Consider the following 144,179-nt stretch of genomic DNA (forward strand, 5'->3'; position numbering starts at 1 on the left):
TTTCTCTACCTGTATAATAGTGTTAATGTTTTGAGTTCAAACCAAACAGCTGTAGTTAGGTTTGTTTGCTGCTCTTTGTTATTATATTATGAACAACAAGTTCATTTTCATCTGGGTCTAACTGGGTTACTTTAAGTTACAATATCAGATGTTAATGTGCAGTCATTTAGAATAGTTTGCTAGTTTTCCCCTCCCCATAGATTGATGGCAGAAAAAATAAACAGAGATAAGTAAACACAAGAATATCACATTTACTGTTAGTTTGTTTGTTTGCTTGTTCTAGTAAAAGCAGTATCAATATAGTTCTTCTGGAGAGCTTTTCTAGGTATCAGACTCCCAGCACAACACAGGAGACAACTTTCAGAATGGGGATGCTGGTAAAGAAATATTGATCAATTTTCACACCTTGTGCCATTTGTTTAAGATCAGAAGTCAGCCTTGTAAGTGCAAGAGCTAACAATCTGGGGAAATGTAAAGCAGTTGGCAAACACTTCTCACTGTGATACCTTGCTCATTCCTTCCTTCTCCCTGAAGTCTCATTGAAAAGGCACATGTAGGAATGGGGACAACGTAAATTGCTCAGATGCCACTGTTGCCCTGGCTGCTCTATGGAGGTGAGATTGGTGTGACATGGCAGAAAAGCGCTTCTGTTTGTTGTTGACAGAACCTGCCAGAAAGTGATTGCTTCTGCACAGCAATTTGAGAGGAACTGCAGGGTAGATGCAACCTCTTTATCAGCTTCAAGCAAGATAAGAGTGGAGCCAAACTAGGAGCTGGTCCTGAGCATTACAGTCAAGCTCTGTGTACATAAGAGGTGATTAACTATTAGCTAGGTGCCTTCAGTGCTGTTCTTTACTACAGTAGGTCAAGTGATCTGTACGGGTAAGGGTGGAAGGAAAACATAGTGTTACTTTAATAGTCCATATAATCCCTTTTGTGCTCATCCAGGGAACTGTACGTCTGTAGTCTACATAACTGATTTACAATATGTGCGTGGACTCCACTGAAAGATGAAGTGCCTCCCTTCCCTTCCCTTCCCTTCCCTTCCCTTCCCTTCCCTTCCCTTCCCTTCCCTTCCCTTCCCTTCCCTTCCCTTCCCTTCCCTTCCCTTCCCTTCCCTTCCCTTCCCTTCCCTTCCCTTCCCTTCCCTTCCCTTCCCTTCCCTTCCCTTCCCTTCCCTTCCCTTCCCTTCCCTTCCCTTCCCTTCCCTTCCCTTCCCTTCCCTTCCCTTCCCTTCCCTTCCCTTCCCTTCCCTTCCCTTCCCTTCCCTTCCCTTCCCTTCCCTTCCCTTCCCTTCCCTTCCCTTCCCTTCCCTTCCCTTCCCTTCCCTTCCCTTCCCTTCCCTTCCCTTCCCTTCCCTTCCCTTCCCTTCCCTTCCCTTCCCTTCCCTTCCCTTCCCTTCCCTTCCCTTCCCTTCCCTTCCCTTCCCTTCCCTTCCCTTCCCTTCCCTTCCCTTCCCTTCCCTTCCCTTCCCTTCCCTTCCCTTCCCTTCCCTTCCCTTCCCTTCCCTTCCCTTCCCTTCCTCCTCCCTTTCTCCCTTTCTCCCTTTCTCCCTTTCTCCCTTTCTCCCTTTCTCTTTCTCTCTTTCTCTCTTTCTCTCTTTCTCTCTCTCTCTCTTTCTCTCTCTCTCTCTTTCTCTCTTTCTCTCTTTCTCTCTTTCTCTCTTTCTCTCTTTCTCTCTTTCTCTCTCTTCCTTCCTGCCTTCCCTCCTTCCATCTCTTCCTCCCTCCCTCCCACCCTCCTTCTTAGTTTCTTATAGCAAAGATATGATACTCAGTATTTCTGAGAGCTAGAGGATCAACAGATGCCTGAGGACTAAATATAGCTTTAGTAAAAATAAAAATAAAATAAAATAAAATAAAATAAAATAAATAAAATAAAATAAAATAAAATAAAATAAAATAAAATAAAATAAAATAAAATAAAATAAAATAAAATAAAATAAAATAAAATAAAATAAAATAAAATAAAATAAAGTAAAGTAAAGTAAAGTAAAGGGATGAGGAAAATGGTAGTGTCTTTGGCTTCCTGGGTGTTGTGCTGAAAAACTTGCTCAGTGGCATGCAAAATTCAATGATGGCCAGTGCATCCAAAGCATCTGCTGATTAGAAAGATTTAATTTCCCAAATTCCAGCTTAGGGCTAGGCCCAGATTGGACAATGTTAAATCAGTTACATAGAATATTATGGAAAGCAGTGGAAATCAATTATCCCCCAGACATTTACTGATATATTGGGAATAGAGACATCTGTGAAGCAAAGCTGACAGCCTGGGTGGGAGACTTACAGTTCCCTGAGAAAGGGGAAGAGCTCATGCCATCTAGCCTTGGAGCTCTCAGAGTGTGTTTAACTCATTATGTGGTGAGAATGCTGGCTGAAATGATCTAATGGTAACCAGCCTGAAATTTGTATTTTTATTTGTTTATTTTTTGTTGGCTACCACTGTTGTTAGAACTTCAGATAGCTACCCAGGAACTGTTGATTTCTAAAAGCTCTGTAAAACTTAACACAGTTTGACTGGATAATCTTTATAGTTTCTCAGAACTTTCTCAACACAGGCTGGTCAGACCAGGTCTTATTACTCTAAGAGATTTTCTGTGGGATCATGTAGGGGTTGCATGTAGAAAATAGACATATTTGGAAGAGGAGCTTGCACTCATTCCAATAAGTAGCATAAATGCCCTGAGCAGCATTTTTTCGTCTCATGGTCAAGAAAGGCTTACATTGACTTAGTATGAATCTGCCACTAATTAATGTGAGGAAGTAAGAATCAGGAAAATAAGAATCCACACAGTGACTGGCACCAGGTTAACTAATGTCACAGGGTCATGATCAACCAAAGCAGACTAAATGGTTGCTGTTACTAAAAGAATGGATCCCCCATCTTACACCATGGGCTATTTCTTCATACTGCCTCTCTCTCACTGCCATTACCGTTTGTGCAGTCATGAGTGAGCTGGAACATGGACTTTATCTGACTAAAAACTCAGCTGGAAAAAATAAAACAAAACAAAACAAACAAATAAACAACAATAACAACAACAAAAAACATGATGAAGAAGAAATTGTTAGTTTTCATCTGGATCAGTTCCATGGTTTACCACATGAAATCTAGCACTGGCAGAAGCAGGAGTCAGGAATAAGCAGCCATGGCCAGCTGAGGGGCAGCCCCTTTCAGAAGCAGAACTGATTTATACCAGATTAAAATGACTGTGGAGTTTGTAAATAGGTTTCAGTTCATAAATTTAAACTAGTGTTCCCCTCCTTAGGAAATAAGCCATGATCAATTTATCAACATGATAATAATACCACCTTCTATGTTCTCATCCTATTAGCACTGACTAATATGGAGACATATAGCAGTCATTCTGCATCTCTCTGAAAGCATATGGATAAAGGTTGGTACAAACAAAATGGGAGTGATTTTATCAAATAATAAGCAGTTAACGCATTTCTTTGGAGCAGAAATCTTGTGTAGATGCAGTACAAAGATGTAATACCCTAGCATGCTCTGTCACAGCCTGACATACATTTATGGTTGTTGCCAACCGTATAATGGAGTGTCCTGTAGATTTTCATTTTAATGAGTCTAGTGGTTAGTCATTAAACTGCATGAAAAAAATCAATATACAAATGAAAGTGTTTTGTAATGAAAATAAGTGTATTTTATATATTTTGTGTAGAAAAAACGACAAATTATTTTTTTCTCCTGGTACACAGGGGAAGCAATAAGAAGATCTTGGTCATCTCCTTCTGAAGGAAAAGTTATTTGACTAATGAATCAACATCAACATCAAAAGACTACAAGATTGATACTTTTCAATTAAAAATAAATTCTAGTCTTTTGTTGAAAAACAAACAAACAAACAAACAACACTGAGTAAAAGGAAGTTTTACACAATCATTTAATTTGAAAAGAAAAGGTGATGTTTTTAATTAACTCAGGCTCTGCATAGAGACAGAATGTATTTAAGTAGAGTAAATAGTGATAAACTGTACCACAATTTTGGCTGAATGCACATCTACTCCAGACAGTATCACGTTTGTGCCCCTGTCTCACCTACCATCTAGGAAGCTGTGTGAATATTTCATGTTTAAGAATGGGTTCTTTTTAGTTGTATAAATACTAGTAAGACATTGTATAAATCCTACTGAGACTTGTGTTAGTAGGATCTATACAACTAAGGGGCCATTTGGGGCCATTGTCCTTATACAGTCATGCATTCAAGCTATATCTTTTTTTTTTTTTTTTTTTTTTTTTTTTTTTTTTTTCAAAATTACCTTATGCATCTATCAAAAATTTTATCTTTTTCATAAACAAAAAGCAATTGTTTAAGTTTGATGGCATATTTTGACCTGGCTTAACAGTTGGTGCTTTCAGCTGAAGCCAAAGTGAACTTTTCACTCAGTTGGGTGATCCACTTTAGAAGTAAAGAGAGAAACAATTCAAAGGTTGAATAGTTGGCAAGTGTTTTCCCTCTGTTTCATTCTGAAGTATTGTAGTGTAGTTTAGTCTCTTTTTAATGGTGCTTCACTAGAATATGATCCCAGAAAACCTTCTTGGTTTATAGGGCATGATACAAACTAGGCATTTAATAGTGGTTTTGAAGAAGTCCCAAACCACGTGGTGACTGCTAATTCAGGGGATGGGGCATCCCAGAGGTCTACAAACTGAAACCCTTCCATAGATCTGTCCTTGACCTTTAAACTAGCCAAAGATGCTAGTCTGCCTTTAAGATGAATTTACATTCAAGTTAACACTGAGCCAATGTCAGATAACTAATTCACAAGTCAAGCATGTGCTGAAGTTTCATAGTATCCTAGATTGCCTTGGTTAGAATAGACCTTAAAGATTATCTAACTCCTACCCCACTGCTGCAGAAAGAGATGCCACCCACTGGATCAGGTTGGCCATCCAGACTGACCTTAAACACCTCCAGGGATGGGGCATCCACAACTTCTCTTGGCAACCTGTTCCAGCGCCTCACTAGCCTGACAGTGAAGAATTTCCTCCTGATGTCTACTCTAAATCAATCCTCTTTTAGTTTAAGACTAATCTCCCTTTTTCTATCATTATCTACCCGAGTAAAGAGTCCTTCTCCATCTTTTTTATAAGATACCTTTCAGTAATGAAAGGTTACAATGAGGTCTCCCTGGACCCTTCTCTTTTCCAGGCTGAACATCCCCAGCTGTCTCGGCCTTTCTTCATAGGAGAGGTGTTCCAGTCCTCTTATCATCTTTGTATCCCTCCTCTGGACTTGCTCAAACACATCCACATCTTTCCTGTGCTGGGGGCCCCAAACCTGGATGCAGTACTCCAGGTGCAGCCTCACGAGGGCAGAGTAGAGTGGGACAATCACCTCCCTTGACCTGCTGGCCATACCTCTTTTGATGGAGCCCAGGATGCAGTTGGCCTTCTGGGGTGCAAGCCTGTGCTGCTGGATCATGTTGAGCCTTTTGTACACGAGAATGACATCTCTTCCTTCTTTGGTATCAATTGCATCACTCAGCTTAGTGTCATCTGTAAACTTGCTGAGGGTGCACTCAGTCCCACTGTCTACGTCATTGATGAAGATATTGAAAAGCACTGTTGCCAAGACAGAACCCTGAGGGACACTACTTATCACCAGCCTCCCCCTGGACATAGAACCATTGACCACTACTCTCTGGGTGTGGCCATTGAGCCAATTCCTTATCCACTGGATGGTACACCATTCATACCCGTATCTTTCCAATTCAGAGATTAGGATGTCATGTGGGACCATGTCAAAGGCCTTACAGAAGTCCAAGTAGATGACATTGGTTAGTCTTCCCTTGTTGACTGATGCAGTTACTCCATCATAGAAGGCCTCCAGTTCTGTCAGGCATGATTTACCAGTGGTGAAGCCATGTTGACTGTCTTGGATCACCTCCTTGTCCTGCATGTGCCTCAATATTGCCTCCAGGAAGAAGATTCGTTCCATGCTCTTGCCAGGCACAGAGGTGAGGCTCACCGGTCTGTAGTTCCCCATGTCTTCCTTTCTACCCTCTTTAAAAATGGGAGTGATGTTTCCCTTTTTTCAGTCACCAGGGACTTTACCTGGTTGTCATGATTTTTCAAATATGACTGAGAGTGTCTTGGTGACTATGTCAGCCAAATCCCTCAGGACCATAGGATGCATGTCATCAGGTCCCATAGACATGTAGTTGTTAAGTTGTACCAGGTCCCAAACTTGCTCTTTGCATACAGTGGGAGGGACCCTCTTCCCACAGTCCCCATGTTTGGGGACATGACAGATGTGGGAGGCCTCACCACTAGTGAGGGCCAAGGTAAAGAAGATTTTAAGTACCTAAATTGTGTTCCTTCTCCACATCTGTTGTTACCAGTTCTCTTCTTTGTCAGAGGTGTTACACTCTCCTTAGTCTTTCTTTTGTGGCTGATGTACCTGCAGAACCCCTTCTTGTTATTCTTTGCATCACTCACCAAGTTTAGTTCTGTCAATGCGTTCGCTTTCCTGATCCCATCCCTGCACATTTGGACAGCGTTTCTGTACTCTTCCCAGGGTACACGGCCCTGTTTCCACTGTCTGTGCATTTCCTTCTTTTGCCTAAGTTTGACCAGCAAGTCTTTATTCTGCTTTGCTGTTTTCCTACCTTCCCTGCTTGATTTATTACTTATGGGAATAGAGAGCTCTTGCTCTCTAACGAAAATATCCTTAAAATGTTGCCAGCTCTGATTTGATCCTCTGTCCTAAGGACAGTGTCCCATGCAATCTTATTCACCAGTTCTCTGAGCAGCTGTAATTTGGCTCTTCTGAAGTTAAGGGTCCTGACTTTGTTCTTAGCTAGGCTCATATCCCTCGAGATTACAAACTCAATCAAAGCATGGTCAGTGCAGGCTTCCTCCAGTCTTAACTTCTTTAATGAGCTCTTTTGCATTGATGAGCACTGGGTCCAGTAACACTTCTCCTCTGGTTGGTTTGTCTAGTACCTGGATGAGGAAGTTGTTCTCAGTGGATTCCCGGAGTCTCCTGGATTGCTTACTTCCCATCATGTAGCTTTCCCAGCAAACATCCAGGTGGTTGAAATCCAAGAAGGCCTTATCAACAGAATCCTCTTGATCAGGCAGCCTGTAGTAGACCCCAGCCTCAAGATGTCCTTTGTTGGCCTGGTCCTTAATTTTGACTCACCAGCTCTTAATCTGCTCTTGGCTGTTTCTTAGAGGCAACTCTACTCAGCCTATCCATTTCTTAACACAGAGGGCAACACCCCCAAACTTCCTTCCCTCCCCCGTAAAGACTGTAGCCCTTTATTCCAATGTTCCAGCTGTGTGATTCGTGGCAGAATGCCCTATCTCTCAAAATTGCACTCACTATCAGAGAACCAGAAACCCTGAACACGGCACCAACTACAGAGACATTCACTCACCTGATCTGTATGCCATCTCCTCCTTGGGTCCCAGTCTGCAATGGGGAGGATTGAGGAGAACAATACTTGTGATGATCCCCTTCAGCATCTTTCTAAGGGACATAAAATCCCTTTTGATGTTTTTGAGTCCCAGCCTCAGTTGTCCCTACATGAAAGAGCAGGAATGGGTGGTAGTCCTCTGGCTTGACCAAGCTCAGTATCCTCTTTGTAATGTCATGAGTACAGCCCCAGGGAGCAAACGTCTATCAAGAGATTGTCTGGGTGGCAAACTTGCACTCACTCTAGTAGCATTGGACCTTTTATGGAGCTGAATCAATCTGTTAACCTAGAATAAACACTTCCTTAATATATTTATTTATTTATATGTTTTTCCCCCTGGGCTACTTTTCTATCTTATGAATTTCTGTCTTGCTCAGCAAGAGGTCCAGTGAGTTTGAGAGCTGGTGTGTGGGAGTAGCTGGATTGTCTGGCTGGCATCCAGACATTGAAAGAAGGAATTGGACAGGACTTCTTTTCAGGTATTGTGAGCTATTAGAAAACCCTAAATCCAAAATTAGTGAGCAGCTTGTATATATATATATTTACACATATATGTGTGTCACTTTGTGAAACTGGTTATTGGTGATGAGATACATGTAAGAAACAAGTCTGATACTTCTTGGACAATTATCCTGGTGGCAAGCAAAAGATGGCAAGCAAAATCAGAGATCCAATGGTTGTTTTAATCTATGATAATAATAATTAAATGTTTGAAGCAATTAAACTAGAAACAAAATGGCATATAATAATTTTAACTGCTGTCAGCAGTCCAGGTCTTCCTTTTGTCTCCAGTCTGTTGTTCTATTCAACAGCTCCTGTCTCATGTGACTGCCTTGAGGTCCATCTGGGCCCTGGTCCAACTATTAAAATATGCTGCATGTGCCATTGTTTGAAGTTGCCTTGTGTTCCAGGTTGCTTTTCTGCAAGGAGTATGTTGAAGTTCTACCATTACAAAGGTTTAATTTCTCCTCCATACTAGCTTGGGAACTGTGTGAATTGATCTGGAGCTGCATAGGTGAGCCACTCCAACACAAATCTGTAAGCCAGACCCGACACATTTGAAATGATGTTTGGGGAAAGCTCTGTTTTTCTGCAAGACCAAATGTTTATATCTTCATCCAGGCAATGAGAATTGATAGCTGTATCGAAAGACCGTTTTGAAAGTTCCTAGCTTGTAGGTGTTACAGACAGTCAGTGAACTGCTTCTGAGAATAAAAAATAAAACATAAAAATGTTTTGATAAAGAACAAACTAGAAACCCCATGAGTAAAGTCAGGACAATAAGGGAAACTTCAGGCAATTAGATCACATTGGGGTCTACAGCAGGAAAAGAACCATTGCTCTTTTAGCAATAGGTGACCTCAGTGTGCTGAAGGGCTCTTTGCTGACAGCAGGACCAGAGTGGTGGAAAGCAAAAGCAACAGTGGAATCTGTACAAATAGTCATGCTCTCAGGGACAGAGCAAATCTCAGCATGTACCTGGCCTGGAAATTAGCATTCTGACATCAATTTCCCCAGTTGGTTTAGGTAGAATGATTACAGATTTAAGGAAAAATGACTAGTGTATATATGTTCTCTCTTGTCTGTCAGCAGTAAAACTCTATTCTCTCCCTCTTTTTAAGTATGAATATATGATGATAAGATAAAACATTTGTGACTGACATGATTAATCATGACAAACTCTGTTTAATGACATTTGTTGAGAGTGGAGAGGGGCATGTAAAACATTTATTTGCTGGTTACTCTGCAGGTCAGGATTGATGTAACAATGGAATGGTAGGACAGTCATTCTGCCACAGAAACCAGTGGTTGTGGCATCAAAGTTATTAGTATAATTCCCTGAAAAAAAAAAGAAAAAAAAAAAAGAAAAAAAAAAAAAGGGTAGAAATAATCTGAGTCAGCGAAACTGAGCATATTGTGAACATTTAGATTTATAGTGTGACTGCTTTAACATCAAATGTGTTGTGTCCTCAGGAGGAATCTCTGGCAGCCAGGAACAATAAATTGATATGGAGATTTTTCTGGAACACAAAGTTTTATTTGATGATAAAGTTTAAAAAGGGCACAAGACAGCATGCCAGCTGCAGTTTCACACTGTGATATACATATGTATATTTGTGCAAATGTCACTTTTTTTTTTTTTTTTTTTTTTTTTTTGGCAGAAAAGCTGATTTTTATGAGCTTCCTGCCTTGCTTCTCCTCTTGCAGATTACAGCCTCCTCAGCTGAGCTGCCCAAATTGTTCAGGTCATCATTCACAATAGTGAAAATATTTAAGTTTCCAATTAGTTCATTTAAATCTGGTCATCTTTGTCGTGGTTTAACCCGACCGGCAGCTAAACACCACGCAGCCGTTCGCTCACCCTCCCCCCTCCCTCTCTGGGACGGGGGAGAGAAATGGAAAGTGAAGCCCGTGAGTTGAGATAAAGACAGTTTAATAAGACAGGAAAAAAAAATAACAAAATAATAATAACAATAATAATAATGATGATACAATGGTGATAATACGAAAGTAATAATAGTATGTACAAACAAGTGATGCACAATGCAATTGCTCACCACCCGCTGACCGATGCCCAGCCTAACCCCGAGCAGTCCGGCCCCCTCCCCCCGGCTAGCCACCCCTATATATTGTTTAGCATGACGTCAGATGGTATGGAATACCCCTTGGGCTAGTTTGGGTCACCTGTCCTGGGTCTGTCCCCTCCCAGCTCTTACTGCACCCCCCAGCCTGCCCGTTGGCAGGACAGAGCAAAGGCTGAGATGTCCTTGGCTTAGTATAAGCACTGCTCTGCAACAATTAAAGCATCGGGGTGTTATCAGCACTCTTCTCATTCTAAGCCAAAACACAGCATTCCACCAGCTACTAGGAAGAAAATTAATTCTGTGCTAACTGAAACCAGGACAATCTTACAGATCACACATAGAGAACAGCCTCACAAAAAGGTGAATTGATATAGCCTTATTTAATCTGAATATTCGTATGTGTGCTTAGATCCTCCAAATATGGCACACATGAATGACTGAAGAAGAAAACTAAAGTTCTGTAAACATGGTGATTTTCAGCAGTGTTTGCTTGTAGCCATCCTCAGGGGTAAAAAAATATTTGAACCAGTTTAATAGTTTACCTATGTCCTGAGTCTCCAAGGGATATAGGGGCTTGAAATAAGAACATGGTGTATGTATGTTTTGTTAACACAGTTTTGTTTGGTTACAAATGAAATAGAAATAGTTAGGGAATTTTAGAAATCAGTAAGCATCATCCAGGCAATGACAGTAGAGAAAATATCTGCAAATTTAGGTCAACATTACAGCTTGAGATAAGTATATGATCAACATTTATGGTTAAACTTGGCCTAGCTTAATTCATTTTAACTGGTTCTTAATAGAGCCTTTGGGAACACTTATAAAATTCCTCTTTAAGTGAAAATCTACCATTTTCCCTGCTAAATTTTTCTATTTTTACAAGGGCACAGATTTCCAAGGGACTATGACAGTTTATCATTTGGAAAACTGCCCTTCATTTTCACACATAAAAACTGACAAGAAAAAAATGGCTTCTTCTTTTAGTAAATTGTGTTGATGTTTACCTAGTGGTATAAAATTTCTTCCACAGTCCAGGCCAGGCTATGTGTGTATATGTAATAGATTAAAACTATGCAGCAGAGCAGATTCTGTTTATAAGAGTAAGACCAGGAACATCTGAGGGAGAGAAGCACGTTGGTCATGATGTGTGGCTCTGTTGTGTGGAAGTGTTATGTCACTTGGTGATAGTGTTTGTGCAGCTGGGGCTAAAGTCACTGACTTCTTTAATACTGTGTCTTTCTAGTCTCTCTTTCAAACTCTCCTTGATGATTACACTTTAATGTAGTGATGTGCACTCCTCACCCTGGATAACTTCTGGATGTTCCCTATTTCCTTCTGGATGTTCCCTATATGTAGGCTTGTGTGTGGTGCCACAGATGTTGCTCTCCTGTGGACTGTGCAGAGGAGCATAGACAAGGAGGGACAAGTGGCAGTTCTTAGTGTACAGAGTTACTCTTTTTTAGTAGGTGGCATTTTTGCCGCATTAGTAGTTTCAGGGAAACATCTATAACCTTCCGCTCTGCAGATCAAAGGACCAGAACAATATCTCATTTTACATAAAGCAGCCCTTTCAATGAGCCATGCCACTTCTGTTCCCTTACATCCACACTGTCACTTTGCTGCTAACAAGAAATTTTTATATATCCATTAACAGGATAGGAATACCAAGCAGGTCACTCAAAACATATTTTGAGGAATTTGCTATTGCAGGGTTCTTCTAAAAGATTTCTGTGCTGATTTATAGACTTTGCATACTACCTTACTCCTGCAACTGTGAAAACTTTCCTTTTACATATATTGCCATTTCAGAAAAATCTCTTTAGAAACTCTTAGGAGTGGGTTGCAATATTAGACAATCAAAGTTGTCTGATGGAGAAATTAAACATTTTAAAGTTGTTGTTATTATTATTATTGTTATTATTATTATTATTGGGAACACTTTCTTTTAGAAATAAAACAGAAAATAAAGTATACCTCACAAAGGGGATCCTCGAGAAACCAAGGAACCAAGGTAACAAAATATGTAGGCTATATGTTATAATGTACTGTTATATATACTATATACAAATCATTCTTCCTTTTCCTTTTTTTTTTTTTTTTTTTTTTTTTTTTTTTTTTTTATGTGTGGTGCTCAAACCACACACACCGTGAGAGCTTGGGTGGCATTAATGCTTCAGGATTGTCTTTAACAAAGGATTCCACTACGTTCAGTAGAGTTTTGAAAAACTTAATTTGCTGGCTTGATGCAACTGAAGGACAATGGTGATTCAATCTCAGCTTTACATTGCTTGCAAAGTGGTGATCACTCTGAGTAAGAGAGACCTTCATCCTAGAGGTCATTGAAACTATAAGTTACAACAGCCACCTGTCTTCTACTCCTGCTTAACGTCCTGTCTTGTGACCTGCCTGTGAATTTCTAGCAAGAAAAACAGGAGGTAGATGTGTAACAGACTTTGCTGCTGAGCTTTTTTTTCAGTGATTGCTTTCTAGCTCTAGTTTACAGAATAGACTGCTTAACACTTAAATAGGATATCTAAGAGAATGGCATGCCCTGCTGTGGAGACTGAAGGAAGGAAAAGAGAATATGATAATATTGTAAATTTTTATTTCTCCTGAATGAGAAATCGAACCTCTAGTAGGGAATAAAGGCCAGAAAAATAACAGCTATACTGGAATATGGTCTGTTGTCAAAAATTCATTGATTCCTACTTGCAATATAGATTATTTTGTGTTAAGGCTATGCTCTGACAGAAAATGTCCATTCCCAAGTGTCCATTTAACAAAAAGAAGACACATCAGTGCATACTAAGAAAAAAAATTAAAATGCTTTGTCTTTGTGCCAGATTGGATTTCTGCTTGCACAGAAGTAGCCTCAGGCAACCGTTCTGTGAGTTTGACAGTGGGGGTGCAGTTGTGTAACTACAGCTGGTTGGAAATGTTGACAAATTGGAAAAGGCCTGATGTCCAAATGAGATGCTGTGGAATGCATTGTTTTGACGGAGCACTGTTCAAGAACAGGGACTCACCTTCAAAAAAGAGAAATAACTTGACAGTTGTACCTCTCAGATGGGATTTCTGAGACCCAGATTTGAATTCTTAGTTTTTCTGATTTGATCTAAAGAGTGGACTTGAGTTTTCAGAGAAATCTAATTTGAGTGGCCTAGACAAAAGTCTATTAGCTATTTTGAAACATTTCTGTTCATCTCTTTCTGCTTTCCTCTGTCTTTCTTGTCTACTGGTCTTTCTTTCTGTTTTTACACACACACACACACAGAGACACACAGAGACACACAGACACAAAAGGAAAAAAAAAAAATCTGTAGCTTTGTTCTCATGCAAAGGAGGAAGACATTTTACATCTCAACATTTGCAGGACAGGGAATCAATTTTGTGTCCAGATTTGTCTGGAATGTAATTATAGAAATTTTAATATCCTTAGCGTTAATTCTTATTATTGATTCTAATATTGATCCATGTCTGCTTGCTGTTGTATATACTCTGGCAAGGAAACTGGTAGAAAATAACACTTATCAGGTGACATCAGTTATTTTTTTTCATTTCTAAACTGAGTATGAAAGAAGGTTCTCAGCATTTGTATAGCTAAAATCCAAACCACACCCATTCTCTTTGTCCTCCCCCAAAACTGTCTTTGCCTTTCATTTAGTAGCAGACATTTTCTAACTCTCTGCTCTCATATTCGTACTACATGGGCAGCTAAAAATTTTGCTGTTGCCTAGACAGTGGCATAAAGCCCAAAACAATTCTGGGCCCATTTTGAAATCAGAGTGTATTAAAAGGCCAGCAAAGGTTACTAAACTGCACAATTATCTGTGTGATGAGTTTGGTTTCATTTTTCAAGTCTGCTTTAACTGTTTCATTGAATGGCTGCAGAAATCAGGGATGGGATGGAGGTAGAACACAGCCATTCAGATAGCAAGTTTACATCTATGTGTGGCTTTGGTGGTGTCTAAGCTGTTCCTGAGCTTCTTGGCATGTCAGACTATGTCTGGTGCCCAGGGAATCCACAGCACAGTACTTGGATTCAGTCTGATTTAGCATGATTTAGCATGCTTTATGCATAGTTAAGTAGGTTAGTGGTGTATTGTCATCAAGCACCCTAACAGATTATTTCTTCTGCATTGTCAACATGAGGAAAAGCTATCACTTAGATCTATTTTTATCTAATAAGTTTATTGTCATTAATATCTGCAGTGATTGTGATTTTTCACATGTATGAAAGAAGCTTATTTGACAGCAATGCAGGGCTCTTCTGCCCTTCTCCTGTTCTTATCACAGAAGCTGACTGCTGTGAAACTGCTGGTGCCTGGGCAGAATTTACTTTTTTTTCCTCTGTCTCCTTTTTTTTTTTTTTTTTTTTTTTTTTTTTTTTTTTTTTTTTTTTTGTGTGTGTGTGTGTGTGTGTGTGTGTGTTCTCAGTTTGCTGTTGTAACAAGTTCTTTATTCTGGTTCTCTTGAGCAGATGCTGAGATGTGGAGGAAGGTAAACTGTAGTGCAACATGTCAGTTAAAACATGTATAATTATCTCCTGTAATCTTTGTGTATGAAGAAGTTGACTAAAGGTTACATGCACCCTTTTCATGCTGGGCCTGCATCAAGGCTTGGCTTTGTATTAGGCAGAGTTTTGAGCAGAGCCAAAAATGATGCTTCAACTGTGAGTACGGGGCCAGTCAAGGGCTGCTGCTCCAATGAATGGCTGGAGTCAGTGTGGCTCAGGTTTTCACTCCCTCTCCTCTCTTCCTGTGTGCTTGTAATGGATAATGGATTTGTGTGTGTGTTTATCTAGGATTTCCATACCTCAGAGAATTCTGTCTATGCTACTACTATGGCTATGGTAAGAAGTACAAAATGATCAAATCGTATGACAACTCTTTGTCTTTTTGCAGGCAAAGGTTCTGCTTGAACTTCATTTCTGGCTGAACAACCCTCCAGCAGCTCATCTGTTGGGGCAACAAAGGTAGCTCCTGCTAAAGACTGCACTGCTGCTTTGCCTAGTGTGAAAGGGTTGAGCTTTCATTCACACAGTGAAAGAGCTGAATTGGCTTTCTCTTAGATGCCTGCAGAAATAGCGAAATCTGTGCCAGTAATGCAAAACATCAGTGGATCTGGGATATGCCAGGGTTGCATCAAAGACAAGAAGCTGTAGCAAGGTTATTAAAAGACACTGAAAATCAAAATGTCTATTTTCAGCTTTTCTTTCTTGTCAGTCTGAAGGCAATGATCTGCTCCTCTTTGTGTCTATAGGATTAGGATGAGACACAGTATGAGTCTGAGGCAAAAGGAAAACTAATTCACCTTTTTAAATACCAGAGGTTAATTAGTGACCTTTGATATACGCTTCTCCTTTATTTGCTCCTGTAGGTTACATACAGAGCTAGGGTGTTTATAGGAACTGCAGTTGTGGAAAGCCTAAACTGTTCCATAATGAGATATTTAGCACGATATCCTACAAAACCTCAGCATATGTCCACTTCTGTCATTCTAGAGAAAAGGGTGAATGGGAGGAGAAACCTTTTCTTCCATTACAAAATAAATACATTATGATGAGCTGAAAAAAGTAAGGCTTTTAATCTTGAAAAGGTCAAGCAAACAATTTATATTATGGCTTCACATCAGCATAAGCATTTCAAGATGATCAGTCATTCTTTTCAAAGAAGCAATCAACTCATAAGATGGATGATATTGTCTCTAGAGTGATTTTGGAAAAAGTTGCTACTCATTAACAAAAACAACAAAAATGTAATTGCCCATTAGAAATGAAGAAAAATAAACCCCTTTAGACAAGAAATTATTACAGCAGCATGTCTTTCAGTTACAATGAAAAACGGAAAACGATGAAGCCAGTTGCAGAAGTTTTGCAGGGAGGGGGTTAAGTTTAAACATATGGGAAAAAAACAGATCTTGTCACAAACTATCCTGTGAGCTTGTAGCCTGGCACCAGCTCCTGCTGTGCACAGCAGGCATTTCCCCTCCAAACTAGGACATCTACTCACAAGACATTAAAGAGGATCAGAATTTCTCCAGAATTTCCCCTCCTTAAGGAACAAGTATTACCTTTGGCTTTGTCAAGAGGATATAGATCTATCCTAAGATGGGATAGCAAAAAGGTGAAAAAAAAAATAGAAGAAGAGAAAAGAACAGTCCTTCCATTGATTCAATATTAAAGATGTTGTTCCTGACTTTGCTAGCAACAAACAAACAAACAAACAAACAAACAACAAAAAACTACTCTAAAACCCAAATAAGTGCACTCAAAACAAAGCCCTGTAAAGTTTTTTTTTTTTTTTTCTTTCTCCTGTCCTGCTTTATCTCTTTCTTACTGTGTAAAAATTATCTTGATAGATTTTTTTCTCAGCTAGAAATGTGGAAAAGAAAAAATCTACTATAGATATGATTACAAAACTACTTCAAACTCCTCTTCCTCCTCCTCCTTGCCCCTTCCCCTCTCCTCTCCCCCCCCCCCCCCCCCCCCCCATCAAAATCCCTTTAAGAGCAGCATTGTGCTGCTATATGTTTTTAATGGTGATGCTGGTGTTTTTTCTTGCCGTGTCCATGTTTTTGTCATACATCTCTGTGAAAACTCTGAGAAGCACAAAGAGACAGGCTTTGGCCCTGACTTTTTCATTAAGACATTGTTTTTAGATTTGGGACTCAGGTTAGATTCAGTGTGAGATCCTTCAAACTTTTTTCTAGTTTGTTACAACCTCTCATGAAGACTCTCATGAGGTACACTGTAGCCAGAATTCCTCACCTCCTGCTACAGGTATATCTCCTGGAGGGAACTGCTGGAGTAAGGACTGTTCCTGGAATCTGTTTTGTTAAGGATTAAATGAGGAATGCTGTCACTAAATGGCTCATTTCAGACCAGGTTCTTACATCTATCAGTATTGAATGCAAGACCAACTGGATAATAGTGCTGCTGTTTGCCTCTTCCACCCTGTACCTGCTACCATTCAATCTGAACACTTGAGTCTGACCATACAGGGGCATTTGAGTGCCTCTGTTTCAGTGTCTACTACTTTTTCAGGGATGTCCACTGAACAAAAATTCTTTCTAAGAACAAAAAGAATTTGAGACACTTTTTTTTTTTTTTTTTTTTCTCCTTTAATTGTTTTATTATTATTATTATTATTATTTTTTTGGCCTACTGTATTCTTTGACATAAATTGTGGGGTTAGCCAAGAGCATTCACATCTTAGTCTTCTTTCTGAACTGAAGAGGGACCAATGTCTAATCACCAAGAAAATCTGGACCTAACTATGTATGTTCTGCATGCATAGGTCTGACATTAATTAATTAGCAGTGGTTATTACTGTTTAATATATACCTCTGTCTGTATACTTGTTTTTCTGTTAGAATCATTCAAAGAGCAAGTGAGAAATTTCCACTGATGGTTGTCTAAGAGGTGAGATAATTAATCAGTTCAGAAAAGGGACACAAAATGTGAACATATGTCCAGTCCGTCCCATGGAGCAAAGGTTTTTAGCCCTAACTTTTTGACTCAAGTCCCATCTTAATTTAAAACTTCACTTGACTGTTTTAAACAGATGACTGATTGCCTAGACAGATTCTCAGTGCTCCACAGCAGCAGTCTATTAACCTACTTAGATGGTATCTACAGTAGTAATGAGATTAGAAACTGGAAACTATGGGAGAAAGAGAAGGCAAGGAACGCAAAAGCAGTTTAAAATTTTGGCACTTTTTGGATGAAATTATCAGAAAGAAGGGTCATATTGTCCCACAAGTGAGTCTGTCTAATTGATATGAGGTAATCCTGTAAAGACAGACATGCATTTAGCTAGATTCTGAATGAGGCTAATGCTTGGATAATACAAAACAATTAGAAGATATGCATTTCTCCCCAGTGGTACCTCATCACTGACTAATTGTAGCTCTTGGGAGAGCTATGTTTGCTACAAAGCTGGTCTTGCTGGATTACAAAGACCTGAAAACTGTACTTTCCAAACTTTCACTGATGACACTAAGAGTATGCCTGCTTCAGCAATTAAATTTCCATCAGGCTCCTAATTTGGCAGCCACTGCTTTAGGGCAGAGACTATGTTGGGTGGGCCTCAGAAAATCTAGTGCTTTTTTTCTGCAAAAGTACCTTTTGCTCCAAAGTTACTTTTTCTTTGCATCTCAGTTTTGCAGCTTTGAAACAATTTAAATTCCTCCCTAACTCATTTGTTCTGCCTGATTTAAGTTGTAATACTCCCAATGGTAATATCTGTTTCTCCCTGTCTTTATAATATACCTAGTTTCATGAATTTTTTACTTCTTTGTAGGCCAAGGAAATATTATAGTTAAGCATATAAGTGAAATCCATAGTGATAATTTGCAGGGAATCCCTTCTATTGGCAGTTTAGAATGTTATTGGAAGCTGTGGATCAGAGGACTTCCACAATAGGTCTTTGTAATTATGTTTCACCTTAGCTTTGATTGAAACAAAAACTGGCCCTCCTAGTACAGCCCGCAGCAGCAGATTTTTTTTTTTTCTTTTTTTTTTTTTTCTTTCTTGGAAAACCATAGTCTGTTAACAGTCCTGAGGACTTGCTATTGCCCATTACAGACATTCTTAGAAGACACTGACTGTGTTGTCACATTGAAAATTCAAATTACCTGCAATATGCAAATCAGAAAATGTTACAATGAGATTTAAATGAATCATGTTTAAAAGTCTTCAGCTCAGCAAGTGTTATACGGTAAAAATGCTACACCTTCGGCTGCTTTTGCATGGAAGATCATACATATGCATATATATTATTAAATAACTAAGTTTCTGATGAGAGGTAAACAATTTAAGAGAGAGTCTAGCTTTTTTTTTTTTAATTATTATTATTATTATTATTATTATTATTTAGTTACCTCATTTATCTGAAGAAAAATCGTAAGAAAATTTACCAAGATCCCTAAGAAAAAAACCAATAATAATTAGTTATCTGAGCTATTTAATTAGGCACTGCATTAATTAATTTACCGTCTTATGTTGCATATCTATCATTGAAACTAATATATTAAACCCTTAGTGTCTTTCCTAAGCAAGAAAAAACTCTTTTGCCTTGCAGAACTTAGGAGAAAAAGCATTTCAAGAATGATATTTTGGGGAATTAAAGATATAACCAATAGATTTCTCTAGAAAAACATGAACAAATTAAAAAGCTTTAAATATTTAAGGGAACAAATATTTTCTCTATACATTTGCAGAGCCTAACATCCTGTGTCAAAATGTCTATTTGTAAAAAAATCACTCCCTGCATTTTTTTTTTTCCTCCTCATGAAGGTGTGCAAAGGTCCCTGGATAGTGACTTGAGGTCTCTTGACAAATGTTTTCACTGTTACATCTTGCACAGTGGTGGAAGCAAATCCCTCCCTGCAAGTGTGGTAAGCCACAGCTTTAGAAGAAATATCTCCTTCAATTTCAGAGGACTGTAAAAATAGCCGGGAGAAGCTGATATTGTTAACTAGGTTCCACAAAACGTTTCTGTTAAAGGAACAAGACCCAGCTCTGAAATCTCACTTGTAAACATGAAGAGAGGTTGGACTGTTCTGGCCTGCTTCCATTCTGTAAGGCAGAGTGCAATGTGGAAAAACAGATGTTTTCTGCTGGTAACACTCTGGGAAGGTATTTTGAAAATCTCCTCTTCATCCTTGCTTTCCTCTGCAAACATAAATCAAAAGGAGGAATTCTTGAACATGTACATTTTCCTCTTCTGTTCAAAAAACCTTTCTAAGCCATTGGAATGCATTTCTGGCGGGCACTTGGAAGCACAGGAAATCTGAATGGAGCTGTGAATAGCTGTTAACAGTGGCATTCAGAAGAGAAAAGATAGTGCAAGACAGGAAACCTAGTAGGCAAAGTCAGATTCTTGGAGTTCCAGGTTGTTTAGTAAACTAATCTTTTTCAAAACCTATATTTTCCTTTATTATTTTTTTTCCCTCTTTTGCTAATACGAATCTCAGATTTGGCAATTTTCCCCTCAGTTAACTAGGACATTATCTTGGGGTATCACTTTTCTCCAAGATGTGCTTTGATAACTTTAATATCTTGGTTGTAATGTTGATGTCAAACACCTTCTGCAACCTAACAGTTTAGGATCTCACTTAATGAGAAAATGTATATTATATACCTGCTTTTTCAGCCTCTGAAACTAATTTATTTACCACTGTCATCTTGAAATATGCAGGGATGGTACAGTCCCACAAACACACTTGTACAGAGACGAGTTAGTTCCTTTATACCATGGATAACAACGTTCGTCTCTGCAGACTGCTTTTAAAAGTTTCATTTAAATATATATATATATATATTTATTAAAGTCATGGTATCAACCACTGAAGTGTTTAGGACGTTCAGAAAAACTTGCCCAGGACACCAGTTCTTCATATTTGCAGCAAAATTTAACAAGTTTAACAACTTGTCTGTGAAATTTTGTTAAGAGCAGTGTTACACTCATAGATCTTACTTTCACATGTGCAAGTGTTTTTACATCTGTCATCCTATGAGATTTTAAAATAGTGATGTTCTCTCAACTGTATTGAAATACAGTAAGCTAAAGAAAAAAAAAAAAAAAAGAAAAGGAACTAGAAGAAATATTGGAAATATCTACAGTACAAAGACTACATTGCTTTGCAGTATTCTTCATCCTGTCCTGGGCCATGGGACAGAATGATAAGGTGACCTCTTGATGTCTTGTCTTCCCTGTTTTTGTGGCTCTATAATTGCTTGATATTTTTTCGGCAAAAGCTGAGAAACAGGATTGTCCTTCGGTACTATGTTTTCCCCATGTTATTGCCTAACACAGATTGAAGTCAGGGTGAAAGGAGGAAATGGCTTTGTAAAACTGTTCTTTAGTAAAAAATCATACCAGTCTGCAGTGGTAAGGGAGCTGTATTAATTTATTGTCAGCATCACTTTTTGCAAGGATACAGAGAAAACTTGAGATTTTTTTTTTTGTTGTTGTTCTTTTTCAAGTAAAAATGAACTTAAAATGATTTTAAGAAAAGAAATATGGCATATTGCCAAAGTTTAAAAATTTGATAATGAAAAATCACATTAGTTTCCTCACCCATTACTGACCTTTCCCTACCAAGAGCAAGTCTCTTTAAATACAGAGAAAGTTATTTTCAAAGCAAAGCATGTATAGTTCATTTCCCACATGACTTCTCCTTTTAAAAAACTGTTTGCTTCAAGTGATTGGAAAATAAGTTCTTTTAAACAGAAAACTCATCCTAGTTTACACTGTGAAAGCCTTTTAAAATTTTCAAGTAGAGGGTGGTGAATTGAATATATAGCAAGGTTACACATCTGAATTGTCATAACTGGTAGCCCTCCGTTATTGTGAGTTTTCTGAAGTGAAAAAAACTTACTAGAAATACCTTCCAACAAGAATGGTCCCAGAAATCCACTTATGCTGAGCATTCATGTTAGAAATGTGATTTTAAAATAAGAGCGAGTCATCTAAGTAAGGACTAGAAATATATAGAGCAAGTATCATGATCAAACACAACTTTAGAATGAAAATATAGATAGAGAACTTAGTGTTCTAATAGCTAGTTCAAGAGGATTTAAATCGTCTTAGAGAAAGTTAGCAAAACAACAGGGAGAAGAAAATGTTACCACGGTATTCAGTTTGAATTATTCATCCTTGTTGCCACAATTCCTACGGCAGAAAGACTGTTCCAGTGCATATTTCTGCACAAATGGATCTAAGACAGAAGAGAGGGCTCAGGAGAGGTGTGAAGGAGTCATAAATTGCAGCATAGGTGGGAAAGGTGAAATAATCCATCAAAACAACTATGTGTTTGATTAAAAAAAAAATCGCAAAAGTTCACCTTAACAGAATTAAACCCACCAAAAAAAAAAATAAATTCTTTCCATTCAGTCATTAAAAAAATCAGTCAAGAACACTGACAGAGTTGTAAAGAGAATCTTGACCTTTCCAGCCTAGCAGGGAGGCTCTTACTCATTATCCTTCTGTAGCCTTTCGAAACCAAGGAAGAAATAACAACGCATTCTGTTGTCAAACCCCTCTAGCTACTGCTCACCATCATCTGTTTAAAGAACAAATCGCTGTAAGAACTTGAAGCGGCTTTCCAAGTTGTGTCCTGTAAGACTTAAAAGCTGCTACTTTTGCTTTCCTGCCTAGCAAGTCAGTCAATAAGCAATTGAAAGGCAATTATCACCTGTCTACCCCCCACTCCCAGTATGGATATCTCCACTCCCGCTCACCTGAGTGAACATACATCACAACAAATACAGGATGCCTTTGTCTCTTTCTGGGACGTACTACCCCACCACTGCACATGTTGTCCAGCTATTAGAGACAGATGCGAATTCACCAATTTATTTATACCTATGTAGGCACAAATTAGCCCAGGAGCCTTTTGGAAAGACAATGGGTAGTGCAAAAAGAATATTATGGAAGAAGTAAAATGTCTGTAATATAGTCAAGGAAATATCTAATTAAAAATAAAAAAGAAAAACGGCAAAGAATGACTTATCCTTAAGTTAAATTTTAATTACATTAAATCTAAGATGTCTAAACTAGATTTATTAAGTTATACAGTGACAGACAATTTTGAAAGTTGGTCCAATCCCTTCTTTCCCAGGTAGGTGCCCTGGCCACTACCTGAGTTTGGAGCAGGAAAGCTTTAGTCCTGTCAAAGCTCATGAAATCACAACATCTCTAGGTAGGCTTAAGGATCTGCCAAGCAAATGCAAAATGCAAAGCCTTGAATGTGAGTCTTGACTCCTATACAGATTGGTGCCTGCCTCAAGGAAATTTGCACCTGTAAAGTTTAAATTTGAACAAATCATCAGGTGAATGTCAGGCAGGTGGCCAAGACTTTTTAAGTTTAACCCAAGTCATGGAAGCTTTATGGGCATTATAAATTATAAATAAATTGCCATGTCAAAGGGCCCAGGCCTTTGGGAGAACTTGGTATGACAATATGGATTTATGCACTAATTTTGCAACATGAGGGCACAACACAAGGTCAAGGCAATAGAGACTAAAAGGCTAGAAGCCATAACTCCATTAAGGAAATATTAATGTAATTTCACTTAGGGGCTAATAATGAGCCGATTCTGCTACTGCTGAAATCAGTGGTGGCCCCTGGGGGAATCAATGTTGGTGTTTTGAATACACTGTAATCTACCATTTGTTGGATTGGATCTCACAGGTTGCGCAGTTTCTTTAGTACATACACAGAGATTCTACTGCAGTCTTTGGAAAAACAAGCACCTCTTTCACATGTGCAAAGCTATGTGGGCAAGATGAGAAATGACTAAATGACTTGCTAACTAAATTGGGGAAACAGGACTATAAAGACCGAATATAAACAGGTGATTATTAAAATTTATCTCTGGCATATCAATATTTTTGGATGCTTTTAAAGCAAAAAGAGAAATCTATAGGAAGGGAGCAACAATGTCTCTTCCAGTCTTCCAGGCTGTAATGAGTAATATATTTAATATATTCGAGTCATAGAGTCTCCTGTAGAACTTGCATAGCTTTTTTTTTTTTTTTTAACTAGTTTCAGCTTCTTGCTGTTAAATTGAGCTGGCAGTGTTACAGGCCATTTTAAATCGATGCTTGCAGAACTGCAAGAAGTGTGAAGATGCCAATGAAGAGTCAATGAAGAGGCAGTGATAGCAGTTATCAGCTTCTCCACACAGATGTCCTGAGGTTTCCAGCTATGTGAACCATTCCATTATTATATATATATATATGTAATAAGGGATTAATGTTCTTTTTATTTATTTATTTATTTATCACTCTCTCTCTCTCTCTCTAAGAACCAACTTGCTTGAGTTTGCAAATCATAACCCTTCAGACAGGTTTGCACCCAGGAATGCACCCAATTTTCTTGTGGCGAACTGTGATTGTAAATTGTTAATTCAGATTTGGACTGGAGAAATTCATACTATCTTGCATGAAGTTCACGTTGTTTCACTGTTGTGCTAGAACTGGAAAAAGCTGCACTTCAAAAGTGAAGCCAATGTGTTGGTCAGAACATCAGTCATATGCTACTGAAAATGCAGAGGATTCCTGGTGTGCAAGTGAGGGCACATTTTTATTTTTAATTCCTTTTGTATTCCTTGCTGTTAATGTGATGCAGTTCTTTCTGAGTTATATATGCGATTTAATGGGGGAAAAATTGAACTGCTACTGTCCAGTAAACTGCTTCTAGTCATTGGCTGATCATTTTCTCCCATCCCTTCAGACAGATAACACATTCAGCCACAAGAAAATGTATCTTTCTCTTTAGAATCATAGAATAATTCTTTGGTCAGTGATGACCAAAGAACTCATATCAAATCATATCAAATTCATATCAAATCATATCAAATTGTGTGTTTCCTGGCTAAAAGCAGGAGTAGTGGCAAGAAGATGTGGAAAAGGAAGGAGTGGGAAGCACAGCTTTTGTTTCTGTCAGTAAAGCTATGTATCAGCCTGTTGAAATTCTCTGAGTATAGAGCTGGTTAAAGAAACAGGTATGAAATCTTGTACCCTAAAAACTGGGTCAGAAGCATCAGTCTCTACTCATTCACAATGGGAAAGTAATCCACAATTGTTGACTTCCTAGTGATTATGTTGTGACAAGGACTGGTCATTGTCACGAGCTTGTATTGTAGCTGTTAGTGTAAGTTGTATTAAGGGAGCAATTCTTACATAGTTTATATCTCTAAAGATATATCACTATTCTACTTTAGACTGGTAGATGTTAAAAAAGAGGTACGTGCTGAAATCAATGAATTTACATGAATTAGGTTCCCAGCTATTTAACACAGAATATTAAATGAAAAAAAAAAATAAATCCCTGCATATATTTTATTTATATTCTTCAGGAACAGTTTGGAGATGATGCCATGAACACTTCAGAGGTGTGAGTAACTTAGAGACCCTGCAAATCTGTCTTATTTTAGGCACAGTTGTATCTGCAATTACCAGTATATAAATCCATGTAAAATAATCTGAGTCAATAAATGTGGTGAGAGTTTTTCCCCTTGTGTAACTGTAAATACATTTAAATCTTAGGGGATGATTTGGACATGAAGTGTTAAATGATGCTGAATTAGACAGTGAAGTAACATGACTCCAGAGAAGAAAATGAATATAATCTCTTCCAAGAATATACCAATCATTTGTGATTTACCACACAACTAAAGGTGCCATGACATTCTCTTTCACCCCCTCACTCCCTCATTTTTTTTTTTAACAAGTTTCATATCCTGCCAAAAGGAATATGAAAACTTGCTGACAATGAAATCTTTTCCCTTATCTCTCCACTTTTTCCTTACCACTCCCAGCAGCTCTGTCTTGTCTGGTTGTGCTGATACATGTTGAATCCACAAAGTTTATAAAGTACTTATCTGTTTCACAGAAAAATACAGATATGGTTTGTTGGATTTTTTTTTTTTTTTTTTTTTTTTTTTTTCTGGGTTAATAAGTTTACAGAGAGGAACCGGTGATTGCAGGTAAGGTAAGTGGCAGGAGTATGTGGCTGGGATTGAGGAAGGAATTAGGATATAGAAGAGGATTTTAAGGCCTCTTCATTTTAATGAAATCAAGCTTCAGGTCAGTGCACTCTCATGAAATCATACCTTGAACTTGAAGCACATGACATTGTAGAGAAATAAGGCTTACAGACACATCTACATGCTAGTAAGACCCTAGGTCTGCAGGTAGAAACTGCTATGTTGCAAGTCATTCTCTTCCAGAGTAGTTCATTGAAGACATAGGCAAAACCGTGAATGTGTCTTCCAGAATCTAATACTGACAGATTACTGTCTTTGTGCACCAGGCAAAAGCAGGGAAATAATGTATCCTGAGAGATGTTATGGATGTGTTAATCAGAAATCATGTAGAGCAAAGCAAAGTTCTGATATATTTATTGCCTGGGGTTTAACTGATGACTACTGTAGAGGGCAAGGACAACACAGGATATGGTTCTCACTGGCCTTTACTGGAAACTCAAGCCACAGTGGTCTATGCTTGAGACAAATCTGTGAATATTTATAGTTAAGAGTAAATATTAAAATTATAAAATTCCAAATGCATATGCACAACTTCTTGATAGAGATCAGAATGATTGTTGAGGGACTTTTCTGAAGATCTTCTTAAATCTTTTAAAATCTGTCCAGTAGCAGTAAGGTCATTAGCTCTCTTGTCAGTGGTCCAAACCTGTTGTGTTTTTTTGTCATAGACTGTACTGAGACTTCAGTACCCCAAGACCCTAAATTGACTTTGCCATGGTTCTGCTTGCTTGGAGCTAGCTGTGCTTGGGAGGGACACCTCCCTTCTGTTGCTGCTGATGCTCACTTGAATCAAAGATTCAAAGAATTATAGAACGGTTTGGAGTAGGAGGGACCTGAAAGATCATCCAGTTCTAACTCTCTGCCATGGGCAAGGACACCTCCCACTATATCAGGTTGCCCAAGGACCCATCCAACCTGGCCTTAAACACTTCCAGGGATGGGGCATCCACAACTTCTCTGGGCAACCTGTTCCAGTGTCTCACCACCCTCTGAGTGGAAAATTTCTTCCTAAGGCTGAGGCCTGCCATTTAAGGAATTGACCAGATGGAAACATAGCAAAAAAAAAAAGAATAATGCAAGGTAAGATGACTGAAGCAGCTCTAGTAGATTTTCTTTCGGCATGTTTTATCCTAGCTTCTTCTTCTTCTCTTTCATGTTAGGAAACACATTTAGCCCTCCACTAGTGAAAAATAGGCCGTCCAAAGCTGCATCAGTCACATAGTGTCATTTCATTAAAAAAAAAGAAAGAAAATAAAAATGTCCATAGTCCTTCATTTCTTGTTTGCAATGCAGACCTCAAATCTCTGAAATACACTCTTTCAGTTAGCCTTGTCAGATCTAATGAACAACTGTTTAAAACACAAATCACCTGAGAATCAATGACTGCCAGAAAACAACCTGTTGTCTCCCTTTCTCTCTTTCTGGCACCTGCTGTTTCTGGATACAGAGTAATGTGCTCCTTAAATCCTTTTTTATTTCTCATTACAGAAGAACATAGGCATTTAATCACTCTGTTTTCAAAACTACTTTTTTTTTTTTTTTTTCCTTTCCCCAAGCTGTTTTAATCCTGGCACCCTATGTTTTTTGGTTATTATTGCAGAGTCAAGGAATTTGATAGAATCCTTCTTTATCCAACTTCTATGTTATAGTGAGTCAGCACTGTGAAAGCCTCTGCACAATTCAAAAATCTGTCTCAGCACAAATTCATTTGAAGTAGTTGAGGTAGAACACAAGGAGAGGACTCCCCACCTCTAAGGGGGAGTCACCAGTCCTGGGGGTGTTCAAGGAAAGGTTGGACCTGGAGCTTAGAGGCATGGTTTAGTGGGTGACATTGGTAGTATGGTGATGTTTGGACCGTATGATCTTTTCTAACCTTAATGTTTCTATGAAATTCTATATAGCAACAAGTTTAATGCTGTCTAGATAAAGTACTGTATTTTGAAGATGTGTTGGCTAGTTCAGTTAAAATTATACCTTTGTCGGGTATATTTTTTCCTTGTTTTACCTTTTCATTATGCCTCATTATATGTTTCATGCTTAATATTTTATTCCCTGTGTGTTTTGTGTAGCTTTTAAACTCCCCTAGATCTAAGAAAGATAACTTTTGTTTTGTTTTTAGTAGTTGTTGTTTCTTAATGCTTTCCTATGCTTTTCCTCTCACTAGCTCTATTTCATGAACAAAACCTGAGAAAAAACTATTGGTTAAATATCTCCCTGGACAAATGTTTTGTGTTCATTCTGAACAACAGTAGTATCCTCATAACATACGTTTAGATATAACAGCACCTGTGGCAAAATGTGATGTGGGGGCAGATAATTAGAATTTGGTTTTTCAATCTTGCTATTTCTGTAGGTAAAACCAGCATCTTTTGGTAAACTACAAAGACTGATTAGCTAGCAGAAGGGCTGCAATGTGGGGACAGTAGAGGCTGGAGGAGCGGTGTGGGTTTGAGAAGGATGCTGGGTAGGTTACCATGTTTCACAGACACACAGGTTGTCTCTTTCTCCAAAAAGAGACTGTCTGACATCTGCTTTGGACACAATACCTTGAGCTCTGCATTCAGCACAAAAGGCTTTCATTAACTTACCATCTACCAGAGGTCTATAAACAAAAACACACCTCTAATCTTGTCTGAACTTTGCTTTATGAGGTTTCAAGGATTTTTAACCTAAAACACAGTTAACTGCTCCTTCTCATTTGCTCCTTGAAACAATAACTTACACATCTATTTTTCAATAAACCTTTATATTAAGAAGTGGTACAGCCTGGGCCCCAGAAAGAAAATTTATCCTGAATCTTTGTGGCCCCATCTTCGTGGTAAAGAGATTTTCATTATTATTATTATTATTATTATTATTATTATTATTATTATTATTTTGGCAGGCTATATGTGTACAAGAAAAGTGTGCAACTGCTCTTGTTGGTAGGAATTTCCATTGGTTAGTATAGTTATTCTGTCCTTTGTGATGTGAATAAGACAGTCACTGCTGTAGCAGTGTCAGAGACACTCAGACAGTGAGAACAGCAAACACATGACAGTGTCCAGTTCAGACAGGTGTAGTGGAAATGGAAGCATGAAGATTGACTTTGTGGGGGGGTAGTGAGTGAAGTGGTGTAGCCAGATAACTTCTATAGTGACAAACTAGCAGCTCTCCTGCCTTCAGCTTGGCAGATAAGTGGGATGGGATGCACCTCTCTCAGAGGGGGAAAAAAGGTTTTTGCACAGGAGTTAGTGGGGCTGATAGATAGGGCTTTAAACTAGAGTCAAAGGGGGAAAGGGATAAAACCACGCCTGCCAGTGATAAGCTAAGGGATGGTGCTCTGGAATCAGAGGGACTGTGTGCTAGTGAGGTCCTTCAGTCTGCTCCACAAGGTGCTGCATACAATGAGGTGCATTTGAAGTGCTTCTACAGAAATGCACTCAGTATGAGGAATAAAATGGATGAACTAGAGGTCTTGGCCCAGTCCCACAGCTATGACATCATCGGCATAAGTGAAACCTGGTGGGACGAGTCCTGTGAATGTTGTGTCACTATAGATGGTCATAGTTTCTTCAGGAGGGACAGGCAGTGTAGGTGAGGTGGGGGGGTGGCAGAGTATGTGAAGTAGGGGCTGGACTGCGTGGAACTTCAAGTTGGTGATAGCAAAGTTGAGAGCGTTTGGGTAAGAATTAAGGGATGAACAAATAAAGGGGATGTTGTTGTGGGAATCTGTTACAGACCACCTAGCCAGGGTGACAACGCCGATGAATTATTCTTTGTGGAACTAAGAGATGCCTCGAGATCAACTCCCCTTGTCCTTGTGGGGGACTTCAACTTGTCACATGTCAACTGGGTTGGCCACACAGCCGACACGAGCAAGTCCAGGAGGTTCATGAAGCATCTAGATGATAACTTCTTTGTGCAGGTGCTAAGGGAGCCAACTAAGAAAGGTACCCTCTTAGGTTTGTTGCTGGAGAACAGAGAGGGTCTTGTGGGGGATGTGGCAATTGGTAGCCATCTCGGTCATAGTGACCATGATGTGGTCGAGTTTAAAATTTTGGGTGAAAGCTAGAAGCCTGTAATTTTGTTGCTACAGAACATAATTTTTTACAGTCCTGGTAAAAATGTGTAAATGCCTGATGTTAGAGTTAAAAAAATAGAATATTATTTCAATTAAAATTATTACCAATCTCACTGATTTAAAACTTCCTGAGAAATTCTTGCCATCTGTAATTAGGAGTTCATTGTATTTGGATATTTTCCACCTCAGACATTTATCTATAAATCTATAATACAGTTATTAAAACTGTGCTAAATGTTGGGTTTATTAAAACTTTCTAAATCAAAATGATGAGTTTGAGTCTTAATGGGATAGTTCATTTAAACTAATTAAATACATTTTTTTTTTAAAAATCATTACATTCTACCAGGTTAATTGTTTTAATGTTATTGGTTAGTCTGTATGAATTGCCCACATAGAACAAAGGTTCTTCATCCTTTCTTGCAATTTGTCATCTGTTATGATAAACTACTTTGTATCCACTTGTAATTACCTTCTGTAATTGCCACGGCCCCCTCTTGCAATGTATGCTTGACAGACTGAAAGATAATATATATTTAGTGGTTGTAGCATCTTTAATATTTACTGTCATTGACGACACAAAGCTCAGCTACTTAAAACTGTACTGATAATGGATAGCACTGTCGATAGTGCACTGTTAGTACTGAAGTAGCAGGAGATAAGCTTTTCATCTGCAAAGCTGACAAGAACTTCAAGCATGTCTCACATCCAGAGACCATGAAACATGACTGGCGGTGGGTTTATGCAGACACAGAAAAAAAAAAAAAAAAAAAAAAAAAGAGATATATTTGATTGGGCAGGGGGGACCCAGAAAAGACTGTTAGGGCTAGTGCCAATAGTCACTATCAGACTGGCACCTGCCAAACCCAATTCTACCTCTTCTGCAGGTGAATGTTGTTACTCCTGGGACTGAGCCTCAACTCTGTCCTGTGCACTCACAAGTTCCCTGGCCCTCAGGTCTCCACAGCACAGGAAAACATATCCTGTGGCTTTTGGCTATATGAAGGTGTATACACTGCAAGGTCAGCAAACTTGGAATTTCTGCCCTTTCAGATGTGAGTCTGTTTTGCCAGATATTACTCCATTGCTGCTAAATACTTGATTCAGTGGCATCCATCTTCTGTTAACTAGCCCCATGAGTCACATGCAGTGGGAGATGCCTAACTATTTCAGAGAGAATTGCCTTATCAATATTGATGTATGCCAAGAATGTTCATAAAATTAAAACTCTTCTTTTTCCACCTCCAGGCCTCCATTCTTATTCTTGCTCTTTATATTTTTGTCCCTTTAATCCAAAACCCAGTTCTCTGTGTGAATGAAAACCATTAACAACCCACAATCAAGGCACAATCAAGTTATTTCTCTTCCTTTCAGGTCTCTTCCTGAACTTTTTACATCTGCTGTGTTAAAATGGCATCTTTGGAGGCTAATTTTTTGTACTATGTAATTTATTTCAGCTCTGTCTGCAGTATAGAGCAGGAAGTAGTGCAAGGAGAGAAACACTACAGAATTATACTATAATGGCACAAGAGCTATGGGGAGGACAAACTTTTCATTTCTACCCTGGATTGAGCTTTATTGTGTTACTTTGAGATGTGTCACTTTCTTATGTGTCACTTTAAAGCTAAAAATTATGCTCATCTGATAGTCCTCTCATTTTGGTTGCATGCCTGAAATTTGCCTGAAAGTTTGTTGACATGTTGATTAGGTCATGGCAGTGTCATCTAAATTTAACCTATAGTAGGTAGGAAGACACTGAGTTGAGAAGTCATTGACCATTTTTTTTTTTCTGTACTAATCTGAAGGTTGCTTCTGTTCTGAGATCGTGTTCAGATTCCCACTTACTCTATTTTTAGTTTGCAGGTATGGCTTAAAAGTTATTTAAGGTATGCTATAATAAAAGGTTAAGTAACAAAGGTTGCTGGTCATTGGAGAGCTTTTTAGGTTACTAGTAGCAGGTCAGGAATTAAAAATAAAAACAAAAACACCTTTCTGGATCAGAAGACAGGTGTTCTATCTCTCTTTAGTTTGCAGCTGTATCTGGTGTTCATGCACACTCTTCCTGCAGTAAAATTACTTCCTCTGTCTAGTAGTAGAGATATATACTCCATAAGTACTGCGTACTGCATGGTGCTATGATGGGACTACCGAGACAGGGAAGTCATACTATAGAATTACATGTTCTAGTAACATATTCTTGCACATATTTCTCAAAGTAGACTGCCAAAGCGCATTTGCCTCTGAGCCTCCATGTGACACACAGAAATAAAGGAAAAAGAAGAAAAATCACGGGGCGAGTTCCCGTGTATGCAAGGGAGCTAGGTGGCCCTGTCATTTGGACAGTAGATGGCACCATTTGTTTCGTTCTTAAAAACATCCTCTTGTGGTTTTGCAAAGCAGCAGGACTGCAAGAGGAGGGGGGGTGGGGGGGGGGTGGGGGTGGTGGGTGGGTGGGTGGGTGGGTGTGTGTGTGTGTGGGTGTGTGTGTGTGTGTGTGTGTGTGTGTGCGCGCCTCCTTCTTAGCAGGCTCAGAGAAAGAACACTTCGATTTTCTTTATTTTACTACAATTGAGTATGAGCTGTAAATCTGTGGGGATCTACGGGATGATGAGGTTTTCAAATGGCCAGAAAGTTACATCATCCTCTCAGACACACTTCCTGAAATGATGCCATGGTAGGGTGTTGTATTTGATAGTCCACTGGTCTGTTTGCTCCAGCACTCTGGGTGCACAAACTTGACTATAAAGGGAACTAAGCTGTATTTGCCCTTCTTCTTCCAGGTTTAATCTTCCTCAGAAAACAACATGTTTGTATCCCTTGACAGCACCCTATTACAGCTTGATAAAGATATGCACCCCTTAAAAGAGCTTGTGCTGCTTCACTGACTTGCTCAGCATGGATGGATAGTTACAGTTTGCTCCCTTTAATGACACATCTAATGAGACTGTCTACTGAATCTGGCTCCTACCAAAGAGCCTCCTGTTCTCAGCAATTGCAGGTCAATCAAATGTAACATGCATCTAATTTCTGTTCGTTCACACCAGCAGGCTCCTGTGCCTTTGATTTGTTGCACAATTAAATGTAATAAGAGAATGATCAATAGATAACATGCCCATTATTTTGAGCAGAAAATGTTTCTTAAATGAGGTGATTCAGTTTAAATCAGGTACAAGTGTAAGTAGCTCTAAAAGGAGCCTGAGGTTGAGTAAAGCTGTACTTCCACTTTACATCTTTGTGCATCTTTCACATGGTGGGTTCATTGTCAAGCACTAATGCTAATATTATCATTGGTACTAATATAGTTTAATCTTGTTATCCTTTATAACTTTGCTAACAACCTCCTGGGAAGATCTCAACAAATCACAGTCATGTTGTCTACTCAAAGAGATTGGCAAAATATGTAGTGTACAACTCTACATTTTCAGTGCTGTATTTCTTCCCTAGCATGCCTGCAAAATCCTTCAGAAACTCGTAGACATTCTTGCTGTCATGATTTTAAGGTCATTGCACATTTACTGGAGAGTGATTTACCTCCGGACAGACAGCGTCAACAAGCTGAAATGTTTTTAAAGACATTTAAGAAACACCAGGGACAATTCCTGAGGTATTTTGAGGTTCTCTGAGAGTTACTTATTCCCAGATCACTTGGGAGCTGTGACTCTTAAAGACTTACCTACTATGTCAACAGGATCCCCTGACAAAATCGCTAGAAAGCAACAAAGGAATTTTTTTTTTTTTCATCAAGACTATTTTTTCATTCAACTTCACCAAAGAACCATAAGTCAATCCTGCTGAAGTACTTGTGTAATAGCATAGGTCTGTACAAGAGGCTTCATTGAACAGGTAAAACAGCAAACCAGTGTTTGCAGGACTCATGGCCCACAATACAAACATTGCTTGAGATTTTTCCTATCATATTAATGCTCCAGGCACATTTCAGGGCAACCACCTCTTAGTGGTAGCTCTGTCAGGAGTTGTAAATTGGATCTTTCCCTTGGTGCTTACTGAGACTTTATGAGAAAGGGCTGATCCCTCAAGACTGAGAGGTTACTGATATATGAATTTGCCCTGCTGAACTAATGTGTAATGGGACTTATGGATTCTGCAGTATTATTGCAGTCATTCTGCAGCTCTGACAGCCGTAGACTGAAGGCCACAACAGATAGTGTGAAAATAATGCATAATGCAACAAATATATATATAGTTAAAGTTTTTTTTTTTTTTTTTTTTTTTTTTTTCTGCAAATGGAAAATTGTATAGGAAGTTCTATCTTCAGCCTAACTTTGTGTAAATCTTTTCATAAATTTGGCTTTGTTAGGTATTTGTGGGAAATGTGTCCTTAAATAGCTGCTAATTGTTACCATAGTTGTTTTCATGAAAGCTATGCTAGAAGCACTTCTCAGGCTTCTGTCTGAAGTGTTAGTGGAAAGGTGTCTTGTTTACAGTAAGTACTTTTCCCAACTTTACTCATTCTAGGTCTGGAGCTTGTGTTATCTTGATACTCATTTGGTTGTCCGAAGTCTTTTACTGACATGAATTTAATGGCATATTATTATCCAAATTGTAACAAACAAACAAACAAAAAAAAAACAACACCAACCAACCAAACAACAAAAGAGCATATCTATTGCATTTTTATCTATTGCAATAGTTTATTAAGCACATCATGTTGTTAGTATCTTTGATGACTTGTACTTTTTGTATTTTCTATAAAGTGGCACAGCAGGAAAGGTTGTTGAGATAGGGGAACTAAGTGTGTTCCAACTACAGCAGAATTGAAAAAAAAAATCTCTTGATCTATGTGTTAATAGGCTTGGTTATCCGGATTAGCTATCTGAGCTGTGGATTCATCAGTATCATGGGTAGAGGATCTACTGTCTTAGGATAGCAGCAGGGTTAGATGAATACAGTGATGCATGACAAAGACTGTATTGCTTTAAGTGAGAGTTGGTCATTGAAAATGATATGACTGCTGTCTTGTGGAACAGCTGGCTTCACATAGTGACAGCTTGGGCATTTTTGCATTTTATTATCAAGACTGGGATGCCAGAAATTTCAGCACTGGCTCCACCTCCATTTGGTGATAGCTCTAGTCTAGTGAGTTTCATTATCTCCAGCTGCCAGAATGGAACTGCCTCTTTATGAAATGACTATTTCAGCAGTGCTTCCCAGGCAGTGCTCCTTGTCCAGGAAGAGGACTCACTTGACTGCAATGTTGCATGAGTACACAGACCCTGGGCAGGTCTACTCCATCAGCATGATGAGGTGCAGTTCCTATGGGGAACATTGCAACAGACCGTGCACTGGGATGCAGAGTGCAGTATGCAGCGAGTACTTTTTAAGGAACTAGCCTCTGTCAACCAAGCATGCCTTAAATTGTCTCAGACCTGCCAGTAAATTTGGCTGGATTCAGGCAAGCCTTTTGTCTGTTGGCTGATCTGTCTACTTCTCAATCCTTTGTGCCTGTTGCCCATACTATCCAAGATTTTCCCTTTATTCGTTGGTATACCAGATCCCTTGTTAGCTCCAAGAATAGACTACGACTTGACTGGATTCCTACAACCTCAGGGGCAAGAAAGACTTTGATTGAAGCTTGTTAGGCATTGACCTAGCTTACAATTTTATTTTCCTTAATCTTTTTTTGTAAAGTATACTGAGATATGTAACTAATCAACATTATATTCTCTGTTTCACTCTTTCCCTCTTTCAGTCTCTTCAGTTACTTGTTATACTTCTCTTCAGTTCCTTCCGCAGTTGTTCTTGCATCTTTCATTTTCCTGTGGAAGACACCATTTATTTTTTATTTTTCTAAATTAGGCAATTTTGATTTCACAAGCTGATCTTTGCTTCCTCATTCCTTTGTCAGCACAACTCCCAAGACTCCCCTATTCCCCTTCTGGATAGGCTATGATTAGTGTTTTGAGAACAGCTGATCTATGATGTACAACTTAAATGGGAAGTGTCTGTTGCTGAGACCCATCTCAGTCTCTCAACATTGAAACACTACAAGACCTGTTATTTTCCTTGGTCAAAATCAACACCTGTAAAATACAGTGATTGATGAATCCTGAAACAGTGAAATATTTATTAATATAATTGCTAATTAACAGAATCACAGAATCATCTAAGTTGGAAGAGACCTCTAAGATCACCTAGTCCAACCTCTGACCTAACACTAACAAGTCCTCCACTAAACCATATCACTAAATTCTACATCTAAATGTCTTTTAAAGACCTCTAGAGATGGTGACTGAACCACTTCCCTGGGCAGATTATTCCAATGCCTAACAACCCTTTTGGTAAAGAAGTTCTTCTCAATATCCAACCTAAACCTCCCCTGGTGCAACTTTAGCCCATTCCCCCTTGTTCTGTCACCAGGCACATGGGAGAATAGACCAAATCCCCACCTCGCTACGGCCTCCTTTAAGGTACCTACAGAGAGAGACAAGGTTGCCCCTGAGGCTCCTCTTCTCCAGGCTAAACAATACCAGCTCCCTCAGCCACTCCTCATAAGACTCATTCTCTAGAACCCACACCAGCATTGTTGCCCTTCTCTGAACTGGCTTGAGCATCTTGATTCCTTAGTGAAGGTTCCAAAACTGAACACAGTACTTGAGGTACAGCCTCACCAGAGCTCAATACAGGGGGACAATCACTTCCCCAGTCCTGCTGGCCATACTGTTTCTTACACAAGCCAGGATGCTGTTGGCCTTCTTGGCCACCTGAGTACACTGCTAGCCAACTGTCTATTCAGCCAACTATCAACCAATACTCCCAGGTCCTTCTCTGTCAGGCCACTTCTCTGTCTAACCACTCATCTCCCAGCCCGTAGTGCTGCTTGGTGTTGTTGTGTCCCAGGTGCAGTACCCAAAGAATAATTTAATATTCCTGTGTTCCAGACAAAAATACAGGAATGTGTTTTTGTAGGCAGTGTGCAAACAAAAATACGGAGTGTGCTTTTGATAACACAAAGGATGCATTTTGTCTGCTCCACAGTATTTATGCATATTGCTTCTCTCACCAATTGCTTAGTCAGCTCTTGCAGAAAACTCTATACAGAAAACTCTGATAGCTATTTGGCAAAAATGTGCTTGTAGGTCGGCAGATGTAAGAGACAACAAATACATCTTAGGCAACTCAGATGTGGTAGTGGTGATCAATAAACTTTTTATCACTAATATTTGTGAAAAATAAGATGACCAAAGGGTAAGGACTTGTGATGCAGATTCTTCAGGCATGCCACCAAGGCAGTGAAGCATGCTATATCAAAAAGGTCAGGGTGAATCCTGATATTATCTTCTCCAGGCTTGAAGACAAACTTGAAAGATTAAATCTCAATTTTTTTTTCCCCCCAGATTTTCTCCTGCTAGTACCAACATAGTAAGGTTTCAGTGCAAGCACTGGAAACACAGCAATGTAAAACTGGTATATGAATTTTGAGCCAAGCCCAGCTGTTGTAATTAATGCTTGTTATTACTGGCAGTGATGAATAATAAACAAAGATGGTTGGAAAATGCCAGTTCTTTATCAGAAAATTAAATGATATTTTAATTGCAAAGCTGAACTTAAAAGGAAATTAAATCAAAAGCAGTTTTTGGAAATGTTTCTGAAGGAAAACCTTATTTTTGAAAAGAACAGACCTGAAACTTTCTGTTAAAAGCATTGTCTTTCTTTCTGGTTGAAGGTAAAAATTTTTAAGTTATTTTTTGACGAAGAAAGATTTTAAAATTAGGAATGAATGGGTTTATTTTACTAAGAATATGACCCAAATATTTGTCGTCAAGGTCCTGAGGTCACTGATGGCCTTCCTCTCCCTGCCTGCCTCCTCCACTCCCCTCTCCCCTCCCCACCGTGGCCTCTCCCACCTACCCAGAGCCCAGCATGCCAATTCAGCCCCACTCTATGCCCCCTCCTCTCCACCTCAACATGGCCTAGGATCTCACTACAGCCCCCAGGGCCATCAGACCTTGCCCCAGTGAGGCCACAGCAGTGCTGGTCTGCAGCTTCCCACAGCCCTGTCCCCACCTGCAGGCCCATCTCAGGGTCTGGCCTAAGCCCCATTCCCCTTCCTATTCCCATCCCTGTCCTGTTATTCTCCCCATGGGGGTGCCTGGATCTGGTGCAACCTCTGCTGCCCTTTTACTGGCTGGGGAGGTTGGACCAGCCCAGCTTGCAGGTCCTTCTCTGCTGCACCCATGGGGAACCCCAGTCCCTGTGAGCCCTCCCGGCAAGCCGCAAAAGAACTGCCAGCCCTCAAGGCACACTGACAGACATGATATACCAGAGTGATATTTTTTTTCAGTGGCAACACTCAGCAAACAGGAATATTGTCATCCATTCTCAGCAGTAGTCATAAAAAAATGAGCAAGTAAAAGTAGTATTTGCTATAAATCAATCATTCATGGCAACTGCACAGTGAGTGTCTGTGTGCATGTGTGTCTATTTATCTCTCACACTTGTACAGACTTAGGAAGGAAGACAGAGTATGTACCAGGGAAATACTGAGTATCTTTATTGTGTTGATTCTCCTTTTGCTTTTCCAAGGAAAATACATAGGCACGAATAACATTAGTTCTGTTACACTTTGGTGGAAATGAGATGCTGCCCTCAGCACCGCTGTTTCTCGTCCTATGTTGAGTCATGCAGTATAGATATTTTATCCTGCCAATGCCTCTGCTGTAAGACCACAGATCATGTTATCACTTTACAAATATAGCATATTAGTACATCTGGAAAGCTAGTCACGCTGTGGGGTTCAGACAGGTCTGGCTGGCCACGAGCTGTACTGCTGCTATAAACAACCTCTGTGTCCCAAATTAAATAACCACAGAGTACACTCAGGAGCTCTGGACACTCGTGTTCTTTAGTAGTAGGTAAGTGATAGATTTGCTGATTGTTGTATTTCTTCATATGTGTGGGGTCAAGGTAGGAAATAGCAGTGAAAGTGAAATGTCGTTATCAGGTCTTTGCTGCTGCTACTGTGCTGTGGATTTTTAAGTGTTAATGTATATGGGAAAACAGCTGAAATACAAGGCATTAATCCAAAGTGATGTGTTTGCTGGATACCTTTAAAGATAGTAAGCTTCACCCCATATGTTTTTTCCTCTAAATACATTTACATTTGTGACAAATCCAAACTGTATAATTTAGGAAAGCTTTCAAGACTCCAGCTACTTGCTCACTCCATGACTCATTTGTAGTAAACCCTTGCTATTACATCTCAAGGACATATGCTGGTGTGTGAATGATTTTCAATAAAAAAATGATTGGGGTAGTTTGGTCATATATCTTTGTTGTCTGTCAAAATTTAGAGTGGAGCTTAAAAAGAGTTATAGAAGTTCAGTTTCTGAAGGCCACTTACAGCTAATCTAACATGGTATAGGAAATCCAACTTGCCAAATATTTTGTGAGCAAAACCTTTCATTTAAAGTCAAATGTTGTCATCATTGACATATTACTTTCTGTAGGCTAAATGGTACTGACCAGTTCGCCTCCTTTTGGTAGTAGTTAACTCAGCACTGTTGCCAGGATCAAAAAGGATCCTACCAAAGAGTTTCATTCACTTTGCTCAGAGAAAAGGTGGAGGTGAAGAACTGCTACAAGAAGGATGCCCAGCTGTCTATGCCACCTGTTTCTCCTATCTACAGGCATGAGAGAATGTGGTGGAAAATTCTAAGGCTACATCAGTGGCCAGGGAAGAAAACTGAGGTAATACAGCTGTGGTGGGGTTTGGACCACTTAAGCTAAGCTAACTTAGCTGCTGAAGTAGTTAAAAACAGCATATTATCTTGCTTATCTAAATTGTTTGTTCTATCATCTTAAATCATGTAATCTGAGTTTTTAGGCTATGAGCATTTTACTCAACATATGAGTAAATTTGAAATGACTAAAAGGCTTGAGTCATAGGTCAGACATGGGTTTTTGCTCACTTTCTGCAACATGGGAAGATGCAGGTAGTAGGATAGAATTCTTCTTAGTTCAGTGCATGGAAAATGGACCTAGAGAGCAAAAGGACGTAGTAAAAATTTTGTCTATTCTCTGTTATCTTGCTATTCTCAATTAGGAAATGCAATCTAAAATAATATTTCTAATGGTGTCACCCATAAAACTAACTCCACAAGCTGCTGCCAGTGTATGAAAGATAACTCTAGTAGTCCTTCTTCCTGGAGATGGCCAAAGCCCATTATCCATATGCTGAATGTAAATAAGTCCATTAAAGGTTCTGCTAAAAAAAAAATAAAAATAAAAATCAATGACATAAAACAGGTCTGAGAACCCTGAGACTGTAACTTTCTGCTTAATTAAAATAATAATATATGAAAGTTTCCATGTTTTGTTCATTGGTACTGTGCGCAAATTTATTTGTCATGTGTCTTTGAATAAGTAATTGATTTGGAGTATTTCTAATTCTTAATACATTCTCTAGCTTTTTGAGGATTTTTTTGTCTACTACCCATGACAATTGTTTTCATCTGCTGATTACAGCTATATTCGTAGATTCAACCACTTTTAAAAATATTTAATATACTTTTGAGCTCACTGTTATTCCTTTGACAAAAAACAACCTTAAAATACATCCCCATCAGACCTCTCTCAATCTTGAGAGAAATAGACCTCTCTTCAGTAATGCCCTGTGAAAAAATAAAGAATGGCTTTGTGTCATAGACATCCAGTGTTTTGTTAGCTACATTGCCAGTGGAAGAATCACCTTGAATAATTAGTCAGCTCACTGAAGTGTTAGGGGAATACATCTGTAATAAATCCCCTTGCATATGTGACATCTATCATGCTTAATGGTAAACATATCAGTGCTACAAGAGTTGAAGTACAAGGATTCAGCTGTAATTCAGCTGCTAATTAATCCATAATTAAAGACCTAATTAATGAACAGCCCAGTGAAAAATTATCTGAAAATCAAGATGTGAAGACTGGAGTGATAAAGGGGAATCTTTGTGAGACTGGTTATTTTACATCAAGAATACCAACTGATTAATGAGAACTGTCAGTAAGATATTGTGCTGCAGCACTGGACAATAAGAAATATGCTTAGAAAAATGTGTGGAAACCAAGCTCAGCCCTTCAATGTCTATATTCACCTTTTTTTTTTTTTTTTGATGTTCATAGTTAGTTATTCTTACCTGAAGTATAAGTAATAGGTTAAGAAAAAAATATTTGTTCGATTAGCTCTGGTATATAAACTATGAAAAAGTTATTTATTTATGTGTTAAAGAGGCTAATGTCAGATTTTGTCCTTAAAAAACTCTTTTATATAATAAATAGAAAACTCAAAAATAACTTGATTTATCAGAGCATTTAGGATTAAGAACTGTGATATGCAAATACACTAATTTCTGAAATTAACTTCAGTGAAAGCTGGACTACTAAATAGTTTGGAAATGTTGCTGTCTATGTTTGTTTATCTAGGAGCTGGCTGCCTGAGAATGCGCTCTTGAGAGAGCAGGAGGGAACATTTCAAACTCCCAAAACATCTGGGCTTGTGTCCAGGTGTCAGGACTGCTTTCTTAAGCCTGAAGCAGCTTGTTCCTTTTCTCTTCTATTTACTTTGTGGTGCAGCAGCATTTACTGGATCTCTACAGACCCAGGGCTTCTAGGGGATTACCTGCCATGATGCACAGGGTTTCCCTGCCTACACGTTCTCCCTTTAAGCATGCATATATGATCTGAGGTGTGATCTAACTTGGGTCCCTTACCTGAAACTCTGACTGGTAAATCTGCACATTTGGCAGGTTTAGCTACAGATAAACCTGCAAAACTTCTGGGGAGAATAATTCCCTGATGGTGTAGAGTAAGCTTGTTTTACCAGCAGAAGTACTGTGTAGGGAAAAACAGCTTCCTGCTCTGCAGTCCCCTCCCACTTCCAAAGTAGCACTGCCCCATTTAAGAATTGCGCAGTTAGCATACCATAATTGTATTCTGTGGCCAGTGTCACCCTTTCGATTGCTCTTGCAAGCATCGTGCATCTGTAATTTAATCTTTCCTTGATAACACAAAAAATGTGTTTAATTGGTATACAAAGGTCAGGTTCCTTTTGAATTATTTAAAGACTCGTGAGATAAATAACTTGATCATTCTGAAGCATTCAATGTGTGAGTCAGCTTACTTCCTAAGAAATTATTTACAGGATTCGTAGGAGACATGTTCACTCACGCTTTCCCCTATGTAATCCTGCCAGTAATATTCATGAAACCTTAGCAGATCTCCCACATGGATTATCTGAAAGAAAAAGGGCTCAAGTGAACAAGACCATTAAACAAATTGAAGAAAGAAAAACATTAATATTTTGGTTACTCAGCAATGGAAAGTTTATACAGTGTTATTTTTGAAGGCAACCGAGACCCATATAAACTCTGAAGGATTGTAACAGAGACTAATATTGGCTGTATTAGTAGTTAGCGGAACTATGTTGGACAGCTTTCTGACTAAGGAGATGACATGGGTTTTGTTCTATAGAATACACACTGCACAGGCAAGTTGGCCAGTACTAACACTGACACCAGCTGTGTTCGGATGAGGCTAGACTATAATATAATAAAGCAAATGTAATTTTGGCATATGACTAACTGTATTAAACACACTCTAGACAAGACAGAGATAACCTTGACAAACAGCAAGAAGCTTTAAAAGAGTTGATATAGTCAGTTCTGGAAGGCCATGTGGTCATCATATCTAAGATGACTCTTACCCTATGCTCCACGACTTTCCTTTCAAAAGATGTTGCTTCTCAGAGCATCTATATATCTCAGGTGCTGAGATGAAGGCAGAAATGTTGCAAACTGTTCATTCAATGAAACTGATGATCTGAAGTGCACTTCTATAAGATTTCTGTGTGGAATTCAGTGCTACTTTTAGCTTACCTGTCCTTAAGCAGTTTGCTTCTTCAAGATCAGACAGGTCATGCTATTGTGTTGAACACACAGGTAACTTACATGAAACTCCTTCAGCATCAAAGACAGAGTTGCAGAAAAGCACTCCCATTTAAACAAACAAACAAAAACCACCACAACAAAAACAAAATAAAACAAGTTGCCTAAGTGGTCCAGCATAGCCCAGTTTTGCCCGGTTTTGCTACACTTCCAGATGTATTGCAAGTTATCATTTTTCTCCTTTTTCCCAACCCCAGTTAAACATCAAAACAAAACAACAAACAAAGAGTCAAATTCTCTGGTAACAGAGGCCAAATAAGAACAAAAACAACAGAGTGGTCAAGACAGCAATGGCTGTTGTCAAAAATGGCCAGGGAATTGCCTAGCAGGTCTATGGCATACCTGTAAATCATAGAATCACAGAATAACAGAATAGCTTGGGTTGAAGGGGATTTTAAAGAAAATCTAGTTCCAACCATCCATTAGGTCAGGCTGCACCATTCTAATAGATCAACATCCTTCTTGTGCAGGGGACGCTAAACACAAGGGGATGACATAGCAGTAACTGAAGGGCGCGAGGGATTTTAGGAGGTAGCATACTAAATCTGAGAATAACCATACATAGAAATAATAAAGATTATAGACGTTACAAGGCAGATGCCTTCTTTTTTATTCTGTAGTTTTTCAACACCTTACCAAACAGATCTTAGTCTAGAGCTCCTGGGTCCTGCTACTGTGGAAAGAAGTCCAAGGGGGATGCTAGAGAGCTGTCTGGGTGCCTTTAGGTCAATTTACACAATAAAATAAAATAAATGATAAAATAAAAGTAATCCATGAATATACTTAAGCAGATGCTTTTACAAGAAATAACATTTGGCATTAATGTTTTATTATTTCAATGAAAACACAATGAGTGTCATCACTAAGATTTTGATTTTTTTTTTTCTCACCTAATCCTCCAAATGCTTAAGTGTGTTAGTATTCTTTAGCACATAAGAAATGCCTTTGATTTTAATAGGTCTATTTATATATGTAGTAGTATGAATAAAATTTTTACAAAATAGTAAAATAATAGTTCTGTCTTCTTCTTAAGACCAGAAATCTCAATAAAATATTTGTAAAGGTCTTTGTTTTGTTCAGTGCTTACAGGGACAACATATAGCAATCAGAGAATTAAAACAATACAGAGTGTCATTGTGTAAGCATGCACATCTGCTCAGCTTCAACTGGCCCAAAGAGGCAGTAGATTATTAAATTGCCTGGAAAGAAATAAAAATTGGTTTCAGTGTTGAAGTGGAGCCTGAAGTAGAGCAAGGCTGAGAGACTTCTTAAGGAGAGGGGATTTTTAAGGTTCTCTAGTGAAAGCATGGGGCTCTGGAAAGATGACATTGAGAAAAAATATTGTAGACATAGTACCTCAGACTGAAAGCACAGCCCTCATGGGAAGAAAAGTAAATTCCTTTTTTAGAATGTAGATTGGATAAAAGTTACCTTTAAGGATTCTCGTGTATGCATTATTGGTGAAAACTAGGTATGACCTAGTTTTCCTTATTGAGGAAAAGAATATGTTGCAATAGCCATAGTGCTGAAAGGGATTTTTTTTAAAATATTTTTTAATATGATTATTATTAAAGATAATATTTTTGTTCTCACTTTCTCTTCCACTTTTCTCTTTCTGAGGAAAAATATAAAAAGAAGGAATGAGAAAAAGAAAAGGAAACATCTCTGCCGTTAGTTCAAGTTTCACTGGTTAAAGACTCTAGTGTCACTTTGCCACATAGTGCAAATACTTATTCTTAAAAAGCTCTTTTAATGTTGAAAGTAATTACTTAAAATATATTTTACTTAAAAATATTGCCTAAAAAGTAATGTGTACCTAATTCCGAAAGGAAAACTTTTCAATCATTAAAAAAAATATTTAACCTAATAGTCAGCTTTACTTCTGAGATAACTATTGCGAAAAAAATTAGACAAGAAATAAGGCTGACTTCCCAGTATGTTGTCTTTTAAGGATATTGGTTAAAGCCCTGTAGATTACTTCTCTGGAGGTGTAAATGACCAGGGATAAGATCATTGGCTTCCATAGGCGCACACAGAGAACTGTTTTTTTTTTTTTTTTTTTTTTCTCCCCCTCTGGAAAGCACTGTGCTATCATACACTACTCAAGAGCCTTACTTTTGTGATCTATCTCACTAATAACTCATAAGACTGAATGAACATTATAACAGTACATCATATAAGAAAGGTGAGCTGATGATCCACAGCATTGTATAGATATACATATCACCCAAGGAAGATGGCATTAAGTTGCAAACTCTGCCTCGTTATGAAGCAGGGCTTTGCAGATGCTGGCTCCATAGTCGGGACTTGTCCTTATCGAAAACAAAGTTGCCTATTACTTGTGGAAGAAATAAATTGTATATGAATATCTCTATCTATCTATCTATCTATCTATCTATCTATCTATCTATCATCTATCTACTTATCTATCATCTATCTACTTATCTATCATGATTGTTTTTCACTTACTGCTTTGTTGATGGGTTGGGTAATCCTCACAAGAATGACCAAACTAGTCCTTAATGAACATGTATGGGGTGTTAAAGGAGCAATGCTGAATTACAAAAGGATGGGGAAACTGGAGGGAGAAGAGGGCTGAAGTATGTGTATAACAACCATCTCTACACATCCTTCTTTTAGTGTAGCAGTTGGAATAGGTGACTGCTTTGAGTGTGGCAATTTGACTACGTGACCTCCAGAGCCCCCCTCACACATTCTGTGATTAGTAACAAAGGGTAAAATATACATAGTGATTATCTGTGAAGATTCTATGTATGGGAAGGAAAACAGGTGTGGAATGCTAGTTGAAGGGAAGTTAAAAGAAGTCTATAATGAGGCATGTCTCAACTCAGAGGTAACTTCCCATCTGTGACTACAATGTGATAGATTCGGTTCTTGTGCAGGCCTAATACAATGATTGGAAGAAAGCAATTGTTGTGTGTGAGCTTGAATAGGATCATCTCTATGTTCTAGAAATAGAAATTATTTTTGGTAGCTGTTTTCTCCATCTCAAATTCTTTCCACACATGAGTAAGCACCCTGAAGAACCTGCTCTTGGTATCAGATTAGTCTACTATCTTCCTGCTTGCCAGACTCCCTTTCCTGGACAACATCTGTAACATCTCATAATGAATGGCACCTGAACTTGGAGAGAAATATGGTTAATTCTTTATGCCCATGTTTCATGCCATCCTGGTTGATTCTCTTTGTTCATATTTCAGCCCCAAAATTCTGTGAATTTTGTTGAGTGGCCTTTTCTGAGCTGTAGCTAGCAACAAACTTTTGTGTTTATCCTGTTGAACATTTCTAGAACCTTACCACCATATGATCTAATCAGGATTTGTAGCTCTGTTCATTTTGAACAGATTAGTCCTCAGGAGTTATGATGGACACCTCTCACCTCCCACCCCTATTCCTCTTGTACTTGGACTTACCATTGAAGAGAAACTCCAATGCATCACTGTTTAATCCAATATGTGGATAGAAGTTGTATAAAGTTTTCCATCCTGAGCATATAATAAATCAGTGTCTCAATAAAGAACAGATGACTTAACATGAGAGACAGGAAGGCGGGGAACAAGTCAAGAAAATAGAGTACTTTCACAGTTCATTCAGACTTTTTGTTGATTAAGGCCATCTAGTTCCAGCAGAGGTCAAGTGTCCAGCTGCCACTTCACTGTCTCTCAGCAATTCAGCTCCTGCAATAGCCCTTCTACCAAAACAGAGTGCTATGAGTTGATCTATTAAAATGAATTAGATCCTGAAGAGTGACTGCAGCTACTGTGAGGAGGAAGTTCTGGTTACCGTGTTTCTTGATTTAGACAACGGAGGAGAGTGCTTTATTTTAGGTGATAACCAGTTTCCTATAAATTAATTGTGAAAACATTTTAGGAAGGTGCGTCTGATTATAGATAAACCATTCCACTGAGAATAAGGTCACCGTTCTCATTACACTGCTATTAATGGGGTTTTGACTCAGCTGTTCTCAGCAGTCAGTTCCAGGTAGGCTATGAACAATTTTTTGCTTCATTGTTAATGCTTGTAAGGATAAACAAGCAATGGGAGAAGTTTTATGTTCACCAAAGATAGCAGATATCTAACCATCCTAAAATAGAGAAGATTTTGTTGTCCAAAAATATCAGTCTCTGTGTATCAGTATCTCTGTGCTAGCATTTGGATGTTTTTATTAAGGATGTTTCTTACTAACATGACAAATAAGGTGGACAGGTAGGAACTTTTCCTTTTGGTATACATCTTCATAATTCATTTTAATCCACACTACATGTCTTCCAGAGGACATTACAGTGTTTTGCTGGCTCAGAAGATATTATTCCTCTATGTGTTATGTATTATAGAGAGATCTATATGTAAAGAGAAAAGGGACAGTTATGATAGTACAAGAGGAAAAATGCAGAAGAGAGAATATTTCTCCCTTCCTCCTCAGTATTATAACAGAAGGACAGAGAAATTGGGCCATTTTCAATAGCCCCAACTGAAGGATGTAGAGCTTGGAAAAAATTATTACAGGCAGGTCTGAGAAAAACATAATAGCTGAAAACTTAAAATACCCAGTAAAGAAAATGGCAGATTGCTTTTTCAGTTATCAGTGGATGTTCCAATGGTGCCTCCCTCCCTCCCTCCCTCCCTCCCTTCCTTCCTTCCTTCCGTTCTTCCTTCTTCCTTCCTTCCTTCCTTCCTTCCTTCCTTCCTTCCTTCCTTCCTTCCTTCCTTCCTTCCTTCCTTCCTTCCTTCCTTCCTTCCTTCCTTCCTTCCTTCCTTCCTTCCTTCCTTCCTTCCTTCCTTCCTTCCTTCCTTCCTTCCTTCCTTCCTTCCTTCCTTCCTTCCTTCCTTCCTTCCTTCCTTCCTTCCTTCCTTCCTTCCTTCCTTCCTTCCTTCCTTCCTTCCTTCCTTCCTTCCTTCCTTCCTTTCTTTCTTTCTTTCTTTCTTTCTTTCTTTCTTTCTTTCTTTCTTTCTTTCTTTCTTTCTTTCTTTCTTTCTTTCTTTCTTTCTTTCTTTCTTTCTTTCTTTCTCTTGTTCTCACTTTCTCTTTCTCTCTCTCTCCCTCTCCCTATCTTTCTTTCTTTTGAAAACTGAATGGTATAATAAAAGTGGAATCTAATGAAGTCTCAATCTATGGAAACCTCAAAGTATAAATAGCTGATTTTGCTTTTCTCTTTTTCTATATGAAAACAATTATTTTTAAAAAGCTTCAATGTTCTGTTTTGTAAGACTTGTTCACAGTGGTCCAGCACATGAACTAATAATGACAGAAATGATCTGTACCTGTATTTCATGAAAAAAATTGTGTTGTGAGGATTACACCCTCACCAGTGACTCCGGGCAAGAGAGCAAGAGTGCTGTTTTACCTGTTTCTCAAGATTTATACTTATATTTGTTAGTGATTTGTTTCCTTTTTGATACTGAACCATTCCTACAGATTAGTATGGGACACCATATTGCCATTCACACTATGTTTCATAAGATGCAAATCCAAGGTTTTCTCTTGTGGTAGTTAAAGGTGCTCCAGCATGTTTTTTCCCTCCTCAAGTTGCAAGATGATACAGTTCCTATTTGGCCAAGCTCAGTGATGTTCCCCTTTAAAGAGAATGAGAACTTTGTGATGAACTTTGGGAAAAGAAAGTTTTTTTGTTTTGTTTTGTTTTGTTTTGTTTTTTGTTTTTTGTTTTTGTTTTTTTAACTGAATAGGGAAGGATTGGTGAGCTGGGATCCAGTTCAGCTCAGTTCTTAACATCACATTAAAGATGGCCTCAGGTTGTAATACTTTGGTATTAACTCTTGAATTGTTGGGAGATTAACTTGGCATTGCTAGTTGGTTGAGGGAGGTGATAAACGCTCTACTCTGTGCTGGTATGGCCTCACCTAAAGTACTGTGGCCTCACCGCAAGTACTGTGTGCAGCTCTGGGCACCACAGTACAAAAAGGACATTAAACCGTCGGAGAGTGTCCAGAGGAGGGCGACAAAGACGGTGAAGGGCCTAGAAAGGAAGACACACGAGGAGCAGCTGAGGTCACTGGGCATGTTCAGCTTGGAGAAGAGGAAGCTGAGGGGGGACTTCATTGTGGTATACAACTTCCTCACGAGGGGGAGTGGAGAGGCAGATGACATATTCTCTGTAAACACCAGTGATAGGACCGGCAGGAATGGTGTTAAGCTGAGGTAGGCGAAGTTTAGGCTGGACATCAGGAAGAGGTTCTTCAATGAGAGGGTGGTTGCACACTGGAACAGGCTCCCCAGTGAAGTAGTCACTGCACCAAGCCTGTCTGAATTTAAAAAGTGATTGGACTGTGCACTTAGTCATATGGTCTAAACTTTTGGGCAGACATGTGCGGTGCCAGGAGTTGGACTTGATGATCCTTATGGGTCCCTTCCAACTTGGGATATTCTATGATTCTATGATTTACATGTCCTAGTAAATGGGGATCTTATCTTTGCAGAAGGTAAGTTTTTATTTTGTGTTATAGGACAGATCTTTTAACTAATTTCAGAGTGTCCTGGTTACAGTTAGAACAGAATTAATTTTCTTCCTAGTAGCTGGTTGAATGCGGTATTTTGGCTTAGGATGAGAAGAGTGCTGATATCACCCCGATGTTTTAATTGTTGCAGAGCAGTGCTTATACCAAGCCAAGGACATCTCAGCCTTTTGCTCTGTCCTGCCAACAGGCAGGCTGGGGGTGCAGTAAGAGCTGGGAGGGGACAGACCCAGGACAGGTGACCCAAACTAGCCCAAGGGGTATTCCATACCATCTGACGTCATGCTAAACAATATATAGGGGTGGGTAGCCGGGGGAGGGGGCGGGACTGCTCGGGGTTAGGCTGGGCATCAGTCAGCGGGTGGTGAGCAATTGCATTGTGCATCACTTGTTTGTACATATTATTATTAGTAGTACTATTATCATCATTGTATTATTATTATTATTATTGTTATTATTATTTTCCTGTCTCATTAAACTGTCTTTATCTCAACTCATGGGCTTCACTTTCCATTTCTCTCCCCCGTCCCAGAGAGGGAGGGGGAGGGTGAGCGAACGGCTGCGTGGTGTTTAGCTGGTGGCCGTGTTAAACCACGACATAGAGATAAACACCTACAGTTACAGTAGGACAGGATTACTTAGGTCCATAAAAATCATTATGGTAGGAATTCACGACGGAGTGCTTTTGCATGATTTATGATGAATAAATACTGTATTAGTTCTCATTTTAACACTAGTTACATAAATTGCTACAACCACAAAGTCCTTAAAGTTATTTTCATCAGTGTTACTTAATCAAATTGGTAGTTTATTGCAACTGTGTCTTCATCTTTGACAGGGAAAAGTGCAAGTATTCCAGAAAATTTAACATTTATCTGTAGCCATTAATTTTATATAGAAATACCTTGTGTATAACATTAATTACTGCTAGCACAAAACACTACCAAAAATAGGTAAGATAGAAAGCATGTTATGTTAATATTTCTTTTGATTTTTTTTTCCTCTTAAGCTTAACGAAACATGATTTTTCAGTCCCTTATTTTTCTCATTGTTCTCTCCCAAAGTGATCATGATGGCTTCTTCTTGCAGGAGAAGCTTAATGTCAACAGTATGGGGCATCAGGTGATAATATTTGACTTTTCTCTCATAAGAGGACTGTGGGAAACTCGAGTTAAGAAGAACAAAGAACGTCAGAGGAAAGAGAAAGAAAGATTAGAAAAAAGCTCATTAGAGAAGTAAGCCAAATTTTCTTTCTTTCTTTTCTTTTTTTTTTTTTAATTGAAATCATTATTATCCATTATATTGGAATATACTAAGCATTATTAGACTGTTTTTTATTTGTGTGTGTGTTTGTGTGAGATTTCTTGAGTTCATACTGCTTTCTCATAAAGGATTTTAAGAGAAGTATAATACATGCTATGTACTAACTATGCATGTATTTCATTTGCCCCATTCTTTCCTATGTAAATTGTGATCTAGTGATGGTGTATTTCGCTTGTCTACTGTGAAGATTTAATCTGAAGAGAAAAATCATACATTTCATACCTTTCTAATGCTTGTATGCTATAGTGCTTTTTACTATGGAATTCATGAAAACATGCTCATAAAATACAGTATGGCAAAATACTTAAAATCTTATTGAGTTGACAAGAGAAGTAAAATGATTGCAATAAATGGACATATACAAATATTTCTGAATAGAAGAGAGAACGTAGAAAAAAAAAACCAAACACTACCAGAAGATTTTTTTGTTGTTCAGATATTAAAAAGACCCTTGATTATAGAGCTTATACCACTAATCATTATTTTATATATATATTTAACTTACTGTTTCTTTAAGCAATATTTTGCTTTCTTTATGTATGTCCCTATTAGAGACACTGAAATATTACACTGTGCTGGCAATATTAGAAATATATGACTTACGTTTTTTTCCCCTCTGAGGAGAGAACAAAGCAATAAAAATCACTTTATGCTTTAAAAATAAAATACACAATGTTAAACAGTGCCCTCATTTAAGGATACTAGATCTTGGTGCAACATTTTGAAGATCTGACTTAAAGATTCTGACTATCAGTGCAGCTATGCTGACCTTGCAGCAGAACAGCTTGGTTAAGAGGAGATCAGGGAAATGTACAGTTTGATTGCCTTTTCTGTATGAACTTTCTCTTCAAAACATTCATAGTGACAATCTTGCTTCTCTCATCTTTACATAAATCCTATGTTAAAAAACATAATCCTAAGAAAATAAAGAAGAAGAAGAAAAAAAAGATCTTCCTTCAGATTAACAAAAATAAGTTTTCTTTTTGGTATGAGCTGAGGGGCAGAGGAAGTTTGCTGTTGTAAGTGTTCATGATGGTGGAAAATAGAAGTGAAGTCATTTGTGTTGAAATCTCATTAAATCTGATTTCTGTCCCAGCTGTTATATCACAGAATCAAAGAATGGCTGAAGTTGAAAGGGACCTCAGAAGGTAATCTGGTTCAACCCCCCTGCTCAAGCAGGGACACCTAGAGCAGGTGGCCAAGAACCATGAGGACCATGTCCTGGGAACTTGTGAGGATTTCCAATGAGGGAGACTCCATTACCTCTCTGCCTAACTTGTTCCAGTGCTGACTCATTTTCACAGTGAAGAAGTGTTTTCTGATGTTCAAAGGGAATGTTTGGTGTTTCATTTTGTGTCTACTGCCTAGTGCCCTGTCACTGGGCACTACTGAGAAGTCTATACCTCTGTCTTCTTTACAGCCCCCCTTCAGTTATTTATATTCATTGATGACGTCCCCACTGAGCCTTCTCTTTTCCAGGCTCTTCCAATATTTTTCTCATAGAGATGCTCCAGTGTTTTAGCATCTTAACAGTCATTTGATGGACTGTCTCTAATAGCTCCATTTCTCTTGTATTGGGAGCCAAGAGCTGGACATAGTACTCCAGGTGAGGCCTCACCAGTGTTGAGTTGAGAAGGATTGCCTCCATGGACCTGATGTCAATGTTCGACCTAATGCAGCTCAAGACACCATTCATCTTTGTAGTGGCAAGGGTACATTGCTGTCTTGATTCCTATTTTATTTTCTGCAAAACTACTTTGCAGCTTGGTTGCTCCAGGATGTGCTTGTGTTTGGTGGTGTTCCTTATCAAATTCAGGACTTTGTAGTTCTCCTTGATGAACTTTACAAAGTTGTTTTCAGCCAATTTCTAAAGTCTGTCAAGATCCCTCTGATGGCTGCATGGACCTCTGGTGCATCAGCCTCTACTTTCACTTTTGAGTCATCTGTGAGTTTACTGAGGGTGCAGTCTATCCCCTCATCCAGATTGTTACCTAAGCTGTTAAACTGGACTGTACCCAGTACTGACCCAAGGACTACTGCACTTGTTACTGGCCTCCAAATAGACTGTGCCACTAACCACTACCCTCTGGGTCTGTCTGCTTAGCCACTTTTCAGTCCACCTCATTGCCTATTTATCCAGCCCATATTTCAACAGTGCCTCTGTGAAGATCTTATGGGGGACAGTGTGAAAGGCCTTTCTGAAGAATGGGAGGACAATATTCACTGCTCTTCCCTCATCCATTAGGCCAGTCATTTCATCATAGAAGCTTATCAGGTTAAGTCAAGCATGACTTCCATTTGGTGAATACATGCTGACTACTCCTGATGACTTTTTTTCTCTTTCTTTCTTTTTTTTTTTTTTTTCTTTTTCTTTCTCTTTCATGTGGTAGGAAATGGTTTCCAGGATTAGCTGTTCCATCAGTTTCCCAGGGATCAAGACGAGGCTGAGTGGCCTGTAATACCCTGGGCCTCCTTCTTGATCTTCATGTAGATAGTAGTGACAGTTGCTTTCCCCTGGTCTTAGTGCAGTTCTCCCAGTTGCCAAAATCAACCACAAAATTTTGAGAGTGGCTTTGCAGTGATATCTGCCAACTCCCTCACAGAATCACAGAATCACAGAATCACAGAATTTCTAGGTTGGAAGAGACCTCAAGATCATCGAGTCCAACCTCTGACCTAACGCTAGCAGTCCCCACTAAACCATATCCCTAAGCTCTACATCTAAACATCTTTTAAAGACTTCCAGGGATGGTGATTCCACCACTTCCCTGGGCAGCCTGTTCCAATGTCTAACAACCCTTTCGGTAAAGAAGTTCTTCCTAACATCCAACCTAAAACTCCCCTGGCGCAACTTAAGCCCATTCCCCCTCGTCCTGTCACCAGGCACGTAGGAGAATAGACCAACCCCCACCTCGCTACAGCCTCCTTTAAGGTATCTGTAAAGAGCAATAAGGTCACCCTGAGCCTCCTTTTCTCCAGGCTGAACAAGCCCAGCTCCCTCAGCCGCTCCTCGTAGGACTTGTTCTTCAGGCCCCTCACCAGCTTCGTCGCCCTTCTCTGGACCCGCTCAAGCACCTCCATGTCCTTCTTGTAGCGAGGGGCCCAAAACATCACCTCCCTAGCCCTGCTGGTTACACTGTTTCTGATACAAGCCAGGATGCCTTTGGCCTTCTTGGCCACCTGAGCACACTGCTGACTCATATTCAGCCGACTATCAACCATTACTCCCAGGTCGTTCTCTGCCTGGCAGCTCTCCAACCACTCATCTCCCAGCCTGTAGCTCTGCTTGGGGTTATTGCGCCCCAGGTGCAGGACCCGGCACTTGGCCTTGTTGAACTTCATGCAGTTGACCTCAGCCCATCGGTGCAGCCTATCCAGATCCTCCTGCAGAGCTTTCCTACCCTCAAGCAGATCGACACACGCGCATAGCTTGGTGTCATCTGCGAACTTACTGAGGGTGCACTCGATGCCCTCGTCCAGATCATCAATGAAGATATTAAAGAGGACAGGCCCCAGCACCGAGCCCTGGGGAACGCCACTAGTGACTGGCCTCCAGCTGGACTTGACTCCATTCACCACAACTCTTTGGGCCCGGCTATCCAGCCAGTTTCTAACCCAATGAAGCGTGCGCCAGTCCAAGTCAAGAGCAGCCAGTTTCTTGAGGAGAATGCTGTGGGAGACGGTGTCAAAAGCCTTGCTGAAGTCAAGGTAGACCACATCCACAGCCTTTCCCTCATCCACCCAGCGCGTCACTTTGTCATAGAAGGAGATCAGGTTCATCAAGCAGGACCTGCCTTTCATAAAGCCATGCTGACTGGGCCTGATCGCCTGCTTACCCTGCAAGTGCTGCGTGATGACTCTCAGGAGGATCTGCTCCATGAGCTTCCCTGGTACTGAGGTCAAACTGACAGGCCTGTAGTTTCCCGGGTCTGCCCTCCGGCCCTTCTTGTAGATGGGCATCACGTTTGCTAGCCGCCAGTCAACTGGGACCTCCCCCGATAGCCAGGACTGCTGATAAATGATGGATAGTGGCTTGGCCAGCTCCTCTGCCAGTTCTCTCAGTACCCTTGGGTGGATCCCATCTGGCCCCATCGACTTGTGCACATCCAAGTGCCGTACCAGGTCACCAAACAGTTCTTTGTGGATAGTGAAGGCCACATCCTGCTCCTCATCCCCTTCCACCAGCTCATGGTACTGGGTATCCAGAGAAAAACCGGTATTGCCGCTAAAGACTGAGGCAAAGAAGGCATTAAGCACCTTCGCCTTTTCCTCATCTCTTGTAACTAAGTTTCCCCCCGCATCCAGTAAAGGATGGAGATTCTCCTTAGTCCTCCTTTTTTGTTGATGTATTTATAAAAATGTTTTTTGTTATCTTTAATGGCAGTAAAACACTTCTGGATGCACCTCAACAGGGTCCATGGACTTGTGCATGCCTAGTTTGATGAAGTGTTCCCTGGCCCTATCCTCTTTCATAAAGGACACATCTTCCTTGATCCGACATTTCAGCCTGGTCTCTGGGGCTTGGAGTCTGGTCTTTCTGGCAAAAACTGAGGAAAAGAAGGCCTTCAGAACCTTGTCCTTTTCATTGCCCTCTATAACCAGGTCTCCCATTGAATTCAACAGAAGACCCACGTTTTCTCTCGTCTTTTGTATTGATGTACTTGTCAAAGCACTTCTTTTTGCCATTCCTGGCAAGATTCAATTCTATTTGGGCTTGAAGAAGTTTAAAGTTTGTACAATTCTGTTGCAGATAAAGCAGAAAACTTGCTACATTACCTCTGTCTATGTGTGCTATTCGTTCAAGGGGTGCCACCGCAGTCTTCATAAAAAGAATATTATGGTTAGACATCCATGTGTGTAACTTCCAACTGCCTATGCAGTCGCCTTCAGAATTGATGTAAGGTCAGTCCCAATGTCAACACCCCTTGGTCATCTTTTCTTTGTCTTTTTTTTTTCTTTTTCTTTCTGGTTTTCTGTGATGCAAAAGATGAATTCTTAATTCAGTAGTACAAAAGCAAACCAGAGGTGCCAGACGTGGGGAACTTCTTTATGTAAGAAGGAAAGAAGGTAACTTTGCATGCTCTGGTAATTTCAGCTCTCACATTTTTGGTCAGCAGCACAGGTTAAAACTCATTGTGAGCTGTGTTTTCCATTTAGACAAAAACAACAACAACAAATCCACTACCATTCTCCTTTCTGTTTTCACTTATGGTTATTTGTCAGTATCCTTTCAGCTAAAAGGGTAAAGCTTGATGGTCTTTTCTGCTTTTTTCCACTAATGATGATCAAAGTCATTCTGCTATCTTCCTGTACCAACTTGAAATTTAGGGAGGAATTTGGGAGGTAATTTAAGACGAAGCAGAGAAGCAAAAGGTTCTGAGAACATCTGATGCATTCACAAATGATTTTTATTTTCTTCCTCTAGGTTGTAATTTGCATAGTCTTGTGTCTTGTGTATCTTCCTGTTAACAACCAGATTCCTCACCAGTTAATTCTACTTTTAGAGCTCCTGGAAAAAAAAAGAGCCTCTGAAATAATGCTTTGGTTCTGGTTGTGAGTGATCAGTATTTCACTCACTGAGATGAATGGCCAATTTCACATTCATTCTTATGATGTGGGCATTGTAGAGTGGATAAAGCTGATACAGTAATGGTCAAAGTCATAAAAATACTGGAAATAAAATGCAAAATGCAGTTATAAGAAAAATCTTGTTTATTTTATGAGGCACGCTGTGACCTCTGGCCTTCAGTTTCTAAAGGTCAGATCACAAGTTAGATGTTTTTCAGTGCTTTCAAAAACATTACAACATTTTTCGTGTTGTAAACTTGAAAGTATCTATAATTGTAATTACGATTAAATATCTAACAGAAATAATGTCTCCCTGTGGAAATATATATCATTAATTCAACGAGTTGCATATGTCACCAAATTCTGGTATTCCCTTACTCAAGGATTAAAATGTTACCACTGTCAAGTAGGTCTTCTGACAGTCTAGTGCTCATTGTCAATTCAAAGAAAGAAAGTATTTTGGAAAGCATTGTAACCCAAAATGTTAAGTCCAAAAAGATATTCAAAGAAGGCAATTTCCTAAACTGTGGACTGCATTCCAGCATTTAATATTATAGATATTTACTTATGCCAGCAGCCAGAGTGAATTCCCAAGTAAGGCTGAAATTAATAGAGTTTTCCTCCAAATATACCTGTGTAACAGATGAGTTTGGAATCTGACCCACAGAGTTGTTTTTTATTTTTTTCCTTTTTTTTTTTTTTATTATTAACAAACTCTTGTTTTTCTCAAAGAGGTTATAATTCACTAATGCCCTTGAGACTGTGCAGCTCCTCATCAGCTGTGTTGCTATGAAAAATGACCTGATAATATATTGTGAAATGTAGCGTGTGTTATTTGTGGAGAAACTCCCAATTAACCTCTAGGGAACTTTGCTTGCCTTGGGAAAAGGTAATTTAGTTCATGCAAGGTCACTAAGCAGTCATGTGTAAGATATTTCTTATTTCTGCCTAAAGATTTTCTGTGACAGAAACCAACTGAATGCAAAACTTGAACTTGCAAAAATTTTGGGAATTTAGATCTTCTAGAACTGATGTAAAAGCAGCTCGCGAGTGAAACCTGTTTCTACAGAACAGTACACAGATAATATTGCAAGGAACTCATATCTGTCCCTCTGAAATAGAACCATAGACTCCCAGAATGATTTGTGTTTGAAGGGACCCTGCAGATACCTAGTTCAACCTCCTCTGCCTGCCCCCCCCACCTTTCTCCCTCCATCATGGGTGGGGACAACTTCCACTAGACCAGGTTGCTCAAAGCCCCATCCAACCTGGCCTTAAACACTTCCAGGAATAGGGCATCCCCATACAGCTTAGTCCATTGTCTCACTATTCTCATAATAAAGAATTTCTTCCTAATATCTAATTCAAACATACTCCCTTTCAGTTTAAAACTATTAATGGCTGTTCTATCACTACAGTCACTGATGAAGAGTCCATTCCAGGATTTCCTATAGGCCCTCTTCAAGTACCGGAAGGCCCCTATAAGGACTCCCCAGAGCCTTCTCTTCTCTAGGTTAAACAATTCCCAATCAGCCTGGCTTCATAGGAGAAGTGTTCCTCGGGCACCTACCATCAAATCATTGATACTCTGTCAGATCAATTTGGGTGGAATTAATTCAGTCCTTTGTCTCCCCTTTGGCTTTGTTGGACTGTAGAAATGCCATTAAATAGTTTAAGGGACCTCTGTTTTTGGGGTGCAGATATAAGTCAGCAATTGAGTGTGAAAAAGTAAAAAAGAGAGACAAACAGTACATTACTGTGGAAAAGTAATTTCATTTTACTTACATGTATGTTCTTTATCCCATTAGGCATGGCCACTCTAAATCCATAGGTTATCAAACACAAAATGTACAAAAAAAAAAGTGCACTGTTCTGTGATTATTTGTTTATGGAGGTCCATATTATGAAAGGAAATTTGTGTTAAAGCACTGTTTTGCACTACATTGTCTAGATTCTGGCAATGGTGAACAATCATAGAATCACAGAATGGCTTGGTTGCAGGGAACTTTAAAGAATATCTAGTTCCAAAACCCCTGCCACAGGAAGGGATACCACCCACTAGATCAGGTTGCACAGGGCCTCATCCAATCTGGTCTTGAACATTTCCAGGGATGGGGCATCCAGCTTCTCCGAGCAACCTGTTGCAGTGCCTCACCAACCTCTGAGTGAAGAATTTCCTCCTGACCTCTAATGTAAATCTCCCCTCATTTCCATTTGTCCAGTCATTGTCTCCCTGAATAAAAAGTTGCTCTCCATCTTATTTATAAGACCCCTTTAAGTATTGTAAAGCTGCAATAAGGTCACACTAGAGCCTTCTCCAGGCTGAGCATCCCCAGCTCTCTCAAACTTTCTGCACAGGGGAGGCGCTTTGTCCTTTGTCAACTAATGCAGTCACTCTGTCCTAGAAGGCCACTAGATAGGCCAGGCATGATTTGCCCTTGGTGAAGCCATGCTATCTGTCTCAGATCACCTCTTTGTCTTACATGCACCTTGACATTGCTTCCAGGAGGACCTGTTCCATGATCTTGACAGGCACAGAGGTGAGGCTCACTGGTCTGTAGTTCCCTGGGTCCTCCTTTCTACCCTTTTAAAAACTGGAGTGATGTTTCCCTCTTTCCAGTCATCAGGGACTTCACCTGACTGACAGGGCTTTTCAAATATGATGGAGAGAGGCTTGGCAACTACATCAGCCAATTTCTTCAGGACCCTGGGATGCATGTCACCAGGCCCCATAGACTTGTACCTGTTTGTTTTCATCAGGTGGTCTCAAACCTGCTCTTCACTTACACTGGGAGAGACTTTGCTCCCCCAGCCCCCATCTATGGCTTCAGGGAAACAAGAGATGTGGGAAGCTTGAGACTGGCAGTGAAGACTGAGGCAAAGAAGTTGTTGAGTACCTCAGCCTTCTCCATGTCTGTTGTTATGAGTTGTCATATGTCTGAGGGGGAACACTCTCTTTGGCCTCTCTTATCTGAGCAATATACCTACAGAATCCCTTCCTGTTATTCTTTGCACCCCTTGCAAAGTACCATCTATGTACCAAAGTACCATCTGTGCCTTGGCTTTCCTGATCCTATCCATGCACATGCAGACAGCATCTCTGGCCTCTTTCCAGGCCACCTGTCCCTGTTTCCACTGCCTGTGCATTTCCTTCTTGCACCTCAGTTTGACCAGCAGAACTTGCACAGCCGTCCCTGTTTTCTGTGCTCCACACTTGCTTTCTTACACAGGGGTACATCGAGTTCCTGTGCTCTGAGAAAAACATCGTTAGGGAGTAGCCAGCTCTGTTCAGCTCTTTTGTCCATAAGGACAGTGTTCCAGGATATTGCACTCACTAGGTTTTTAAATATCTTGAATTTCACTTATAGGAAGTTCAGGGTCCTGACTGTGCTCTTTTTCAGGCCAATATTCCTCAAGATCACAAACTCAAGCAGGGCATGGTCACTGCAGCCTGGATTGCCTCCAGTCTTGACCTCTTTAATGAACTCGTCCACACTGGTGAGCACCAGGTCCAGTAATACTTCTTCTCTGGTTGGTTTGTCTAATACCTGGATCAGGAACTTATCCTCATTGCACTTCAGGAATCTCCTGGATTGCTTATATTCTGCTGTGTAGTTTTCCCAGCCTACATATGGGTTGTAGAAGTCCTCCATCATGATGAGAGCATGCAAGCATGATGCTTCCTGTAATTGAAGAAAGAATGCCTCAGCCACAGTCTCCTCTTGATCAGGTGGCCTACAGTAGACTCCAACCACAAGCCGTCCTTTATTGGTGTGGTCTTTAACTTTCACCCACAAGCATCTCTTGGCAATCAATCCCTTCCATAACAGAGAGGGCAACACTGCTTCCCCTCCTTCCCTATCTACCTCTTCGGAAGAGCTTATAGCCCTCTATTCCAGTGTTCCAGTTATGTGATCTATCCCACCACATTTCCATGATAGCAATCAGGTCATATTTGTCAAATTGCACCATGGTTTTCAACTTCTCCTGCTTGTTTCCCATGCTGCATGTGTTGGTATGAGGGGAGCTCCCAGTGGACTGACAGCTAGCAAATGTGATGCCAATCTACAAGAAGGGACAGAAGCAGGATCCAGGAAGCTACAGGCCTGTCAGTTTGACCTTGGTGCTGGGGAAGTTCATGGAGCAGATTATTTTGAATCCCATCACACAGCATCTACAGGGCAACCAGGTAGTCAAGGCCAGTCAGCATGGGTTTATGAAAGGCAGGTCCTGTTTAACAAACCTGATCTCCTTCTATGACAAGGTGACACATTCAATGGATGATGAAAATTCTATGGATGTGGTCTACCTAGACTTCTGCAAGGTTTTTGACACTGTTTCCTCCAGCATTCTCCTGGAGAAGCTGGCTGCTCATGGCTTGGATGGATGTATGCTTCATTGTGTTAAAAGCTGTCTGGGTGGCCAGGCCCACAGAGTCAAGGTGAGTGGAGTTAAATCCAGCTGGAGGCCCAGTCCCTCAGTGCTCAGTACTGGGGCCAGTTCTCTTCAATATTTCTATCAGTGATCTGTACAAGGGGATTGAGTGCACTTTCAATAAATTTTCAGACAACAACAAGTTAGTTGCAAGTGTTGATCTGTTTGAGGGTAGGAGGTCTCTACAGAGGGATCTGGATAGGCTGGATTGATGGTCTGAGGCCAACTGTATTAGGTTCAACAAGGTTAAGTGCCAGGTACTGCACTTGTTGCATAAAAATGCCATCCAATGCTACAGGTTTGGGAAAGAGTCGCTGGAAAGCTGCCCAGCAGAAAGGTGCCTGTGGGTGTTGGTCAGTAGTTTGCTGAATATAAGTCAGCAGTGTGGCCAAGAGCATCCTGGCATGTATCAGAAACACTGTGGCCAACAGGACTAGGGAAGGGATTATTCCTATGTACTCAGTTGTTGTGATTTGTTGCACTTTGAATACTATGTTCAGTTTTGGGCCCCTCATTGCAAGAAGGAGATTGAGGTTCTGGAGTATGTGGCAAAGAAGGGCAACAAAGCTGGTGAAGGGCCTAGAGAACAAGTCTTATGAAGAGTAGCTGAGGGAGCTGGGCTTGTTTAGCCTAGAAAAAAGGAGTCTCAGGTGAAACCTTATCACACAGTTACCTTAAAGAAGATTATAGTGGGGTGGATATTGGTCTCTTCTCCTAAGCATCAAGTGATAAGACAAGAGGAAATTGCCTTAAATTGTGCCAGGGGAGGTGTAGCTTGGATATTAGGGAAAATTTCTTTGCTGAAAGGGTTATGATATATTGGAATATACTGCATAGGGAAGTAGTTGAGTAACCATCCCAGGAGGTCTTCAAATAATGTGTGAATGTAGAATTTACTGACATGGTTTAATGGTGGACTTGGCAGTGTTAGGTTAAAAGTTGGACTACGTGGTCTTTTCCAACCTAAATGATTCTATGATTCTATGATATTTTTGGAAGGATTGCAACATGTTTGAAATGATTGCAATAATTGCAACATTTTTGATGTTTTTCTTTATTCTCCTTCTCAATACTCAATTCAGATTTTTTTCTAAACAAGACTAAAACTCAGTTTGGGATTGCTTAGTCCCAAACACAAATAATGAGTAACAATCTGGGAGTATTTATGGAGCACTAATAACCATTTTTGTTATTTGCCTTTGCTCTTACACACTTGTGCATACATACATCACATCTAATTTAGTGCATGCAAGTGGGTTGAAAGATAAAAGTTGCTGCTCAGCCACAATACTTGACAACCTACTAAAGAGCCTGACAGTAGGACTGAAATTAAATTAGTCCACTTGAAACTGAAGGAAATGTTACTCATCTGTCAGTAATGTTAGTCTGGGCTGAGCTCCAGTTTAACTGTGCTGCTCCTATACAAATTCCATATGATTGTTTAGTGATATTGCATGGCTAGTAATTCTGATTTAAACATCACTCAAGAGTACTAAACTGGTGTCACCATGTAGTGCTCTGGTGACAGTTTTCATCCTGATTTAGAGGAAGTACTGTCTTTTAGTGAAAATTCATTTCTTCACTTAAGATGCTTCAGCTTTTTCATCAAGATCTCCTATACAGACACTGATCAGTAGGCAATTCCAGAAGGAAGAACTATCCAAATAAACCCAATTACTCTTCAGTTACTGGGATGACTCAAATTTTTGACCACATTAATGTAAGCTTTTTGTTTTCCAAGCTGATCAGTCCTTTGAAGGCGCAATCATCAAACTTTTTCAACAGTAATTCTTTGCAATCAGGTTAATTAGATTTGTTATTTTGTTGGAGAATCTAAAATGGCAAGCAAGGAACTCCTATATCCTCAAAAGGAAATATCTATCATAAGAGATCTCAATTATGTGCTGTAAAATTTATTTTCTGTAAGTGTGGTGAGGTAACATCTGGGGAAGAATTTGTTGAAGAAAACTTCACCAAAATGGAAATACTTAAATATTCCATTTCCCTGCTGATTCTGCTTAATATCTACAGTGCATTGTCTTGAAAGCTTACTGAAAATCAGTGGTTAAGCTGTAGTAAGACTTTAATGGCTTGCCAGAAATAACTCTTCTGTACCGTCTACAGTATGCTATAGCGAAGTCTTACAGATGTGCTTTTGTGTTATAAATATAAAAGTATGTAACATATACCTATTAGACACATGTAAATAGTTTGTAATCAGCCTGATTAAAAATAGTTAAACTATTCTGATGATTAATGTTGAAATATGGGAGTAATTAGCTGAGTTGGATCTTATATCTCATCTGGTTTCTAAGTCCAGAAAAAATGTTTTTTTGTGTTTGTATTCCCACCTAAATTAGGCTTGACCAGACAAACATCCTTTATCTGAATAATGAAAATAGTTATTTCTTTAATCTGACTACAAGTGTACAATCAAGCTCTGGAGGAAGATGAAAATGTTACAGAAAATATTACGAAATATTTATTACATTCTTTTAGCAATAAAAGGATGCAAACTTCAGGAGAACTGTGATTTTGTAGACAACTCATTTGTTTGTCATATATGGAAATATGGTTTTGGACTATTTTTGGTTTTGCCCTTAAAGTACCAAGACCAGAAATTTAATTTGTCTAGAAGAATAATAGAATATTTAAAGGCTGATTTTGTATGTGTGGATATATTCTGTTTGCCACATTTTTTAGATGTATTTTCTGTCTTTCATCAAGACTCACACAATAACCTTCAGATATCGAAAACATGGTGGTAATCTTACTTTATTTGAGGAGCATGAGGAAAGAAAGACTTAAAATAGTTTTTATTTTCACAAAGATCCTTTAAGGAGTAGCATTAGCTCTATGCTTTGACAAAGACTACTAGACAGTGCTGACTGATAACCATGTGATTGAATCATATGGAACACAAGTCCTATGAGGAACAGCTGAGGGACCCGGGGTTGTTTAGTGTGGAGAAGAAGAGGCTCAGGGGAGAGAGACCTTATTGCTCTCTACAACTACTTGACAGGAAGGTGTGGGGAACTGGGGGTCGGCCTCTTCTCACAGGTAACTAGTGAAAGGACTAGAGGAAATGGCCTCAAATTGCTCAAGGGGATGTTCAGGTTGGAAATCAGGAGATACTTCTTCTCAGACAGAGTAGTCAGGCATTGGAATGGGTTGTCCAGGGAGGTGGTAGAGACACAGTCCCTGGGACTGTTTAAGGAAGGGTTGGAGGTGATAATCAGGGACATGGTTTAGTGGGTAATATTGGTTGTAGGGTAACAGTTGGAGCAGATGATCTTGGAGTTTTTTTCCAACCTTAATGATTTTATAATTCTATGATTCTTTATCCTTTGGTATGACTTCAGCTGTAGCATGCAGAGGGTGGTGGAGCTCTTGAATAGTTTGCCCAGAGAGCCTGTGGATGCTCCAGCCCTGGATGTGTTCAAGACCACATTGTATGAAGCCCTGTACAACCTGGTCTACTGGGTGGCATCCCTGCCCATGGCAGGGGAGGTTGGGACTAGATGATCTTTAAGGTCTCTTCCAACCTAAGCTATTCTATGATATGATATGATATGCAATTTACAGCTCTGTAATCTCTGCTCAATTATACATATTGACTTGACAGAAGTTACACCTCCAGGCCAAAAAGGCCTGATTGATTCATTTGGTTAGCACACACCACAAGGGTCCAAGCAGGGATTGTAAATAATTAGACCCTCTGCCCTTGGCATATATCATGTTTTCATTCTAATACGTACTGTACAAAATTATGCATGTTAGTTGCTCCATTATTAATTCACTTTCCATCTGCTCAAAATGTGCTTGTACATAGTACTTAGCCTGGTAACTACAAGAAAACATTCTTTAAAAGCTTAAAACAGCACATTGACATAACTTGATGTAAGAGTGGTATGTGACAAAGAAATTTGACATAGGATTTCCACCTCAGTCTGGGATATCCACGCTGAATTTCTCACCAGTTTTAATTCTTAAAGCCTTTCTTCTGAAGTCAATATTTCACCAACTGATTTGATTAGCAGTGATTTTTGTTGTATGCATTTTATTTTATTTGTCTAACACTGTATAATATCCTCCTGAATTTTGTCTTGTATGTGTTATCCATAAAGTGTCAGAGGACAGTTTATTCTTTCATCTTTAATGCAGTTGCCTTTTGACCTTTTACTATATTCTTTGCTGTAAGAGAGTAAAATCTCAGATCTAAGCCCACTGCTCTTGTGTTCCTGATGTGTTCCTGTGACACAGCCAGCACTGAGCTGGTGTACAGCAGCTCAGTGCCTTACTTTTTTTTTTTTTTTTTTTTTCCTAGAGTTAGGCTTTTTGACCTCTTATTTCTGTTTGTTAAGTTTTCTAACATTCTTGGAATTTATACCTTGAGGAACACGTCAGTTATTTCTTTGATGAGTGAAGATGAATGAATATTAAAAAAAGCATCATGGGGTTAAGCTTTTTCAGTGTATTGAATTATACACTGAAATAAAATGTTTAATTCCTTGGTAGAAAATGAAGGAATTCCATGGAAGTGAGAGGGCAGTACTGGAGAATTAAGCTTTGCAGAGGCACAGAAAAGCTGTATGTGGAGGACTGGTGGGAATGTGAACAGTGGTATGAAAAGCTAGGATTATTTAGAATATTTTAGAAAAAGAGTGCCAAAGTTTTAAGTTCAATTTGTCCCCTTTAATGGTTCAGATTGTTTTTGTTTGTTTGTTTGTTCTCTTCTTCAGGGATTCAATTCACTATTTTATTTTTTTTCTTCCCACTTCACTTCCCACTCACCTTGCACAATAATGAGAGCGTTTATAGTTAATTAGCTATGCTCACTGGTAGACAAGTTTTGGAAAATAATGAGTAGCTGTTTTGGGTGTGTTTATTTTTCTTATAGTATATGAAAATGTTGTTTTCTAGCTTTTCTTGTTGATCTCTTGCTATTACATTTTCTGTCCCCTACTGCACCAGTGGTCTCTGAGGTTCAAAGGACAGATTGAAATAGGCAAGATAAACACTAAAAATTGAATTTTCTAATGTGTAAAAGCATCTGAAAGCTCACACATCATCTGAGTGCTTCCAGGCTGCAGCTGGAGGGAATACCCTATGGTACTGCTGCCTACTGCAACTGGATATTTCTTTTTACTGAGTTCTAAAAACAGCTATGTATGAAAACAATGAACATTTTCTAGAGAAATGAAAAATTACACACAGAATTTCTAGGTTGGAAGAGACCTCAAGATCATCGAGTCCAACCTCTGACCTAACGCTAACAGTCCCCACTAAACCATATCCCTAAGCTCTACATCTAAACGTCTTTTAAAGACTTCCAGGGATGGTGACTCCACCACTTCCCTGGGCAGCCTGTTCCAATGTCTAACAACTCTTTTGGTAAAGAAATTCTTCCTAACATCCAACCTAGATCTCCCCTGGCGCAACTTAAGCCCATTCCGTCCCTCTGTAACTAGAGGTAACAGAGGCAGTATCTTGGAGGACCACAAAAAGGGCTAGGCAGATGTGTCTCCTCTAACCCATTTTCTTGTCCTTTCTATTTCAAGTATCTTAGGAAAAGATTTTGAGATGCTGTGGTTTGGTTGAGGACTCTTCCTTGACTATGGTGACTTCTTCAGTACTCCTCTAGGGACTCCGTGGACTGAAATGTGGTGGTAAACACATTTCTGATTGCCTATTTTTTTGTTCTTCCTTACTCATTTACTTATCACAGCTTGCTGTGGTATAAAGCAGTTCACAATTAGGCACCGACGGAATGTGGGAGATTTACTTCAGATATTTTTTTCTTTTATTCTCAAGCCTCCTCTGTTGGCACTTTAAATGTCAGTGAGTTCTCAAAATGTTTACTTCTAAAGAGCATACTGATCTCTCCAAAGAACACTGAAGCAAAGGGTAAGTTTGACTTTTCTGCAGCTTCATTAATGACTCCTGCTCTCTTAATAACATTGAGTATTTCTTTACTGCTCTTTTCATACCTTGGTATGTTATTGTTCCCACCATCTTTCTGAGAGGCTTCTTGCTTCTGGTGTGCTAAAAATCCTATTCCCGTTCATCTGTATACCTGCAGTAAGTCTCTTCACTTACCTTTTTATGCTTTTATTTTTAACTTGTCAGAGTTATACTGCCTTCTCATTCCTTCATGTGAACATAAATGTTATTTCTTTTTTTTTCCCATTTTTGAAAGTGAGAGGAGGACGTGATCCCTTCTTTAGAATGTACTTACTCTGAAATTGTGCTGTTTTCATGCAATCTTCCAGCACTTTTGTGTAAAAGTGCACTGCACTGTGTAAAAAAGTGAACTGCACTTTTTCATCTCCCCACCCAACTCCCCTTTACCCCCTCCCCTTCTCTCCCGTTCCCCTCCCTCCTCTCCCCTTCCTTCCCCCTCTCCCTCTCTCTCTCCCATGGGAATACATTGTGGTGATTATTATAACAGGGGTCTTCTGTAGTTCTCTGATGACCTGTGTATGGTATGATGTTGCTTTAAACTAAATCTAGTCTTCTTATGGTCTCTCAGACAAGCTGCTCTGATAAAGTCATGTGTGATTTGCAAAACTGTATACAGTCTATCTTGTGTCAGTGTGGTATGTGTTTATGGATAGCTGAAGTCTCCTACTGTTGCTGTGATCTCTGCTTTCACGTTTCTCCAATATTCCCTAATGTTTCAGTAAGAACACCCATTCATGCTAGGTACTTCACTACTGCCTGAGTAACACCCTTCCTGTTTAAACATGCATTTCTGATCCCTGAATATTATTTTTTCTAGCAATGAGTTAAAAATGATTTTTTTTTTTTTTTTAAAGTACAGTATCCTATTCCCATACATATACTCTGCTCTTCATTTTTTATCATATATCTTTCAATGAGTGTCTGAAAATTGCTTACTTGCACCATATTTTGAAGATGTTTCTTATATTTATGTTTGTAGCTGATTTATTGTACATGATTTAAAACCACATATTCTTGCTCATTAATGTGGCGTTATTTTAAACTTTATAATTTTAGAGCAAATCAAATGCTTAGCTAGGAACATGCTTACAAATTTTATTAATTCCTGCTTAAACTTTACAAACTTGCTTCTGCTTCTCCTTTTAGGATGTGCCATTCATGGGTTTGTTTCCCTAGAGGGCATATTATCTTCACCATTGTTCCCTTCTGCACCTGTCAGTTTTCTACATGTCTTTAGCTTAAAATTTTTGCCAGAGGGTAGAGATCACATAATTGAAACTTACGCACAACAAAAAAATCTATCATTCCAAATACGAGAACAGATTTATGAAACAAGACTCTGCAGAGTCTTATTTTGGTGCAAGGAAGTCTTGCTTCCGTTAATCAACCAGTTCCTTAATTGACTAAGCTGGAATAAATCTCTCTTAAATTAAAGCATGTGATTTTAGCACTGCTTAATTATATCAAATTGAATTTGCACCTGAAGTTATATAGGTAATACTTTGCCCTGGAGGTGAGCCTAAAGTTTCATGGAAATTTAAACTTAAATTAGTTAGCATGTGATAACTTTGACCTTATCTTTCACCTTTGAAGATGGTGTTGGAAGATAATGTTTAAAAATGGAAATAGATTATTATACTTGAACAAGAAAGGGCAGGAAAAAGGGAATATTTCTAACACCTCACTTGTTAAAATAACTTTTTTTTTTTTTCGACTGAAAAATTTTGCATATATATTACCATTTTTTTTGTGTGTATATACATACGATGTTCCTTGTTCTGTGAGAAAGTATTTTCTATCCTGTCTCATTTCCTGTGAAATAAAGGGCATCATTCATGCTGCTTTCTATGACAATAGGCTTAGTCTCTGTTTTTCTGTTATTCCCTGAGTATCACTGTATTATAGAAACTATATGAAATCCTGCTCATCTGAAATCCATATGTCAGTCTCAAAAATCTAAGCAAGACTCCAGGAATGCCTTTGCTTTTCTAAATGACCAATACATTAGGTGCATGTTTATAGTTTGTTATTTATTAATGCAAACAAAAATTGAGTTTTAAGACTTCTGTGCTCTGTGATTTCAGCTAATTCACATAAACACTTTTTGTCACTATTTCAGGATAAAGCAGGAATGGAACTTCATACTGGAGTGCCGGAAGAATGGCATTCCCCAATCAAAGTACCTTAAAAATGGCTTTGTAGACACAGATGAGAAGGTCTTGGACACACATGGAAAGACTACTCAACTCCAGAAGAAGTGTGCTTTGTCAGATGAAGCAAATAAGGAAAGAAACAAGTTTATTTTTCAGCTTTCTGGGCAGCAGTGGACGGTAAATATAGAAAATATATTATTGTTGTTAAAGAGATTGAGTAGCTTTGCACTGTGTCTTCTAATGCTGCAAAACATTTTTTTTTTCATTGCCAAACATATGATAATGATGCTTTTTCCCTGTGTTAGAAGTGACAAAAGCATTTCCTCTCTTACTTTAAACTAATGGTTTAGTTTTTAAGTATGCTAAATATTTTAAAGATACTACTTATATACACATTTTTTTTTTCCCCAAGCTTTGTGCTTCTGGTTATGTATTGAGTGAAATACAATACAAGCTTAAAAATGAGCTCTGAGTTAATGCTGGTTTGAAATTCAGCAAAAGAGGAACAATGGTGTGCCTGGAATTTTTACAGTGTGCCTGGAATGATTTGCCTGAAATGTACTTATAATGCACATTGTTTTATTAAGGAGACGGCCTTTTTTATTAGAATATTAGAGTTAGATTTTTATTTTTTTTGTAGTTTATCATTTTGAAATGGATTTTTGAAATTTTAATTAAGAAAAGTGAAAGTTGAAAAACCAATCTACAAGGTGAATAAATCTTATCTAGTAAACAATTATTTTGGTTGACCTGAAACATAACTTTGTCCCACACTTGAACTTGGATATGAAAGTCTTTTCTTTTTCAGCTTTTATTTATTTATTTATTTATTTATTTATTTATTTTACTTTAATTCCTTTCTGAATAAACCAAATGTAAGCAAAATTTCTGGAAAATATAGTTCCCATCTAGCTCTAGAAGGGAGAACATAATGCCAATCATTTATCTGGTGGAGTGTTACTATATTTTAGCTTTCAAGGACCTTGCATATTGACGATGATGTTAAAGCTGTGTAATTCATAATGCACACTCTCTTGTATTGTAAACTTTTTATGTGCATTTGAAGGGAAAAAAAAGAGATATTACAGCTCATTGAACACTGATATTGTACCACCTGCAGATATTTACTTTGCATCACATAGCAGAGAACTGCATAACTAAAACTTTTTCTTCTTCTCTTTTGCCAGTTGGTTAACATTTTGTTTTGCTATCATAAACATGGCTTTATATTAAGAGGTAAAATGAAACATATATAGTTTATTGTATTTTCCATGTTATTTCATTTCAATATAACATGTTGAAAGATCACATTTCAGAGATATTGGTGTATGGTTACATACATTGTGCCATCTTGAGCAGTACAATTTTAACCATCATGCACTTTCATTCTGTCTTCGTATCTTATGTGGCCTTATCACACAACCATTGTGTATTGTTGTCCAGACCTAGCCTGGCTAAAAATATCTTGCTTTCTTAGCAAGATATTTTGACATAATCCAGATGTCTGCAGACAAAGATAAAATAAAAACTGTTTTGTTTATAGAAGACCATTGGTCTTTCAGAGTCAAAGAGCACTGGCAGACTCTATCAGGGGAAAAATATTTAAAAAATATGATAATCCACTTGACAAAGTTCTGAAGGAAATATATTTCTCCTTAATGTAATTTTCTCAAATATCTACTTTGGTAATTCAGATAATATATTTTCTCTATATTTTTTTATTTCAAATGTCAGCTGTTACTTCCAAAACAAAGAAAGAATCAGGCATGACACTCCCCTTCAGAAGAAATTGCACTTACAGAAAATGCATTTCCAAAATATACAACCTAAGCTGCACTGGCTGACAATTTGTGTGTAGAAATATCCATGGACATGGCACAGTTTCATCCCAAAATCTCCCCCCCCCTTTTTTTTTTGTGTGTGTATGTAGCCAGGAGCTGTGGTGTCAATTGCACTTCAGATTTTGTTACTGATTTTGCACATAAATACATCTATGAGTGGAAACTTTGGGAGATGAAGCACTCAGACACTAGATGTAAAAACAGGGTTTGCTTTTGTAGTGTTGCAGGGACTTAACTAGCTTGTGTTCATATTGGCTGGTCTCTTACATTTGGCAGCAGTGAATAGCACAGCCCCACTAAGTGCCCCTTTGGGAACTAGCTGTTGAATTGTCTCTCTCACTTTTAGCTGATAAGTATTTCTATTACATTTCTTCTTTCTTCTCATCAATGAAGCAGTGATATATCCTCTAGACATTAGACAGATAAATCTGGGTAGGTTGGTGGTATGACTTACAGATTTAATTTTGAGAACTGGGCTTGCTTCTAGTCTGTACCAGTTTTCTTTCTGAATGCTGTGAAGTTAAGTCTCACAGAGGAGTAATCCCCAGCACAGGGATTTTGCAAGAAGAAAATAAGTGGCTTTACCATATCCTTCCCAGAGGTCTCCATGTAAGGCCTGTCATTAGAAACTTCAACAGCAAATGAGTTGAGCATACAAACCAACTAACTGAGCTATCTGAAATGTTGCAGCCAATTAGAATTATAACTTATACCAGGTACTCATCAGTACACATGTTGTCTAGATGGTAAAAATGTAGATGTTGCAAAGAGGCTATTGTCTCATGCTTCAGATCTGTAGAGCATAGCAGGGAATCTGGCTCACTGACTCTGTGCTGTTGAGTGCAAGCATAAAAACAGGTCTCACGAAATGTTCAACTGTATACTGGAATAGCTTGGACAAGTATTTTGAAAATCATCTGGAGAGAGTGCTCTTTTGAAAATCTTCTTGGATCTCCTTTGGAGAACCATAGTAATAGAGGAAATTAAAATAGGTCACACATTTTGAATTCCTAATAGGAATGCCTTCCTTAAGGACCTCCATGCCACCTATTTTCTACTTTTCAAATGTTATTGAAATGCTAATGTATTTTAATTAAGTGGAAACTCACTATTCCTTTTAGTTATAAAGTAATTATTTTAACATCTCTGAGAACGATAAAACTCATAGAATGAATATTAGGTTAAATGAATAGGCACTGAGTATGAGCTAGATAGACTAGCACTACAATTCTACGGAAATGCAGATCCATAACTCCTTGTGAAACATTAATTCTTTTTAGTTATGCTTCACTTTTAAGTTAATTTTTGAGATGTAATTTGAGCCTGCAGTTGTCTCAAGTGACTATGGGTTTATGAGTTTGGTTGCAATATCTTAATGGAAATCTTTTGAACAACAATGCTGTAAGCAGTATCAATATCAAGCCATTACACCTGAAGAACTTGTACTCACTAAGACTCTTTGAATCTGAAAGTGATTTGGGCTTTATTTTGGTTTGGCCTGTCTAGAATGGGTAACTTTTGGCTATGGATTTTGGTTGGTAACTGCATCAGTTAGATAGATTTACCTTTGTCTGTCAGAACTCCACAACTAAGAGGTTGTGTGACAGCATTCCTAAGATTCAGTGGTCCGTGTCTCCTCTTTCATATACCAACCAAATATTTATGACTCAAATGTCTACATCTCCGTGTGGTGCATTTCTGAAAGCTAGGTACAGTATTAATTAATATTTATAATTAGCTGTTGAAATAGACAACAAAAAATAAAGGAGAGAAAAGATATTACAACAACAAACAGGCTGGTCTCATAATCTGACACTGTGAAAGAAGTCAGACGGAGTTTCGTCTTTTTAAACAATGTGCAGAACCCATTTGTATTGCCCCCAACAGTGAGTCTCTTAAATCCTCTTGTGCTTACAAAAGTCATGGGACTTGTTGTCATGAGAAGAGTATGAGAAGAGCCACAAGTAAGTTGAGGTTCCAAAGGTATATTTCAGAAACTGTTATTTCTCTAAGAGTTTTCCAAGCAAACCCCCTGTAAAAGAGAGCTCTTTAGGGACTTTGGACTCTTGAATTGTACAGTCAAATTACTTGCCTGGAAGAGAATGATGAAGAATTGCTGAAACACTTAATTGAGATTCTTTGTACACATAAGCATGTATCTACTGAATTAAATTATTTCTTCAGAGAAACAGCATGGCTATTAGAGCTGAATGAAAGCTGTAGAAAATAACACTATGAATATTCATACAAATTTTTCAATGAATTTACTTTAACTCTTTTTTCCTTTCTGAGCATTTGCTTTCTGCTTCTAACTAATGAATGTTTATTCTCTAGTGGATCAGTGAATTTTAAATGATTTTCAGAAAAAGTTCAGGAAAAACAACTTCTGTGAATTTGCAATATTAGTATTGACAAATGAGTGGTGATGATGTTCACTCAAACACAGAACAGGGCTGTACTTGGCTGTGATGATTTTCTTCAGCAGAGAATCTGTATCCAACAGATTTAAACAACTCAAATATACAAATGTGCACAACAAATGGATGAATAAGTGATGCAAAAATTCTTTACTAGTAAATCACAATCTTCTTCATATCATTTCTTCACAGAAAATGTCAGCAAATTAATTACTAGATTTGTATTTGTTTTCTGTTTTTACCATCTGACATGCTCTGTCTTTTCACTGGGAACAGAGAATTTCTATTTATTTCCAGCAGTTAGTGACAGTGAGGTATTTGTTTGCCACAACAAATTGAATAGAATCACTGCATTGAATGAACAGAGAAAATCTCTCAGGCTTATTTCACTTCCAGATATTTTTTTTTTTTTTTTTTCTCCACAAAACCTGTAAACTGCTTAACCCACTTTTGGAGCTAGATCTGATGATTCTCAAAGATGAAAGAAATTAGCACCCAATTTTTGTTTTGGTCACTGACAGATAAAATTACAGGGCTAGGAATAGAAGCAGAATTAAAACTTCAGAGAGCTGAATATTTTGGTCACAATTTTAATTCAGGCTAATGTCTGCTAGATAAATTCTCTTCTAATTAAAAATAGTAAAATCAGCACTGGTTGTAAGTTTGCTATTTATTTCCTTTTATACTCTACTCCCTCCCATCCCCCAGTCAAAGGGTTTTTGAGTTATTGTTTTGCTGTTAAAGGCAAAAGACTGGCTATCCTCCAAGTGTCAGTCTTCATGGAGTAATTTATCAGCAGGCTGCCAGCTTTAGCATGGCAACAGCTGATTACAAAAGAACACAAGGGAATCAGAGAGTAAAGCAAACATAAAACTTGTGCAAATTTCTCTTCCCTTCCCTATCTAGTTTGTAAATGAAGTAAAATATCATACCAGTGACACAAACAAATGTATGGTAAGATGGAAAATGTTAAAGAAAAGCACATTATAGCAAAGAATTTGTAAACTTAGATTTGGAAATTGTAAATATGATTATAAGATATAAAGAAAAAATCCAAAGAAAGGAAATGAGTGTGGACAACTGGTAGAAGAATGGAACCTAGTTCTATTCTTTTAACTTTATGCCTGAATTTATGTCAGTTATTGCACAAGAATCTTGGCACTATTTATACAACAGTTAATAAAGATTTTTTAAAACCTTTTTCTCAGTAATCATAGACAAATATTTTGTCTATTTTGTTATTATTATTATTATTTTTTTTTTTTTCTGGAGGAGCTGGGCAGCTTGGTCTTTATCTGAGAGTGGTTTTTGTTCTCCATTGTCTTTTAAATACAAAAAGAACCTTGTGGGGAGAACTGTTTTTTTTGGCTTCATAGGGGCAAGTGTTATCCTTTGCTCCCAGCTGCATTTGACAGTCAGGAGCTGGAAGATAGTCTGTTTTGATAACAAGGTATTAAAAAATGGCAGGTCACTGGAATAGACCAAGACAGACCTAGGCTGTGGCACAACAGCAGAAATAAAGTGGCAAATAATATCTGGTTCCAAACATTTTTTCCCTCCTGTGTTAATGTTATGCATCTCCTTTCTTAGTGAATTAGGGTTCTTTCTTACAGTAGTATCTCTCATACTCCAGTTAAATGTTATTATTCCTGACGTCATACATTTTCAGTTCTGTAAAGCTGAGAAAAGCAATACTAACCAAATTTGCAGTGGCACTTATTCTTTTATTTTGCTGTAGAAAAATGTGCAGTATTGAAGGTGTGGTAGTGGAAACCCACATCAGAAAGAAGGAGAGATTTCTCCTGACTTGTCCTAAGGCATTTAAGCTATTTTATTTTTCAACTGCCATAAACTGAAAAATATAAAAGATGGATCACAATGCAGTATACACATAGAAAATGAAGCAAGAAATGAAGTGATCCATATCAGACATGGAAAGGCAAGTAGAAAAGCCAAACTACGTATATAGGCTAAATGTCTGCATATGTATATTTGAAAAGAACTGAAATTTGAGACAGCAATACCCAAATAAAGAAAAATAAAAAAGTGATCTTCAGTCCAGGATATCTTTAAATAATTAGAAGTTTTAATTTATCTAAGAGTTAAGCAACACTGCTCCTAGTTCAGAATTAAACAAATCAAAACCAAACAAAGCAAAAAAAAAACAACCCACAATTTAAGTGCATCACACCTGTTAATGTCCTGGGGCATCTATGAAACTTAGAAGGAAAAAATACCAAACAGCAATTTCTACTGTGTAGAATTCTTTATGCACAGAAAAATAAATTGGAAGGTGTAAAAGAATTAAAAGCTTAAACTATTACACCTCTCTTTTTATGGAGCAAAGTTAGCTCCTCTTCACAATTATTTATTCCAGAAGTTACTAGCATACAGTGATATAAAATCCAGGGCAGACTGGTAAATTATGTGCTGGTTTAGTAAGTTGACTTTAAGTGTTCCGACCTTCAGCTTTATGAAATGATTTTTATCTGATTCAGTTAAAGGGATTTTGTTACACAATTCAAAGAAGTGTATATCTGAACTCAATACCAATTAACTAAAACAAATTTTTAAGAATTAAAGGCTCTGAAACCTTCAGCCAATTTAGCTGTTATACTTTGGAAATTTTGAACAGATAAAATATAATGTGAAGATGAACCAGAAGCAAACTTATTTGTTGTGTTTTTAAAACAATCCTAAAAATGTTAAACAAAATATATTCTCTGAGTAAAATAAGAACTAATTGCAATGGTTGACTGATTTAAAAATTGAATATTTTTGTTATTGAAATAAACAAATGAGCAAAAATTCTCAAACTGTTGAAATGACTTATGAAGTTACATAGTTGAAATAAGACTTTCAATAAGTGATATATATTTATCCTAATAGAAATGTTTCTATTTTTTGGAACATGTTCCATCTTGGCAAACAAATTTTGTATCCTCGGCAGATATTAAGAACACACTTTTTGTTTTAGTGTCAAAACCTATATTGGTAATCTCCATACACCCACTATTTTGTTCCCATGTTGCATTTTACTGTATCTTGATGTATGAATTAAAGCAGTAAAAAGTGTTTTAGAAAAATTCTCCAGCTGGAAAAAGGAAATAATATGGGAGGCACCAAACATCTGAGTGTTTCAAATAGGTTTCAGTTTTAGAGCAAAATAATTGCATTAACAGCTGAAAAAAAAAGATTATGTGGTGACACACATCTGCAATACTCATCAAAAGATAACAACTCCTGTGAGGATTTGGCAAAATGATGTTCTACATCAAGATAATTTAGGGAAAGTGTTGAGATTTGGCCATGGGAATTCTTTTCACTCTATTTAGAAACATGACAGAACAAAATTCTATCTTGATGGTTTCTATTTATATAATCTTATTTACAGGAATTTCCAGAATCTCTGAAAGACCAGACCTTTCTGAAAGAATGGCATGTAAGCAATACATCGATTCAAACCATTCCAGACTACATTGCTTTGTTTCAAGAGCTGAGAGTTCTGGAGCTGTCAAAAAACCAAATCAACCATCTCCCAGTGGAAATTGGTATGTTGGTTCAAACTATTCAGGTACTTATACATTTGCCATCTAGCTGTATTGGAGTAAAATTAACATTCATAAATATTCTTATTCATTTCCTTATAATTTTATTCTCACTTTTTTTTTTTTTTTTTTTTTTTTTTTTTTCAAGTTAACAGTCACGTGTAAATGTTTACAGTTAGCTGGTTGTGGCTAGAGTTGCTGAATTGCATGGTCTTAGTATGGCCCAAATGTGTGAAAAACTGACCTACACTTTTGCTGACTATGGGACTATTGACTGTATTCAGCAGATGGATCATACTTTCTGATAAGAGGTGGTGTTTTATGTTTGTCAAGGGTTAGGAAAAATAGAAAGAGTATTACAAGCAAAATGAATCAAAATATAAGATTGTGGTAATGATAAATCTAGAAATATAATCTTGCATAAAATCCATCTTTTCAGTTTTGCAATTGGTTCTGTAACAATTCCTATCAATAAACTGATATTTCCAAAATGACAACAGCGGTTTTAAAGAGATGATGTAATTCTTAACTCTTCTATACTTTCTGTTTTAAGCTGTACAATAATAATAATTTAGTAAGTGGCTCTTGTGTTTTCTCATCTTAAAGCATAAGAAACAGAAAGTCTGTAATGGTTTGAGAGGGATTTCCTGCTCTTTGGAGTGTTAGGAAGGGTATTGCTCTAGACAGTGGTGCCTTTGAGAGCTGAAGGGATTGGGTGTACTATGAGAGTTTATGGGCCCCCCAGAGTCAAATCCATGCACCTATTTGTACTGACACCTTGACCTCTGTTTTCAAATATAGTAGTCCTAAGTTTTCCCTATGCCTGGTAATCCTAATGTACACCGTGAATTAATATCTTTCAGACAATGAATAAACACTAAAGCCTTCATCTCCATTGTTATCATATGTTTATGTGAGAAAAACAGGAAGAAAGGGAGAGTGCATCCTGCAACACAGAAAGAACTGCTAGATTTTCTACCAGACAGAGTAACACTAATGATTTTGATTTATTTACTACTGTTACTGTTAACACAGAAAATTTCCCGCTGACATTGAGATATATTTTATAGTTTCAACCTGGCAGCTAAATATACTAACAAATCATAAGCAAGGCATGAATGGGAGATAATGGATATAAAATAAACAGTAACTGTTTTGTCAGCACTTTGACTACAGAAATCAGATGGGTCAGTGAGATTAATGGACTAACACCTTCCACCAGGTAGTGAAGAAGAAGAACAAAAAAGGCACAGTCCTCTTCCAAAGGCCTTAAAACCTGGAGAAAAAAAAAAAAAAAAGAAAAAAGAAAAAAAGAAAGAGAGTTTTGAGGAGTAGCTGTTTAGCAATCAAGGTAGTCAGAGACCAAGAAAGGTTTTTCTCTTTTTTTTTTTTTTTTTCCTTAAATTTTTGTAATTTGGGTCATTGACAATGAAAATATCACAAAGAAAAAGTGATCATGAATGATAATAAAGTCTGTTTCCAGAACAAAGATGCACAAACAGATCATTCTATCATAACCTATCCCTGTAGAGGGAAACTGAAAAGGCACCACAGATACCTTTCTTGGGAAACAAGGAAGAAATTTTCAGGTGCTCTGAGTAGCAATCACTTGCATTTAAATTATGGGAATTTTACTCAGTATTTTTGTGCTATCCCCATTCATCCACTTCCGCTCCAATCATCCCTCCAAGGTAAACACAAGATGTTGATTTTTTTCCTTTCAATATTTTTGTTGCTGCTACTTTTTTTTTCTTTTTTTTTTTTTTTAATGCGAATGATTGGAAGGGCTAGTGAACACTATACAATTATAGTTTGCTTGCTTCAGACACAATGCTACAGCACTCAGCACTCTCCTGTTCATTAAAAGTGAACTCTTTTTCAGATTTTTTTTCTCTTCCCAAGATTCATCAGATGTACATGACTGTACTAAACCCTCATCTGTAGAAACCTGGATTTGAAACCTGTGGTGTCTTTTGAGACACCACATCATACAGTAGTCACATCAGAGCAGCAGTTCTAGTTCATTCAAAGACCTTGATTCACTGATGAAGTTTAAAATAAATAATACAACAAATCCCCTTCTGGACTATGTAGCTAAACTGTTTAGCTTTATTCCTTGCCCAAACTGCTGAATAATTTTCAGTTTTAGTCAATGTCCTATTAGGATAGGACTTATTAGTAACACAATTACTACGTCTACTAGTAGCACAATGAAGCTGCCCTTGTTATGATGTAAATTACAAAGTATTTTTTCTCTCAATTTGTATAATGATATCTTTATGGACATGTAAATTGATGTGCTTCCAAATGGTGGTAGGTAAGTTTTTATTTCCTACATACTGGAAATGCTTGTTATCTTAATAAGACCTTATTTAAAAAAAAAAAAAAAGATTTTTTTTTTATTATTATGCTTTAAAAGACTTTAGTCTTCTAACTGTTAAATTATCATAGGGAAAATCTATTTGTGTTTGGCTTTAGAGCTCTTCTTAGCAAAGAGTGACAATTAGGTGCTAAATCAGAAGTTAAGGTCGCTGGAAAGGTGAAGTGCTGAGGTATCTATCTTTTTGTGTTCCATCTACAGCACAGACACAAGTAGGTAAATATCACAACTAAAACATACTTGAGAGTAATGACAGATGGTTGAAATTGTCAGTGACATGCATACTGTCGAGTCTTTAATCTTCAGCCAGAATTGAAGCCGAGTTTAGACCAACAAATCATCCAGCAGAAGCTAAACCGGCGAGCTGTGTTTGGACTACTATTGATTCTAACAAGATGTCTTTAAAAGTATGAGAGAACAGATCATAAGAATATTTTCATTAAAAAAAAAATAGTATTGCTGCAGTAGCAGTGAACTAAAATATCCGAGGGAACTGAAGTTCAGGTTTTACTTGAATTAGAAGCAAAAGCTCTAGAGAAAAGACTAAAACCCATTCTCAGATACTTCAAATCACTCTCTCAGCTATAACTATCTATGCAATTGAAAAGACTGAGTTTGGATCAGAAGACAGATAAAAATGCTTTCGACTGCTTTTTGCGTAATAGCAGATATTTTCATGGAAAACATGGAAAGCAAGTAACTAAAAACAGAGAAATGTGAGAACTGTAAAATGGGACTGTTGTCCATCTCAGAGTTGTCATGTTTGATTTTCACAGGAATAACAGAAAAAAATAACGAGGAGGAATGTACCCAGGAGATTTTTTTGGGCAACAGGTTTATGGTGAATTTGATGTTCTGGCTCTTGAGTGCATGGGTACAGTGCAGGAGCTGTGCAACAGCTGTGTATCATCTTGTGCACAGGAAAAGCAGAGCCTTTGTTTCAGCTTATCTGCTCACATGAAAAAGAGAAATCACTTTTCTATATGATTTCTGATGTGCTAAAGTATCTTCAATTCAGCTCATTGCATTTTTATTTACACTTCTTTATTTTTCAGCCTTTTCAGTAGATCTTCAACAATTGCACCCCTCCCCCCCTATCCCTGGGGGTATCTTCAGCCCAAAAGAGATTCTTTGTATTTCTACCTGTTTTGTTGCAAGAAAACTTTTATTTCTCCTTACATTGTATTAATATTCTTCTGACCACAGACTTAGATCTCCAGCTTTCTCCTTTTTATTTTTTGCTTGTAATAGTTACTCACCATTTCTCTCTGCATGTTGATTTTTTTTTATTAACACATGAAGCTTGGTTAATGAATAAAACTTTATTAGCTTTTATAAGCACCAATGGAAAAAAAAAAGAAAAAAAAAAGGATTTTACATCTTTGTTTCATAAAAGTGTAAGAAGATTTCATCCCTCTTTTTCCTTTATTGCTTTGGTTGTTTTCATCAGAAGTAAAAAACAAAAACAGACAAAACCCAAACAAAACTAAAAACATTTAGTGTTTTACCTGTCACCTGTAAGCTTGAACATCAATATCTCCTTTCCAATAAATCAAAGGCAAAGTCACTGATTCAGCAAAGAAGATTGGAAACTATTTGTTTGGAATTAAGGAAACTATTTGTCTTGGCCCACAGCAAGCTTCTGTGTTAGCTAATTTGTCTTGATTTTGTCAGATCAACGTAAAATTTGCTTTGTATTTTACTACAGCTTATACTAGTATGTCTGCATTTGTATTGAATGGGTTCCTTAGATAATAAAAGCTCTTTGTAGCCTTAATTGCACTTTGTCTCCAGTAACTTACTAGGATAACTTAGGTAGCCCTGTTTAAATGGTGAAATTATGTTACTATTATTACTATGCTGCATTACCCATCAGAAAGTACAGAGCTTAATTACTGGTTTATTTTTTTTTTTTAATGAATTAAAAATTTAAACTTGGAATAAATGCTAGCTCAGGCAACAATTTTAGTATTGCATCTCCAACTTAAAAATAAAATATTCTTTATTGTGAAACTGCCAGGGAAACCATGGATTTCATTACTGCTTTTACTACCTCTCTTTTCAAAACAGAGATGTTAGCTGTTTAATTCCCTAATTTGCATTTTTATAGAACTGAAAATTCAGTGCTATAAAGCATAGTTAACAACAATGTTGTAGCAGCAACTATTTCATTACCACTAGCTTTAACTGAGAAGTTGTACTTGAGTGTTATTTGGGTGTATTGGTGGCAGGTGTGGTGGTCAAATCCTGCCATACATTTATCCAGCTGCAAAGGGAGTGTCACCTTTTCTGTATCCTTGCAGGGCTGTGTCAATGGTTGTAGTGCATGCCTGTAAGGCCTGGTGGTGGCTGGCCACTACAACTAAGAATGCAAACTTCTGCAACTGAGGTAGTGAAAGCCGTTCATACTATCTTCCTTTCCATTTCCCCCTTCTGTTATGGTAATAAACTCCAAATGTGGCTGAGAATGTCTGGAATATGGCTGATAATGCCTATAGAATTGTTATGTAGAAATTCACTATTCCCCAGTTTTGCGTTCCTTTGACCAAAATACCTAGATGTAAGAATTTTGAATTGTCATGAATGTTGTCTTATAGACATGTATTCATGCAATTTTTTTCCAACACAAATATCTTAGCAGACTTGTTGAACACATCTGGGGGAAAAGGAGAGTGATATTTTTGCTCCTTTTATGTGAGAAAATAAAAAAATAATCCTTATAGCCTGGATCACAATTCAGACAACTTGATATAACCCAATTTTAGCCCTGTTTATCTTGTTTGCAAGAATTTTATATATATATATATATATATATTATTATTATTATTAGAGGAAGGAGTAATTAAAGATGTGGAGCTGAATGCAAACAAGGTTGGAATTAAAAATGTATAAAACAAAAGTAAATTGTACCTGACTCATTTGGTTTCTGTCCTTCTTTTGAGATGATTGAGGTTCAAGTAGTAGATCTCTTCTTCTATGTGGCACCCCATAAAGCATTTGATAGTGAAGTATAGAAAATTTGATGGGCTTTGATACAAAAGTTGTAAAAATAAGCAGAGGCCTGGCTAAATGCACTTGTTTGCGAGGATAAACTATCAGTCAAGAGGAAAGTTGTGGAATTCTCAACAGTCAGTTCTGAGTTTATTTCTTAATAGAAATAAGAGGAACGGGGCAATTGCTTTGAGGAACGGGGCAATTGAAATCTGCTGATACTATTTGTGAGTTATTGTCATTGCACAAACTGGAGGAAGTATGAAAAATTGAATAGTCAAATAAGCTTCTAAGAAAGTAGAGAGTTTAAATTAATGACTTCAGAGTTCAAGGTCATGTACTCAGGAGCTACTAATTTCTGCAGCAAGTCATGTGTTCATTTAACGGAAGATTAAAAAAGAGAAGTCCAGTCACAAAAGGGAAATCCAGTATGATACACACACACAAAAGGCAGTACAAGATACTCCAACTGCAAGATATTCCCAACTGAAGAAAAGTAGTATTAATTGCCAGTGTACAAGTAAACAGTAAGAACTTGTCTGGAGTTTTATACGGAGTTATGGTCACTCAGATTCAAGAATGTTTTTCTGATTTGGGATCAGACGCTAAAGAAGTATATTAAGACAATTTTAGGAGGCAAATTTTTATTTTATGAGTACAAATTAGTCGAATTGACTTGTTTAGGCTAGTAAAATAAATTCCAGTATGTCTGATGTTTATGAAAACCTTAGAGAAGTAAACAGCAGGCAAGGAAATTTGCTGTTTATAGATAAAATTAACAAAATAATTTCTGGTTATAAAATTTCTACAAATGATTTCAGACTGGCAATTAGAAGACCTTTTCTAATCATGAAAGGGATGAAATTCTGTAACTCCCCCCACCAGCCTCTGAGAGGAGTGCATGTCAAAAGCCAAACCACTTTTAAGATGAAATGTGGTAAATCAACATATGGGGTTGAAGAGGTGGTGTAAAGGATTTATCCATTGTGTCCTGTAAATGACTTATGGTCCTAGAGTGAAGGTTAATTCTCACCTACCTCTCAGCTGTCAGGTGAAATAACTTAATCCACAGGAGAGCTAGAGGTGAAAAAACAGGAGTTATACAGAAAGGCAAGAGACTGCTCCCCACAGACAAATCTTGAGGAACTGTATTCTCCTCATCTATGTAGTCCTGAATGAATTAAATTCAGTTGTAAGTTTTGTTGCCTGTTTTTTTCTTTCTTTCTTCCCTGTAATTTTAATAATCTTAGCCACAGCAGTTACTAGTTACTGACTCCCAATTCTGAAGTACTCTTCTGTCATATCAGAGAGAGTTTGAAGGAAAAATGAAAAAATATGTATCTTCTTACTTGCTCTCCTATACCTTCAAGCTGGGATGAACCAAATGTGAAATGGCATGGTTTTAAAGGGGTTTTATCCATCACTCTGCCTAAAAAGGCTATTAAACTTTTATGATTTTATTATGGATAATTCTGCTCCATATCTACTAGTTATGTGTTGTAAATACATCTTCTTAGCAGAATTACACAAGAGGATACTGGTGTCCCTGGGTGCATTGCCTACATTAGTTATCCAGTGAGTAAGTGAGCTGAGACAGTGGTAGAAATATCAGTGGCTAAAAAGTTAGCAGGTACGTCTGTTGTGTTTTAAACCTGGTAGGCAACTATGCCTCACACAGCCACTTGCCCACTCCGATGCAGTGAGGGAAGAGAATTGGAAGGGAAAAAGTGAAAAAACTCATGAGATGAGACAAAGACAGGTTAGTTAATGATGGAAAAAGGAGAAAGAAAAACAAAACATAACAAAAGCAAACAAGGCAAAAGGAATTAATCAACAATGGCTAACCCATACCTAATCAGTTCCTGAGCAATAACCATCTTGGAAAACTCCCCCTTGCGATTTTATTCCTGAGCAGAGTGTTATGCAGTATGGTATCACTTTGGTAAGTTGGAGTCAGCTGTCCCACAGCTTCTTGCCCATCCCCAGCCTGCTTACTGAGCCTTGCGTGTTGTGGGGCAGTGAGAAACAAAGAAAGCCTTGATGCTTTGTGAGTGCTGTTCATGCAGCAAAAGGTAAAACGCTACTTTGGTATTACTAGTTTGGTCACAAATCATACATGCTGTTATGAATAAAATTAACTTCATCCCAGACAGATTCAGTACAATATTACCTTGCTAAAAGACAAGACAAAAAGTTACTCTGCAAATTAGTAGTTTCTTTTCAGTTTCAATGGGACTTACTCCTCTTCACTGAAGAATTAATTGTGTGAGGAATTAATTTGGGATTTTCTGATTCTCTATTTCATTTTGAGGCACTTCTATGTTAGTGATTATTTTATTGCAGTGATATGGTAAATTGGTATTTATACCACTTAGCATGTGATGTAATACCTTCACTTGTCTACATCATGATAGTAAACTCAGTGAGACTTAGTCATGGTTAGGTTAAACTTTTTTTTTTTCTTTTCTTTGATGATCTGGAAAATTGGAAAGTCACACATTTACATCCTCAAGTTGTTTCTATTACTCTCTCACCAGCTGCAATGACTGTTGTAGGATAGTATATTGTACTACCAAAGCAATGCCAGTTGTAGTCTTACAGAAAACTTTGTTGTTTCTGTCATTTTAACTAAACCAGGACTTTACTGCAAAGATGAAATACAAGGTTACCATTTTAAAAGGACAAATCTGAAATTATAAATACCTCCTCAGTTTCTATTTCTGTCAGAACAAGAGAAAGCTGTGTGGGAACTTCTATACTTTTCCCTGTTGCAACATGCAGAGATTAATCTAACACTGTTCTTTAGATTCAGATTAACACTGTTCTGTAGATTCAGAGAAAAATTAGATGGTCCATATATCATTTGAAGATAATATTTTATCCAAGGGGGACTAAATGGAGATCTACACAAAATGCTGCAGGTGTAGGTGATTTGGGGCTGCTATTATTGGTCATCAAATTGTATGCCTCTATAAAGAGCAAATCTATTATTTATTTATCTATCAATTTATTTATTTATTTTTAAGAGAAGGATTATGGGGCATTTAATCCCTTATGTTTCTTCTCTGGTTGCCTTTTCCTGTGGAAGCACCATCTAGCCTCCAGTAAGGATTTCCTGTGGAGGCACAGGAACACATTGCAAAGGGTGATCAACTCTACAACAGCTTTTGTTCTGGGGGGAATTTAACCAAGTATTAATGCCGTAAGCTTACTATTATGGTATTGAGCACTTGTAACAGAGAGATTCTCTCCAGTGTTATCCAAATTCCATAAAACATGAGATTTTTTTTTTTCTTTAAAACTTGATGATAACTGGAAGACAGTGATAAAATACAGACTTGTGCTTCTTATGCATATCTTTACCTGGTTTGCCAGTATTACTTTGAGAACCTGTTGGCACAAGATGTTCTTTCCTTATTCCTTGTTGCTGAATTGTATGTAAATTTCTTACCACTGCTTTCCGTTCTGATTGCTGCATTTCATCGTGGATTAGAGAGGAAAACCATCCATGTAATACATCAGGACAGGTGTACATAGAACATCCTCTTGGCTTTGTTATGTATGTGTCTAAGGATCCCTTTGCTAACAAATTGGCTCTTCGGTACATTCAAATTCCTTACTTCTTTCCTATTTAACTATGTTGCAGTAGAATTTGCATTTTTGCAGTATAACATGTTTTGCTTTTTAATTATGTTTCTAAACCTATTTTTATTGAAGATTATGCTATAAGTAGAATTCTATAAGTAGAAAAAATAGGGAATGCAATGTGACTAAATGTAGTCTAAAATCTTGGTGCCCCAAAATAAAGCTGACAAAAGATGAGGGATTGTGATTAAACAAATAATGAAACAAATATATCCTGTATCTTTCATAATCAAAATTATGCAATGCTGTGTACTGGAGACAGATCTGTTAATGCAGTAAATTAGGTAGGAACAATTGTTCCCAATCAATAGGTTCTATAATAAATACTAAGGTTTTCTTTTCAAACAATCTTCCTGAGGTGAATGTCAACTTCTCTATTTTCAGATGAGGTCAATAGTTAGCCGTGGTATGATCAGTCTTATTAAGTCTTTCAAACTCTAACCAAAATCATTGCTGATTAAGAGACATCTATGAGTACAACACAGCACTTTTGCAATGTGTTCCCATCTTTGTGACTGCTGCAGAAGGTATTTATTCACCTGTTTTGCGGAGTAGATTTTTTATTTTAATACCCCCTCTTCCCCTTTTCCCTCACTACTGATTTTAATTATCTTTCCCTAACAGGCTGCTTAAAAAATCTCAAAGTGCTCAATGTGAGTTTTAATAATTTGAAGTCAGTCCCTCCGGAACTGGGTGACTGTGAGAATCTGGAAAAACTGGATTTGTCTGGAAACATGGAAATAAGAGAGCTCCCATTTGAAGTAAGATAACAAACTATGTTTCTTCTACCCTTATTATTTGGATTATAAATTATAATAAATCTAAAAATATTACCATAACAGATTTAATCACATTCCTTGCAGTTTTTCAGAATAATGTTCTGGTAGTAATAGCACTGAAAATGATGAAGGCAGAAGCTAAACAAGATCAAGCTTTTTTGTTTTGCTTTTCAAGTAACTAAATTTTGTTCACATTTATTCTGATATATGAAGGAGGACATGATCCCAAAGGGGATTTGGCCAGTGATGATAAGGAGAAGGCTGCAAATAGCTATTTTCTGTGGAGGCAAAGTGTATCTTGACAGTCAAATTCACTTACTAACCTTCATTTGTTCCCAATGTATGTATTTCTTTAAAAAGAGTATGGAGAGGTCTATAAAAAAGACTGCATGTAGCTATGAGCATAATTCTGTCTGAAAGGGATATTACATGTGAGGCATGCTATGAATATATAATAAAGACAGAAAAGGACTCCAAGCATGCACCAACACTGTTTCTTGTGTTGGATACATAACTGTTCTCTGCCTGACTGCTCAAACACTTACTGTTCTCTGAGAAATGAAACTATTGGCTAGTACATATGCACAATTTCATATGTTCCCATGAGTGAGGGGAGTACCAGTGTGAAGTGTCAGGCTCCTCTTTGCTTCCATCTTTTGCATCCATCTGTTGTGGATGATTTCCAGGCAATATTGGAGTGGATTGAACTTATGCGAGACCTGTTTTGCCCATGCTTATGTTCTGTTCCAGTGAAATGCAAACAGTAATTAACTTTCCTCTCTGGTTTTTCAATGTAAGGCAGTTTATTTTGCAAAGAACTGTTCATAAGTGATGTGGAGGAAAGAGAATGCGATGAGTGGACATTGTATAGAAATGTTAGCAAAAGAACAAACAGGCAGGTCTCTCTTTTCTTTCTCTTCTCCTTCAGTTTAGCAAAGGTAGGTGGTTAAACAGATAAAAACTAAGTAATGAAAAGGAACTGTAATGAAATCAGAAATAAAGGACATCCTGATAGACAGAGGAATAAAATATAAGCATCTAGGAAAAGAAGTATACTGAAACCTCCAGACCAGAGCAGTGTATTTGTGTTAAAATCAATGGTATTTTCCCAGTTGCTTCTACAGGTATTGTAGGCAAAGGCTTGCACATTTCTATGCATTATGAACAGCCTTTATGTGTAAAACCAACTGCATATGCAAGTTTTCTTCAGGATTGAGTCCTAAGAGGCAAGGGTTTCTCTCAGCAAGCTCAGAAAGTTTGGTTCTTTCTGACAGTCTCCTATTCAATACAGGTAATGGTTTACTTACAATCTACATAGAAACAAAACAAAACAAAAAAAAACAACTGTGCAAATGGCTGTTTATATAACAGCAAAAACTCAAAAGCTGGAAGCAACATTAAGCTCAGTATGATCTAAAAAGTCAAGAAGAAAAATATTGGCATTTTCTATCATGTTTTCTTGTTTCTCTGGAGGACAACACTTAATTTATACTTGCAATGACCCAGGAGGCAGGCTACATAAACTCCTCTGATTTAGTTTATAAAATTAGTTTCCAAGAATCAAGATTTCAAGGGCAGCTTTGGAAGCAGAACATACAATTAAAGGAACATTTTTATCAAATGATTTAAAAGGCTGTAGTGTTTGGCCTTCAGTGTACTCACTATGGCTGATCTTATTCAGAGCAATTGCATCAGTATCCTTGCTAATGTAATAGGTATTTGATTTTTCTCAGATGGACAAGAGGTGGTAGTCACTGGCAAGTAACTACTTCATGAATTAAAATATCACATTAGTCTAAACCATCTAAGAAGGGAATGCAGACACTGTTAATTGTGGTGGTGGTTTAACCTTGGCTAATAGCCAAATGTCAACTCAGCTGCTCACTCACTCCTCCTCAACACAACACTGTGAAAAAAAGAATGGAGAAAAAGGATAAGAAATCTCATGGGATGAGATAGACAGGATGATTGCTTGACTATAATTGCCATGGGCAAAACAGACTCTGCTTGGGGAATATTAATTTAATTTGTTGCCAACTAAGACAGATTTGGGTATTGAGAAACAGAGACATTAAAAGAACACCTTTCTTACCCTCTTTCAAAGCTCAGCTTCACTCCTTCACTCCATACACCTCTCTGTCCTGAGCAGTGGAAAAGGATGGGGGGTGGGAGGGGAACAGTGGCAGAGTTGCAGTCAGTATACATCAGTGTCTCTCTGCTTCTCCTTCTTCCTTACACTTCTTCTTTGCTTCAGCATGGGCTTGGTACAGGATGCAGATCTTTCAGAAATACCTGTCTTTTCAGTGTGGTTCTTCTGTGGGCTGCGCTGTGGATATATGCTCCAGACTGGAACATCTGTTCCTTTTCTGACCTTGGTGTTATCTCTGCTCTTTCTCACTCTTTTTGTTCTTTACTCCTCTTCCTGTTTGGCATTTTCTGCCCTTTGTTGAAAGTTTTTACACAATGGCACCACGCATGTGGCTGACGGGCTTTGCTTTGCCCTGTAGAGGGTCCCTTAGAGCTGGCTGTGCATGGAACACTGCTGTGTTGACTGTGTGAGGTCAGACACATCTCAAAGAAGCCAGTTCCCCCAATTAGACAAATTCAATCAAATATCTAATGCATTTGTTGCTCAAATCTATTAATCCAGTGAAATATTCATGATAATTGGTGATCATTCTCTGTAAGCATGTAAAAGTACCAAGATTTCTTGGTGGGCTTATGTCTTGCCCTGGTAAAAACACATAAGAAAAATGGAAAGATTGCTATTAGTAGAAAAAGCACTGAGTAGAGGGTCTTTTCCTGACCTGGACAATCAAGGCTGTCCAGATTTTGTCCGAGTACCCATCTAGAAGGTATTAGATTGTTCCTGTTGTTACTGTGTCTGACAATAAATATTTGACTGAATACTTACTCTCATTCTTATTTATAAAAGCTTATAATGAAGCTGGGCTTCACAACTCCGTTTACAGGGAGAATTCCCCCGACCCGGAATTTGCAGAGACCTGTCACAGGCACTGAGCACACTGCAGCAATCCAGTAACACCACTCATCAACATATACTTTGGTACTACCCCACAGCAGAGGACATAGCTAACCTACAAACCTCATCTGTGTTTTACTAGAAATTCTTTTTATGATGCAGAGAGAGAGAAAGAGAGAGACAGAGAGGCAGAGGGAGAGAAGATAATCTATTCTATATAAAGGTTGTATAATAATGAAGCACTAAGTGAAATTGTATTATATATATATATATAAACATAGGTGTGCTTACAAAATATCTGGCCATGTCCAGTCTAACCAAGAGTCGCCTATAATTCAGCCAGGCTTCTATGCCTAAATTAAGCCAGTCAGACTACCTCAGGAAGAGGTAGGCAAAAATAAAATGGGAGGCTTGCTGTATAATGCTCTCTGGATTGCTAAATTTTGTTCCATGTCTGATAAAGATAAAGGGAAATGGTATCTAATAAAATCAGTCATCTGGCTTGTCCCAGTCTAATTACTCAGAAATTAAGTTGTGTAGAATCAAGTTTCCTACTACTGTAAAAGTATTAGTTCAGATACATTTTGTAATCCTCTTTTCATGCCCTATATCAAAATAAGCAGCTTCCAAACAAGTGTTTCACTACCCAGTCCCCTTCAGATTGCATCCAAATAACTTACCTTTCTCAGCTACACGTTGCTGCTGAGACATGTAATCCCATACTAATTTGTAATAACAAACAACAAGGAAAAATCTGCATATTTGTGTATACCTTGCAAAATGATAGATAATATCTTCTGTGAACATGACATCCCAGAAATATCTATATAATGCTTTGAGCATATAAAACATGAAGAAAACAAACTTTGACTACTGAACAAATATTTAGAAGGAGTAACAGTTATTATTAAGAGGATGCATCTAAAACCATCAAGATTTTCATAACTGCAAATAAAATCTGATACAGAGGGGATGTCCAAGCTAATACAAGGACAGTGAACTACACAGATTTCTCACCATGACTGAAATGTGGGAATATATGGAAAGGTGAAAAACATAACTGCATATAACTCAGCAAAAATCTTTTGTTCAACATGAACTAGAGGTCAAAAATAAATAAATACATGCATACATAAGCAAATAGTTGGGTCTATACACGAATGTGAGATACAATGGTTAACTCCAAAATTGAAGAGGTCCAGACTGGAGACAGTGTGGGCTACAGTGACCATGCCCTGGTTTAGTTTGTGATCTTGAGGAATACGGGCCCGAACTTCAAAAGAGCAAACTTCAAGCTATTTTAAAGACCTAGTGGATGAGATCCGCTGGAACACTGTCCTTAGGCACAAAGGAGCTGAACAGAGCTGGCAACTCTTTAAGGATGTTCTCCTTAGAAAACAAGAACTCTCCATCCCCCTGCATAACAAATTGGGCAGGGAGGGCAAGCAACCGGGGTGGCTGAGCAAGGACCTGTTGGTCAAACTGAGGTGCAAGAAGGAAATGCACAGGTACTGGAAGCTGGGACATGTGTCCACATGTCCAGGGACAGGATCAGGAAAGCCAAGGCACAGATGGTACCAAGCTTGGCAAGGGATGCAAAGAATAACAGGAAGGGATTCTGTAGGTATATTGTTCAGAAAAGAAAGGCCAAAGAGAGTGTTCCCCCTCAGACATATGACAACTCATAACAACAGACATGGAGAAGGCTGAGGTACTCAACAACTTCTTTGCCTCAGTCTTCACTGCCAGTCTCAAGCTTCCCACATCTTTTGTTTCCCTGAAGCCATAGATGGGGGCTGGGGGAGCAAAGTCTCTCCCAGTGTAAGTGAAGAGCAGGTTTGAGACCACCTGATGAAAACAAACAGGTACAAGTCTGTGGGGCCTGGTGACATGCTGTCGTGGTTCCGCTCGAGTGGGCAGCCGAGCTCCACCACAGCCGCTCTCTCACTCCCCCTCCTCAAAGAGGAAAGGGGAGAAAATATGTGAAAAGGGGCTCAAGGGTTGAGATAAGGACGAGAAAATCATGCAATAATTATTGTAACGGGCAAAACAGACTCGGCATAAGGAGATAGTAAGATTTATTGCCTATTACTAACAAGCGAGAGAAGTGAGAAAACAAAGGAAAAAGCAAACCAAAAGCACCTTCCCCCCCATCCACCCTCTTCCACCTCCTCCCCCCGAGCGGCGCAGGGGAACGGGGGAATGGGGGTTATGGTCAGTCTACAGCACATCTTCTCTGCCGCTCCTTCTCGGTCACTCTCATCCCCTGTGCTGTGGGGTCCCACCCACGGGATACAGTCCTTGATGAACTGATCCGGCGTGGGCTTCCCACAGGCAGCAGCTCATCCAGAACTGCTCCAGATATGGGTCCGTACCACGGGGTCCATCCCTCAGGAGAAAACTGCTCCAACCTGGCTCCCCTATGGGCAGCAGCTCCTGCCAGGTCACCTGCTCCTGCGTGGGCTCCTCTCCATGGGCTACAGGTCCGGCCCGGAATCTGCTCCGGCAGGGGTCTTCCACAGGCGGCAGCCTCCGTCGGTGCAGGGCCACCTGCTCCACCGTGGTCTCCCCCATGGGCTGCAGCATATAACCCTGCTCCACCGTGGTACTCCATGGGCTGCAGGGGGACATCCTGCTTCACCATGGTCCTCACCACAGGCTGCAGGGGACTTCTGCTCCGGCGCCTGGAGCACCTCTCCCTCTCCCTCTACACTGACCTTGGCACCTGCAAGGCTGTTCTCTCACTCCTGGCTGCTGTCTGGCCCAGCATTTTTTTCCCTGTCTTAAATATGCTCTCACAGAGGCGCAAACAACACCGCTTATTGGCTCAGATCTGGAAAACAATGGGGCCCTTCCCAAACATGGGGCAGCTTCTAGATCTTTCTCACAGAAACCACCCCTATGGCTCCCTGCTACCAAAACCTTGCCATGTAAACCCACTACACATGCATCCCAGGGTCCTGAAGAAATTGGCTGATGTAGTTGCCAAGCCTCTCTCCATCATATTTGAAAAGTCCTGTCAGTCAGGTGAAATCCCTGCTGACTGGAATAATGGGAACAACAGTCCCATTTTAAAAAGGGTAGAAAGGAGGACCCAGGGAACTAAAGACCAGTGAGGCTCACCTCCATGCCTGGGAAGACCATGGAACAGATACTCCTGGAAGAAATGTCAATACACATGCAAACCAGCAGATCTTCACCAAGGGAAAATCATGCCTGACCTATCTAGTGGCCTTCTAGGACAGAGTGACTGCATCAGTTAACAAGGGAAGACTGACTGATGTCATCTTTCTGGACTTCTGTAAGGCCTATGACATGGTCCCACATGACATCCTGGTCTCCAGTTTGAAGAGATACAGATTTGATGGTGGACCGTTCAGTGGATGAGGAATTGGCTCGAGGGTTTCACCCAGAGAGTGGTAGTCAATGGCTTTATGTCCAGGTGGAGTTTGGTGATGAGCGGTGTCCCTCAGAGGGATTGTCCTGGGATTGGTACTGTTTAATATCTTAATATCTTAATATTTATCTTTATTTTAATATCAGTGACAAAGACAGTAGGATTGAGTGCACCCTCAACAAGTTTGCAGACAACAGCAAGATGAGTTGTTTGGTTGATATCAAAGAAGGAAGAGATGCCATTCAAAGGGATCTGGACAAGCTGGAGAAGCGCATCCACATGAACCTAATGAGATTGAAAAAGTTCAAGTACAAGGTGCTGTCCCTGGCTCAGGACAATCCCAGACATGAGCATAGACTGGGAGAAAAACTCATTGAGAGCAGCCCTGCAGAGAAGGACTTGGGGGTTCTGGTGGACAAAAGGCTCGACATGAGCCAGCAGTGTGTACTTGCAGCCCAGACGACCAACTGCATCCTGGGCTGCATCGAAAGAGGAGTGGTCAGCAGGTCAAGGGAGGTGATTGTCCCTGTCAACTCTTCCTTTGTGAGGACCCGCTTGGCATGCTTCATTCAGATCTTGGGCCCCAGAACAAGAAGGATGGTGATATGTTAGAATAGGTCCAGAGGAAGGCTCTAAATTTGTTCCAAGGGCTGGAGTGCTTTCCCTACATAGAAAGACTGAGAGAGCTGGGGATGTTCAGCCTGCAGAAGAGAAGGCTCCAGAGGGATCTCATTGTGACCTTTCAATACTTAAAGGGGTCTTATAAAAAAGATGGTGAAGGACTCTTTACTCAGGTAGACAGTGATAGGACAAGGAGGAATGGTCTTAACCTAAAAGAGGGGAGATTCAGGTTCAGAATGTAGGAGGACATTCTTCACTGTAAGAATACTGAGGCAGAAGAACAGGTTGCCCAGACAAGTTGTGGATGCCCCATCCCTGAAGATGTTTGAAGCCAGGTTGGATGAGGCCCTGATCTAGTGGTTGGCATCTCTGCCTATGGCAGGGGGGTTGGAACTGGGTGATCTTTAAGGTCCCTTCCAAACCATTCTATGATTCTATAAAAATTGCTTGCCACTAAAGAAATCAATTGTACACTATCATCTAAAACAGCATATTGTAAGTCTCTCTCTTTCTCTCAAAAAACAAACAAACAACAACAACATCAAAAAAGAAAAAAAAAACAACAAACAACATTTTTTAATATTTATTTAAAAAAATCTATTATTTTTATTGATTCTTTTTTTTTGTTCTTGTTTGCAGTAGCTCTGAAAGACCTAAATCAAGGTTATGAAAACTGTTAAGATTAGAACCATTTAGTAAATAAATGTTGTATTCTTCCTTCACAATACAAGGACTACATAACCAAAAAGCATTGCACTTCTTGATAAAACAAAACTTCCCCTATACAATTAGGCTATAGTATTTGCAAAACCAACATATATTTGATGTTCAGAACTTTGCAGAATTCAGAGAGAAAGCAGACATTTAAACAAATAATGAAAACTTCTATTTCTATGTCACAATTCAAACAAACACAGTTCAATTTTTTTCAGCCTCCCAAAATGGCACAAACAGCTCAGTGATGTTCCTTAATAGAATAATACTGAACACTCTCCACTTTCAGTATGTTTATTGAGATATTTCATATGAAAACTGCTAGAAGGTGAACAGTTTTGGAAAGCTGATCTGCAGCTTAGCAGTATATTATAATACTAGCAACGTGATTACTACAAATAAAGCTCTGTGATACCATCTTGTAAAAACACATACTTAGAGATCCCTAATGTGCAGATTTAATATCGCAAATAGCCATGACAAGCAAAGCAGAAAGGAAAAAGAAATGCAGTGGCAAAATGTCACTTACCAAAGTTAAAAATAAGTCAGAGTGAAAAAAAAAACAACACTATTTTCTAGCCTTGTGGTACTCAGACAATCCCAATACGTTTTTTGAAATGTCTCAGGCAACTATGAAAACTTTATTTGGCTATGGTAATTAAATTAGTGGGAATTTAAATCAATCTGTATTTTCACAGCATCCTTGTTTCTTCCCTTTATAAAAAAAAAAAAAAAAACAAACAACAAACAACAAAAATAAACTCTGTCAACTCTTCCTTTGTGAGGACCCCCCTGCAGTTCTGCATCCAGGTCTGGGGCCACCAGCATGACAATGATGTGAACCTGTTTGAGCAAGTCCAGAGGAGGACCTCAAATTTAATCCAAGAATTCTAGAATTATATGATATATTTTTTATACAACAACCATGCAGTGAAAAAAAAAATACCCATTTTAAATTGAAGTTCCTAAATTCTGAAGAAACTCTCATATCTGTTTATAAATGTATGCTGTCACATATATTGTTTCTGTGTCTGAGTTGGTCAGTCAGCCAAATAAGAAATTCATAGGCTGTTATGAAGTCTGTTAACTCTGCTAATTTATGTTAAGAAGTTGTGCAAGCTGAGAAAGCTCATGAAAGAGGAGCTTTAAATTAAAGCTCATTAAAGAGGAGCTTCATTTTTAAGCAGCTTTAGCTTGTACTACTTTTTAGGCAATCTACAGTGTCTGTCTCCAGACATGAATTATAAATATAAACTGAAATCAAATGTAATTGTTACAAAAGGCAACCTACATGGTGTTACATTTACACAGCCAGCTTGTAAAAGATATTTCTAGACCTTAGAGAGCTTAGAATGGGAAGATACTTTATGAAGTTTGAGGACTATCTTCCCTGAGATAAGTAGCTTATAAAATTTCTGGAAGTGTGTATTTTTCTCTAGCTAAGATGTTCTAGTGGTGCATGGCCTATATCATGTCCTATCCCTCTCCTACTAAAGTGCAATTACACTGGGCATCATGCTCTGCAGCTGCAGAGAAAGGAGCACAGATGGACTGGTTTCTAATTTCTTGTACCAACTTAATAATTAGTAATATGTTAGCATTATAATTGTTGAATATATTTCATGATGTTGTTTTCATAGATGTTATGTAAATAATTTTTTTTCAAGGAATAAATACAGTATTATAAATTGCATGTGATTTTTGCTATAGGTTTTTAAAACAAACAAACAAACACCTGTTCTGGCCTCATTTTGAGGAGTGCTTTCCTAAGAAATTATTGTTGTCTACAGTTATTTACTGAATCACACCATTAATATTTCCTGTACATGACACAATAAATGCTTTGTTCTGATACTCCAGAGACAACTTTGTTGTGTTGAAGGGCCAATTCTTCCATACTGTAATTTTTTGTTAATAATGTCAAGAGTATGACATGGGGGAATTTTAATAAGAGAGAGAAAATGATGAAATGTACATTTCCTCCAGTTTCACCATCTGGCACATTCTGTCAGTCAGACAGGATAGGCAAGTCATTCCATACCACCAGCAGCACGTCAGAAATGTTTCAGATAGATGTTGCCTTATTCAAAATCAATTAAAAAGGGCATTTGCAAAATTATTCTGCTTTGAGCAGTGTTCATTACCACTCCTCAGAAGACCTAGCAAGCAACCTGAAATGCTTTCTACAGAAAAGCATATTCCCTGTGAGGTCTAGGTGGTACAAAATGAAGGAATAAGACAGAATGTCATAGGAATACTTTGTCAAAGAAAAAGGAAATGTAGGTATGTATGCCTGTGTTTCCATGTCAATCCTGTATAAAGTTCGAAGTTCAGAGAAATGGCAAGGTTATGCTTTCAGTGTGCTGTTTTAGCACACTGTGTTTTCAACAGATCAAAAAAGCGTTTGTATGTATGTATGTTTCTGATACACAGTAGATTTCAGTCCTGATATAAATGAGTACAGACTCCAGGAGCTTTCAAAATATTCAGTTACAGGAGCTGTAGCTGGTGCGGTTTCACTGCTTTATTTACCTGCAAAATACATTCTTCATTATTCTGTCTTGAATCTTTCAACAGTGCTAGCGTGTGTGACCCTATAAAGGGGTTAAAGTAAAGGTTTTTCTAGAGATATTTCTAGAAATTTACCAAGAAGTCATGTGTTGGATATGGTAAAAATTGAGTTTTATCCATGTGGGTTTTTCAGGACCATAAACTAGAGAAGAGTGTTGTTTGTATTAAGAAGCTCAGCTTGCTATTGTGAAGCTATTGTCCATAGGTTCGTGCCCAGTGGGCCAGGCACTAACTTATGGACAACAAAACCAATAGCAGTGAGCCAAACTCTGGTGAAATTCTTCTGCTTTTGAATCATTGGCAAAAGTTCTGTTGATTTTGTTCAGACTGGCATTTCTATATGTATGTTTCACAGTCTCAGAAAAGTTTTACCAATTGCTCAACTTGTTTACATTTCTGTTAGAAAGAATTTTGTCTTACTTTTCTTTACCCAGTGATGATATTCTTTTCAAATTTGCTTAATGCTCATGACAAGTGGCTTTCTGTCATGGCTGACCAAAGTCCTGTCAGTCCATCTAAAGCAACAGTTGCTTTATGGAACTGGTATAAGATGTAACATCAAACATTAGCAGGAGGGGTGTGAAACCCGAAAGAGCAGGTGCAAAGGTGTTAGGTGTCAGAGGAGATTCATGGAGAGCTTACAGCTGCTGGAACTCTCACAAACATTTTAATAGACAAGGGGCTAAAGAAGGGCATGGCTCTATGTTAGGAAACAGGATTATGCAGTTAGGCACAAGAAAGTGTGTCAGTTGATCCTGTTCTTGACACTGTGCTTCCAAAGTCTTCTAATTAATATAACACTTCAAAAGCACTGCACTGTTGGAGCAAGTCAGCAGCTAATAATAACAGACCACTTCATTAGAGAACTGATCCATGTCTATCTCCATGCTGTGGTGCCAGTGACCTTTCCTTTAACTTTCATGAGTTCAATAAAAGTAATATCACCTTTAAAAAAAAAATAGGACATGACATAGAATTAGTTTTACAACATAAGAGAAGACTTAAGAATGAGCAACAAGGCATAAGAGAGCACTAAAATATGGCTATAATGTTTCAAAAAGTGTGAGTCAAATAGCAAAATAATTGTGTGGTAGGAAAGCATATTTGGTATTGTTCCAACTCTGCAAAACAGTTCCAACAGTATTGTTCCAACTCTAAACAGTTCAAAATCTCATTGAATCCAATAGCATTCAATGCTTTCAAAATCCCACCGTGCTTGCTTTCCATTCATCAACACATTTAATATGAAGCAGATTTTACATAACTACTAAAAAGAAACAGCACAGGAGATGGTATAAATGCATACCACTCACTCATTTACATAACTTAAAGAAAACGTGCGGTTGTCGTCTCTGCTGTCTACACACATGGATTGATGAGAAACAGAAGAGGGTTGTAGGCAAAATGAAAGAATTACGTGTTATTCTATAAAGTACAACTACTGAGAATAATTATTTATTCTGTAAGAAGAATAAAGTTGAAGAGTCTAACTGAACTTAATGTATTTAATTTATTACTGAATGCATTCCTATCAGCTGTTAACTAATTATAGGTAGTTACATGATTGATCAACTCTTCACAGCTGTAAACAACACTTGATAAGGCTGACTTTTTTTTTTTTTATTCGTTGTCATTGATTAGTAGGGAAGGTATAAAGACAAGAACCAGCACTATCAGTTGAAAGCAGATATTGCCTTATTTTTTCTTGTCTTAGGCTCATTCAGATAGGATCTCTGTTCTCCTAGTGCTGGACAAAAGAATGTAGAATTACACCTAGCATAAAGTAAAAGTGCTGTTGGAGGCACAGGGCAATTCAGCTGAGGGTGTTGTTTAGTGGTTCCTGGTTTTCTTATTGAAGAGATGATTACTTTCAAACCCAAGCTTTTGTCATGCTTTTGAACAGCAATGCAAAGTGCCATGAATTTCAGGTTATGAAATTAATGGCTGAAAAGCTAAGAAAAAATATTAAAAAGAGGTCTCTTTCCCTGGCATTTAGACTATGCATTTAATTCATGGTTGTAGCTTGTCATAGATTTGATTACTACTGCTGGAGTTTAGGAGGAGTCCGGTAGTTTTATGAACGAGCACAAGTTAAAAAGGTCATGGTAAGGTTAAAGTAACTTCATGTTTTATAGTGTAAACACACTTTTGAAGAAATAAGATCCTTCTCCCCCCACCCAGTCTTTCATCTTGCAAAATTAGTCTTGCTCATTCTTTTTCTTACTCTTTTTAATAGACACAGGGATACAGTTTTTTTTTTTTTTTTTTTTTTTTTTTTTTTTTTTTTTTTCTCCATCATCTCTCTTATTCTGGTCACACTGGCCAATAACCCTTCTGAACTAATCAGAGATGATATTGTCAAAAAACAGATCTGCCAATTGCGTGGACCTATAACTTGAGACTCCATGAATCAGCTTACATTTATAGTGTGGCTGATGTTTGCCTGTATGTAGATTTTGTATGGTAGGCATGTACAGATCTTCCCTTGAGTGTGTCTGGTCATGTAATATATGGTTATGTGGTTGTATGACTGGGGAGGGTCTGCAGGACTGGGCTGCTACTGAGGGCTATCACTTCTAGCTTCAATCTTGTCAGGTGCTATATGCTGGCTGCCAGGCTGTTTTGAGGCTGCTATTTTGTCTCATCTTAAAATACTGAGTTGGTCAGTGAAAAGTTATGTTTGTCCCATGGGATAACATTTGTAGACAGGCTGAAATGAATTAGAATATGAAGCTGTCAGGTTCACGTATGTACATCACCATTTCATGATCTGTTGTACTCCATTTTTGCCTTTTTTTTTGCAGCTTTTTATTTTTCTGAATATACTCCTTGCAGGGTAGAGAGATGGTTAAGAAGAAGTCAGATTGCCCCCAAATTGCTTTTAATATAGTCAAAAAGTTTTTCATTCCCAGCATGAAAATCTGAGAATAAAAATTTTGTTCCAGGTCTTCAGATTACTAGTTAATACAAAATGCTGTGAATGCTGGTTAGATGCAATAAAAAGGCTGACTAGATTTGAGGATCTAATGTGAAGGATGGTTCAGAGTGGTAGGATACTGAAGCAGGGTTTTTTGTTTCTTTGTTTGTTTTTATAAAAACAAACATTTGTTATGCAGAGGGATGGAGAATTCTTGTTTTCTAAGGAGAACATCCTTAAAGAGTTGCCAGCTCTGTTCAGCTCCTTTGTGCCTAAGGACAGTGTTCCAGCGGATCTCATCCACTAGGTCTTTAAAATAGCTTGAAGTTTGCTCTTTTGAAGTTCGGGCCCGTATTCCTCAAGATCACAAACTAAACCAGGGCATGGTCACTGTAGCCCACACTGTCTCCAGTCTGGACCTCTTCAATTTTGGAGTTAACCATTGTATCTCACATTCGTGTATAGACCCAACTATTTGCTTATGTATGCATGTATTTATTTATTTTTGACCTCTAGTTCATGTTGAACAAAAGATTTTTGCTGAGTTATATGCAGTTATGTTTTTCACCTTTCCATATATTCCCACATTTCAGTCATGGTGAGAAATCTGTGTAGTTCACTGTCCTTGTATTAGCTTGGACATCCCCTCTGTATCAGATTTTATTTGCAGTTATGAAAATCTTGATGGTTTTAGATGCATCCTCTTAATAATAACTGTTACTCCTTCTAAATATTTGTTCAGTAGTCAAAGTTTGTTTTCTTCATGTTTTATATGCTCAAAGCATTATATAGATATTTCTGGGATGTCATGTTCACAGAAGATATTATCTATCATTTTGCAAGGTATACACAAATATGCAGATTTTTCCTTGTTGTTTGTTATTACAAATTAGTATGGGATTACATGTCTCAGCAGCAACGTGTAGCTGAGAAAGGTAAGTTATTTGGATGCAATCTGAAGGGGACTGGGTAGTGAAACACTTGTTTGGAAGCTGCTTATTTTGATATAGGGCATGAAAAGAGGATTACAAAATGTATCTGAACTAATACTTTTACAGTAGTAGGAAACTTGATTCTACACAACTTAATTTCTGAGTAATTAGACTGGGACAAGCCAGATGACTGATTTTATTAGATACCATTTCCCTTTATCTTTATCAGACATGGAACAAAATTTAGCAATCCAGAGAGCATTATACAGCAAGCCTCCCATTTTATTTTTGCCTACCTCTTCCTGAGGTAGTCTGACTGGCTTAATTTAGGCATAGAAGCCTGGCTGAATTATAGGCGACTCTTGGTTAGACTGGACATGGCCAGATATTTTGTAAGCACACCTATGTTTATATATATATATATAATACAATTTCACTTAGTGCTTCATTATTATACAACCTTTATATAGAATAGATTATCTTCTCTCCCTCTGCCTCTCTGTCTCTCTCTTTCTCTCTCTCTGCATCATAAAAAGAATTTCTAGTAAAACACAGATGAGGTTTGTAGGTTAGCTATGTCCTCTGCTGTGGGGTAGTACCAAAGTATATGTTGATGAGTGGTGTTACTGGATTGCTGCAGTGTGCTCAGTGCCTGTGACAGGTCTCTGCAAATTCCGGGTCGGGGGAATTCTCCCTGTAAACGGAGTTGTGAAGCCCAGCTTCATTATAAGCTTTTATAAATAAGAATGAGAGTAAGTATTCAGTCAAATATTTATTGTCAGACACAGTAACAACAGGAACAATCTAATACCTTCTAGATGGGTACTCGGACAAAATCTGGACAGCCTTGATTGTCCAGGTCAGGAAAAGACCCTCTACTCAGTGCTTTTTCTACTAATAGCAATCTTTCCATTTTTCTTATGTGTTTTTACCAGGGCAAGACATAAGCCCACCAAGAAATCTTGGTACTATATAGAAAGGAAAGATCTGTGAAGAGATGAACTCAAAACTGTTACTGTTAGATTAATATATATATTTAAGCATGTATCTAACAACTCTGTGAGAGAGGAATAGAGAGGAGGGAGAGAAATTTTGCTATATTCCTGGCAAACCAAAACGTCATACACAGTTGTTGGCAGTGTTCTCAGCTGTAGGTTTATGTACTATCAGGGTCACACACATGTACTGTCTGTAGCATTAAAAGAAAATAATTTTGATGATAGACATTTTGAAACAGTTTGTTCAACTAGATAAGGCCTAATTCCAAAATATATGTCATAGTGTGCAGAACAGATTTATCTGTGTTGTGACTTTCCTGAATTTGGGCATTTTCATTATTTAACTCCTGCTTCAAGAACATCTAAATCCAATTCCAGCTTGCAGGGTTCTCCTGCCAGTTACTGTGTAAAATAGAAAATAATAAAAAAGGAGAGTTTTATTCCTGCTATCATTGGAGACAGCTGACAGATCAGAAATCTTCTGACCTCTGCTGCTGAGGAGAACATGGTTTCCATTCTTCAATTTACCATCTACATTTGTAGACAAGCTAATTTTTTGCTGACATTCTGTAAAACTCTTGCTGCCAAGTTTATCAGGCTGCATATATTCACTCTCACACAGAAAGCTCTTGTCACTGCCCAGCACCTATATTCATAAGGTGAAATGATTTCATCAATATCAGTCATCAAAATGTTGCTACTGTAATGGGTTAGGAGCATAGGATCACTTTCTCAGTTTCACTTGAATGTTTTTCTTGCATTATTTTTCTTATTTATTTTGCTTCTGTCAATGTTGTGACATTACATGGTTCTATTATCTTTTCAAATACAATACATATATATTGTTTTCCAAGTGAATAATTACTGTTTTATTAATGCAAAACAAAGTGATCAGCTAGTGTTTTCTAACTCTTTTTTTGCCATATTTGTTAATAATACATATATATATTTTCTCAGTACCTATAAAACAAACTTCCCTTCTCTTTTGCCTGTTTTCCCCTTTGCACCCCTTTGGCAAACAGTAGTTCCCTCTGGATTTCAGAATCATTTCAGAATCATTGTAAATTAGTATATATATATGTGTGTGTGTATATATATATATCTGCATATATATATATATATTTCATGTGTATATATATATATATATTTTTGTAAACCACGATGTATCTTCACAGGCTACAGTGTATTGTCATGACAAAACAGTATTGTGTATGTTTGAATCATAATTAAAATATTGCCATTTGAATAGTGTTTCTTCAATTGCTGTTGCATATTGGAAAGGAAATGTGCTTTTAGCTTTGTCTCTGTTCTGGTAATGAAATTAATTCATTTGGTCATATCTTGGTCAAAGACCAGAATATATCTTTAATAATCTATTTTGTTATATCTAAGAGACACTTCCTCTCCAAGCATTTTGGAGAGGTCAGTTAGTGAACATGTGATACTGACATTGCTCTTTTTGCTTTTCTCATTTTTTAAGTTAAAACATAGGGAGAGTATGCATCCAAAGTGAGCTGTTGGGTCCATATAGGTTGTTGAGAAACCTGTAATTGAATTTGAAGCCTAGTTTTCCTTTTTAATGTTCTCAATTTACAAGGTTTGGAAATTTGAAGATGAGATGACCTTATGATTTCACCTCTTGGTGTGGAACTTCCTGTGATCCATTTTTTGGCCATTATCCATTGTCTTGTCCCCACAAACCACTGAAAAGAGATTTACTAAATCCCTCTTTCTCCCACGCTTAAGGTATTTATAAATATTGATAAAATCCCCTCTCAGTCTTCTTTTCTCAAGGCTGAACAGACAGAAGGCTCTCAGCCTTTCCTCAGAGGGGACATGCTCCAGGCCCCGTATCATCTTTGTGGTCCTCCGCTGGACTCTTTCTGGGAGATCCCTGTCTTTTTTGTATTGGGGAGCCCAGAACCGGACACAGTACTCCAGGTGAAGCCTGACCAGGGCAGAGTAGAGGGGGAGGATCGTCTCCCTTGACCTGCTGGCCATACTCCTTTTAATGCACGTCAGGATCCCACTGGCCTTCTTGGCCACCAGGGCACTCTGCTGGCTCATGGTCAACCTGTTGACCATGAATACCAATGAAATTATAGAATAGGTTATAGCTATTGCTTTGTGTAAGAAAACCTGGGTATTTGGTTTGAGTGCTTGAGATTGAAGTGGTCAAACATACACTTCATGCCTCGGCTTATATGTACTGTAGTGCTTTCACCACACTACCAAGATATTGAGTGCCAGCCTATGCTTTTGGGGGGACAACATTACATGTTAATCTGATCCTCCTAAATTGTTACAATTTTTCATTGACTTCACTGAATGTGAAATGTTTGGGAAAAATCAGGGTAGTGCATTGATGGACATTTATGTATAAATTCTTTTTATATCTTGTCATATACTGAGTTTGCTTGGGTGCCGTGTCTGATACACAACATTTGTACATAACTGAAAATTGCACAATTTTTTGGTAGGGCTTGACATGAATTCTCACCTTTTCATTTGTTGATGCTAAGCAGTAGGCAACTCACGACAAACTTGCATACAACCTTATCAGCAAATCCCTTTCATGGCAAAAAGCAGAACAGAAATAAAAACATACCCATTAATCAAATAACTTGTTCAGCCCAGGACATGGTGTCCTTTCCTTTCATCTGAAAGTTTAACTGTCAGAGAGAAAGAGAAGCAGTGGACTTCTACAATGTTATCTGTATTATTTTTATGAATAAAATTATTAAGATAAGCAAAATGGGGCAGTTTGTCAAACAACGATGACAACAATGACTAAAAATAAGGACCACAATAAGTGGGTCTAGGTAGCTAGATGATCAAGTATGGCTATTTTTTAAAATGGAACTTGCATAAAGCCTATATACTGATTGATTAAAAGTCAGATAATAGAGGAAAATAACAAAATTCAGCATCAAGCAAAAATAAATACTAACATAAAAATGATAAGAGGGCCATGCTTGTTTGAAAATGAAATGTTATAAGAAGTGCAAAAATCAATCAGTCTTTCAAAAAGAAATAAAACACACAGGGTTTTCTTTAGAAAATATAATACATAGATGCAATAATTTCCAGTGCTTCATATATCATAGGTGGTTTTTGGAAATATTTCAGAGATAGATTAAATAAAAACTCCATTAGATTTCAACATACCATGGAAAATGTACAGGTTTTGTTAAATATTACCCTAAAAGAACAAGTACAAGTAAAGAAAAAGGCTTGCAGCTTACACAGCATAATCATGGCTCCATATATTCTGTGTCACACTAAACCAAACTTTATATAAAGACAGCCTGTCACCTTATATTTTGTTAGTATAGTTTTGGGAGGGCACAAAATTCTGAAAAATATAAGTTTTGATCCAATGAAGTATAAAAACAATCTATTTTCAAGACTGTATGAAAAATGGCAGAAATATTCATAAAAATATAGCAATACTACTATATGTATATTTCTTTTTATATTTAATGCATATACTTATTTATTTAAAGCACTTTCAAGAAATCATAAAAAAAGTGCTGTTGTGCTGTTGTTGAAGAAATATCATTTAACCTATCGTTAATGTTAATGAGATGTTTCAGCATGATAGATGACTTAATGTGAAAGCAAAGTGTTTAGGAACCTGGATGAACAGTGATGTCAGCTTATTTGACATTAATCTACCACTTGGTGCTTAGAGATTATTACCTTTCTTGTTTAGTAGTGGCTTGTTCTGAGTGCAGAGAAACTTGAAATATTTTCTTCACATTTTAAATTGTGAAAATAATATTAAAACACAAAGTAAATGCAGTGTAAACATGGTGCCAATTGTTTTCTCCATTTTCTTTTTAGTATTATTCAGAAGAGTTACTGATATTCTGCAAATGGAGGTTCTCCTGTGTTTGGAAAAAAAGATTCAGTATCTGGAAAAATTTACAGTAGAGGAGTGAGTGTTCATGGCTAGTAGTCAGTTCTCAAAATGACAAAATAATTTGGAAGTAAGAAGTGTCAGTATAAAATGTGTGCTTACCTCTTCTGAATCAGGAGCAAGACATTTCCATGGTAATGCCTCACCAAGGCTGTTTTAATGTAATGGTGGACAGAGAGACTCTGAACCTCTATTATGTTTTTGAAAGGCAAACGTAACAGTGAAGTCATTTCATAATTTCAGTAAATTTCCCTGGATTTTCCCAAATTTTAAGGTCTAGCAGCAAAGAGAGGCAATGTGTGTTTAAAAGCAAGCAAACAAGCAAGCAAACAAACACAGAGAAAACAAACAAACAGGCTCCATCACAGCACCAATGTGACCATTTCAAATGACAAGAGTCAAACTAAATATCACAGATGAATTTTTGGCAATATTGCAGTAAATAGAAGTTTGGCCATAAAATATAACAAACCAGGACTGGATTCAAAACAAACTAACAAAAACCCTTCTCAAGGATTCAGAATGTACTTTCTTACATTCTATTTTTTTTTTTTTTTTTTTTTTCCCATTATTTATGCTGTTGGCTGCATTTTCTTCACTTTGGAAGTACAATACACCCCTCCACGTCTCCTCCCCACAACCTCCCCACACACTCAGCCACACACACACCCAGCCACACACCCTCATTACAAAATAGCCCTTTGGGCAAAGACCATTGACATATTCTGCTACTCTCTTCTGCATCAGAAGAAAGGCTAGGCAGTGATGCTGACATATGACTAGAAGACTAGAAGCTCTGAGACTATTTTCATTGTAAAATACCTTTTTTTTTTTTTTTTTTTTTTGTGTGTGTGTGTGTTTGTTTAACATTTATATTCTTTTGACTCACTTTAACTAGATGTATGATTTTATTCATGCTGGTAGTGTGAATAATTGATTTAGTACTAAAAGAATTATTTAACACATTTATTAATTAAAAAAGTTATATTTTAAATTTGCAGTTAACCATCATTACATTAATGGTTTATTACATAAATGTAATTCCTTTGAGAAGTATTCAGATAAAAAGCTCTAGTGCACCATATTATATGGTTAGTTTGGTGGGTGGAAGATGTATTTTTAAAGATCTTTGAAAAACATTGGACTAATATTTCTCATCTTAAATTGGCAGTTTCATGTTTGAAGTGTCCCTAGCAATGCACATTCTCTGTGCATAACAGAAAACAATCTATGTATTTTTGATAGGAGTAATAAAATCTCTGTTTCTTTGAATGATAACCTGACATCTAATTATTGACACTGTAATTAGTCACACTGGAATTTAGTTCATATATAATATATATAGGAACCAAGACATTGTCTTGTTCTAGTCTTGGTGTTGTCTGAAACTATATGTCTTCTTTCAAAATGGAAATTTCATTCAGTAAAATGATGATGTAAAATAGCTGATGAACACATTTTGAAGTAGTCATTCCTGAAATAGTTTTTCATATCAATTGGTGACTAAGATATAAGACTGGTAAAAAGTTAAGTAAAACATCATGCAATTATGATTTTTCTAAGTGCTTTGGCAGAAAGAAGAATGTTTGAAGAATTAAATATTTTATTGTATTTGCAAAATGTAACTAAAATAAAGCACCACTTCTTTTTAGCTAAGTAACCTGAAACAAGTCACAGTTGTGGATGTGTCAGCAAACAAGTTCCCTTCTATTCCAATTTGTGTACTCCGGATGTCTAATTTGCAGTGGTTGGATATTAGCAGCAACAACCTGAGAGATCTCCCAGAAGACATAGACAGGTAGTTTTTGTTTTAATTCATGGACAGGATTATGAACTATAAAGTAAATCTAGAAAGTAATAGCCTTCCAAGGGACACTATTAATGAAAAATCATATGAAAAAATCACATTAGGAAATGCATTAGTTTTGCACATAAGCTTTGCTATTGTTATTGATGGACTGGGTTGGAGAGCAGAAACTACATTTTCTAGCTCATTGATAGCAGATTGTACAGTTGGATACTCTACCGTTCAGTTAACTAATAACATTTTCTGCTGTAGTTTTGATAATTTGTCATCATATTCAGACAATGTTATTTGGAAGTTCATGGGCCATACTTGTGACCTTCAGCAAAGGAGAATTACAATAAGGAGTTGTCAGCACTATCTCTTGAGTGACCTAGAAGGTTAGATTGGATGGATGGAAAAATGAACTAAAGCATATTTAACTTAAAGGACCTGAGGAACTTTGGCAACAAAGCAGAAATATCTTGCTAAGATTAAAATAAATGTGATCAACAGCTCCTGACATAGATCTTACTCAGAATCATATATGCATGCTCTTCTCCTACCTCTCCAAACTGTTTTTTTTTTTTTTTTTTTTTTTTTTTTTTAAAAAAAAAGTCCTTCCAAATCCTTTAATGGGACTTACTAGCCTGATAAAGTACTATTCTTATCCCTGGGCCCATTTACATACTCCGAAATCTCGTCATAACTTCATTTAAAAAAACCCTACATATCTATAAGTTAACTGAAAACATATCAATTAAAGTTTATTAAAAAAGGAAAAAAAAATGTTTATGGATCTGGGAATAGAGATTCCTGGGGAAGAAGAGACTTCATAGAAAACTCATTCATCATTCATGTTTCTTTATGCTTTGGAAAAAGTCTTCTCTGGGACATTGTAGGATCAGAGATTTCTCTGACAGCAGGGCTGAAGTCTTTATATAAGTATAAATCCCAATATCCCAATCCAAATATTCCCAATATAAAATCCCAGTATATCCCAACAGTGAAAAGCTGCTCCCCTTCCCCTCCTCCCCCTCCCCCACCCTCTACTCCACAAGTATGAGTAGATATTTCATTAATACAGAAGAGTTTCTAAGAGGATATATTTATTTTGTTGAAGGATACCTATTCATATTAACAGTAATTTTTCCCTATAACCTGTAACCCCTATATGTTTGTTTATCTAAGATATTTTTTTCTTTTATTTTTTTCCTTTTCATTCTTTAGAATAGAATTGTCAATCTCAATACTAAAGCATCATGTTTAGACACCCCAAAGTAAGTTTTTTATTTGGCTTTAGTTTCTGAATTTTGAGAGCTCTTGGGATCAAGTGCATCCTAAAGACTAGAAAATGTCAGGATTCCTACACCTGCTCATATAGACTGATATTCTGCATAATCAAAGAATGTCAATCATTACCATGTGGTCTGTGATTAAAAAAGATGAGTTGGCAGTATACTGAAGCCCTACTTAATATCTACCCCTGAATTCAGACAAACTATACAGGCCTGACCAGCAATAACCTGGAACATTTTTTTTAAGAAAAAAATTTCTAGTCAAATGACACAAACTTGTTTCATTGGTTTGCTATGATTGTAGTTTTCTGTCTACTCCACAGAATATATGGTGAGCCACAAATTACTTTTGCATTAGGAAAAGCCAGGGAAAATAAAGAAAAAGAAAGCCTTCCCCAAAAAACATTGTCATTAAATTGATTTCAGTGGGAAAACTTGAGAGAGACACATGACCTGGTCTTTTTTTTTTTTCTCCCCACAGTACTAATTCTTAGTGAAAAACAATAGATTCAAATATATTGGCTAGCATAGACATATAATTTGTAGAAACCAGCATATAGGCAAAAGTGTGAGATGGTGACCCATATTTTTCATTAGAACTGGGATACTCAAGGTGAGGCTTTATATCATATTCTGTCAACATCTTCTGTATGGAAGTGCAGTAGTTTTTGTAATCTTTTGTCTTGGGCATGTTTGTGAGAGATATGGTATTCATATCTATAATGTTGAAGCATGGCTGGAAATTTCCACTAAAGTTGAAGACAATGTTTGTGATATGAATAATTTTTGGGAAGCCAAAGTTTGTGCATGTTATTTTTATTTTTTACTTTTTAAAATAAGATTAAATTTGCACTATTTTAAATAGATGCTCTTGTTTGAAATAAATATTTCATGTTATCCTTATCTTTTATATTTTTTATAGGTTAGATCAACTGCAGACACTTCTCTTACAGAAAAACAAATTGACTTATCTTCCACGAGCTCTGGTTAATATGCCAAAACTCAGTTTGCTTGTTGTCAGTGGTGATGACCTGGTTGAGATACCCACAGCCATCTGTGAGTCAACCACAGGTTTAAAGTAAGTAAAAGTGAGAGAGAACTAAATATGTTCCTAAGAAAATAAGGTAGATGCATTTGGAATACTTTTGCAAGCATCTGTTTCTACCACGGGTGGTCAAATTCTGCTACAACTGATATCAGAACCCTTAAGGACACATTAGAGATATTGGGAATTGCAAAGAGGAGCCACAGGTTTCTGATTTTCATCTGCCATGCCTCTCATTGTGCATCTGTAAGTCTAAACTGCTACTGTGTGTACTTGGAAAGAGCAGCCTTAATTCTGGAGAAAAATATTTCTTATAGAATGGAATCAGTAGTTAGGCAATTGAAAAGTGCAGTGTCACTATCAAAAGTGTCCTGACAAACACAGCTAGTTAAAAGCTTAAGTAGTATCACATAAATTTAGTAGTTCATACACACTTTGCTATGAAACAGAATTTTGTTGCTGCAAAACTTTAGTCCTGGACAGGACTAAAAAGTATTTTTGTCTGTAATTACTGTGTTCCTGCATTTCTGCAGGTGATGTTCAGGTCTTTCATTAGGAAAACATTGGAGACTAACAGAAAAAAATTATGAGATAATAACAAGCCAATCATCAATCTGAAAAAATATCTTTTGAAAGTGTTTTATGGAGACTTTTTTTTTTAATACTTTGCATTTACTTTGAGCATTATATGAGTTGTTTATATAGACACCTAGTTTTTCACCTACAACATGTGGCTTTAGGAAATTTGAAAATATAAATTAATGTATGTCAAATAATCCATTGTAAAAGAGAAATAACAAAACAAAATTAAAACATATCAACTAAGTGATACTAGCAAAATTTTCAAATTGCTCACCAATTGGGTGAGTTAGGATGGAGTTCATAATGTTCATTAACAGATTTGAAATTAGTGTCATCTGTCAGAAGTCCCATAATAACAAAACAAAACAAAACAAAACAAAACAAAACAAAACATGTCATTGCAAATAATTATTTAGGTAAATAGGTGAAAACAAAAAGATAAATCTAATAATTTTCATATGGAAAGTGAAATATGCAGAAGGTGTTGTTTGAAGTATTTAATGACTGAGACAGGTTATAGATTGTCCTTAAGAAAGCTCTAATAGAGGAAAAAAAAAAAAAAGACCAAATGTTCCTTATGTTTTTTCTTTTTGCTGTAGTAGTAACTTCCAAAATGACATTCATGTTGCCCAGTGATATTCAGAAACCTGCTGCATATATTTTTGCACTACATTCTCTCTTTAGATTTATAAGTCTCAAGGACAGCCCAGTTGAAACTATTGTATGTGAAGACGCTGAAGAAATTATAGAAAGTGAACGTGAACGGGAGCAATTTGAAAAAGAGTTTATGAAAGCCTACATTGAAGACCTAAGAGAAAGGGGTATGTGTTGACTTCCAGTAGACATGTTACTATCTTGGAATATAAATATTTGGGAAGATTAGTTTTTAAAAGTACAAGCAATACTCCTCTAAACTATAATTTTCTTTTGTGGTTTTGAATAAGACTAAAAGAGAAAATTTTGATATGTGTTCTGTTAAAAATTTCTGTCATTTGGGATTGAACAAATGTATCAAAACTTTATGGTGTGTTTGTATATGCATTAAGTTTATTTCAATGCTAACATATGCAGTGATTATTATTCTCCAGATTTACTTACGCCTCCTGTGATTATCATCAGTGATTTGAAGCACCTAAAGAGGTGCTTTTCCTCTTCAAGAAGGAACACAATGTATAAATAAAATGCTCTTTACTTTGATAGAGCATTCTTTAACTGTGAATTTGTATCAAAGTACTAATTGTTTACCACTAATAAGTAAGTACTAATTGCTTTTACCACTGTAAAATTAATGCACTAAAACCACTTCTTTTGTCTTTATTACTCAGAACCTGAAAGTTTGCTTATTACTTTATTTTGCTATCCTATTTGCTGTAATTAAATAACAGTCTGTTAAGTCTTGTTTACTAATATATTTTAGGAAATAAAGGGACTATTTCCTGTGAGCCAAAATACCCACAAAAGCTGTTTAAATCTCTTTGAGAATGTATGTATAGAAATTAGACTTTTTTTTTTTTTTTGTTTTAGAATGAATCTTATATATCTTTTTTCATTCCTTGTGTTTCATGTAAGTGATTTATATAGTGGTACTGTAAGATTTTTTTTTCCTTTTTTTTTTTTTTTTAAATTAAAAATAAAAACTTAGAGAAATTCCACAGGGTGTGTCTGAAGAATACGTTTCATGTTCTGATACTTGATTTTTGTTCCTTAATGCCCATAAACTGAACACTTGATAATTCAAGCCACCTACTTCTAAAGTGAAACCTGCTATGAAAGTGTCAGATTCTGGTAGTGGTAGCAACAGTGGTTAAAATGAATAGAAGAAATGGAGAGATGCTAAGATAATTACTTTAACTTAGAGTTACTCATTTAATGTGTAGCGGTAGAGTTTTATTTACATACCTGTGAAATGTGGAGTCATGACTGGAGTCCACAGGTATGTAATGTAACTATATCTTCAAGCTGCTGTACTCCAAGCACAGCTGACCTAAACAAGGCCAAATGCAGGTGACAGCTGTTTTCTTAGACTGCACTAAGAAAACAGCTGTCACCTGCATTTGGCCTTGTTTAGGTCAGCTGTGCTTGGAGCACAGCAGCTTGAAGATATAGTTACCTGCCTTTACAGACTAAACTTTGTGTGTTTTAGTAAGCCTGTTTGATCTCAGACTCATACTTGGATTTCCTGTTTCTGAGCTTTTGTGCTATAAATTATGCAGATGGCAGCTTCTGAAAAGCTGACTGGAAAAGGAATAGCTGCTGTATAATATGGATTAAGAGAATTTCAATGTAAAGTGAAAACTTCACAAAGATCACCTGTAGAGTAACTTTGAAACAAAAACAAACTTAGCTGTTTCTAGCTAAAGGTTCAATTTATTTGTGATTGATTATATACCTGAATTTGAGATTTATTCTTTTTTTCTCTTTTCACAGATTCTGCTCCTTCCTACACTACAAAAGTATTACTCAGTCTTCAGCTCTGAAGATCAAAAATCTCTAAATTACTAGTGGATATCAGAATATTTCTATTTTTATCTACATGAATAGAAAACCCTGAAATCATAGACTTCCAGAAGCACTTCAAAATCATCATGGATTTTTTTATTTGTTATTATCGTTGCTCCGAGTTACTACAAATAAAACAAAGAGTGGTAGAGCCATCATAAGATGCTGTTTCACCTTTTAAATCAACACATTTATTCTTTGTGTCCACTGCAACAGGTGCTAAATATAGTACTGAAGAAAGTAAATACTTATAGTAATAAAGTGTACCTGTGCATAGGTGCCTCCAGGATGTTGTAGCTGAAACAGTGAAACATGCTAAAAATTATTGGATTTTACAAGAGAGAAGGGTTAATTTAGAAACTGAACGTGATCTATTGTATGTTTAAGTGAGGTCTAGGCATAAGATGTATAAGAATGAGTTAGCTGGATAAAATATTATGTTGCTTGCTGTTTAATAATCTGTTTATATATAAGTGTATGTAAGTGTATATACTGTAGAGTTTCAGAAATCTAGTTTTACATATTTTTTTGTCTAATAAATCTATACTTTTTAATCTAAAACGACTTGAGACTTTGAGAATTTAGTCTCAAATCTTAAAAATTAAATAGTCCTAAACTTTTATGAGTGCAATTAGGGCAAATTATATTTAGAGTGTATTTGCTTTTTTATTACATTTGAGCTATGTCTGGTTTTGTGCAGTAGTGTGCTGCTTGAGTCAGTCATATTTAAAAAGCAGAGCAACAAAGGGTGTTCTCCCCAAGGCTTCTATTTTAAAAAATACTGTTTTCAATGTCTTCTTTCCTTTTTAACTTTTTTAGTATTAGATCTTCTGAAAGAAGAGAACATGTAAATAATAGATGTGTTATTTATTCAAGTCACAAACTCCAGCAGTAATATTACTACCCAAAATGAATCCCTCTGCAGTTGGTCTCTAAGTGCTAATGCTGATTTTAAACAAGTCCTGGAGCAATTAAAAAGTTTCAAAAAAATGCAGTAAAACTGTTTTGTCACTTTTTTGCAAAGAGTAAGATAGATGGTTCAGGTAATTATATGTCTGTCAACCTGACATTTATCTGAAACAGAATAATGTAAGATCTGAAACAGGTTTTTATTAAGGAGGAATTGAAGTGTGATAGAGTAGTGGTAATCAAAGTGGGCTTATAGAAATCCAGTTCTCTGAAACTAAGCTACCAATCTTTCCTTTAGTGAAATTATAAATATGGTTGATTAGATATTGATATCAATGCAATAAACTTCTGTAAGATGTCTGATTTGGCATTGGTTGAAATTCTATTTGTAGAGTTCTGTTGTTGCCTAACATGACCTGAAAATCACGGCATGGAAATCACAGCAGCTGTGTTTATAGAATAGAGATGTCCATTTTGAGAGTTTATAACTAAACAACTACAACAACAACAAACACAAACCCCACAACAAAACAAAGGTTGAAATGTAATTAACTAAACATGACTTCTCAGTGAAAATCCCAGTGTCAAAATTGTTGTGTATAGAAGCAAAAGATACCTGTTTAGAGGAGCTGTATTACTACTTATTTAACATTGCTGATGATCTTACTTGAAAGAATATGTACCACTTCTAGTCTTCTGGTATGAGGGGAGATACAGATAAATTTTGGAGCATTTAGAAGGAAACCAATAGAATGAATAGAGAACATTCATTTTAAGGTTAATTAAACAGTGAACAATTCCGTTTGCTTGCCAATGTTTATCAATGGAAAATCTGTCTAGAAATAAGATTTATTTATTTTAAAAAAATATATTTTTTATTTATTTTTATTTATTTTTATTTATTTTTTATTAAAAAATTTTATTTTTTATTTATTTAAAAAAAAACAGATAAATGTAAGGCAGAAGACCAAAACTTGAATTCACACAGTTTCAAACTAGGAACAAAAGACCTGTTTTTTAGCAAGAGAAACCACTGGAAAATTAGCAAACTGCTCTGATAAGTCCTCTGTTACTAGCACTCTTTAAGTCCACGTTAGTATTTTCCTTAAAAATTTGTTGTAAGAATTATGTCATGGAAATTGTAAATTTAGTTGCATACAGTAGGTCAGATTTTTATTTTACTCTTAAGTCTAGTAGACTATTACTGCCTGTATTTTTATTCAAAGAAAGGAAGAATTATTTTTGTCACAGAATTTCTCAAGTAGCTCTGCCTAAGGGGAAGAGGGTTGAGGTGGGTCAGCCTTGGCTGGCTCCTCTCACTCCCTTCCTCAGAAGAACAAGGAGAAAAAATATGATGAAAAAAACTCATGGGTTGAGAAAAGACAGTGTGGATATCTGCGTAAAAGTGGTCCTCTGTAGGCTGCAGGTGGACAGCCTGTTTTATCACGGTCTTTTCCACAGGCTGAAGGAGAATCTGTGCTTGGCTCATCTCCACTCCAAGTACTTCTCTAAGCTTTGTGTCTGTAGGGATATTTTGCTTTACATTTTCTCATTTCTGTCTCTCAGGTACTGCCACACAGCATTTTTTTAGCCTTTCTTAGATATGTCATCACAGAGGTGCCACCATGTGTCTGATGGGTTTGACTTTCTACAGCAGAGTCCCTTTTGGTGCTGGCTGGAACATTCTTTGTCCAATAGGGGGCAGCCCCTGCAGCCCCCTGTTCCAGCCCACTGCCAAAATCCTAACATAAACCTAACACCATGGTGTATACACATACATCACACTTCTTAAGCTCAGTAGGCAATGACAGGTAAACAGAAAGTTCCTCTTGTTTTAGCATAACTGCAGATGAGTTCTACTACTATGTCCTGAACAGAAAAACAAAAACAAAAACGCTCGAAAACATGCCTATTGCATGGAGTTAATTACAATGTTATTGCTGTGATTCATCATAGTGCAAGTTTTGTGTGTTGAAAGACACTGATTCTGAATTTGGTCAAGTTTTATTTTTATTTATTTATTTTTTTTTTTTTTCCAACCAACTTGGCTTAATAGCAATTTTCCTTTGATCTATGATCTTCCACTAAATTTTTACACTTTTGGAGAAAATAACTGTGTTATTGGCAGTTTGTGTGCTCGTCTTTTCAATTACTAGAAGTGAATAACTTGTGAATGAAAGAAATTGTGTACAGAACAGACGAGTTCCATTGGAAGGGAACTTTGGAGATCATCAAACCCAACTGCCTGACCACTTCATGGATAAGCAAAAGTTAAATCATGTTATTAAATGCATTGTACAATTTTCTCTCAAACACTGAAATGCATGGGGCATCATCTCCACCTCTCTAGGAAGCTTGTTCCAGTGTTTGACCATCCTCACAGTAAAGACATTTTTCCTGATATCCAGCCTGAACATCCCCTGGTTCAGCTTTGTGTCATTCATGCACATCCTGTCTTTGGTTACCAGGGAAAAGAGATCAGCACCTCCCTTTCTAATTCTTCTCCTCTTGAATTTGCAGAGAGCAATGAGGTTGCCTCTCAGCCTTCTTTTCTCCAGACTAGATGACCCGAGTGTCCTTAGCCTCTCCTTGCATTACGTGCCTTCCAGCCCTTTTACCAGCTTTGTTGCCCTCCTCTCTGGATGCCTTTGAACACCCTAATATCCTTTATATACTGTGGAGCCCAGAACTATACATGATATTTAGGAAGAAGTCACACCAACTGTAGTGGTTTCACACTGATGGCTAGCTAAACTCCACCAGAGTATAATAATCTTTGTTCCCCTCAAAGGAAGAAGGGGAGAAAATGTGATGAAAAGGGCTCAAGGATTGAGATAAGGACAGGGAGATCACTCAACAAGTATTTTCACAGGCAAAATCAAGTCGGTGTAGGGAGATTGATGTAATTTTTGCCTATTACTAACAGACTAGAGCACTGAGAAACTAAAAGCAAACTAAAAACACATTCCCCCCCCCCCCATGCCCTCTCTTCTACTTCCTCCCCCCAAACAGTGCAGGGGAATGGTAAATGGGGGTTGCACTGCATATGGTAAATGGTAAATGGGGGTTGCACATAGCACTGCATCATCTGCTGATCCTTCATGGTGATTCAGATGGTTCCCCTTCTCCAGCATGGGGTCCCTCCCATGGGATGCAATTCTTCTTAAACTGATCCTATATGGGTTTCACACAGGCTGCAGTTCTTCAAAAACTGTTCCACTATGGGCCCATACCATGGAGTCTGTCCTTCAGGAATGCACTCCAGCATGGGTCCCCCACATACAAGACCTCCTGCCAGACCTTTCTGCTCAACCATGGGATCCTCTTCACAGGCTGCAGCTCTGCCCCATGGCTTGCTCCTGCAGGGGCTGTCCATGGGTTACTGTGTCCTTCAGGCCACATCCACCTGCTCCACTGGGTGCTCCTCCATGGGCTGCAGATATCTGCTCCTCTGTGTTACCATGGGCAACAGAGGGACAACCTGCTCCAGCACAGTCCTCTACATGGGCTGTGGGGAAACTGTTGTACCTGCAGCACCTCCTTCCCCTCCTTCTTCACAGACCTTGGTGTCTGCACTGTTATTTCTCTCTACATTTTTCTCACTCCTCTCTCTTAGCTGCTGTTGCCCAACAGTTTTTTTATCTTAAATCTGCTCTCACAGAGGCACAGCCAACATCACTCACTGGCTCAGCTCTGGGGAGCGGTGGGTCCCTTTTTAGCTGGCTGAAATTGTCTCTTGTCTAACATGGGGCAGCTTCTGGACTTTTCTCACAGAGGCCACTTCTGCAGCCCCCCACTACCAAAACCTTGACACATGAGGCCAATACACTGATGTTAAGAAACACCTCTTATGACCAGGTGGGCTATTCTGTGTTTAATGTACTCTAAAATGCATCTTGCTTTCTTGGCTGCCAGAGCACACTGCTGGCTCATGCTGAGCCTGCTGTCACCAGTACCTCCAGGTCCCTTCCTCCTGAGCTCCTGCAGCCACTCACCTCGTTGTCTGTACCTGTCATGGAAGTCTTAGTCTGGCATTACTCCAGCCCAGGTGCAGCACCCATCATTTTCCTTCATTGAACTTCCTGCTGTTGCTGATTGCCAAATGCTTCAATCCATCTGGATCCCTCTGAAAGGCCTCTTGTCCCTCCAGGGAGTAAACAAGCCCTTATAATTTAGAATCATAACAAGATTGTTGAGGATGCATTTCACTCCTACATCCAGATCATTGATAACAATGTGGAATAGAACTGGCCCTAGAATTGAGCCTTAGGAAACACCACTAGAGACTGGCCACTAGCCAGGTGTAGCCCCATTTGCTACAAGCTTGCCCTTTAAACTCTACCATTGAACCAATTCACCACCCAGCAAATCATGAACCTGTATATCTCACAGCTGGACAATTTGACTAGGAGGATTCCATGAGGGACACTATCAAAGGTCTTACTAAATTCTGGAAAGATTATGTCTGCAGCCTTCTCCTCATTTTCTAAGCAGGTGACCTTATCGTAGAAGAAGATCAAATTACCAAGATGGGACTTAACCTTCATGAACCCATGGTTGATCATTCCTGATAATTGCTTTGTTCTTTAAATGCCTTTCCATACCACCCAGGACAACCTTTTTCAGTGACTTTTCCAGGCACTGAGGTCAAACTAAGAAGTCTGCAGTCTCCTGTGTCTTCTCTTACACCCTTTTTGTAAATGGGTATAACACTATCTAGCCTCCAGTTAGCAGCGATCTCCACATACTCCCAATTTACCTTTGGTAAATCGTTGAGAGGGAGGGGTCCAGCTATAGTACCCACTGACACCATCAGTACTCTGGGGTGAATCCCTTCAGGCCCACAGACTTATGAACATTCAGCTGACACAGCTGGTTCCTTACACTGTTACACTGTGAGTACAAGGCAGCCCAATATCTGTCATTAATATTAAAAATCAGGCAAAAACAAACAAACAAACAAAAAACATTTAAAACCTAGTTTTTTTTCCTCTTCCTTACTTGTTAGGTCATCATCTGCGTCATGTATCAGTCCAATGCTTCCCTTAGACCTCCTCTTGCTATTGATATACTTTTGCTGCTGTTGTTGTTGTTTGACACCACAGTGGCCAGTGTCAACTCCAGTTTATCTTTGTTTTTTATTGTTTTCTCCCTACAGATGTGAACTGCAGCTCTGACTGTATTAATTGCATAATCATAATAATGACAATTTATGGTATTTTCAAACTACTGATGTAAGATACTTGGGTGCTGCCTCTGGGCTGTGTTGTGTTTCCAACACAGGTCTTGGAAGTTGAAGTAACCCAAGAGAACAAATGTTGGTAATTGTGTGAATTCCACTAGCTGCTTGTAGAATGCCTCATCTGACTTTTCATCCTGCCTTGTCTCTTCAACCTCATAGACCAGGAAGTCTACCCTGTTGGCTTTTGCCCTGATCCCGAGTCCCCTGATCCCCTGAGTCCACAGGGATTTAAACTTATCATTCCCATCCCCAAGCTCTGTAACATTGAATCACTTGGTCTGTTCAGCCTTGAAAAGAGGAGGCTGAGGGGTGACCTCATCACGGTCTACAGCTTCCTCATGAGGGGGAGTGAATGCGCAGGTGATGATCTATTCTCTTTAATGACCAGTGGTAGGACCCAAGGAAATGGAGTCAAGCTGCGACAGGGGAGGTTCAGGCTGCGTATCAGGAAGAGGTTCTTCACCAAGAGAGTGGTCACGCATTGGTCCCCAGGGACCTAGTCACAGCACCAAGGCTGTTGGAGTTTAAGAAGTGTTCAGACTTCCTAGTCATATGGTCTGAATTTTTGGGTAGACCTATGTGGTGCCAGGAGTTGGGCTTGATGATCCTTGTGGGTTCCATCCAACTTGGGATATTCTATGATTCTATGATTCTACTGTCTAACATAGAGAGCTACACCACTGTCTGACTTTTGTTGTCTGTCCCTTCTGAAGAGCTTGTAGCCATCCATTGTAGCACTCCAGTCATAAGAGTGGTCCTACCACATTTCAGTGATCACAGAATCACAGAATCACAGAATTTTCTAGGTTGGAAGAGACCTCAAGATCATCGAGTCCAACCTCTGACCTAATGCTAACAGTCCCCACTAAACCATTTCCCTAAGCTCTACATCTAAACGTCTTTTGAAGACTTCCAGGGATGGTGACTCCACCACTTCCCTGGGCAGCCTGTTCCAATGCCTAACAACCCTTTCAGTGAAGAAGTTCTTCCTAACATCTAACCTAAAACTCCCCTGGCTCAACTTAAGCCCATTCCCCCTCATCCTGTCACCAGGCACGTGGGAGAACAGGCCAACCCCCACCTCGCTACAGCCTCCCTTGAGGTACCCATAGAGAGCGATAAGGTCGCCCCTGAGCCTCCTCTTCTCCAGGCTGAACAAGCCCAGCTCCCTCAGCCGCTCCTTGGAGGACTTGTTCTCCAGGCCCCTCACCAGCTTCATCGCCCTTCTCTGGACCCGCTCAAGCACCTCCATGTCCTTCTTGTAGCGAGGGGCCCAAAACTGAACACAGTACTCGAGGTGCGGCCTCACCAGAGCTGAGTACAGGGGGACGATCACCTCCCTAGCCCTGCTGGTCACACTGTTTCTGATACAAGCCAGGATGCCGTTGGCCTTCTTGGCCACCTGAGCGCACTGCTGGCTCATATTCAGCCGACTATCCACCATCACTCCCAGGTCCTTCTCTGCCTGGCAGCTCTCCAACCATTCCTCTCCCAGCCTGTAGCTGTGCTTGGGGTTATTGCGCCCCAGGTGCAGGACCCGGCACTTGGCCTTGTTGAACTTCATGCAGTTGACCTCAGCCCATCGGTGCAGCCTATCCAGATCCTCCTGCAGAGCTTTCCTACCCTCAAGCAGATCAACACACGCACTTAACTTGGTGTCATCTGCGAACTTACTGAGGGTGCACTCGATGCCCTCGTCCAGATCATCGATGAAGATATTAAAGAGGACCGGCCCCAGCACTGAGCCCTGGGGGATGCCACTAGTGACTGGCCTCCAACTGGACTTGGCTCCATTCACCACGACTCTTTGGGCCCGGCTATCCAGCCAGTTTCTAACCCAACGAAGCGTGCGCCAGTCCAAGCCAAGAGCAGCCAGTTTCTTGAGGAGAATGCTGTGGGAGACGGTGTCAAAAGCCTTGCTGAAGTCAAGGTAGACCACATCCACAGCCTTTCCCTCATCCACCCAGCGTGTCACTTTGTCATAGAAGGAGATCAGGTTCGTCAGGCATGACCTGCCTTTCATAAAGCCATGCTGACTGGGCCTGATCGCCTGCTTCCCCTGCAAGTGCTAAATGATGGCAACTAAAGTCACATTGCCTGCTGTGCAATGGCTACCAGCTCCGCCTGTTTGTTGCCCATGCTGCGTGTGATAGTGTAGATGCACTTCAGTTGAGCCATTGCCCTCACCACCAACCATTGCTCCCCAAGGCTCATGTCTATCGAGCCTCATTTCATCCCCAAATCCCTTTGTACCTAGTTTAAAGCCCTCTCAACAAGGCCTCCCAGCTTCTGGGCTAGGATCCATTTCCCTCTTTGAAACAGGTGGAACCCAACTGCAGCCATCAGGTCAGCTGCCAAGTAAATCACCCCATGGTCAAAAAAAAACAAAGTTCTTGCAATGGCACCTGCCTCTCAGCCATCTATTTATCAGCTGGTCTTTCTGAGTCCTCTCAGAATCCCTCCCTGCCCCTGGAGGGATAGAGGAAAACACCACCTGTACTTCTACTCCATCCACTAAGTGCCCTATTCACCGGAAGCCCCTTTTGATAGCCTTCAGGCTTCTCTCAGTGATTTCATTGCTGCCAGCCTGAACTACCAAAAATGTGAAAGAGTATGAAAGGATCATTACTGTCCCTTCCCTCTTCATGGCAGGCATCTTTTGTTTTTCTGTTGCCAACTGTAACATACCTACTTGAGTTTCAGCATAATACTAGTGAAGATGAATTTTATATCTAAAAATAAATTGCATCTTAAACACATTACCTCTACAATGTTCACTTTTTTTTTTTTTTTTAATATTCTACTAATGCTTGCAGCCTTTTCCTAAAATCAAGCGACATTTATAAAGTGATTAAATTAGCTGTCAAAACATGGTGGATAGATCTGTAAAGAGGAATGTCAGCTTAGAGAAGTAAAAATCAATTTTAGGCATATACATGACCAGTGCTTGAATGAATCTAGATTTATACGTACAGCTGTGGTGGTTTTACTCATCAGAGCCATGAGAACCACTAAAACTGCTCTGTCACTTCACCTCCTCAAAGAGAAGGGGGAAGATAATACGATGAGAAGGGCTCAAGGGTTGACATAAGGACTGGGAGATCACTCAACAATTATCATCATGAAAAAACAGATTCAGCATAGGGAGATTAATGTAATTTATTTCCTACCACTAGCAGACTAGAGCAGTGAGAAACTAAAAACAAACTAAAAACACCTTCCCCCCATTCACGTTCTTCTACTTCCTCCCCCCAGGGGGTGCAGGAGAACAGGGAATGGGGGCTACGGTCAGTCCCTTATGCTTCGTATCTGTCATTCCTTTAGAGTCACTCTTTGCCCCTGCTCCATGTGGGGTCCCTCCCATGGGATGCTATCTTTCCTGAACTAATCCTGAGGGGGCTTCCCACAGGCAGCAGCTCTTCAAAAATTACCCCAACATGGGTCCGTACCACGGGGTCCATCCCCCAGGAGCAAACTGCTCCAGCACGGGTCACCCACGGGTGGGCGGCAGCTCCCCCAGACCCCTTGCTCCTGCGTGGGCTCCTCTCCATGGGCTACAGCTCCGGCCCGGGGCCTGCTCCTGTGGAGGTTCTTCATGAGCCGCAGCCTCCTCCAGGCCACATCCACCTGCTCCACCAGGGGCTCCTCCACCCATGGGGGGGCTGCAGCGTGGAGATCTGCTCCATGTGGGACCCATGGGCTGCAGGGGGACAGCTTGCTCCACCAGGGGCCTCTCCACAGGCCGCAGGGGAACTTCTGCTGCTGCCTGGAGCACCTCCTGCCCTCCTGCTGCACTGACCTTGGGGTCTGCAGGGCTGCTTCTCACTCTTTTTTCCCAGCTTTTGTGGCACAACATTTTCTTCCTTGTCTTAAATCTGTTCTCACAGAAGCCCAACCATTGTTGCTCAGTGTCTCATTTCTGGGCAGCAGTGGGTCCCTTTGGAGCCATCTTCAACTGACCCTTATCTAACATGGGGCAGCTTCTGAACTTTTCATACAGAGGCCACCTCTCTAGCCTCCCACTACCAAACCCTTGCCACATAAACCCAATACAAAATCATTATATTTTCTTTTTTATTCTTTACACAGACCCAAATAAGCTGAGGCTGGTTCAATCTTTGTCCCTGTGTATGATGTATTGTATATGATATCAAAGAATCATGGAATCATAGAATGTTCTGTGTTGGAAGGAACATGAAAGATTATCTAGTTCCACTTCCCCTCCACCCCAGCCATGACTGCAAATACCTTCCAGTAGATCAGGCTGCTCAACCTGGTCTTGAACACTTCCAGGGATGGAGCATATATATCTTCTGTGGGTAACCTGTTCCAGTGCCTCACCACCTTCATAGTAAAGAATTTCTTTCCAATATCTAATATAAATCTACCTTTTCTTAGTTTAAAACCATTACACCTTGTCCTATCACTGCACTCCTGAGAAATAGTCTTTCTCCATCTTTTCTTTTGGCCCCCTCTAAGTACTGGAAGGTCACTATAAGGTCTCCCTGGGGCCTTCTCTTTAGGCTAAAAAAATCTACAACTTTCTCAGCTTATTTTTACAGGAGATGTGCTCCATTCCTCTGATAATCTCTGTGGCCCTCCTCTCAACCCACTCTAATGGGTCTATGTCTTTCTTGTGCTGGCAGCCCCAGAGCTGAATGCAGTACTCTGGATGAGGTCTCTTGAGAGCAGAGTAGAGGGGGAGAATAACCTTTGTTGACCTACTGGCCATGCTTCTGTTGATGCAACCCTGGAAATGGTTGGCTTTCTGGGCTGCAAGCGCACATTGCTGAGTGATGCTGAGCTTTTCATCCCCCAGTACCTTTTTTCCATTTTTAAAAATGGGTGTTATGTTTCCTCTTTTCCAGTCAGTCTGTTTCATCCTAACGTGGCTTATAGCAGACACCAAAGTTCTACATACTGGACCACTCTTTATTTCTCAGTCATAAGCTCTCATTTGGCTCTTCATCTAACCTCAGGCAAAGCTTCATACTTTCCAGGTGTTCCTTCACAGGGACCTCCACTTCCTTGTGTTTACAACCCATCCTTCCTAAAGAGTCTTCATTACAACACTCAGTCACGTGAGCCATCCCAGTATATCTCCATGAACCTGACACGATCACAGACCTGCAATGGCACACATATCTCTATTTCCTCATGTTTATTCCCAATTCTGTGTGCACAAGTGTGCAGGCACTTTAAAGAGACACCCCAGCATGCTGATTTCCCACAAAGGGTTTGGGAGATTTTGTCATAATAGTGTTCTGTAGACACTTCCTTGCTTATCTTCGAATGTTTTACGTGACTCCACTTAAACCCATTTTTTATATTGTATTGTATTGTATTGTATTTATTTTATTTTATTTTACTTTTTATTATTTATTTATTTATTGAGTTCTTTTTAATTTACATCACTCCATCTGCTTTGCATAACAGCCCTGGCCATCACTTCCTCCCTGCCCTTTCATTCCTACTTTAAAGCCCTCCTTACAAGCTCAGCCATCTTGCTGGCAAAGATACATTTTTCCCACTTACTGAGGTAGACAGTCATCCTCCCATGGTCATAGAAACCAAAATTCTCTTGGAAGCACCAACTCCACATCATCATTAACATTCAGTAAAACTTTCCTCTCATCCAGCAGGATTGAAAAGAACAGTACTGGGGCCCCTGTATCCCTGGGGGTTCTGTCATCACTTTCAAAGATCTCCAAGTTCTCCCTGGTAGGATCACTGGTGTCCACATTGGAGAAGAACAGGCGTTAGTAGAGGGAAAGGCAAGATTTGTCAGTCTCTCCACAACAAAATGGATACAGGTCATCACCAGAAAGCAGCAAACTTCTCTAGACCACAGGCCAGGTTGACAGATGTATGCCTTCATTCCCTGCAGCAGACGGTTGCAGACGGTTGCTCACCACTATAATGCACTACTGTATTCAGGTTGTCCTGTTGTGGTTAATTGTTCCACTTGAAAAACATACTCTTCTCAGCTTTGTCAACACTGAGACTACCCTATAGCTGCAGGTCTTCAGGTGGAAAAGGAGCCTTCCTACTAGTTTCTGCTGTGCCCTGGGATGAAATGTGCTACATATATTTAATATATCAAGAAATGCTTAAATAGTGAATATCAGAGTATTAATATAGTACTATGCCTAGAGCATTAAGTGACAGACAGAAGAGAAAAGGGACATAAATGATCCTCCTCAGTCAGGAAATATTATTTCTTTATTAAGAACTTCTAACTAGTACACTGACACCTGTTATACAGATTGTAGGTGCCAAATGTTAATTATTGGAACTGATTCAGGGACATCCCAGTTTAGCAGTTGAATTTCAATACAAAAAAGCTAATAAGCTCTTGAAAATTTCATGCCTTTTTTTTTTTTTTTAATTTATATGAGAGATTTTTAATATGAACTGATTTTTAATTTTAGGTAAATAATGGACTAAAAGACAAAGAAAGAGTAGTAAAGAAAAAGACAGGCAAAACTATCGATGAGGCCTTCTACAAGCAGTTGATAGTAGCCTCATGATCATGAGTGCTGGTTCTCATGGGGGACTTCAGTTTTCCAGACATCTGTTGGGTAAGCAACTTGGTCAGGCACGCACAGTCCAAACGGTTCCTGCAATGCGTTGAAGACAATTCTCTGATGCAGGTGGTGGAGGAGCCGATGAGGCAGGGGGTGCTCCTGGACCTTGTTCTTACCGACAGAGATGGGCTTGTTAGGGATGTGAAGGTTGGGGGCAGCTTGGGATGCAGAGACCATGAGATGGTGGAGTTCAAGATAGAACTTGGTGGAAGAAGTAAGGCTAAAAGCAGGATTGCAACCCTGGACTTTCAGAGAGCCAACTTTGACCTCTTCCGGGACGTGCTTGGGAGTATCTCATGGGCTAGCTTGCTAGAAGGCAAGGGTGCATGTGAGAGCCGGGCTACATTTAAACAGCACTTCTTCCATGCTCAGGATCGGTGTATCCCTAAGAGCAGGATATCGGGGAAGTGGGGCAAGAAACCTGCTTGGATGAACAAGGAGCTCATCGATAAGATCAAAAGGAAGAGGAAGATTTATGAAATGTGGAAAAATGGCCCGTCCTCTTGGGAGGAGTGTAGAATGGTTGTCAGGGCTGCAGGGACACGACAAGGAAGGCTAAAGCCCACCTAGAGATAAGGCTTGCAAAAGAGATAAAAGATAATAAGAAGTTTTTTTTTTTTTTTTTTTAAGTATGCAAACAGTAAAAGGAAGACTAGGGATAATGTGGGTCACTTGCTGAACGAGGGGGGTGGTGTCCTGCTAACGGGAGATGCCAAGAAGGTGGAGATACTGAATGCTTTCTTTGTTTCACTCTTTGCTTCAAGGACTCCTCCCTGGGACTCCTTGACCCTGGAGAGAGGAGAAAGAGTCTGGAAAGTGATCTCCCGCCTTGTTGACAACAGAGTGGTTTGGGAGTGTCTGAGTGGGCTCAACACACACAAATCCATGGGTGCCGATGGGATGCATTCACGTGTGCTAAGGGAGTTGGCAGACAGAGGTGATTGTCGAACCGCTCTCTATCATCTTTGAAAGGACCTGGAGAACAGGAGAGGTGCCTGAAGATTGGAGGATAGCTAAGTCACTCTGGTCTTCAAGGAGGGCAAGAAGGAGGATCTGGGAAACTACAGGCCAGTCAGTCTCACCTCTGTCCCTGAAAAGGTGTTGGAAAAGCTTGTTCTGGATGTCATCTCCAAACAACTGGAAGAGAAGAAGGTTATGAGGAGTAGTCAGCATGGATTCACCAAGGGGAAGTCATGCTCGACTAATCTTGTTGTCTTCTATGATGGCATCACCAGCTGCGTAGATGAAGGGAGAGCAGTAGATGTCATCTATCTTGACTTTAGCAAGGCTTTTGATACTGTCTCCCATGACGTCCTGCTAGCAAAGCTGAGAAGTGTGGGATAGAGGAGTGGACAGTAAAGTGGGTTGAGAACTGGCTGACTGGCTGAGCTCAGAGGGTGGTGATCAGCAGCACAGAGTCTGGCTGGAGACCTGTGACTAGAGGTGTTCCCCAGGGGTCAGTGCTGGGCCCGGTCTTGTTCAACACGTTCATCAATGACCTTGATGAGGGAATAGTGTCCGCCCTCAGCAAGTACACCGATGACACAAAGCTGGGAGGAGTGGCTGACATTCCAGAAGGCTGTGCTGCCATTCAGCGAGACCTGGACAGGCTGGAGAGATGGGTAGGAAGAAACCAAATAAGGTTTAATAAGAGCAAGAGTCCTGCACCTGAGAAGGAACAACCACATGTATCAGTACAGGGGGATGACCTGCTGGAGAGGAGCTGTGAGGAGAAGAACCTGGGGGCCCTGGTGGACAAGAGCTAGCAGCGTGCCCTGGTGGCCAAGAGGGCCAATGGGATCCAGGCGTGCATCCTGGCGTGGCCAGCAGGTCAAGGGAGGTGATCCTCCCCCTCTACTCTGCCCTGGTCAGGCCTTACCTGGAGTACTGTGTCCAGTTCTGGGCTCCCCAGTACAAAAAAGACTGGGATCTCTGGGAAGGAGTACAGCAGAGGGCCACAAAGATGATACGGGGCCTGGAGCATCTTCCCTCTGAGGAAAGGCTGAGAGCCTTCTGTCTGTTCAGCCTTGAGAAAAGAAAACTGAGAGGGGATATCATCAGTGTGTATAAATACCTGAGGTGTGGGGGACGGAGGGATTTGGCCAACCTCTTTTCAGTGGTTTGTGGGGATAGGACAAGGAGTAATGGTCACAAGATAGAGCACAGGATGTTCCGCACCAACATGTGAAAGAACTTCTTCACGGTGAGGGTGACAGAGCACTGGAATAGGCTGCCCAGGGAGGTTGTGGAGTCTCCTTCTCTGGAGATATTTAAGGCCCATCTGGACACCAAACTGGGCAGTCTACTCTAAGGAACCAGCTCTGGCAGGGGGGCTGGACCCGATGGTCTTTCGAGGTCCCTTCCAACCTCTTCAGTTCTGTGATTCTGTGATTCTCTGATTATGTGATTCTGTGAAAACAGAATCCTGAAGTCATGCAGAGGCTGAAAGCTCCAGATAGGTTGACTTAACATAGTATAGCCATTAATCAGTCCGAAGTTAGAATAGGTGTTACAGAAGATCTTCTGGGCAAAATTTTGCCTATAACAACACCTTACAGAATATTCAAAACATAGTTATGGCTTAAAAACAAGTACATGTATTTTCAATCATTTCCAACTGTTTCACAATATTGTCAATGATAACTTGACTGCAACTACAATACTATTACTTTCTTTAAAGCCTTTTTTCCTGAAATCATGTTCTACCTTAAAATGCTCATATTTGCTTTGACATATAGCTTCCATAGCTATAGAGAAAGGAACCTTAGTGATTTGATCAATTTAAAATGTAAAAAGTAAACCAAATTTACATTTAAGAAATTGAAAATGCTCTATTTTCTTTAGTTGTCTGGTTGTATCACATACCACATATGAAGACTACATTTACTAATGTTTAATCACTTATCTCACCTTCTCTGAATGCACTCTGACCTTCACTTTCCTGGGACTCGGATAGCACCAGAATAAACTTGGGATCATCTTCAAATACTTATCTTCACAGAAAGTTACAGATAACACAGAAAATATACCATTACATGCTTCTTTGATACGGTGGCATCTTTTAAATGAGCAAATAGAGAATATGAATGAACAGTTGAATAACCTTTTCAGACATTCATAGAACTTTAAGAGGTCTGAAAGAAATACATTTTGCTGCTCCTCTGTGCAAAACACAACTACCGTATACACAAAAATTCTAACACATCCTCAGCACAGACAGAATCTTCATTAACTTCATAGAGCACTGCTTGTATTTTTTCATATTAAGGCCCTACAGTGTAACACATTGGTATTTCAAAACTTATTATTTCATGACTAGAGTGTTGCAATGCAGGGAGACAGGCTCTTTAAGGAGGACAGGCTGGGATAAGGAGAAGAAAGTTGCCCAGAGAGGTGTTGGAGACACCCTGGAGACAAAAATAAAAAGAGAAAAGCTGTCTGGGCAATGGCCTTGTTTGAGCAGGGGGTTGGATGATCTCCAGAGATTCTTTCCAACCTCAACTGTTCTGTGATTCTGTGTGACAAGACAGGTGTTCTGAAAGCTATTTTATGTCATATGACTAATTCCAGCTGTAATGTTTCAGCATCACAGAAAGTTTACTTGTATGTTCTAGATGCAGGTTCAGCATGTCAGATTTAATATGAAAGTGTGTTGTCAACGGTAGTCACTGACATGTATCTCTGACTCCCTGAGTCTCTCATGTGAGCATAAATTCTGACAGTACATGTATTTGTGCAATGTGGTATGTGTTCAGGAGAACTAGTCTGAAATATTATTTTAAATCATGAGTGAATACTATCTGACATTCTTCATCATTTATGGATATCACAAGCTGTTTCAGTGAAGAGCAATTTGCTCTAAGCTAGAACTATGTCTTTCTATATCTGCCTAAACCAGTATCACTATACTGTGCATTAGATCTTTGGATTAATGGTTTTGAGTATGGTAAGGAAATTCATCAGGTGTTTGCAAGGATGTTGTCATTTTACATCCCTGTTTAAGGCCTCTGCTGTTATCTCTTGGTGCTGTGGGGTGAGAACGTCTCCTCATCTCTAATTTCCAAAAGCCATGATGGTGGCAGTAGTTTGTATCATGCTCCCTTCACAGAAACTTGAGATTTCTTGTTAAAGTATGGCCTCTGAACTAAAATTTATATTCTGTTAGCCTTGACTTGTGGAAACTGCACAGTAAATTTCTAAATGTCCTGTATTTTACAGTAATCCCTTCTTCTTTGTACTACCTTTCCAGTAAAGGTAGTAGACAAGTGTCTAAGCGGACAATGGTTTTGGTGGTATTATTGGATGCTACATTTATTGCTTTTGGTTAAAAGAAAGAGAAAAAAAAAAAGAAAAAAAATGAAATAAAAATGAAAAAGAAAAGGTAAAGGTAAAGGAAAAGGAAAAATGAAAAGGAAAATGAAAATGAAAATAAAAAGGAAGAGAAAAACCTTCTGCCTTTGATTATCCATGCTGAAATATGAAGAGCAGTTACAGACCCAGGTCAGTACATAAAGTTATTTTAATATAAAAGACTAAGTGAAAGGGAGAACAATTGCAGCCAAAATCTCTGAAGGCACCAATGAGATATCTTGGTCAGTGTTTGACAGTCATTTCTTTTTGTGGTGGTGTCAGTGTAATTAGCTCTTCATATTGCTTTCTGCCCCCTAAGGGAACTGATGTTAAGTTTCTTATAAGTTATTTTTAATTCAGATCAGTTCCTCAGTCTATTTTACTATATCTACTGTTACAAAGTAGATACAGAAACATACTGCATCAGAGATAAACATTCACTAATCTGTAGCCTTGTTGTTCTAGGTTTAGTTAGAGTTGGCTCTTGAAGTTCTGTGATTTGTTTAAAACTATTTGTTTAAAAATAAATACACATGGGAAGTGCCACTTTGAACTATCAGAATAATAATTGTAATAGGCACCAATAACAATTTGGAATCATTGGAAAATGAAATTTCAGCTGCATCTGTGGTACTTAAGTACTCTATATGTAATCTTCTGGAATTTTATTCTACCCCTTATGTTCTTTGAAGTTCCTAATTTCAAAAGCTTTCTATCTGTTTGTTTTACTTTTTTTTTGTTTTCCTCAAAAGGAAATATGTTCTTCATGACATATTTTAAACCCATACAGATATAAAATTACAAACAAACAAAAACAACAAAGCCCAAGGCAGACTAAACACTGCCTGAACAATAATAGCTTTGAACAGAACTCATTGATCCTTCCTGTACTTGTTTAGGAAGGAGACAAACTTATTTCTGGAGCAATTTTGCAACAGAACTCGTAATTTAATCAAAATTTACTCTGTTTTTGGGGAGAGGAAATGTGTGGGGAGAAATGGTGAAAGTTCTCATGTCCTCATAATTTTTTTTGATAATGCTTTAATTTTAGTTGCCTTTTGATACCATACTCAGGTATCAAAAGGCAACTAATTGGAGGGAAGCATTGATATATACATATTCACTTTGAAACAACTAAATAACTGTTCAATATGTTTCAGCAATGTAAAGTGCAAGTTTTGTTGTTGTTGTTTTAAAGATCTTCCTTTTTTTTTTTTTTTTTTTTCCATTTCTCTATTGTTTTCTAAATCTCTAGGAGGTAATAACGAGCACTTACAGGACAAATGATTAGATTAGATTAGCTTGGATAGCTGGAGTCTTTGGGAGAGGGAAAAGTTATACAACTAAGGTCTCATGGTGTTTTTTGAATGAAATGACTAGCCTTCTGTTGTTTGGAATATATAACTACACACTTCAGTACTTTGGAAAGTTTTTAATTTATAATACCTTACCTAGGTCTGAGTCTTCAAAGTTGTCATTTGTTTTGTGGGCAACAGTTGTTTCAGGTGTCTGTAAAAGTTAGAGAAATAATTGCTTCATGATACGTGACAAAGGATTTTTGGAAAGTTTCAGAAATTAACATGTTTATGCAGAACTAACATTTAAGTTCAAAATGTATTGTAATTTCTTGTAAAAATGGTTGGAACCATTTCCTTTTTCAGCCTTCTTGGATGTCACTTCCTCAGGCAGGTGGAAAAAATGTTCTTCTCCTTATTTTGGTACAAGAGTGGAAGATTTAGTTGGGAACTGTTCCTTGAAAAACACTGAAATGCTGTTAAACTTATGAATTCTTATTCTTATTAAGGTTGCAAAAACTCTAATACATAAATATGTGTGTTCTTCTCAGGCCAAAGGGTACTAAGACTATGACCCAAAAAGCTTGTTAATTGGGTGTGAGGTATGCATTTCTTTCCTCCCTGTAATTGCTCAGGCAAAGTTGGTAAATTTCTGTTCGGAAATATATTATTTTTCTAGCTTCTTATTTTCTTGTTTTATGAAAAGTTTTCTAAAAATGTACACAAATTTATTTTTCTAACTAGCCAACAAAAGCAGTTTGGCAAAGCTGAAAACAACAAGAGGATTCACATAATGTAGGTGGGACCACTGGGGGGTCAGGCCCAGTGAGCGTGGATTCATGAAAAGCAAGTTTTGCCTGACCAACCTCATCTCCTTCTATGACTGGATGAACCACCTGGTGGATGAGGGAAAGGCTGTTGACGTAGTCTACCTAGACTTCCGCAAGGCGTTTGACATGGTTTCACATAGTGTTCTCTGAAGCTGGAGAAGCTGGCTCCTTGTGGACAGGTACAGTCTTTGCTGAGTTAAAAGCTGTCTGGACAGCTGGGCCCGGAGAGTGGTGGTGAACAGAGTGAAATCCAGCTGCTGAACAGTCACCTGTGGTGTACCCCAGTGGTTGGTACTGGGGCCCATCTTCTTTAGTTTCCTTACTGATGCCTTGGATGAGTGTAGCCAGCAGGACCATGGAGGTGATCATCCCCTTGCACTCTGCTCTGGTGAGGCCACACCTCAAGTACTGTGTTCATTTTTGGGGCCCCTCAATACAAGAGGAACATCGAGTCCCAGGAGTGTGTCCAGAGAAGGGCTACAGAGCTGGTGAAGGGCCTGTAACACAAATCCTATGAGGAGTGGCTGAGGGAAATGGGGTTGTTTAGTGTGGAGAAGAGGAGGTTCAGGGAGACCTTATTGCTCTCTACAACTACCTGAAATGAAGCTGTGGAGAGCTGGGGGCTGGCCTCTTCTCACAGGTAACTAATGATAGGACTAAAGGGAATGGCCTCAAGTTGCACCAGGGGAGGTTTAGGTTAGAAATTAGGAGACATTTTTTTTTAGAAAAAGCAGTCAGGCATTGGAACAGGTTGCCCAGGGAGTCAGCATTCCTGGGGGTGGGGTGTTCAAGGAAAGGTTGGATTTGATGCTTAGGGACATGGTTTAGTGGGTGACATTGGTAGTATGGTGATGGTTGGACTGGATGATCTTTTCCAACCTTAATGATTTTATGGAATTCTATAAAGCAACAGTTTAATGCAGTCTAGATGGCTAAAGTACTGTATTTTGAAGATGTGTTGGTTAGTTCAGTCAAGATTATACCTTTGTCGGGTATATTTTTTCCTTGTTTTACCTTTTCATTATACCTCATTATATGTTTCATGCTTAATATATTATTCCCTGTGTGTTTTGTGTAGCTTTTAAACTCCCCTGAATTTGCTTTTTATAGTTGTTGTTTCTTAATGCTTTCCTATGCTTTCCCTCTCACTAGCTCTATTTCATGAACAAAACCTGAGAAAAAACTATTGGTTAAATATCTCCCTTGACAAATGTTTTGTGTTCATTCTGATCAACAGTAGAATCCTCATAACCTATGTTTAGAAATAGCAGCACCTGTGGCAAAATGTGATGTGGGAGCAGATAATTAGAATTTGGTTTTTCAATCTTGCTATTTCTGTAGGTAAAACCTCAGCATCTTTTGGTAAACTACAAAGACTGATTAGCTAGCAGAAGGGCTGCAATGTGGGGACAGTAGAGGCTGGAGGAGCGGTGTGGGTTTGAGAAGGATGCTGGGTAGGTTGCCATGTTTCACAGACACACAGGTTGTCTCTTTCTCCAAAAAGAGACTGTCTGACATCTGCTTTGGACACAATACCTTGAGCTCTGCATTCAGCACAAAAGGCTTTCATTAACTTACCATCTACCAGAAGTCTATAAACAAAAACACACCTCTAATCTTGTCTGAACTTTGCTTTGTGAGGTTTCAAGGATTTTTAACCTAAAACACAGTTAACTGCTCCTTCTCATTTGTGTCACTTCAAACAATAACTTACACATCTATTTTTCAATAAACCTTTATATTAAGAAGTGGTACAGCCTGGGCCCCAGAAAGAAAATTTATCCTGAATCTTTGTGGCCCCATCTTCGTGGTAAAGAGATTTTCATTATTATTATTATTATTATTATTATTATTATTATTATTATTATTATTATTTTGGCAGGCTATATGTGTACAAGAAAAGTGTGCAACTGCTCTTGTTGGTAGGAATTTCCATTGGTTAGTATAGTTATTCTGTCCTTTGTGATGTAAATAAAACATTGACTGCTGTAGCAGTGTCAAAGACACCCATACAGTGTGAAGTGTGAGAACAGCAAACACATGACAGTGTCCAGTTCAGACAGGTGTAGAGGAAAATTGAAGACCTGTGGAGGGGTAGTGAGCGAGTGAGTGAAGTGGTGTAGCTAGATAACTTCTATAGTGACAAAACTAGCAGCTCTCCTGCCTTCAGCTTGGCAGATGAGTGAATGCTGGGGAAGCTTGCTCTTTCATTCCTAAATGCAACTTACTGGGGCACCACATGCAGCGTGAACAGGCAGCAGGCTCTAGTAGCTGGAGTTGACAGCTGTTCCCAATCCTAGCAGGCAGGTGGCAGCCTTCTGCACCCTTTCCCCCCCTTTTCTACTCTAAATCTTGCTCTGTTCCCTTCCTGGCTGTGGGAAGCTGGTTACTTGTCCCTAGCCACCTCCCTCATGTTCATAGTAGAAATACAAGTGAACAATGGAAGAAGGAATGGAGTAGTGCTGGAAGCAGGTATACAGAGTGGGAAACAAGTGGCTGAAGAGCAGCTCAGCAGGAAGGGGTGCTGGGGGCAGTAGGGCTAGCATGAGCCAGCAGTGTTCCTTGTCAGGCAAGAGGACAAACTGTGTTTTGTGGTGCATTAAATGCAGCCTAGCTGGCCAGTCAAAAGAGGTGATCTTCCCACTGTATTTAACATTGGTGAGGCCACACCTTGAATATGGTGTATAGTTCTAGGCTCCACAGTATAACAAGGATCTTAAAGTACTCAAAAGTGTCCAGAGGGGGGTAACTAAGCTTGTAAAATATCTGGAAGGAATTTCCTGTGGAGGAGAGGCCTTGGATTGTCCAGTCTGGAGAAAAGAAGGCTGAGAGGCAACCTCATTGCTCCCTATACTGGTGACCTCATTGCTTTCTGCAAATCCCTGGGAAGGGGAAGTGGAGAGGAAGGTGCCAGTCTCTTCCTCTGGTATCTGAATACAGGACACATGGGAACAGCACAAAACTGCACCAAGGGAGGTTCAGTCTGGTTATAAAGGAAGAAGTATTTTATGTGTGGGTGGACAGACACTACAACAGCCATCCTACGGAAATACTTGATGCCCTGTGCCTGGTAGTTTTCAACAGGCATTTGGACAATGCCCACAATAGTACGGTGTAACTTTTGATTAGCTCTGAAGTAGTCAGGCAGTTGGACTTTAAAGGTCCTTTCCAACTGAACTATCCAAATTCTAAAAGTCAGGCCAATCCTGTGATCCTAAATGACCTCTTTTGTCTGTGCAGCATGCCCTGGCAGCAGCTCAGGCTGGGAAGAACAGTTTCCCAACTCCCCAGTTCAAGGGCAACTCATGCCCTTTCCTTGCCTGGCTGGAGGAGATGTGTGCCCACAGTGTACAGGCAGGTGTCAAGGGCAGCGTGAATCTGGGCCTACTGCAGCCTGCCATACCAGAGGTATTAGCTTTGCACCAGAGACAAGATGTACACTTTTATTAATCCTTATTTTACATGTGCTTGAGGGAGGTTTTGATCAAATCATTGGAAATCATGCTTAATAATTACACTGTAGAACAGAGATGTTTTACTTTCCAGCATTACTGCTACTGACGATTACTGTAATATCTAGCATTTTAATTTAAAGCCTTACCATACTCCAGATGTAGAAAAGCTTCTTAGGAGGGAAGCTATCTATCAGTAGGGTGATTAAAGTGACACCATGTAATTCATGCCTCAGAAATCAGTGGTACTTTTCCAATGGAGATGGGTTCTCAAGATCTGCTTTGACCTCTGAAATTACAGTAAAAATTTTCAGGAAATTACATATACTCACTCACATGTATTAATTTCTCTTGCATTAATAAGCCTTAGGATAGACATTTGTCTGCATTTTAATGTCTGTCTGGATTAGTTGAGTTAAAGAAAGTAACATGAATTTTATGTTCACACACACACAGACATATTTAATCAGATGTTTGTAATAGAACTGGTGAAGGAAGAAGACTACTGTGATTACACTGTAGCAATGAAACTGATTGAAAAGGATTACTTGTCAACACAAATAACAGTTTATGGTATCAAGATGAAGCATTTATCATGGTGGAACAGACTGTCATAGCACTATGTAGGTGGATGAGTCGGGCTTTTCTTTTTCCCAAGAATTTTAAATTAAAACAAAAAAAAATATATAGAATTCAAGTGCAAATTTAGAGTATCATGGTTATATTTCATGCAGCTGATTGGAATACTTTTGAACAATTCTGGAGCTGGAAAAATATTTCACTTTCACTATAGCTTGCACATTTGCTGCCACTGTTCTGCTTCTGATATCATTAGTTTCACAAAATATGAATATTCAGCAGACTTTAGGCTCTTTCTAATTTCCTAGTGACATTAATTTGTAATGGAATTATCCCATGACTTATTTCGAGTCAAAATATCTCACAGACCCCACTGTCCCACAAATGTATGCCCATGGTGTTTTCTTGCTTACATTAGATTAATATTTTCTTTGTGTCAATTATGTCTTTAGAACAGATCTGTTTCATTTTTTGGTTAAGTTTGCAGAAGTTTTCGGCATTTTTGTTATTGTCTATTTTATCTGGCGATTAGAATTATTTTTACTTTTAGTGTTTATTTAAATTGCTGTAAGTGTTCATGTCAAATGCTGAAGCAGGTTCACCTCTCTCCCCTAAAAATATTCCAGACTTGTTAGTCATTAAGAGAATGTGCTGTTGAAGTCTGAAATCCATTCTCCACATTCTCTATTGTATTTCTATACTTGATTGCTTACTCTTAACTGAGTGTTGATTTAGACAACTGGTCATCAAACATTTTGAAAAATTTGGAATTTTTGTCATCTTTAACATTTTACAAGTTGCACTACAAATACTTGTATTATTGCCCAGCTTAATTATTGTGTATATATTATAATATGTTATGCTAACATATTGGTATCTGTACTTGATTTTTTTTTTTGGGGGGGGGGGGGGGGGGAAGGGAAGGGAAGGAGAGGAGAGGGAGACTGATATGTCTTATTTAAAAAAAATGCTTTGTCAACCTGCCTTCTGGTGGATACAACCTTTTTCAAAATCACTGAACACAAGTGTTTCTTGGCCAAGCAAAATGTGAAATACATTAGTATCTTGGTGCATAGACACAATTAAACTGACACAATATCTATATATTTAATGTTCTTTCTCCTTCTGCAGTATGTAACAAATGTTTTCAGGTTTATTCCTTGAATGTTTACCTATTGTGCTTCTTATTACTACAATGACAAGTTTTTCCTTTCATCTGGACAAGTATTTGATTTAAAACATCTCTTGGTTACACTATAGAGTATTTTTTTCAGTGAAGGTTTCTTTTTTACTGCACATTAAGTTTCTAAAATAAGTGAGACTGTGCTGTTCTTTACCATGACACATGAATAAAATTTAAGTCTCACAAGATCTTGCATATTGTAGATGATGAATATCCATGATTTTATATCCATTTGTAATTACAGAGGAGATTTCAAAGGTAAAATATTTATTCTCCTTTCCTACAAGAAACAACGAGTTGTTCAAAAAATTGAAAGAAGTGCATCTCTTGTCATGTTTGTTATTTCTAGAACAACTTGTGCTACAGGCAGCATGGTGTGTTGGCATGAAGTACTGGAAAGCATATCCTTCAAGTCCAGGTCTGCATTGCTCATGGCTAACGCTTATAATAACTCCCTCTTGTAACCTGGCATTCCATCTGAGAAATGCAGAAATAATTTTCCTTACCCTTTTCCCAAGTTTGTATGTCATGAGTGCTCTCAAGTGCTGTTGTCAAGCCATGTATTCTGACAATTAGAAATTTCCCTCTCCTCGCTTATTTTTTTCTAGTTAACATTCCTTTAGTCTTGTACCGAGGTTGGTCTTAACAAATGTTTTTTTATTGTCCTTGTGAAAAGAGTTGAGTTACAGGTTTGTTTCATCACTGCTGCATGCAGTGACATTAATATTTTGCCAAGTACCCAGAAATTTAGCTGCTTTTCTATGACCAACCTGCACAAAATCACCATCCTGGGGCTAACTGAAAATGTAGATTTTTGTCATCACTCTAGAAATGGATCAAGAGGATTGTCATTTTAAACAATTTATTAGCTCACAAAATGTGCTAGTCTCCATTAGCTTGATTTTGGCTAACTTTGTACATGTGCTTCATACATTCAGTTGCAATCAAATAGAATAATGTTTTATTTTTATTTTTATTTTTATTTATTTATTTTTTTTCAAACAGAGTTTTCCGTAGGGAAACAGCAAAGTGGAAGGAAGGATGAAAAGCATTTTCAAGATTTTTCAGATAATATTTTAGTCTGAGGAAGTAAATAATATAACAAAGAAATTAAACTATAAACATTGTACCAAAAATCATAGATTGAATGTGGTAGGTTGGTAGGATGGGCCAAACACCCCTTCAGACTCTCTCTCAGTTTTGTCCTCTGCAAAATGGGGAGAAATTAGAAGAAAGGTTAGATAACTCATGGGTAGAAAGAAAGAGAGTTTAATAAGAGTCCAAAGCTGAACGTGCAAGCAAAGAGAAAACAGGAATTAATTCCCCACTTCCTGTGAGCAGCAAAATGCCACTCTCTGGGAAGCAGAGCTTCAGTGTGCATAAAGGTTGCTTGGGAAGAGAAATGCCATTGTAGAAATGTTCCTTAATCTTTCTTTTCTCCAGCTTTTACTTTTACACAATGTTATATGGTACGGGATGTGTCTCTGGTTGGTTGGGGTCAGTTGGCCTGGCTGTGTCTCCTCCCGGGCTCTTGCCCAAGCTCCATCATCCCCACTGGGTGCTCCTTACAAACTGCAGGCACTGCAGAATGTTTTGGAAAAATGAAAGGTGTTGTGTGATACCATTATATAACTTTTAAAAATATGACATCCTGCCTATGGAGATTATATTAATAGCTTTAATTAATTAATAATTAATAGCTTAATTAATTAATAGCTTTAAAGACTTTTAATTATGTACTTTTAAATTCTTACTTTTTATTGTTGACATTGCTTTTTTATTTTAACACATAAGCAAGTTTTAACATAGCAAAATGCAATCATTCATCCACTTCAGTTTTCTTTAAAACTTTAACCTGGAAGTGACAGCAAAGTCAAGCAGCAACTTGCCCTTTTCATTTAAACCCTAAAATGAATTATTCAAAGTCATTTTGTTAGGTATAGTTGCCAGCTCTTGAGCTGTTTCTGCTGTATGGTATTGTCAAGGTCTGAAGCTGCTACAAATGCAGGAGCTGTGGAAGTTTCCTCCCTCCTTTTGGCTGGTGGTCTGGTACTGATACTGACACTGATTCCTTGCTAAGGAGATGTGCAAAATCTGCTGCAATATCAAAGGCAAAGGGAGAAGAGTGTTTAGAGCTTTTAGTTAGTACAGTGGCTGAGTTGTGTTGCTATGTTGTCACATTCAAAGTAGATTTGGGATTTGTAGTGTTCCTATCTCACCAGTTTTAGGACTAAGAACAAGGGGAATTTTTCATTTTGTTTTTCTGTTCTTGCTGGTTTTATTTGTCTTTTGTTTTGTTTAAGCCAATTTCTATGACAGGAAAATGAGGCCCACTGTTGTATACCAGCTTTCAGATGAGTGTGAAAGAATTTTGCACTTCTGCTACACTTACTGTAGCAAGTTTTTTCTTAGTAGAGTTAAATGAAATAATTAAAACATGAGTTACAGTATTGGAAAGTGACACTATGGCCAGTGGGAAAAGAAGATACTGTGGGAAAAAGAATGAATAAGGGGGATCAAAATATCTTTTCTGTATTTAAATAACTTCTTCTATTAAAAATAAAAATAAATAAGCCAGTTCAATTAAAAAAATAGACAAAAAATATTATCCTTTCAAAATCAGTGATTATATAGTTTAACTTGTATGGTGTATGGTGCATAGTCTCAGTTTTGATGTGGCACTTTCTACCGTTCCTTTATTTTGTTTGCTGTGTATTCTGGGCCTTCCTTATAAATATAATTTGATATAGTGGTTTTGTATTATAACCAATAGTTTATAATTGTGATGTGTTTCATATAGCAGTACTCACACATTTCAATTGAGTTGTTTAATGCCTGCAGTTTTTGTGATGCTTCTGTGTTTTGTGTCACTCCCAGTGGAATAACAGTTATCAGCGGAGAAACTGAACAGAGTAGAAGGATTTCTTAAAGAATTCTTGTAATGTAGCAGATAGGAAATAGTTTTCTTCACAGAGTTAATTAGTCTGATCTGATACTACACTCTTAATTGACATGCCAATGTTATTTCAGTTGTTCTTAGATATATCTCAGCTACATAAGCAGATATTGTATTTTTTTTTCCTACCCTTTCACCAAAACAAAACAAAACAAAATCAACAGCAGAAAACAACAACAACAAAACCAACCAACCACCACCACCACCAAAAAAAAAATAAAATAATCAAACAACAAAAGGATTGACAGGACAGGTATCTTTATTGCCTAATAGATGCAGTCAATAAATTGCAATAGAACAGTAAAAAAGTGCTAATTATAAGAACAAAGCCACTTCATGTTGAGAATCTCTATATCAACTGTGATGCAATGTATAAAATGCCAACAAAGGTTAATTTAATTTTTGTCTTTCACTCAGGGAAATCTTTCCCTGCCCCAATGGACAAATGCAGAGTATGCATGCATTTTTTTTAAATCTTGTTTCTACCTTGAGTTTTCTCATGTCTCTCATTGTCTCTCTCCTTGTCTCTCTCTCTCTCTCTCTCTCTCTTTTTTTTTTTTTTTAATTGTATGGTTTAAAAATTGTCTGTAAAATCTGACATGTTTGCATGACTTTGTTAATTTCCTTTTATTGCTTGAGATTATTGCTTGAGATTTACACATAACATCACTTCCAGCATGAATATCACAAGAAAGATGAAAACAATGCAAGAAACTAACTAATTTAGAAAGTAGGATATCCAAGATGAAAAATCCTTATGAAGATCTCACTGAAAAAAGACAAATATTAATATCATGTATTGGAATTTAGGTCCAAAGGGATATATAGAAGATCATACATTCCTTTAGTAGTCAATTGAAAATCAGCTCATACAGTACTGAGGGATCTTTTAGTTGCTTACATATAACACTGGGAAAAAATGGGCATGTCTAATTTTCTTTCCTGTTTTTCCTATTTTTATTTTTTATGAAAGGCTACTGTGATGCAAGTAAAAATGTATTTAACTTTAAGAAATTAACTTTAAGAAATTTTTTAACTTTAAGAAATTTTCTTTATGCATTTCTGAATCTTGAAATTAAACTTAATGCACAAAGCATTTACCTGTTATAACTGGAGAGAGATTATAACAGAAGATATTACATTTTTTTTTTTTAATCCTGGCTTTTGAAAACAAAAATGTTTTGTGCAAACACATGCTACTAAGACCAAATCACACCAGTCCTGTGGATGCTGGTGTGTAGTGCAAGCAAAGAACTTCGGAAAGCAGGATACTGCCAGCACTTGCTTCTTTGGCACTGGAAGGGAATCAATCCAGTCTCTATAATAACAGAGGCGATCCCAATTGCAAGCCACACTTCATGCTGCAGGGGAAGTTAAAAAAAAAATCCTGTAAATCTCTAAAAAAAATGTTTTTTTTTTTTTTTTTTTTTTTTTTTTTTTTTTTTCCTTGTTTCCATATTCCATTTCCTTGTTTCCATATCTTCCTAATTGCACAGCACATGCTTTATTCTACCAGTGCTCTGTTTCTAGCTATATAATGGGTGTTTGGTTTCAATCAGCAAAGCTGAGCAGCCTCTCAGCAGCTGAGAATTTGGTGTTTTATTCTGATTCATAGAATGATTTTTTTTCATAGAAGTCATATTTCTGTAGACTCAGGCATGCTTCGTCTATTGCCTTTAATTACTACACTTTTTCAGTTTAAATACAGTTGATACTGAAACATTTCCTCTCAAGTACCTTGATGCTGTGCTACTACTGACCTATAATTGTATGTTTATTTCTCAATTATGCAAATCCATGCACTCTGACTGAGGAAGTTTTGATTTGCATAATTATTAGATAGTTATTTCTGAATAACCATGAAAAGTCTGTCTATGAGATATTTCCGTGTTAACTAGCTACAACCAACAGACTGCCTTTCCCTTGAAGCCATGCAAGAACTTTCTGTTTCCATGCCTACTATGATTTCCTTACCTCGGAGATTTAAATGCAACTTTCCTTCAAGAAGAAATCACTTTCTCAGAAGAGGAAGAAGAAATAAAACCTTGACAGTAAACTAATCAATTAAGGCAGACTGGTTGATGCCTTAATATCTATGCTCCTTTCCTTTCCTTTCCTTTCCTTTCCTTTCCTTTCCTTTCCTTTCCTTTCCTTTCCTTTCCTTTCCTTTCCTTTCCTTTCCTTTCCTTTCCTTTCCTTTCCTTTCCTTTCCTTTCCTTTCCTTTCCTTTCCTTTCCTTTCCTTTCCTTTCCTTTCCTTTCCTTTCCTTTCCTTTCCTTTCCTTTCCTTTCCTTTCCTTTCCTTTCCTTTCCTTTCCTTTCCTTTCCTTTCCTTTCCTTTCCTTTCCTTTCCTTTCCTTTCCTTTCCTTTCCTTTCCTTTCCTTTCCTTTCCTTTCCTTTCCTTTCCTTTCCTTTCCTTTCCTTTCCTTTCCTTTCCTTTCCTTTCCTTTCCTTTCCTTTCCTTTCCTTTCCTTTCCTTTCCTTTCCTTTCCTTTCCTTATTAAAGAATGCTGTGTAAATAGATTATTATTTATCAAAACACTTTTAGCTATAGAAGTGAATATGGGTTTAAAAAAATGCTTGTCATGTGTTTTGTGGATGGGATAGTACCTTGTTGACTTAGGATGTTTTTGTCTGTTAAAAAATGCAATTAAAGAGGTTTAAAATTGGTTTAAGTCTGTTTTAAGAAGTAAAGATCATATATATATATATGTATATATGTACATATATATATATATATATATATATATTTTTTTTTTTTTTTTCTCCTAAAACTTCAGTTACAAATCTTCAAAAAATTTGAGAACAGGCATTTAGGATGAAAACATTGAGATGCCTGGGGCTAGTGACATAAGGTATATGATCACAGTAGTCATCAAACTAGACATTAAGGAATAAGATGTTGTTCGTTAGTTTTTGTAGTAAGTGTAATTTCAAAGTGCATTAATTGGCAAGGAGCTGAGTAAAGGGGGCTTTTTGCTGGGAAAGACTAGGCCTGCAAAATAGGCCAAAAATCTTGATATAGATATTGATGTTCTGAATAATTATATATGTGGTATTATTTGTGTCAGAATTACAAATATCTTTACTAGCCAGTCAGAAAGAGAAGCAATAAAGCTTCTCAAATTCTTATAGATTGAGCAGCCCTCCTGAATTATGTCTTTTAATTGCAAAGCCCTCGATAGTCTATATAATTTAGTGTAGTTCAAAAGTTGGAGTTCTTTCCTACTCTGCCATAGTTGTGAATGCAATGCACATGACTTAAAAATCTTGCTATCTGGCTGCTGCAATTGTATGTATCATGGGCCCTATCAGTTGGGTGCATTCTTGCATTTTACAGTCACAAACTTGTTTTCTGAGGTGCTTTCAGATACTGATTCTCTGCTTGCATAAGACTTCTGGAAAGACTGTATTTTTTTAACAGCTATTTCATTTAATTCTTTTAATTTGGTGCTATTATATACCATTAGAAGCAGTAGTAGATTTTCATTAAACTGAATTGAACAGGATGTTATCACTGTCATTATTATGCATGCCATATGTACAATTATACCAGTTAGTTTAAATTTTAATTGAGCAGAGAGAGAGACTTGTTTCCTATTAGTAAGATTTTTTTTTTCCCTCTCTTTTGCTTTCAACAAGCACTTATTTGTACTAGGAACCTATCTAACCAAGGCACATGACAAAACAAGTTACATTTATTCTGAAGCTGACACAAAAGAAATGTTTCCTGTTTTTATTATTATTTTCTTAGCAAATCCATCCATAAAATAAATAAGCTATTCTGTTGGTGAACCTCACTTTAGAAAAGATTTCCGTATTTTTAATGTGGAAAAGAAAATGAACAAGGAAATTAATGTTTTCATGTATAGTCATACACTGACAGTGATTTTTTGTATTTGTGCTTTGTTTGGCTTTCTTTTTCTTGGTTTCCAAATGTTCTTCAAACTCTTCTATGCAATTTTCTTCAACTTGTAGCCAGTTCCTATGTTCTCCATCAACGTGATGATGAGAATGGCATGTGATGATTTACCTTATTGTCTACAGGATCTTATATGGATAAGTTCTGCATTCACTCAAGTGTGCTTGTGACTTCTGAGTACAAGGAGTACAAGTCAAACATAAGTGGTTCAATTTATTAAGAGATGAAAATCTCTGAATGATACACATTCAATTTCTGATAAATGAGAATTCATTTCAACAGAATCTTTGCCTTAACAGCGACTTTTAAATGTTAAGTATAAGAAATTTATAGTTTTAATGAGACCTTCCATAGCCCATATTTAGGCTTTATTTAGGAGGTGTAATGCATTTTTATAGTTTCCACTGAAGCAGACAAAGGTCATGGTAAAATTAAACATGGATGAAAGAAAAAAAAACATGGATTCTTATTCTTTGCATAA

General features: G+C 38.3%; 1 protein-coding gene across 2 annotated transcripts; it reads left to right on the forward strand.

Moving 5' to 3' along the window:
* The first annotated feature begins 38,432 nt into the window (after positions 1-38,432).
* Positions 38,433-112,954, forward strand: LRRC2 (leucine rich repeat containing 2). Of its 2 annotated transcripts, none has more exons than XM_084503725.1 (9): positions 38,433-38,525; positions 50,178-50,323; positions 68,497-68,707; positions 76,183-76,339; positions 85,977-86,113; positions 106,839-106,984; positions 109,190-109,345; positions 110,579-110,715; positions 112,322-112,954. In XM_084503725.1, the coding sequence occupies exons 2-9, from the start codon at positions 50,199-50,201 to the stop codon at positions 112,369-112,371; spliced, it is 1,119 nt and encodes a 372-aa protein (XP_084359851.1). In that variant the 5' UTR covers positions 38,433-38,525; positions 50,178-50,198; the 3' UTR covers positions 112,372-112,954. The 2 variants fall into 2 exon arrangements, with proteins under 2 accessions (XP_084359851.1, XP_084359852.1); XM_084503726.1 differs by lacking the exon at positions 38,433-38,525 and adding an exon at positions 48,656-48,774.
* The last annotated feature ends 31,225 nt before the right edge of the window (positions 112,955-144,179 follow it).

This window comes from Aythya ferina (genome assembly GCF_964211825.1).
Source record: "Aythya ferina genome assembly, chromosome: Z".
Classification (NCBI taxonomy): domain Eukaryota; kingdom Metazoa; phylum Chordata; class Aves; order Anseriformes; family Anatidae; genus Aythya; species Aythya ferina.

What these genes read in the sequence shown, in the direction of transcription:
- LRRC2 (XM_084503725.1), top strand. Translation starts at nt 50,199, where the DNA reads ATGGGGCATCAGGTGATAATATTTGACTTTTCTCTCATAAGAGGACTG. An exon ending in TTTCTGGGCAGCAGTGGACG is followed by an intron (nt 68,708 to 76,182) that starts GTAAATATAGAA and finishes TCTTATTTACAG; the next exon opens with GAATTTCCAGAATCTCTGAA. An exon ending in CCATCTCCCAGTGGAAATTG is followed by an intron (nt 76,340 to 85,976) that starts GTATGTTGGTTC and finishes TTTCCCTAACAG; the next exon opens with GCTGCTTAAAAAATCTCAAA.